This window comes from Tachypleus tridentatus, chromosome 8 (genome assembly GCF_004210375.1).
Source record: "Tachypleus tridentatus isolate NWPU-2018 chromosome 8, ASM421037v1, whole genome shotgun sequence".
NCBI classification, from domain to species: Eukaryota; Metazoa; Arthropoda; class Merostomata; order Xiphosura; family Limulidae; genus Tachypleus; species Tachypleus tridentatus.
In genome coordinates this window covers 34022289-34143693 of record NC_134832.1, presented here as the reverse complement: position 1 = coordinate 34143693, position 121405 = coordinate 34022289, and the positions used below count along the sequence as shown (strand labels likewise).

The 121405-nt window shown below is 34.5% G+C and overlaps 2 protein-coding genes and 1 long non-coding RNA gene across 12 annotated transcripts; 1 reads left to right on the top strand and 2 right to left on the bottom strand.

The window, feature by feature from the left end:
- Nucleotides 1–10347: 10347 nt before the first annotated feature.
- Nucleotides 10348–80009, bottom strand: LOC143222137 (ankyrin repeat and BTB/POZ domain-containing protein 2-like). Of its 4 annotated transcripts, none has more exons than XM_076448159.1 (16): nt 79868–80009; nt 56907–58101; nt 55477–56645; nt 29108–29251; nt 28214–28394; nt 27623–27775; nt 26524–26782; nt 25858–25959; nt 25274–25367; nt 21818–22089; nt 20489–20666; nt 16552–16730; nt 15781–15886; nt 15107–15291; nt 14642–14710; nt 10348–13610 (listed from the first exon to the last, which is right to left on the bottom strand). In XM_076448159.1, exons 2-16 carry the CDS (start codon nt 58046–58048, stop codon nt 13278–13280), a joined length of 4566 nt encoding a protein of 1521 aa, XP_076304274.1. In that variant the 5' UTR covers nt 58049–58101; nt 79868–80009; the 3' UTR covers nt 10348–13277. The 4 variants fall into 4 exon arrangements, with proteins under 4 accessions (XP_076304274.1, XP_076304276.1, XP_076304275.1 ...); XM_076448161.1 differs by having other exon boundaries at nt 28214–28382; XM_076448160.1 differs by lacking the exon at nt 79868–80009 and adding an exon at nt 63239–63471.
- Nucleotides 78167–96669, top strand: LOC143222139 (uncharacterized). Its single transcript, XR_013012038.1, has 3 exons — nt 78167–78196; nt 80581–80694; nt 96535–96669. It is a non-coding gene; the product is annotated as an uncharacterized LOC143222139 (long non-coding RNA).
- LOC143222138 (lipopolysaccharide-induced tumor necrosis factor-alpha factor homolog) lies at nt 89626–105732 on the bottom strand. Of its 7 annotated transcripts, none has more exons than XM_076448163.1 (7): nt 105595–105732; nt 99634–99752; nt 96600–96677; nt 95853–95909; nt 95656–95712; nt 91278–91431; nt 89626–90342 (listed from the first exon to the last, which is right to left on the bottom strand). In XM_076448163.1, exons 2-7 carry the CDS (start codon nt 99737–99739, stop codon nt 90234–90236), a joined length of 561 nt encoding a protein of 186 aa, XP_076304278.1. In that variant the 5' UTR covers nt 99740–99752; nt 105595–105732; the 3' UTR covers nt 89626–90233. The 7 variants fall into 7 exon arrangements, with proteins under 7 accessions (XP_076304278.1, XP_076304282.1, XP_076304279.1 ...); XM_076448167.1 differs by having other exon boundaries at nt 95853–95906; XM_076448164.1 differs by having other exon boundaries at nt 99634–99765; nt 105595–105660.
- Between the last annotated feature and the right edge of the window lie 15673 nt (nt 105733–121405).

Genomic DNA, 121405 nt, shown 5'->3' with positions numbered 1-121405 from the left:
ATTCCCCTCGGTGGACTTAGCAGATAGCCCGATTTAACTTTGCTATAAGGGAAACACAGAGTCAGTAAAATAAAACGTCCTCTCTATTAACATGGGGTTCCGAATTTTTAGACTATTTTTGCTCTCTAACTCTGTCAAAAATGATCGGATTTTAAATGAAACTCGGTGGACATATGTAGAATATTATTTCTCATTGGTCTGTTAAAAACAGTCTATGTCCGTTAAAAAAAAACAGACATACAGTCAGATTTTCGTATATTTTGAGAGCAGAGCATGATTAATGCTGCATGGCGAAGCTGTGTTGTCCACTAAGAGCTCGTTTGGTTTTACTGCTTTTCCTCGATCGCTACTCAATATTTCAATGTCTTTATATCGCACCTCGCACAGTTTAGTGTACCTACAAATGTTGAATAGTGTGAAAAGACAAAAATATGCACTGACCTAGATTATAGCTCAGCTAACAGGTATATATATAACTTATACATGTAGTTCTATGAAATAACATAGGTCGTGGTTGCTCTTTCGGAACCTTGTAACTTACTCATCTATCAACACGTGGCCCAGCATGGCCACATGGGTTAAGGCATTCGACTCGTAATCTGAGGGTCGCGGGTTCAAATCCCCCTCGCACCAAACATTTTCAGCCGTGGGTGCGTTATAATGTTACGATCAACCTCACTATTCATTGGTAAAAGAGTAACCCAAAAGTTGACGGTAGATGGTGATGACTAGCTGCCTTCCCTCTCGTGTTACACTGCTAAATTAGGGACGGCTAGCGCAGATAGCCCTCGAGTGTCTTTGCGCGAAATTCAAAAAGAAACGTCAGAAACCTTTCGGATTGCCTCCCCCATCATTGGCACAGAAGTATACTTGTGGACTTACTGCCTTCCCTCTAATCTTACACTGCAAAATTAGGAACGGTTAGTGTAGATGGTCCTCGTGTAGCTTTGCGCGAAATTCAAACAAGAATCAAAGCCTTGTTTCCTTTGAACGTTTCAGCAACAACACCGTTTTCCATTACTCCAGCTCGCAGTTACGTAACGTTACTGAGCAGCTTTCTTATACAGTCTTTATTGAAGCCTTATGAAAAATAAATATAGTCATGCAGACCTAACTTCGCCACAAGGGATAACAGCAGCATACGATACTGATTTACGAGAAGCAGAGCGAAGCTGAGTACCTACATTAATCCTAACTAGATAGTTACTTTCGATCAATATTCTATAAAATATGCATAAGGCTAGATACGTGAATAATACCGGGAATTAACTATCTATCCTGAATACAAATGAGAATGCTATAAAAGTACTTGTGTAAGTACAATATTACGCATGAACATCGTTTATCCAACGATATAACTAGTTATCTATTTATCTGGTAAATTACTTCGATTCTGAAAATTCATCACTGAAAATTGAACCACACTCTAGATTTATAACAAACAACAATAAAAAAACTAAATAAAATAACGATGAACATGCGCATGGCACCTGAACTTCTGTTTGCTGTCAGGGAGATCTATCTTCAGCACAATTTATTTAAACAACCCTTAAAAATACGAACGTTTCTTAAACCTGATATATATATCATAACTATCTAATTTTAACAAATGAACTTGGATACATCAAAAGAGTTTCACACAGTGTGTGTGGTGTTTTTAGTTATATTTTATTCACCGCGGTGAATAAATATATATAGGAACTATTTGAATATTATGTAGCATTCATGCTTCTAACGTATTCTATTATGTTATTCAGCTCCCAAGCTAAATAATATTAATTTTTAATATGTTAAAGTTTATACATAAATATCACAGTGTATGTCAAGCAACACGTGGATTGAATAAGAAGATATGATAATAGGTAAAGCGTCCCCTTCCATACAATGATCAACCCTATATATTATTAGTTGGAACGTGCTGCTACCTAGAGTGAATTATATGTAAATATTGTTGATGTAGCCAGTGCATAAATATACTAGTGGATGTTTGCGAACGTGAATAATCAAGGTAAGACTTCAGTTTGTTTGTTTTTTCTTGTTGTTTTAAGTTTTAATTGTTAGAAAAGAAATATTTCAGGGGATTTTACTTTGTTGATTTTAAACAACGAAGAACTATAAACAGCCAAATACATCATAAAAGAAATGTTTGTTTTGAATTTCGCGCAAAGCTTCTCGAGGGCTATCTGCGCTAGCCGTCCCTAATTTAGTAGTGTAAGACTAGAGGGAAGGCAGCTAGTCATCACCACCCACGGCTAACTCTTGAGCTACTCTTTTACCAACGAATAGTGGGATTCACCGCAACATCATAATGCTCCCACGGCTGAAAGGGCGAGCATGTTTGCCGCGACGGGGCTGCGAACCCGCGACCATCGGATTACGAGTCGCACGCCTAAACACGCTTGGCCATGCCGGGCCGTAAAAGGAATACGCTTCAATCTCACTGATTTGTCATAACATGCGATTGCATTATGATGAATAGCTGAGGGTAAGACGAACCTTGGGTCAATCAACCCAATGCTTGAAGTTCTAATCCTTTGCGTCATTGTCTTACAACAATGCAGAACATGTGCTTGGTGTACATCCATCTAACCTCTATCGGAAACATTTAAATAATTTAAGTTCCTTAAATGTACCGTTTGTTATGAATCTCAATTATCACGAATTAGATACGGTCGTTATACATATTGGTGGTCCATTTCATCTAGTTCTTCAGGTGAAATTATCCCAATCATAGAAAGTGTGTATTTTTTCAACCTGTACAAAAACCATATGTCTAATATTAATTTTTGCAAGAAATAATATATATAATAAACAAGTGAAATTCATCTCAATTGGCGTGTGTTTGTATGTGTTTTTTTCTTATAGCAAAGCCACATGGAGCTATCTGTTACATCCATCGAACCAGTGATTTTAGCGTTGTAAATCCGAAGACTTACAGCTTTCCCAGCGAGGAACACGAATTGGCGAAAATTGCATTCAAAGTCAAGATGTTTCACCTTACTCCACTCTCCGCTACTTTTCATAGGACAGTTTGCTATGATAGCAAAGAACCAAATGATGACAAGTAAAAGATTAAAAAGCAAGGAGTTAAGGGTTAAAAGCATTACTTATAAAGTATTGAAGTCAGAACTAATACTTATATTTTCGATATATCAATTGTACTTATCGTAACGTTTCATATACTTTTATTAAGACGAAACCTTCACAGATTGATTTTTTTGTTAGTGTTCTCATTGAGATATTTCTTCATTTTCATTTATTTTATTTAGATAAAAAACATATAAGAGTTTATTTTCGATTGTTAATTAACCATTATATCATCAGCTTTATCTGTAATTTTATTCCTACCCTTGATTTAAGATAATATTGACCGGAAATCATAGAATCGATTATCATACGCGTATCGGACCATGAATCCTAAAATAATCGACCTTATTATAAAATTGCTGCGTTTGGTATGTGAGTACGGTAAGAATTAAACCTGCGTGAAAACAAAATTGCACTAGTGAGTGTGTACGCTACAATATAAAAATTGATTTGATGACAAAAATAAAGGAGTTCTACATACAGGTAGTTCTTAGAAGTTTAACGCTATAATCAAATAAAAATAACATACAACTCTAATATTGATTGAGTTTGTTTGTTTTGAATTTCTCACAAAGTTACTCGAGGGTTATCTGTGGTAGCCGTCCCTAATTTAGCAGGGTAAGACTAGAGGGAAAGCAGCTAGTCATCCCCACCCACCGCCAACTCTTGGGCTACTCTTTTACCAACGAATAGTGGGATTGACCGTCACATTATAACGCTCCCACGGCTGAAAGAACAAACATGTTTGACGCCACGTGAATGCGAACCCGCGACCCTCAGATTACGAGTCGCACGCCTTAACACGCTTGGCCATGCCGGCCCTGTTGATTGAGAGAAAGAAAACTTCCCTTCAATTTTGTCAAACGACCTCACTTTTTATTCAATATTTTTATTTCAGGGTTAGTAAAAATTACTTTGAAACAAACCATCATAACGATACTTAATTTATAACAGCATATTTTATTACACTTTGTTATACAAGGTGGGGCATAGATATTGCTGGCTAGATCTTAAGTTAAGTGTAATTTGATATTTGACCCATATCATTATGCTTGCTACATTGACATTTAAAAGGTTAAATAAAGTTTGGTTTGAATTTCGAGCAAATATACTCGGAGGCTATCTACGCAAGTCGTCCCTAATTTAGCAGTATAAGACTAGAAGGAAGGGAGCTAGTCATCAACACCCACCGCCACCTCTTGGGCTCCTCTTCTACTAACCAAAAGTTTGAGTGCCCGTCACGTTATAACAGTGAAAGGACAAGCATGTTTGGTGTGACAGAGATTCGAATCCGCGACGCTGAGATTACGAGATCCTTAACTATCTGGCTATGGCGAGCCCTTATATAAGGTCGTTTAACTCATTTGTGTACCGGAAGTTTAACTGTGACCGAAACGTAATTTTACGAATACAATATTTTTGCACTTCGTTATTTTGTGCACAAGTTTGTGTTGTGATGTAAAATAGAACATTTGTAAAAAAAATACAATAAATGTCTTTCGTAACAATTTCGAAGAACAGTTTTTTTTCTGTTTTAATAAACATGGTCATTTGTTTCCTCATTTAGTCAGACGGTAAATTAAAATCTTTGAACTGGAAAGTTTTTAACAAATTAAAAGAATGTCTAACACGTTTCGTGCAGAAAATGGGTTGTCTGATATCAAAATATTCGTCATTTGTTTAAAAGATTTAACACACCACGAAAATAAATTAAAATCATAACTTTTGTTCATCATTTTTACTGTTCGAGTGTTAAGAGTAAATGTTTTACTTTGACTGATGAAACTTAATTCACCTCACCGTATTCTTAAGAAACTTTACTACCAGGGGAACGAAACTCATTTTATATAATAACAACAACTTTATTCTTTCACTCGAAGTGAAAAGCAAGCCCCTCTCCCCTCAGAACAAAAAAAAAAAGAGGAGTTTATCAAGGGAGAAACAAATTTGATACGAAAGATAGAAAGAGTAACAAATGGGTGTTCTAATAGGAGTTGACGTGTGGCTACAACGGGTCTTAGCGAGGTTCTGCGTGCCATGTTTCGTTGCCGTCTACAACGTGACAAGCTAGAAATGGTGAATATACTATTTTGAAAAGGACACAGGGACGGGTGTGGTGAACAGCCGGGAAGTCCAGCCTGTTACCTCCCCGTAGAGTTTCTTCATAGTTATGGCCTGATAACTGTTCTTAAAAGACTCTAATGTTGTCACGTTAAAATGTCTGGAAATAGAATACAATTTTTTAAAGTAATGGGTTGGGTAGCATTTATCGATTGTACTTGGATTTTTTCTACTTTTCCTAGATGATATAGAAAGGGAGAAGTAAATCAGTTACCGTAAAAATGTATCGGAGATTAATTACGAAGCAGACAAAAAAATTAATAACAAAAAACTAATAAAATATTTGACATTTTCAACCCTATGCTGTTTGGTATTCAAGAAAACAACGATCAATAACAAATTACTAAAAGGTTATAAATAACCCTTACTCTCCAAACTTGCTTTAAAATCACGTTCCAGATGTAAATTTCTTCAGAAATATGTAATGAAGTTTTAATTCAGACTTTAATAAAAGCTTCCTTGATTTCATGGTGTACAGCGTCAAATGAACCAAAGATATATGTATTAAGATTCATTATAAACATTATAATTAAGCATTACAAGATAGTTCTTACGGAAAGGAAATCAGTTATTTTCTATATAAAATTAGTATGTGTATATAGTTTGTTCGTTGGACCATATGCACTCTATCTACCACAAAAACTGAGCACTGGACTTTAGTATTGTAAGTCTGTAATCTTATTGCTGGCCCATCGTGAGGTGGAACGGAAAGTTTGTTAGAAATACAAATTAACATCTCCAGATGTTTTTATTTTGCCACACACACACACACACAGCCTCGGCATGGGAAGGTGGTTAGGGTGCTCGTAATCTGAAGGTCGTGATTTCGAATCCCCTCACACCAAACATGCTCGCCTTTTCAGCGCTGGGGGCATTATAAAGTGACGGTCAATCCCACCGTTCGTTGGTAAAACGAGTAGCTCAGGAGTTGGCGGTGATGACTAGCTATCTTTCCTCTAGTTTTACATTGCAAAATTAGGGATGGCTAGCGCAGATAGTCCTCGTGTAGCTTTGCGCGAAATTGAAAACAAACAATAAAAAACAGAATAAACGAGCAATTCTGTTTTAAGAATCAATTGACAACTAGTCTAAGTTTTTCTGGTTTTAAAAAAGTAGTTAAACAACAGAGCAATATGCTTTAGGAGATAACTTGTTTGAAGTTTGCATTTCTATTGACAAAGATAAAAAAACAACAACAACTGGACCATAAATAAACTTTCAAGAATGTCCTTGGTGCTTAAAAACATTTTTAAATTCTTGTGATTGATGATAACATAATGTAATTGATTACATAAAGGTCTTTGTTATAAAGTTATACATATTTCACAACTTTTTACTTGGCTTGGTATTCTCTGGACATAGTACAGGAGAGCCAGTTACAATAACATGCTGAAAATGTATTGCACCAGTCTTGTTTTAGCGTCATCTATGGAGCAAAGTTTGAAACAAACAAATCTTGTGTATGATAAAAATTTCGTTTTCCAAAACGTATATGCATTTTGTGATGGTTTTCCTTTCTTTTAGCTTCTACAAATATGTCAGAAAAAAAATACGTCCACGATGAATTAAATACTAAGAAAATTAAATTATATATTTACATATACCAATATATATATATACATATATTGATTGATGGATAATAGACTATTGCGCCGTCTACTTTCAAAACTTTTGTGAATGACCTACTTAAAATTTTAATATTATGAAAACTTGGTAAAATACAGTAAAGAGATATTATAGTATTGGGGGAAATAATGTCTTAGAAAACTTGATAAGTAACAGAAAGACTAAATTTATAAATACTATAATGTTACAAACTTGATTTTGATGCACATAATGTTCGTTCTTTATGTTGAACAACAAACAAAGACTAATAAATAAAATAGAAACCCTCGAGTATAACTCGTATATAGTTTTTAGGATATTTAAAATATTTTATACAAGTTACATGGGATTTTCTTAGGTGTGGAGCTATGGTTTATTCTATTTTTGTGCAGTTCTCCAATAAAGATATGGCAAAATGTTTGTTTTGGTATTATGCACAAAGCTACATAAATGGCTATCAGTGCTCTGCCCACTGAGGATATTGAAACCTAGTTTCTAGCAGTATACGTCGTAGACATGCCACTGTGTCAGTGGGGGAGGGCATTTGACAAAAGAAAACAAAAATTTATTCTCACAAATTTAACTTATTTCTTAATAGGAAATTTATAATATCCAAAGATTACGAATAGTTAGATATTATAAAATTGATTTGTATTCTAGAAGTGTATAATTGGTTTCACAAAATAACATTTAATTTTTGCTTAAAGCTATGTAAGTGTGCTATCAAGAGTGTCCATTGCAGGAATCAAGTCTGGAATTCTACTGCTATCAGTCATCAAGCTTACTGCTGGGCCACCAAGACTTCATTATTCTTGTTTTAATTAATAAAAGTGAAGTCCTGCATGAAGAATACAAAATTTTAAATAATAAAAACGTTGACTTACGTTTTGACTTATAGTTCATGGTTTGTTTGGATTTGTTTGTTTTGGAATTTCGCACAAAGCTACTCGAGGGCTATCTGTGCTAGCCGTCCCTAATTTAGCAATGTAAGACTAGAGGGAAGGCAGCTAGTCATCACCACCCACCGCCAACTCTTGAGCTACTCTTTTACCAACGAATAGGGGGATTAACCGTGACATATAACGCCCCCACGGCTGGAAGGGCGAGCATGTTTGGCGCGACGGGGATTTTAGCCTGCGACCCTTAGATTACGATAATACATTGTAAATTATTTTTATATTACCTTGAGAGTTTTTCTATAATTCTAGCCATTACAGAGGGTATTGTTCTCTGTCTCGCACATACATTTCAGTGCTTGTATCATTGAAATGTAAGGTTCAATCCCAGTGGTCAACACTCTACAGGTAAGCAGTTGTGCCACTGCATAAAAACAAATGGCTTCAATTATTTTAAAAAAATCACAACATATGATGTTCGATTAGTTATCTGTACAGTGACGCTGCATGGATTGAATTCCGAATTTTATCACATTATAAACATACTAATAATGGTTACCAAAAGTTGAATTTTGCGTGTTTTATTTTTAAAGTAAGAGCAAAACAAGAAAGCGTAAAGATGTGGTACCATGTGTTGAATGAGGCACAGCAGTATGTCTACGGACTTACACCACAAGAAAACGGATATTGTTACTCGTGATGGGCAGAGCACAGATAGCACTTTGCTGTTATTAAGCACAAAGCTATACAATAACAAAAATAAATGTTTCAAATTTATTGTATAACAGTGACGCAGGGAGTCACTTAAGTAAACAACTCAACTTGTCCTTACAATTGTTGAACGTGGAACTAGGGTTCATCTACTGGTCATTAAGAGTGATGTTCCTGAATAGATTGGTTTCTTTTCCGTTAGCAAATCGTGTAGTGGCCCAGGGCTACTACACCCTACTCTCACACAAGTCCAGTTTCAGGCTATATGCACAAGGTGTGTGTCGTAAGCAACCTGGTTTTATGTATTGTACTTTGATATATATAAAACCAGCTTTTTCCCTGTTAGCAGATATTTCACTTACACATGCAGTAAGTTTAGACATTGTAGAGATATAACATCATTTTTCATTTAAACTTTACTGTCATTATTGGAAGTTGTTTTTATTTTGTAGTTTATCTTTTTTTTTTCTTTATCTTACAGAAAGGGGACTAATGAGAGAGAGAGAATCAATAAAGATTTCTTTCTCACATCTCTCTCTCTCTCTGTCTTCATAATCCAAAACAACAAAAAATGCCCATCCTTAAGTTTTATGTTAAGTGTATTATATTTGATTATTACACATTGTGGTTTTACATTTGCGTGTAAAGTTTTCTCCATCCTTGACAACTTCAGTCAATGTTCAGGGGAGACAGAGAACCATATTCTGTGATGCAATATTCTTTGACAGCCTTCTATTAACGGCCTCTGCATGTTTATTATGCAGGAAATCCATGCACCAAAATATATCATGCAAGTATCACTATTATGCCTTACTGGTCTGGAAGACTTCTAATCCTGCTGGACCAGAACAATGGGATCCTGAAAGTCTTAGGACAATAAGAAACGACCATGACCCTTTCTGCCACCCTATGATCCAAACCATTGGAAAGAACCATTAAAGGTTGTATTGTAGGTGTCCAAGAAAACCCAGCAAGGAACCCATCAACTTCATGATTCTAAGAAAGAACGAGGAATAGTTCTCACTATTGCTATGAAAAGTTCTGGGTCTAGGAAAGTGCTTCTCCTAGTTCTTTCCACATTATCACATTAACTGTAGCTTCCTTCTTTCCCACTTACTTGAGAGTCAAACAGAAAAAGAAACGTGTTAAAAATTAGACATTCAACAGTAAGTTCTATGATCATGGCATCAAAGTATCATCTTCTGCAGGTAGTTAAAAGTATCTATAACAATGCAGATTCAGGATTTTCAAACAAAGAATAAATTGAATGGAAACAGTTTCGTGTATTTTACCTTACAGCTTTCCAATTTTTCTTACTAGCTGCTACTATAATAAGCATTCTACAAGTCCATATAAGAAATGACAGAATTTTTTCCAAAACATTTTCACATACACACAGGATGAAGCCAAGAGAAATTCTGATATACTGAACTCTCCAAGTTGTAAAAATGATTCAAATGTGGTATACTGTAGTTCTAATCTGTGTACATTTCCAACTCTTCCAAAAAATACAAATGGAGAATCAAAACACGCTAACTTATGGCAATTTGTACTAGAATTAGAGATGGTCCACCTGTTCAAGAAAATAGAAATAGACACCGGACCAAATTAACATGCGTTTTGCACGTAGTTATAAAATATCACCTGAATATATTTAAATAAAGATATCTTCCACACTAATTATTGAAGGGTTAAATTTATAAGTGGCACAGTTGTGAATGTTAAGATTTGGAAAGCATATCATTTCAATATAAAAAGCGATTATATTGTAATTGTTCATAAAATTAGAATTAACCCAAAATTTTCTTGGCTTAGTTTCAATTGCAAAGTGAATAACTGTGGAGGATGCTGTGTTAATTAAAATATTTCATTTATGTCACATAAGCCTAGCAAACTTTTTAATACAAATTTATAACACCACAATCTATACCAAAACACCTTTTATTTATAAAAAGGACTTGCAAATAACAGGGAAGGAAAAACAGGTGAATGTATTTCAAAAAGTAATTATAAAAAAACTGCAATGGAATTATCTTTACTGATGTTTGTAACACCAAAAAAATCATAATGAAATGTTTGTAAAAATAAGAACTTTTAAAGTATCACAACGAGATAACTCTGTTTCGTAGATTATTACAAAATTAAACAATTTTGTTTTCGGTTACTTGACCATTTTTCCCTGATGTCACTAAAATGATGATTGTCTATTTGTTATTTTAAAAACATATCTTTCGCTTTGGTCCTTTCATACAGAAATTTAAAAACTTTCCCTTATGCACTGTGAATATAAGTTAATAATCTTAAAACTAATAATCAAAAGTCATTATTTTTTAATAGTGTGATTTGTAGTTCCTTTTCACAAAATCGTTTTGTAATATATTTGTTTATAAATAAATGAAATCCAAGTTTTATCATCACCACAGCAATCTTCTAAAATATGGTTTAAGTCACCAGTAAAAAAATATAAATTACACAGTTCTTTGTTATTGATATGTGAATTGTATTAATTATGTATGATTATCTTTATTTCATAAATAGGATCTTGCCATATTATGTTAATATTTTTTCAAAGTGATTTACTCATTTTTTTATTCCTAGTTTTAATAACTTATATTTTTAATAAGCTATAAAGTTCTGGATTTAGGATTTTTTTCATTGAATTAAGTAAGAATTTTAGTATAAGCCTTAAAAAATATTGTGCCTTAAGTTAGCCATTATGAAAACATAATTATGACTTAAAAAAAATTTTAATTTTACACAAATTAATAATATAAATTGTAAATAAAATATTACTTTGTTGAAAATATTACAAAATCAACATTAGGTTTCTTGATATAGCTGCAAATAAAACTTCAAACATCTACTCTTTCAAATTTCCCAAACTCCAGTACAACAGCTATTTTTGTTTTAATAAACTACTGAGATTTTTGCACTCATATCGGCATTTTCAAAACCAGCTGGTAATGTTTAATTTTCATCACTTCAAGAAGACTGAGTATATTTAACTAATAATACAGTTATTCTAAAATAAATAAGTACACAACATTTCTTTCTTTCCTTTTTTTAGATAATAAATCCCACACATTTCTTTTGCCACTGTTTGTCAAAATTTGTCACATTATATTTATTGTTTACAATAATTTCAGCACGTATTTTTAAAACAAATTTAGAAACTGTAGTTTCTTAAGGTAGATGTGGCAAATTAGAACACAAAACCACTGAAACATTATAAATTTTAAATAACTCAATAACTGGTTTTCTATTTTTCTGATAATTTCTTTTACTGTCTCATCCTATACTGCTTTACAGAAGCACACCCTTTGAGATTATCGTAATTGTAAAGTAAGTGACAAGTCTTTAAGAAATCTCTTTAAACAAATTAAAATATAGAATGAGAAAAATCTTACCTGAGAATTATCAAATATAAAAAAAAATATGTCATTGTTTAAAACACATCTGAGAACAGAATTTTAACAATTTGGCACAAACACACATACACAAGTTTTGAGAAAGTAGAGAGAAAAAAATGTCTCCTTTACAAGATACTCTTAAATAAGTTTAATGCACAACATTGAAAATTGTTTCTCAGAAACAATCTTCAGCTGTTTTAATTAAGTTTCTTAGACACTTTAGTTGAAAAGACAGTTGGTTATTAAGATAGCCCTTCAAAGTCTTTTACAAATGATTTAGACAATCTTCACGATTACAAAAAATGACAATAATCTTCTAGTTCAGCATCAATATTAATCTACAAAGTAACACAGATGGAAAAAGCCTGAACATTAAAGTTTTTCAAAATATCTTTTTCATCAGTACGATGTTAACATAACTGACACCACATTATCAAGACCTACAAACTTGGAACATCGAGCTTCACAGAAGCGTAACAAACCGTTATGTTAAAAGAAATTTCCTGCTGCTATCAAACAAAAATAAATTATTCCTCAAAGCCTTTTTTCCAAAAAATGTCATGTTAAAATATGTTGTTCAACCCTTCAAAATTTGGATTTATACAAAATTTGTAATTCACAATTCCAGTATATTAGGCACTATTATACCTGACATTCAAATGGTTTAAATCAAAGAGAAATGAATACATAAAAATACAGCATACCTCAACCATCAAAAAGCAAACTCAAGGCCTCCATTTTCTATTCTAATCAGCACCGAGTTACCAAACTATATAACACCATTTCAGAGAGAAATTAAAATCCTTGTGTACAGTAAACACAAGTTTATCTTAATATACAGAAAAAAATCTAATTATGCAAAAAATTATTGAGAAAGTTTGAACAAGTGTGAATTGATCTCTGCGGTGGGATTACTGAGGTAGTGAAATAAAACTTCTTTTTTTTTCTCCAGGTTTCTTCTTGAACTTAGTAAATCTATAGATCAAGATTTATTTTAGTTTCATTCTGGCATTTAATAGGACATACTGGCCAGTTGTTTTTTAGCTATAGACTTGCAGGTTATTCAAATAACAAGTAATGCTTGTGTTGGCACTTTCTAACTTACAAAAAACCTAGATACTTTTTGAGCAACAAAGTTCTCGTTCTTATAATTATTATTTTTGTACAAGCTCTTTCTTTCTTTCCAAATGACTTTTCCTGAAGGGTTAATCCCAGATACCCACAATGATTACAACACATATTTGTCTGGCACTGATATATATATATTGTATGTATATATGTATCATGTACTTTACAACACACTGGTGGGCCTCACTCAAATTTTAAATTATGCACACACTATATAAATATTTTTATAACACATCTATTCATCATACACAAAGACTATCTTAAGGCTTCCTTCTCACATTTCAAATATTCTAGGTAATAGGTGAACCCATGCTGAACTCTAAATATGGGTCTTGCTTCCACTGTTTTGTTTGCAGCTTTGAGAACGTTCTTTTATTCTAGCTTGCAGTCTTAATAAAAGCCCACTTAGAACATCATGATTATGCAGCTTCTTTCCAAAGATTAACTTACGCACACTGTCATCATATGTTAGTAAAGCTACCATGTTCTGTAAAAGGAAGCCTTGGCAGTATTCCAGTAGCTGTACTGCACTGTATACCTTAGCATGAATGTACATTGACACCACATTATCAAGATCTACAAACTTGGAACATCGGGCTTCACAGAAGCGTAATAAACCATCAAGTTGAAAGAAATTTGCTGCTGCCATCAACTAAAGATAAAAATAATTACATATTAAAGTTAAATTCATAAAACACGTTCAGTTATGAGATTCAAAACAAAATACTTTTTTTAATCAATAGAAGAGCAAGGTATTTGTAAAAATGATTGAAAATAACAAAAAAGAAAATGAATTTCTTTTGCTACCAACTTATAAGTTAAAAAGAATTAATTACAAACAAACTACTCAGAACACAAAGGTTTTGATTTATCTATGACAAAAAAATAAAATGTGGTTAAAAATCTTTGTAAGTAGTTTGTTTATTTTGAATTTTGTGCAAAGCTACAGGAAGGATATCTATACTAGCTGTCTTTAATTAAGCAGTATAAAACTAGAGGGAAGGCAGCTAGTCATCACCACTCACTGCCAACTCTTGGGCTACTCTTTTACCAATGAACAGTGGAATTGACCATCACTTCATAATGCCACCACACCTGAAAGGGCAAGAATGTTTAGTGCAATGAGGATTAAAACCCGTGACCCACAGATTATGAGTCAAAAGCCTTAATCACCTAGCCATACTGGACCCTTTGTGAATAGAAGTTCATGAAAAGTACAAGTTTTTATCAGAAACAAAAGCCAAAAATGAGGAAAAGAAGAAATGAAATTTACGTCAAAACAGTGCTTAAATATGACTAAAAGCTAGCCTTAACAAATTTCAGTTTTATTTTTCATGTAACTGCTTTTTGACATTACAATCCATTGAATTCTATAAAAATCTTCAGAAGCATTACCACATACAATTTTTTCCTTTTTCTATAGTTGATAATATGATTATCAGAAAGAATAACCAAACTAAAAATTATAGTTACTCTTACTTCTTACAAAAGTTTTTTTTATCACTCCACAAAATACGTGTTCAAAACAACAACACAAAAGGATCCTTTTTTAAACACTTGTGATTGGCCACTAAACCTTTAATAAGTATTTCTATAACTGCCTGTGAACAAACTGATTGTTGGTGCATACTTGCATAATGATAAAATGAATATAGATTCAACAAAGCAAGTTAAAAGGCATACCTCAAGTATATCGTTTTGATCCACATCAAATTCTTCACAACCTCCTTTATATAGATACTGCATTACAAGCTGTATACAGACACAAAACATGTACTAGTTGAACACAAAAATATAGTATATACTTGATTTCATTCATATCTTAATAACAAAAGTATTTAAAAACATTACCATTTATGTTGTATTCATATTAAATATATTCAATTCTTAAAAAAACAATCCTAGGATACAAGCTACAAAGTGAGATTATAAAATGTATCCTAGGTTTTGGAGATGACTCCAGAAGACCCACATTGCAGTGGGGATACACCGTCTAACAGTCTTAGCCTCCTATCTGCTAGTCTCACATAAGAAAATTAGAAATTAGGAGAGCAAGATGTGGGTGCTCAAGCTGTACCTCATTTTTTTAACATGCGTCTTTATACTAAGAAACTCTTTGTGCTAATAAAGAATAAAAGACGGTCTTACCTGAAATATATCATAATGAATATCATTAATTTGAACGACAGAAGCCATTCCATCACTTGACTTTGATAGCATAGCTTTAAATCGAGGAGAAACATTTACTAAAATTATTTTGTGAGCATAGAAAACCCGTCCTTCAACTTTAAATTGAACATCAGACATTTCCGGATTGTTGACATATTTTGAATCTATAAAAGCAAAATCAGACAAAAAAAAAAAAGAAACATCCATAATTAAGTAGAAATATGATTGTTGATTTTTTTATTTTCTTTTAGTTTTACAGTAGTTTTGTTATACAATGTTTCTAAACAATGACAAAACCACTGTAAAACTAAAAGAAAATAAAAAAAATTAACAATCATATAACAACATTGAAATCAATATCTGATGGATGCCATTGTAATTCCCACTTCTTTAAGCTAGTAGTGTTAATTTACTGTAAAGTAGAATATAAGTTAAATAAAACAATTAAGTAATGATGCTAGTATTTTTAAATTACTAACAAATTTTATAATTTAAAACAAAATGCTTTTGCATTTATCAAATACTGACAATAGAGTAAAACTAATACCATAAACTGATAAATACATAATATGAAAAAATATGTAGTAAAAAAAGTTTGTTTTCAAGATGATATAAATGTCTATCTAAGTTCATTCAACATTTTTGCTACTTACCAATTCTAGCTCCTCCAACAAGGGAAACATTATGAATCTCTTTTATGCACTCCTTTCCATAGCAAGTAGAAAAGATGTCTGCAAGTAGAAGGCTGGTACCTTCATTCTAAAATAAGAGAAAGTAAAAACGTTTTTCTTGGAAAAATAAATTGAATTCCCTTATGGATATTTATGGGTGAAATTATACCAGTACTGACTACCAGAACCTATTTTTTTGTGAGGTGGTACTAGTACCATGACTAATTTAAGCTGCTTTATCATTATTTATGTTTACGATGTACATTTTGTTTCTTTTCAAAAACAGGTCCACTTCACACAGCTAAGTACCCCTAGTTTGTTTGTTTGTTGAGAATTTCACCCCTAATTATACATAAGACAAAAATGGCTCAACATTTTGTAAAGGTAAGGTATTCTTATACAAAGTAGTAAGATGGACTCCCAGTGACACAGTGGTATGTCTGAAGACTCAAACCACTAGAAACCTGGTTTCACTATCCATCATGGGCAGAGCACAGACAGAACACTGTTTAGCTTTGTGCTTAATTCCAAAAACAAAACAAATAAATAACAGTTTTAAGATATATTTTTGGCTGGAAAAATCAAAAGTTGTGAAACTTTATTCATTTTCTTTAAAAAGTATTTCTAAATCATACATTATTATGTCAATTAATGTTGCAAAGATTCATAAATTAAACTTATTTGTAGCATACTTCAAACTTATTTTAAAGTTTGCAAAATACAATGAATAACTTCTAATAAATTTTATCAAACCTTGCTATGTCTGAAGATTGTGAAAAGCAAAGGCAAGCATTCGTCCACAAACTGAGAGCAACAGTCTTCAATCCACACTTGTACAAAGTCCTGAAGAATCTGATCTATGATATTCCCAAGATGATTCTCATGTGCTGTAGCTAATGTCTGCATCCAACAATAGAGGGTCCAGGGCACACCTAGTAAATAAAAAATAAACTAGATTACATTCTTATCAATCTACAAGAGAATTCTTAAAATATCTTAACAGTTTTAGGTTTTCAAAACTATCAGTAATAATCTTTAACATTCTTAACTTCTTTCAAATCAGATTTAAACTGAACTCAAAATGTTTAACATGGATGCTGTAATTTCATTTCCAGTACCATCTATTATAATAATACTCAGGTTTTATCTGTCCTAAAAATGTGTGTGCAACTTACTGTCTAAATATGCATGCATATGCACTTCATTTCAACAGACGTAAATAAAGGTGGATGTAAATATAGCTTAGTAAACATTTTGTACAACAACATATTAAAAGCTTAAAGTTTTAAAAAATTCTAATGTTAGGTCTTAGAATAACATTATAAGTTTACTTACTGATAGCATTAAGTACAATGAAGTTTGGTCCTAACTAAACTAAAACAAAAAAAAGTAAACAAGTTACAACAATATCCTCTTCATTTAATGTAAGCTGTAATTAATAAAAGCTTAACTAATGTTAGGCCTCAGATAAGTGAACTTTAGATTTCAGTGTTTGTAATTAGAATTATTTTGTATTATTCTAGAAATCCTGTATTTAAAGAGGTATTATTAGAATAAAGATACTAATTTAAATGCAAATGTTTTGTAGGTCTCTGTTAGTTTAAATTAAAAGTCATTACAAACATCTTTTCTAGATGAAAAATAATCAGGAATTGAAAAAAACGTTGCCAAAAAATGTTCATATGAAAAACAGCAGAATATTTACACAATAATTAGATTTACACTTTTCAAATGCATTTTTATTGTAATTATGATTTATATTTTTATTTTTGAGTTTAAAACCTGATACAAAGTGTCATGGTTGGTATTCATATGGAGAAAGAGGCTTCACATATAGGACTTAATGATTTTATAATTTCTAACTATTTACACAGAAGGACAAATAGACATTCAGGACAATTTACAAGTGACTGATAACTTCTAATCAAAGTAATCCACCTACACACCTCAGAATTTAAAAAATTATCTAAACAAATAATGTATCTAACTTCAGAAACCAACCTGTAAGACTGTAAAATGTAACAAAACAAAACTGTACATGGATTAAAATTTACTACAAGTTCATATCCTTCCTGTGAACTGCAACCTTGGTCATAATTCAAACACTATCTTACAAGCTTCAGCCAGCTTCAGAGATTTAGGTTAGTTGTAAATCCATCTTTTAATCAAACAGTATCATTTTAAGCGTAACCATTACACACACACACACCAATTTGAAAATCTACAACACTTATAAATGCCTATTAGGACAAAGAACTATATACAAATTAATATGCTAACTAAAATCCCAAGATAATTCAAAGAAAATAAGTAGTCAATCAGTGGAATATATGAAACAGTCACGAATTTCACTCTTCCATAATAATTTAGAATACATCTTTAGTCATACATACTTAAGTAATTTTCTAAAATTTTTATTCAGTTTCTGTATGTGGTTAATCACATTCTTGTTAAACAGATAACAAAAGGTCATAAACATGTAACAATCCTTTCACTCACCTAAAGTTGCATATGTCAACAGTTAACATTTATTATCACTTTGCTTAACCTTGTTCCCGAGTCTCCCTGGGAAGGAGCAAGTCCATCTCAAAAGGAAATTTTAGACACTGTTACAAAACTACATGAATTAAGAATTTTCATCCCAATAAATGTTGTTTGGAAAAGTATGCAGTGTTGGGTTCTGGTACATTGCACTTTTAATTTTTTGCTGAATTTCAGTGCATTTAATCTGCTTTGTCTTTATGTGGACATTTTAAAAAAAGATTCCTTTTAAACCCTAGCAGCTAGTTAAAGAACAAGAGATTTAGAGACCAACAAGGAAGTGGAATCCATTTGATGAAACATTATTCATTGTAAATAAAGATTTTATTCACTTGTTCACTTTCCTCTCTGCATTTCTTTCCTTTGCTGTCAAAGTTTGATTTATTTAAGACTTTTTTGTTGGTCACCACTGAACTTGAATATCACATTCAACTAAATGAAAGAATAAATGTTCCCACCTATGCTGTTAAAACCTAACATTCTTTCCAAGCAAATGTCCTCTGCAACCTGATAAATGGCTTCCCATGTTTTAAGATCAATAACAAAAAGTAAAAAGGTGAACCAATTAAAAATAATTTGTCTACCAACCAATAAAATTAGCTAACATCCCAATATCAATTAAAGATATTAAATGAAATGACAGGAACTGAGGAGAGAACAAAGACTGTTGTACATTTCACAATTAATTCATTTATTAACAACCATATTTCACCAGTAAAAGCACCATGGTCGATAACAAATTGATTATTTGTGAAAAATACAGTTGTCTTTGGTTTTTTTTTTCAATTCTGTAATTATGGAGTTTCGACAAGTATCGACAATTTCAAGTATCAGTTATATGAACTGACAAGATTTTGTTCATGAAGTCAACTACATGAACAAAATAAGTAAACTAGAGAGACCTATTCACCCGCATCTATGAGTTCATGCTGTTACAAAAAGAGAGTATAAAAAAGTACGGATAAAAGCCATATATGTAATTACTTATGTAGGGCCACTTTCAAGATAAAAGTAGCAGAATCAAATTGAAATTAATTTATTATCTTTGTCTCTGAATTTAACTAAAAATGTAAGTAGGTTAATCAATGAGATCAAACAGATCTTGTTAACTGATATTCTTAACGTCAGCTGAAAGATGCAAGTTCAACTTAATAGATGAAAAAGGATTATACAGCTATGTACCTGTACCTTGAGTGTTTTCAAGAGGGTAAAAAAAAAGCTGCCAACTTATCTTCATACAAAAAATACACACATCTATGTTTTTGATATAAACCACAGGAGGTAAACAGACAAATAAAATATGATGCACAAATGTGTTTCTTGGGTCAGTTATAGTACTGGTTTCCAAACTGAGGTCTGTAATACAGCCTCAGAAGGAATCTCAGCACTTGTGGAAAAATTCTCTTTAAAGTTTACTTACACACAGTCAAGGCAACATTTTGTAAAACTTATTTACTCCTACAGTTATGAGTATGTGATGTCATTTAAGTTGGTACTTTCAAAGAACAAATTACAATGAAAGTAAGACACCTCAGAGTGGTTATGGTTACATTTGTCTGTTATGTGGGGTCTGTCAAACACAGTGTCTAATGTCTTGGGAAGTCCCAGACTAAAAAGTATAGGAACCAATGAAATTTTTAAATTAAAAAATTAGCAGGAATGCAGATTTATTTAAGATTGTTTTTGTGGTTGTCCAGAGAGATTAGATTAATTAATTACAAAGAACAGAACTGCTCACTTTTGGTCCTAAGGTCTGGGTTCAGTAACAATATATAAAAAAAATTATCTTAAATAGCACTTATAATACCTGAAGGCAGTTACACGCAGATAACAAACGAGTCAACTAAATAGAGAAGATAATACTCCCAATGTATTTATGATATCTGTGGATCAACAACATAGTGAATCAACTAAACAGATGTACTGACATGATTTTCTGATGCCAGTGGGTCAGCTATATGACATGAGTAGGGAATTAACTAGATAAAGCAGATGTACTGACCTGTGGTTTTGAAGTCTGTGGGTCAACTATAGGAGATGAGTAGAAAATCGACTAGATAAAACAGATTTACTGACCTATGTTTTTGAGGTTTTGGATCTTGTATACAACACAAATGAATGAATCAGTTAGATAGTACAAATATCTCACCTATGCTTCTGAGATCTAGAGTGCTTTCCAAGTGGCTGTTCTCTGCACTTTGATACATGGCTTCCTGAAGTACCTTAAACTGAGCCTTTGTAAGTCTGATTAACTGAGCATTTTCTAAGTTATTGATGTGACCTTCAGTACTTGAACGGTTCAAGTCATCCACAGACACAGGCATAATCTGTTCATAAAAACAACTGTACCATTACTCACTTGTCAGTTATTAGTAGTACTAACAGAACTTTTCAGTAGCTGAAACTATCTTTCATGAGTTATTTTAATAAATAAATGTGACAGAAGATTAAAAAAATTTACTTTTTTTTAAATACAGTTAACCATTCATATGTCCAGTAAAAACTATTTTTATATTTTCAAATCATCTTGGTTAAGAAGACATTTAATACTATTACTTAGTTCAATTTCAATTTTTATTACACTGAGAAGTTTCTTCAAATTTCATAAAACATTAAATTTAGAATTCATACACTATTTAAAGATTATAAAGAATAAAACTACAAATATTTAGTTATCAAAAAAAATTAGGAGAAATGTTTTTTATTGCAGGTTGTATATGCTATATAATTAATTCTGAATCAGAATTCTACCCACAGTATGAAGGAATGTTGAGGATTCATTCTTACAAAGGGCACATTTCTTTGCCTTTGGCAGCAGAAGTCTAGTGACTGTTTTACCTGCCTTTCACTGTTTTCACTCTCCCAGAGTTAAAAAGAGACCAAAAGAATGGGTTTGACTCCCACAGTTAAGATTTTAAAGTGCAATAAATGTAACAGAACGTTTCTATTTTTAAATGAATTGTTAAACATCTTTGTTGTTGAAAACCAGTCCTTAAAGTTTATATTATAAGAAAGAAAATCAAGTCACGTACAACTTGCTAGTTGTACACTCTCAGCAGCTAAGCCTAACCACCTTAATAAACCTTGTCACAATGTGTTACTACTGCTTGCTGTCTTTCTCATTTTCTTCTTGTTTTGTCTGATCCTGTACCAGAGAGCTTTATGTTTACTGGCAGAGGCGACCAAAATGTGCCCCAAGTAAAGTGGTACAGGAAGACATATTACCTGATGCAGATCCTTAAAAATAAAAATTTAAATACTATGAAAAATATTCTTAACCCTTCAACTGCAGTTGACATCATATGATGCTAACATTCTAAACACAACATTTTAAATGGTCCACCACAAAAATTTGTGAATCTTTGCAGATGGGATCACAGGCAGGTTTACCTGCAAATGAAGGGTTAGGGGATAAAGGAGCCTATAACAAAACATCTTTTACTAAACTACAAAACAGAAGATGTTTTCCTTTGAATACCTGAAGTCTAGCAGGCCTTCTTTCACTAGTTAATTGGTTAGCTCCCTCTGCTAAAATTTCTTCAAGAGAAAGCATTTCCTTGCTACTATTAGATATTGGGTGTGATAAGAGTTTATGCAGAATCATCCTTTGCCCATGAGCAGCTGCTACAGCTATGGCACTATAGCAGCCCCGCTGGGCTGCTCCACCATAGCTCAAAGAATCTCTCAGCATTGTCGAAAGAAATGGGTGGGCTCCATATGACAACAAAAGATTCACCAGTTCCAAATTTCCTACAAAAAATAATCAATGGTCCTTATTAACTAGTTGAAAATGAATTTTTTGTTTGAAGACAAGAAAACTGCTTATACATTGTTTCCAACTGTTCAAGAAGAACAAATATACTTAGTACATTAATTTTATAGTAACGCTTTCATACTAAGCTACTGACAAAATCACAAAATGCTAAATTGCTCATGGTTATAATTTTATATAAATTACAATAAATAATTTCTATATTTATCTGCCACAGAGTCCTGAAATGTAACCCAAACTACTGACTATTTCAGAAAAGTAACACCATTATTAAGTTACTTGTGTATAGCCCATTAAAAAAAGAAAGGAACAAGTACTACCACCTCAACTCCATCATATACCTTAACCTAACTTTTCATAGCTAACTAAAATAAACAAGTTTGGCAAAATTAAGTTTGACAAACAGGGACAAAAAAGTGTATTTGAGGCAGTCAAACATCAGTACATGTTTTTGTATGCCAATCAAAATTTAGATAATTCACAAAATGAATTCATGGCATATTCATAGAAAAATTATTGGTAAAAATCACTTATATTAACAGATTTGTAATGTTTTAACATTTAATTGAAGGTGTTTTTAAAATATCACATACAAGATGCTTCTCTGCATACATCTGCATTTTTCCAAATTTATTTTGAAACAAATGTTTCATTAAGATAAATGTGCACCTCTCTAAGTACATACAATAGTGCAAACATACACATTTTAAAAATCCTAACATGATCTGTACTACAAATAACCCTGTCATTTCTCTGTATATTACCTCTTCTGCTTATTTACTTTATTCCTTCTATATATCATATGAACTCTGTGATATATTACTGTTTTTTGTTTTGTTTGTTTATTTACATAGTTTTGAAAGAAGCATTTTTTTATTGGTCAGGCAACTCAGAAAAGCTTGCAAAGCATTTCACTGCTAAAGGGGTGGGGGGGCATGACCCACAGGAAAATTTTGAGAAATAGATGCTCCAATATTGTATACTGCACTAATTTTACTATAATTTATTGAAAGTATTAATCAATTGTGAACATTTCTTCATGACTCACAAAATTAGGTGTTCACTGGTACCTATATTAGCCACAAGCACATACACTTACAGATGTAATTTATTACACATTGTTATACCGATTCATACATTCTAAAACTCTATCTAGTAGCCTAGAAACAATACTCAAAGTGCTACTTAAATTTAAAAAGCCCTACAGTTACTGTGATAAAAGTTTGATCCGGCTGCTGTATGGCTTGCCCGACCTGTTCTAGTATATGTGTCACACACTGTTTATAATAACATAGTACCTATTATCTGTCCTGTTGTGAATCCTCAATTAAAATGCAAGCATGTTTCAAATCTTTTTTTTTTTTTTTTGAAATTCTATTATCCATCATTTCAGGATAATTATAAATCTACAGTCTGTTCTAAGTCTTGAAAGCTGATAGAAATTAAACTATAGTTCATACATATTTGCAACTCAAGCCGACAATTGAATTACTTCACTTAAGTTCTCTACACCAATCTGAGGCTGTGCAGATAACTAAAAATGTCTTCAATGAGATTTACTCTCTGACTTGAAGAGAAATGGTTGTAAGGTTGTACAAGTTCAACAGTTATCTATCGTGTCTACAACTGGACATTTAGAGATTGAAGAACAATTCACAGACTCACTGAGAGTTAAAAACTTAGATTTTTACTAGGAAATACGAATAATGTATACATAATAAACACCTCCAAGTGTATAGATAGTCTAAATCCACAGAAAAATTTGTTAGAATGCCCCTTCTTTGACCCAAAAGCAATAATTAAAAGTGGATATCATAAAGTACAGCTGCTTTTAGTATTAATCTGACCATACAACTAATTTGAAGTATAGACCCTAAAATCCTTAAAGCTCAAAGTATGAAAAGCACAAAGAAACAAACAATAGAGATGTTAAAACAGTGACTAATAACTACTGTACCCAGTATATAAAAAAAAAATAAAGAATATGACCAAAATATATGTATATTACAAATAAATAAAGTATACATGTAGTACATCTAGCTTTAGAAGAGTAATGTAATAATGCAGCAGGCACTTCACTACAGATGTGAGATGGGTGTCACATGTTTGGTATCTATTTATTTAATTACAGCCAAACCGTAAAATTCTGATGTTCCAATACCAATAGGGTAAAGTGATAACTATAAAGTCAAAAGATATAACATTTCATACAAAAAAAAATCCTTAATGGTCTACATAGAACCAAAAAAGTCTCAAAGATCAGAGCATTTAAGACAGCAAAAAGCTTCAAAACCAAACTTCAAGCCAATATCCTCACCTCCAAAATGAAGGACATGGATACAAAAAAGAACATTCCAGCTTAAAAAGATACCAAGCATAATATCTAAGATATAAACAAAGATTTAAAGACTTGGAAGCCAAATATTCACAAGCTTCTATTTATATGTCAAAAACAATGTTTTTTTCACATGAAACACAACTAAAGAAACTAGAATCATAACAGTCACAGTAAAAATTGTAGTACTGAGCAATGTGATATAACCATGACCATCACACTTAACAGTTGTCCCCTTTCCTCCAAGCTTAACATCATTTGTTCATTTGAGGAACAATACATATATAAGATATGCAGTTTCCACAATGGTTATTAAATAATATGAAAAATAGTCAAAGATAGTACTCCAAAGATAGAATAGTTTTTACATTTAAATCTTTAAATAGAACCAAGAACATCCAGTTGGTTTCTGGACCACTAGTAAACCCTGAAATGGTACTTCTGCCGGAAATTCATTCTTTTGAATTATAATTAAATCTTAGTGTTCGAAACAATAAAATAAAATAATCAGAGAAACAACTGCAAAATGAATGTGCAGTACAATACTTCCTGTTCAACAGTAAACTACAATGAATCTTGGCCAACTGTGCAATCGTTTTAGTGAACTTGTTGGAATGAACTGAATCTGTCATTTCAAATAATATTATTCATGATGACAAGGAACCCACTTGAAGTAAATGTATTCTCAAGACAGCTGGTATGCGTATTAAAACTTTAACTAAAATAAAGTACAGAACAGCATTTCGACCTTCTTAGGTCATCTTCAGATTAACACCTTTACATTAACCTGAAGCCACAGATATTTGACTTAAATACTTAAGACTAACCAGAGGATGCAGCTAATTGTAGTGGTGTCTGAGTAATTTTGTCTTCACTAAGTCTTGCTCCACCTTCAACACTGGCTTGTTTCTCTAGAAGAAGCTATGAAACAAGTATCATAATATATTTAATGAACAATAAGACGAAACATGCAAAGCCTAATATAATACTCTCATGCAAATATACATACATATTCTATCCCCTTAGATTCTGTTAAAATTATTAGCAAATACTAAAACAGATCTTCAGAATATTATATTGCTACACATCTACAAGAACTAAAGATTATCAATTATTGCAGTTTATGATGACTCATCCACTTCCAACCTATAAGTAAAAAATTAAAACAAGCCAGTCATATGGTCAAAGAAAAAAACCTCAAAAATTAATATAAAACAGAACTCTAATTGGTTACAATACAGTGATAATACAAGCTAGCTCCTTTACCACATATTCACTACAAAATACAAAGTTCAACAAAATAAATAATTACAGGCATATATGATAACCACATTCTATATTGCTATTATATAATATTTCTGCATTCAGTAAAACACTTATAATACCCAATATTGTGGAATGAATATCTTACTTTGGTGATAGATAAATGACCATGGGTTGTAGCATAGGTTAGTGCTGTCCAGTGCTGTGTTTCAGGGTTCACACTTTGATAGTGGCCATTACACAAAGGTGTCTTGAAATCATAAATGTAGTATCATTAAAATTACTTCACTTACACTGTATTGTACATTTAAAAACTTAGTTTACTAAGCTTAGAAGTTACATAAAAAAAACGTGAAACACAGCAATGTAAATGACATTTTACTAAAATATATGAAAGAAACATTTAACAGTTGTAATATCTTCATGACACTATCAAAGAAAATGAAGTAAAAGTAATATGCTGCATAAATACTATCAACTAACATAGTACTTTGTTATGAAAAATCAAAAGGTATGAAATTACCACCACAGCAATGATCGCAAACATCAGACAAATGAATAATACTGTACATGTATTTACAGTCCTTTTGTTTTAGAGAAAAAACAAAACAAAATCTACATATTTAAATTAAGATGAAATTACTTTGATACCAAAGATAACAAGATAACTAAAAAGAGTAATTTTATTTATGGTATCATTACATAAATTTTATACATGCAACTACTTAGTTATAAAGGGACAAGGTGAAATTTGTTTGCATATATGAAAGTTCTGAGGGTATATTTTACTGCCACAAAATCATGTATAAAATACCTCAATATCTACTTCTGCCCCTCCATTTAGTAAGATCTGAACCATTGCTTCATCACCACGAATACAGGCCAACATTAAAGCAGTGAGACCTTGTTCATTGATGGTGTTGATTTTAGTTGGAGGCAACAGTTGTAAAGCATGAGGCATGAGATCAGTACGACCACTGGTAAGCATGTGGAAAGCTAAATCTATCTTCAAAAGTCGAGCACACTCCGATTCCTCCATCTGTCTTCTAGCATACAGTTTTTCATCATAACTCCTGTACAAAATATGTTTATTTACTTCTACTAACCACAGCAATACAAAATACTGGTTTACTACAAAGTAGTTTTGATAGCAGCAATATCAATACATCATCAGTGAAATCTACTGCCTAATGAGAATTACAAAACAAAAATAATTATAATTATTCAAGCACAAAAATCTGTTATGTTTTGTAAATGAAATGTTCAATACTGGAGAACATCTGTTACATTTCCACAGGGAACAAGTGCATAAAACATTGACTTTCTTAGCATAATATTATGCTGTTATAATACCTTATTAAAAACACTTCTTTCTCTCCTTAAGCTAGGAACTCCATGAAAATTTATCTGTTTATAATTCAACTAGTTTACAATACTTTTATTTCAATGTTATACAAAGTTTTCCAACTGAATAAAATCTAGTTTATTACTCCCAAGAATCTAAATCATACAAACACTGTATGTAAATGATTAGATCACAGAGTGTTGATATCCACCAATTTTACAACTTAAAACTAATGCTACAACAACACAATACCTAAAAGAATGCTGATGAATTTGAAGTAAAAATCAACTTACATGGTAGCTTAACAGTGTTAAAATTTCAGTAAAAAACAATTCACATGGTAGCTTAACAGCATTAAAATCTCAGTCTTTTTTTCTTTTTAATTTACAACAAACTATTTCACAATGTTGAATTTACATTCTCTGACTAGCCTTTTGCAACTAATATGCTTCCTGTAAAAATACAAGAGATTAGTTTCTTTAAATATCACAGTCACTAGATAGAAGTGGATTTTCTCTCAAATAAATACTAAACTTGAATATGTATAAGCTGTGTTAACCATACTTACCCAAACTGTCTGATTGGACAGTCAACACCTGGTAAAAGCTGCCTGGCAGCTTGCATTACATCATCTCTGTCAACAACCTGACTTCTCCGATATTCGGCATGGGCAGTGGCTACTGTCACCCACTGAATCAAGGGAGGTAACACAAGATAAGGCCTGCAAGATAAACAACAATTATTATGAGAGTTTCTACATTGCTAAACTTATAATTTTCTACTGCTGTAAAAACTTTTAAAATGAATAATTTTAAAAATGCTTTAGGATATTTTTTTGTTTTTGTACAAAAAATATTTCTCAACACTTTCATATATAGTAAACTTATCAGAATAAAATACAAGATGCTTGAACACCTTATCAAGACATTCACCTTGTAGTTACCTTTTAGTGTGCATATCATGAAAGAAAAAAAACTCACTCAAAGAATGAATCTTGATCTATCCTTCCATTTCTTATTTACTAGATGACATCATTTTGATCTATTAAATATCACATGAAAAACAAACCGGGTATAGAATCAAAAACGAGCTTATGTTTCAAACAAGCTTTACTATAAGCATTCTTTTCTAAAAATCTTATATATCACTTGTGACAAACCTTTCATAGATAAGTTCCTGAACGACATTTTTGGAACATGTTGGATTAGCATGTTCTAGTTGAGAACAACGCATGTAGTAGTAGAGTGTGTGTAAAGCTCCTGGTCCCCATGCTACACTCTGCTTGGTAGCAACTCCCGTCATCCTAGCTTGATATTGCACCACTCGACCTAAAAGATCACCTATAATAACATATCAAACTGGCTTTATTAATGAACAGTAATATTTGCACTAAGGATTATCTGATTACATACTTGTGTTTGGCAACATTTGCAAACATCTTTATTTTTACACGAAGTCATTAACTTCTAAAAAACGTGTTAAAATTAAAGTCCACAGTTTCTGACTTATAATGCAGGTCGTTCAAAAGTTGTGACTAATTAAGGTGCGAATATGACAGACTATTACAGTGTTACGCGCCATGCAGTAATTCATACAAAATATCTCAGAGCTGACATTTGTTTTTCAACACAATAAAGCTACAGTGACAGTAACATAACATTTTACCACATATTCATTCCATGTGAATTTAATATTCCTTCTAAAAATCTTTAGAAACAATTGAAAAATAAATATATATCATGAATATTAAAACGAACCATATGGATGAAAAACATTCAGTGCAGTTATTATTACAATCATTATAACACCATGTTTATGGCATATCCAAATTTATTTCTACCACTGTTTGAGATAAAGATTTTATTAGTAAAAATAACATGAAAAAAAAAACGATTTGCATCTTTACATTAAGAAGTTTGAAATAAGTTGTTTGCTTCTGTTATTGTTGAACTGCTTTCATAATGGGAACTTTATTTCTCTCTTTGATTGTCATTAAAGTGTAAACGTAAATAAAAATTACATTTCCTAAATGAAGACCCTAATTAAGAATTACCCAATTCTGAAACACTTCCAACACAAGTTGTTAAAAGGCTGTGTTCCATTGATTTTGATGGAAGTCGTGTTTGTTCTTCTGATTGACTGTTTGACCGACTTCTTCCTTCCAACTTCCCTGGCCATCTTGGGAGAGACAAGGCTCCTAAGAAATGATATTCAATGAGTCTTATGAAACTTTTAAACTATGAATACATCGTATACTGTTCACTAGCTGAACGTACAGACATCATTTATATATTCCATTGTCCCTAAAGTATCAACTGTATTTTAGGTCTATGCAAAGTTCCAGTCTATGTCTATGGGACAAATAACAACAAAATATAATTACACCCTATGTTTGAGTTTAGGAAGGACAGAGACCGCAACTGAATTTTGATTGCACGGCCTAGGCCCTCAAAACTCAAGGTCGAATATAGTGAAACCAACATTTAACCGAATGTCTTTCTTTAGTTAGCGAAGGCTGAACATTTTGTGCCAGCTGGCTAAATATGCAATTTACTCAGCAGTCATACCTAGGCAAACGAAGGGTGGAAGCGCTGGAAGTAATTTTTACAATCTGACAGTAAATAATCAATGTATTAACAGTTCTCTCAACGCAAATTAAATGGTAATCAGTTTATTTTGTTTCTATAAACTGCAATAACTCTCTTCAATCTTGTGATTTTCCACATTATACGAAAGTCTATCTAAATGATTGTGACATTCAAATTTATACAAATGAATATGTAACAATATAACATTCAAGTTTATACAACTGAATATACACACACACACACACATATATATATATATATATATATATATCACTTTTCTTAATCCAGTTGATTTTGGATCGCAGGGTATTATTGTAACATCAATTACTAATCAGTGAGCGTGGATAATGTAATTATTTAATTCTTATTGTTACTATAAATAAATTGTACAGTTTCTCGCGAAATTCATTCATTTATATATCTAACAGTTACCAATGTGGTACTTATATTCAGCAACTTTTTTATGAAAGAAATACCTTAATATTTTATTTAAATACAGTTACTTTTGTTTAGATTTGTCGGCATAATTGAAACTGAATAAATAACATACAAGTTTGGTTTGCTATAGAGAAAAACAACATTAGGGGGAATCGAGCACTGGAAGTAAATCTGTAAACTTACCGTTGTCCCACTACGGACCCGACTTGTAAAACCTAAACCTTTATCTAAAAAGTGTTTATGTGTCTTTATAGTTGGCAAATCTAAGACTGCCTGATTATCTCCAAACCTGGCATGCATGCTTAGAGCCCCACTCCCGAAAAGTGACATATCAAGATTGACGTTTATGTTTTCCTCTTATATCACCCCCAGGCCCGGCATGGCCAGGTGGTTAATCTGAGGGTCGCAAGTTCGAATATCCACGGGGATTTAGCAGTTTAGGACTAGAGGAAAGGCAGGTAGCCAACACCACCCACTACCAACTCTTCGTACGGCTAGCGCAGATAGCCCTCGTGTAGATTTGCGCGAAATTCAAAACAAACCAAACCAATATCACCTCCAGAGGTCTCTACGTCTTAGTTAACCTGCGTTGAGAAGACATGTCGACAAGTATACATATTAATTATTTAACAGATCCGTCCGTATAAACTGGTTATTCTGTACTAGATAATTATTGATCTAGTTCACACACACACTCACACGCATGTTAATTTCATGTTCTACCTGTTTTAGTTGTTTCGTAATAAAGCTTGCATGTACTGTAAACACACACTCGCACGTTGTTATGTGCTTCCAGTTTACTGCCCTAATTTTAATAAGACATGTAACCCTAATTCACCTAAGTTACATTTACAAAGTAAGTTATTCAATAAACAATTACATTTTGAATCAAAATAAGCAATCTTTACAACAGCTGGAATAAGCTGTAAAGAACATTCCAGTAAAATGTTTAATTCATTATACGTAAGCAATTATTAAAGTAAATGGTACTGTTGATAAAAACAAACTAAAATTATTTACTAACTCCACGTAATTAAGAATTTCGATTAAATAATTGAACCGATTTGTTTTTGAATTTCGCGCAAAGCTACACAAGGGCTATCTGCGGTAGCCGTCCCTAATTTTGCAGTGTAAGACTAGATAGAAGGCAACTAGTCATCACTGCCATCTCTTGGACTACTCTTATACCAACAAATAGTGGGATTGACCGACACTTATAACGCCCCCACGGATGAAGGGGCGAGCATGTTTGGTGTGACTGGGATTCGAACCCGTGGGCCCGGCATGGCCAGGTGGGTTAAGGCGTTCAACTCGTAATCAGAGGGTCGCGGGTTCGAATCCCAGTCGCACCAAACATGCTCGCTCTTTCAGCCGTGGGGAGCGTTATAATGTAACAATCAATTCCACTATTCGTTGGTAAAAGAGTAGCCCAAGAGGTGGCGGTGGGTGGTGATGACCAGTTGCCTTCCCTCTAGTCTTACACTGCTAAATTAGGGACGGCTAGCGCAGATAGCCCATGAGTAGCTTTGCGCGAAATCCAAAAACAAACAAATCGAACCCATGACCCTCGAATTACAAGTCGACTGCCTTAACCGCCAGGCCATGCCAAGTCATAATTGAACTGACGAAACCTATCACTTTGTTGAGTTCTACACAATCAATGATTGGCACAAATTGTATTGACAGGTCTAGCAAGATCACCGACTCCACGTAAAAACTATCGATCTTCTATTTTTAAAAAAAGGCTAATTACATTGCTATTTACCAAATTTTGTTTGGGTCGAACATTTAAATGTGTCAGTTATTTATGCCTAAAAACATAAAGAAAATAAAAACTTTCACAACACGTTCAAAACGAAAGGTATAGAAGGTTGTGGTTGATTTCAGGGCGACGTCTTAAGTCGCTTGATTAGATTCGGCTTGAAAACTTTTCTGTACAGTTATTAATTAAACATACACACACACACACACACATATATATAATAAGGTGTGTCAATGTGTGGGTGATCGCTGTAGTTCCAAGAGGAAAGAGCCTAGAAACCTGAAAATTTGCACCCATACAAACTGGGTCCTGAGAGAGTGTGCGCCTGGGTATTGTTACTTATCCACGTATGTGAGCGCACATTAGTATACCATATTGTATATTAGTTATATTAACAACTTATAATAGACATAGAAAAGCTATTGCGTTTCGGTAACAATGTGTTTCAACAATGGCTTTTATGTCTTGTTGCTCAGCAACAAACATATAACATAATATAGTTATTAATCTACATGTATGTACTCAAAGTATAAAATCAAATGTATAAACAATAAACTGGAATGACATTTGTTGACTTCCGTTGAATAAAAAAGGTTGTTTTTATTCAAAAGGTTGGTGGTATAACAGAAGTATTCAGTTTACTTGCATGGCAAATGACTCACGCGCGCCACCTCTGTGAAGCCTACAAAATAAATATCGTCCGTGGCGTCATGTGTATACCACAGACTAATTTTTATTTACATTAATTTGTCGGACATTTTTTGTAAAGTTTCCAAAAGTTGTCTTTCTCAGATGAAATTTTCCTGCTTGTTTCAGATAATTCGCACATTAATTCAAGGGCCATTCTCTGTTAGCTGTCCCACATTTTATAATCTTACTGAAAAGGGTTGGGAGCTAGTCAATAATACCCACTGACAGTTCGGCTTTTCTAACTGAATAGTTGGATTAGACCCTCACTCTTATAAAACGCTCAAAGCCTCAAATTTCGGAGAGCAGTTTTGTGGCAATCGTCCCCAGGGATTAATATTTAAGCACGCTAACTATTCGATCACGCCTTGCCCTACCTGAAAATAGCACATGTAAGAAACTGTGAGAAAAAAAAAATGTAATACAATAGCAAGCGTTATAATTTAATTATATATTTTTCTCCCAAGAACTGTCACAGCGAGTTTCACCACAAGTGTTATTTTGACAAAGTAAAAAAATAATAATAAATAACATTAAATAACTGTCCAGATATTTTTGTTCAGTCATGTCTCACGGTCACAGTAAATTATGAATTTTCAATGTTATACAACTATGCAACTTAATTACCACGCTGAAAAGAAAACCTAAATTTGTAAGTACTTGTCTAAGCAAAGCAATACCCTAAACACGGTAAAAAGATCACAAAGATCTCAAACTCAGAGCACCGTGACAGAATGAGACTTGTTCTATAAATGTACTTAGCACCAAACAAGCCATAAATCAATATCAATAACGGGTATAAAAGGTAAACGATAGTTACAATGTCCATCGTAAGGTAATTTCATCTGTAACATCCTTCCCCACTCAGTGGAACAAGTCTGCAATGTAATTACCAAAAACCAACATATTTACCGAATCTAATTGAAATGGTTTCGCTATTTCAAAATGAAAAAAAACCAAAAACAGGCATCTGTTGCATCAAAATTAACGTTTTTGAATCTGATCTTCAATTATCTGATATACTTACAAATTTTCAATTTTATGCAGTAAAGTTTTCAAAGTATAAGCTTAAGCAAACATACTTTCGAATGTACGTAGATGGCCATATGGTCGAGATCAGAACATGTGTTAATAGCTCTAAAGTCAGACTGTATTCCTTCACACATCTTGCAAGCCTAACGAAAAATTAACTTTTCGCTAACGCAAATGGCACTATTTTTTTCATTTTTGCATTTTCATTTATTTAAGCAAAAATTTCATCACTAAGATACTACCATGGTGCACTAAACTTTCAGCATCTTGGTGAACCAAATAAACCAACACCATTTAGCTTAAGTAAACTATTCAATGTATCGCCGAGTTAACATCGTAGCAAGTTAAAACTGCTACACATAGTGACATAATATCTAGACATTAACAACTGATTACATTTTTAAACAGCGCTAGTTACTCAGTATTTCGTTTTACTAGATCTTTATATGAACATAATGAATACCCTATTATTCAGTAAAATGAATAACCCGTGTGCAAAGCCACACGAGGGCTTTCTGCAGTTAGTCATCATCACCCACCGCCAACTCTTGGGCTATTCTTTTACCAACAAATAGTGGGATTGACCGTAACATTATAACGTCTTAACAACTGAAAGGGCGACCATATTTGGTGTGACAGGGATTCGAACCCGTGACCCTCAGATTACCACTCGAGTGCCCTATCCACCTTACCATGCCGCGCCTTTTATCATAAAAATAGTAAAATATACAGTTTACAAAATCGCCGCCAAGTTTTATATATATTTTTATTTCGTGAATACATACGTGTGTGTATGTGTGTGTGTGTGTGTGTACACGTACACACTGAGAGACCTAAAATTTGGCAATTTTGTTACCTATTCTTTTTTGCATCGTTGTCGTCTATGTGTGTAACTTTATCTAATTCTTTGCACAACATTTGTATTACACATAACTCGAATGACACCTTACTCTGTAATGATTAAGCTTAACACGCTTTGACATTATCCAACACTTTTTTTTAAAACATCTTTCCTGTATGGTTGAAACTTGAGTTGCAGCAACGAAATTTGTGGTTAGGCTTAACATACTGTGACCCTAATTTTTTTCCCAACATTTACATCTATTCTGTATGGTTAAAACGACTCGCAGCGTTGAAATTTGTGATTAGGCTTGAATGGTTATAACCCTAAAGTTTCTTACACCAAACTTAATTTCCATCTATGTGGTTAAAACTTGACTTCTAACAACTAAACTAGTAGTTGGTTATAATGTTAGTCTGGTACTAAACAAGTTTACTTACAGCTCGCACAAATTTGTTAATCCATCGGAAGCATTAAAATGAAAAGGAATTAGTGTACTGCTATACGGCACTAAACTTTTGAACAATCTAATCAAACAGTCCAACAGGTATTTTGGATGACACTTAAATACCATTGCATAATTTGTTTGTTTATTTGTTTTGAATTTCGCGCAAAGCTACACGAAGCAATCTGCGCTAGCCTCTCTAATTCAATACTGTAACACTAGAGAAAAGGCAACTAGTCTTGGGCTACTCTTTTACTAACGAATAGAGTACTGACCGGATTACGAGTCGAGTGCCTTAACCACCTGGCCATGCCGGGCCAACACCTTGAGTGTGAGAAAAAATGCGCGGCCAAAAAAAAGATTGAATATACGACTTAAATTAAATAAATCAAAACTGGTAGCCAAACCAGTAGATACACTTCTAGCATTGGTAATAATTTTACAGCAAATACACATTATTTAGTTAACTGTCCCCAGTGGCACAGTAGAATGTCTGCGAACTCAAGCCGCTAAAAACCGGGTTTCGATACCCGTGGTGAGCAGAGCACAAACAGCCCATTGTATAGCTTTGTGCTTAATTCCAAACAAACCAAACCAAAACCATTAGTTAACTAGGCAGCGAATTTTGTTCTACCTATCATAATGTCCAAATTTGAACAATAAACGCGGCCTAGCTAACTAATAAATAAATAATTGTTACACAATTGTTATCAATGCTAAAAGTTCAACTACCAGTTTGGCAGCCATATTTTATTTCTTTTAAACTGGATGGTTAATTAATTTTATAGCTGCACTTTAGGTTTTCACGCCGAAGGTGTTTTTGATTAGATATCATGACTTTTTGTTAATACACACCAACAAACCAAAGCAAGTAAGAAAATGACACTCAGTAGTAACCAACATGAGCGTTAGGATCACAACCTTATTATTGGGAACAAAACTACACTTTACAGGTTCTTTAAAATATATGGTAATAGTTTGTCCTCCCTAAAACAGTCTTGATAACTTCCTTTATAATAAAGCCATGAAAAGCAGATTAATAGTTTCTTGTCATCACCCGCACGCACTCGATACAGCGGTATCAAACATCAGTATTTACGCCGATCAGTTAAGTTAATATCATGTGACGCTAAACACTTTAATTAGGATGATTTCATAAAACTTAGCAAATCTGTGCTTAAAAGTTGGCAGTGAATAATAACCATTCACAGATATGTTTCTCTTGACCTAACTAATACATATCTGCAAGTCCTTTCACTCTATGGTTTTGCTGCTCTAAATCAGTTGTCTTCAATCTGGAAAAAAAAAATAAGGAACATGCCACTTTTGCACTTAGGTGAAGCTGTAGTAAAAGGTGTCGACCAACAGCTTACGTGACATTTTGCACAGGTGTACGCAAAAACTGATTAAATTTGAGCAATTTTTGTTGAATAACTTTGCATGTATGGATTATATTTAAACCAAGTTTGACACCTGATTGAAGGTTGCAAAAAATTCTATATACCAGTGTACCAAACTTGAAAAAAAGTTAAGTATGTTTTCTATTAAATACAATTTCCGTACTTTTGGTGCAAAAAAAAATTTAATCAAATTTGTCAATTTTATATCTCACGTATTTGTAAGTGATTACCTTGAAATTTGGTATGTAACGTAAGATTTGAATAAAGCATATCTACTGAAAATATGTGACAGCTTGGATTACCATAATCCGAACTATAGAAAGTGTAAAATTTCTAAACGATCACTCCTTTAAGATCATAGTGTGTCCTGCAGATTATTTAGGGTCCTCTTGACACACTACGATGTGTTTTGATATAAACAGGGGTGGGCAACGTATTTTTGATAGTGACCATAACTATCAAATGAAATAAGCTAATGAAAACAATGTTGGCCACACTATTCGAAAAAAAATAATTAAGGATGTTAGTTTAATCACAATAACTGCATTTAAACTAACCGAAAATGTGAAAATTGATGGGGGTTTTCATCAACAAGTTACGTGAAATGTAGCTTAATATCTATGCTCAATGAGCATCCCAGCTCTGCCTCTAAATTCATGTCAGTAATCCGAGATCTGTGTCTAGACTTGAGAAAATCTAGCGTAGAAAATGTTGATTCACACACCCATGTTGATTCAAACATGGAAAATAATTTTTAAATTGTTGTCTTAAATCTGGAAAACTCTCATTTATCAGAATAGTGAGCCACATCTCTTTGATAGAACATTTTTGTTTACCTTTCATGTGTTCCATATCTTGCATGGTAAACATCACGTCTTCAAATTTACACTTATCCAAAGACAAAAAAGATGTAATTTCCTTACTGAAATTTCCTAAGTCAAATCAAAATGGATCATGCAAAATTCAAACATCAATTTCAAATTTCCAAATTTGGATAAACGTGATTCAAAGTTTCTAGATATATTTTTGATCCAGTTTACACAGAGATCATCTTTAGCATCAAAGAAATCATAGTCCTTATTATTTTCTAGAAAACTATTCAACTTAGCAAAATGTGTAAAATCATTCTTTTGTAATTGTTCCCGCAAGGAGGTTTAGCTTTAATTGAAATTCATGAATGAGACTGTGATTGCTCGCTTATTATTTTACCTCTTCCCTGAAGCTTCGTATTCAAATATACCTGGAAAGACAGGTAGAACTGAAAGCATTTATTTCCCAGAAACAACTCAAAACAAGGCCCGATAACACACATCTAAACCAGACTAACGTTACAAAATGGGCGGAGTCGTGGCAGTGATGAAGCGCGCGACATTAGCGATGACGTGAAGCAGTGCAATTGCTGATAACTAAATGTGCGATAAAAAATATATGATGGAAAAAGTTTATTCCCAAACTCGAGCTGGCCACAATTGTGCTACCCACTCATGTATTACATCATTGGTTACAAGGTTTCGTAATAATCCATGACTTACACAAAAAAGAAAATAATGTAAAACTTTAATTAATTTCACTACTTATTATTTCAGGGCTCCAAGTATATTTTATTTAAATCTAAATCAGTATTAAATTATCTAACCTATATTAAAGACAATTTGTGTTTGTCTAGTCACGTCATGCTTGATTTCTCAAAATAGGAGTCATAAAAGCCAAAATGCAGCTATCCAGGTAGAATAGTTCGATTACTGTCTGCACATTGCGATTTTAGTGACGGGTATGCAAAGGGGCCATGACGGTGGAGGTATGAAACCTTATAAGTGTAGTGAGTGTTGGTATAATAAGCCTGAAGTAAAGACGTGGTGTGGGATCACCTAGTCTATAGCCAAGTACATACAATTTATCATGAAATAAAAACACCGATTTAATTTTAAATGTAACCGTTTCTGAAGTAAGCTAATTTCTGTTATGTCACCACCGTTTTTAATTTTAAAAAAAACCTCTTTAGTTAGCGAATACTCTAAACGAATAAAGCAAAAAAATATTTTTCCAGTTTTGTTTTCCATACATTTAATTTTATACTTGTGGACTAATTACAATACTAGATGGTATTTTTGTTGCTAAGCAACATGACATAAAAGCCATTGTTGGAACGTAATGTTATCAAAACAGGCTTGCTTTTCTACCTACTAGAAGTTGTTAATCTAAATTATTTTTACCAATAACTATTCTACGGAAACATCACGAACTGATTTCATGAATAATCTTAATTTTGTATTCTCAAGACTGCTGATATGGGTATTAAAACTTTAATTAAAATAAGCATGGGACAATGTTTCGACATTCTTAACCTTTGTTAACCTGAAGATGACCTAAAAATATCGAAACGTTGTTCTATACTTCAATTAAAGTTTTAATACCCATAGCAGCAGTCTTTAAAATATATTTGTACTTCAAGTCGGTTTCTCATCATCATGGATCTTAACTTTGACAGGCTCACAAAGGAATTTATTAACGTTTGAATGCTTTGATTGCACTTTTCTGCCTTTCTGTTGGTCAAGCTTGATTCTGCAAAATTTATATACTTCAATTACCTATGAATTATGAGATTATGGTATATTAATACTTACCCTGTCATTTTTTACAGGCTATACACTAGTTATTATAATCTAGACCCTTTTGGTACAGAATGTTATCTTAATTATTTAACAAAGGTATGTGTGAATAGGTCCGCTTATAAATAATGAAATATTGGACCCATTGTCACTAAACTTGGCATATTCCCTTTGGGCTCCAGAGAAACGACATGGGGAGGAGTTATGTGCGTGTTTTTTTCTTATAGCAAAGCCATATCGGGCTATCTGCTGTGTCCAACAAATGGAAACGAAAACATTGAGTTTGACGTTCGATCTTACACTCTCCTTCGACTCCAAGGTTTAACCCGTCAGCTAGTAGCAACTCGATAATTTCAAAACAAAATAACGTTGTGTTAGAATTATGAGCCTTCATTATTTTGCTGATGAAAATGTGTGTCCAATAACAAAAATAATCAACTGAAAACTATTCATAAATTAGACCAAGTGCAAAGCTTGTGAAGAAATCGAATCGTCGAATTGTGACAGTCTATTATCGTTAATTGTTATTCATGCTCACCAGAACTAGCCTTCAGAGCACAGCGGTATATCCGAAAATTTACGACGCTAAAAACTGGGTTTCGATATCCATGGTGGGCAGAGCACAGATTGCCCATTGTGCAGCATTGTGATTAGTAATCACCAAATATCTCTGCCATTTATAAAAACATGTTAAGTAATTATAGATGCAGAACGTTCATTTATGTTCTTCTATGTGGTATAAACTATGTCTCGAAGAGCCTTGGAGCAATGTTTTTGTCTTTAAATTAAATTTTTTTTCGTGTTTATGATTCCTTTTCCCTCAATTCCAGTGTTAAAATTTTCAAATACCAATTCTGAGGGGCGCCTGGTCAACCTGAGCCCTGGAGCAGCTTCCCCACCTATCGCTACGCTACTGAAGAAAGCCTGAAGTATATAAAACTTATCGTGTCCATCACTGATAAAGACCGATTTACCTCTGTAGCTTTGCCCGCCGAGGTCAATAAACCAAGGTAATATACTCACGTTCAGAAACGCCTCGGAATACACGTCATGTACTGTGTTTAGTTTACTAAAACGATTACACGTATGTGTCCAGTGCATGAAGTGTTCGTTAAGGTTAGACATATTCCCTATAAAAACTGACATTCGAATCTTTGGAGAATAGGCTGATGGAGAAGTCAAGTGTTCAGTATTTACTAAACAGTTTTACTGCGTACAGGGATAAATCCTTCCTCAACACTAAGTCTTGATGAAAAAAATCTCTAACTGTAGCATACTGAGTCTGACGTTTATATTTTTAACAATACTGATATTTCTATTGTTTCTAATTGTATTTTTACAACATGTAAAAGTTTTCTTAAACGTCATAGTCATTGTGCTGTAAAACTCTGCAAAAATCCTGTAACGATCTTTTATTAAAAAAAAGTCACTAAAAACATTTTCGTTGTCCATACTTCAAATAATCATTTATAAGAACACAAATCAAATTATTGGAAAGTGACGTCATTTTGGCAGAACCTGGGGGGGGGGGGTGAACCGTCATTTCTACAAAATACGTGAACTGTTGATAATGTTTCGGCGTTTATACATCAACTACGTAAGAGCCAAAGGATTAACTGGAAAAAAAAAAGAAAGAAATGTCGACTTTGTGCGTTTATATATATTCATATTAGTAAGTTCCCATGAACTTTGCTCATTAACCAAACGTTTTACATTTCTTAAAACAACAACAAAGGCATTAGCACCAATGATTTTTAAATTGTAACCACCAGAATATTCTACTGTAACGTGTACGAAAGCTGCAGTTAGCTACAATCGATCCAAATCCAAATATAATACAGAGGTACAGTATTTGAACACCATGTTGGAGGAAAACTAACTTATTATGCATGCCACGTCTCACTTACACAAGGCTGAATTAAGCTATGACGCTCCTTCGTTCACTGTTTAAAACAGTCCTTATAATGTTGTCGTTTAGAGAAAAGACATGGCGGGAAATCGAACCCCAAATTTTAGAGAGAGAATTTAAAATATTCAAAGCTTTCTCATTCGGTCGTTTAACTTCCCTATTGTCAAGGTATAAAACAAAGGTAAATGGCCAGTACTTTACATGATACATATACAGGGTGAGCCAAAAGTAGGTGGACAGCATTTGGAATAGGTTTATGTATCGGTTATATTAATGCAATTATATATTATAACTATGTTGCAACTATATTATTTGTGTTATATAATTACAATTTTATAATTACATTTGTTTTAATTTAATCTGTTTTCTTTTTTTTTTTAGATTGTTAATAGAACCCATAATGTCAAATACTTTAAATACAGATAAAAGAATATGGGTGTTAAAAGAGTATTGGAAATCTCAAAATACTGAAACCGTAAGGAGAAAGTGGGTTGAAACATTTGATACTCCAGCTCCAAAGACAAACCATTTACCGTATCCGTGACAAATTCGACGCCACTGGCTCAATCCTTAATGCTGCTGAAACTGGTCGACTCAAAACAGTCTGTACAGAGAATAATAAGCAACGTGTTGCCGATGCATTTGTTCAAAGTCCAAACAAATCCACCAGAAGAGCTTCTATGGAATTGAACATACCACAAACCTCTATTAGGCGAATTATAACGCAAATTGGGTTGAAACCCTATCGACCACAACTAATTCATGGCTTATTGGAGGATGATCCAGACAGGCGACTGCAATTTAGTGAAATTATGCTGAACAAGATTGAAGAAAACCCAGGAATTTTAGATAACATTGTGTGGAGTGATGAAGCTTCTTTTAAATTATCCGGTCATGTCAATAGACATAATTGTGTTTACTGGTATAGTGAGAACATGCATTTAACATTAGAACAACAGCTAAATCAGCCTGGTGTCAATGTTTGGGGTGGTATTTCAAGTTCTGGTGTTTATGGACCATTTTTTGGACGGAACAATTACAGGAGATAAGTATCTCGAAATTCTAAGGAATCAAGTTGTTCCCAGTTACAGCAACAACCTAATTTACATGACTTTTATTTTCAACAAGATGGGGCCCCTCCACATTATTCCAAAGGAGTTCGTGAGTATCTTGATGAAACATTTCCATTGAAATGGATTGGTCGAAGAGGTCCAATCGATTGGCCGGCACGTTCACCGGACTTGCCCCTATGGATTTTTTCTTTTGGGGAGTACTCAAGGAAAAAGTTTATAGTGAAAAACCAAGAAGTGTCGGTGATTTAAAAAATTACATAAAGATGCCTTTCAAGAAATTAATGCCCAGAGTGACTTGTGCAAAAATGGTTGTCGAAGCGTAAGAGGTAGACTTCAAAGCTGTGTAAATCAAGAAGGAAAACAATTTGAGCATTTGCGTTAATAAATAACATTTTATTTTCATTAATATACTTGTCTTATTACATATAGTTGTACGTATACGTGATCTCTAAATAAATGTTTTTTTACTGTCCACCTACTTTTGGCTATATAACTTCTATATATATAACTATATATATATATAACTTCTAACAGAAAGTGAAGACAAGTGCTATAATAGTACATCAATCACACAGTATTTCCTATATTTTAAAACACCCAACTGATTATTTTTAATGAATTATTATTATTATTATTATGAAGCATTGTAAAAAAAGGGTCAATTTATGCCCATTCTAGTTATATGAAAGTTAAAGAAGTCAAAAAATAAAAGACTAGAGAGAGAACAAACATTATACTTCATGAGAAATAAAGATACCCGATCGAACGTAACATTTCTAAAGTGAGATGTCATATCAAGACAAAAGGAACCCTTACACTGAAAAGGTTCAGGTAGTTTATGAATTGTATGCATACCCCAATTTAAAAGTGGACACAAAGCACATGCCTTCAGGTCAAACTTGCCCAAGAAGAGGTCTTTTAGTGGTCATGGAAAAAAAAAAGTAGAAATAGGGATGCAAGCCCAAGCCATATATCCCCAGGGGCTAATTTAATATATTGCACCTTGCAAACAGTAAAACGGCAAAATAACGCTAAACAGCTATAAGGTACTGCAAATGCACACATTCTGCAGATAAATATATATAAGTATTTTTATTTATTTTGCCACGCTGGCCTGTTTAACATTGGTCTGAAAGGAAATACGTAATATTATTACTTTTACTACAATAAAAAACTAAAACAAAAAATATACTTATATACTTAACATTATAAAATACATACTTTGGTTCTTGCAGTTTTGTCTTCCGATTTACCCCAAAAGTTCTTATCAGTTTTTCCTATCCAAACTCTACGTTCCCACTCAACTCGACTGCTACCAGCATCTCTCATAATAGTGTCTACTGTTCGTTCTTGCCATTTAACAACATCCCACAACGTTCACCAATACGTAGTTCCACAACTAACAGCATTTATTCTTCACGTTTTTTGCTGTCCATTCTTCCCTGCACACAAACCCTTCATTTTCCACTTTCTTATCTTCAAACCTAACAGCTTGAAGTCACACCAAACGTGCTCGCCCTTTTAGTCGTGGGGGCGTTATAATGGTACGGTCAATCCCATTATTGGTTTGTAAAAGAGTAGTCCAAGATTTGACGGTGGGTAATGAAGACTAGCTGCATTCCCTCTAATCTTACACTCCTAAATTGGGGACGGCTAGAGCAGATAGCCCTCGTGTAGCTTTGCGGGAAATTCAAAACAAACAAACAAACAATCTTCAGTGATGACGAGAACCTGACGATGACCGAAGAAGGTCGAAACGTTGTTCGCTCTTCTATGTAAAAGTGTTTTCTCAGCCCAAACGAGCCGTTTTTGCATATAAAAAACAAACAATCTAGTTTGACAAGCCTGTCAGGAAAGCAAGTAATGGAAGTTTGTTTGTTTTTGTTTTTTGCTAAATTAAAAAAAAAAAAGTTATTTATCTTTATCTCGGATGGTTTTAATAAAGTGAGCACGTTTGGTGTGATAAGGATTCGAACCCACAACCCTCAGATTACAAGACTACTGCTCTGATCACTTGGTCACGCCGGGCTATCCATACACAAACCTAAATCCTTAGCTGATCCATAATATGCTGACATAAACACGACCAATGAGAAGCTTTGTGCCGTTGTTAACCACCACATAAAATATATTCCTGTACTTTCATTCTCACGTAAAGGTCGTGACTTACTTTACAAATATCGTTTAAGAAATCTATGACAAAGGCAATTTACCTTCTTACAGTCTTCTATGTATAATGTATAATGTCTCTACATTAATATTCCATATGATAAAGTGAGCGTTCTAAGAACAACTCTTAAGCTTTTCCAGTCCACCAGAATACGATGAAATAATAATCATAACCGTTTTCGCCTGCCTTACCTAATCTCTTAATAATTCTGCATTCAGCAACGGATATTAACTACGAGTCAATAGTAATACGAGGGCTGTTCAAAAAATACGCGGACTGACGTCATAAAACAAAATGTACTTTATTTAGAAGTTACAGGTCTGGGACCCCTTCAAGGTACTCTCCTCCCCAACGCACACACTTATCCCAACAGTGTTTCCACTTGTTGAAACAGTCCTGGTACGCTTCTTTTGTAATGTCCTCCAGCTCCTTCGTCGCATTTGCCTTAATCTCGAGAATCGTCTCAAATCTTCTTCCTTTCAAGGGTCTTTTGAGTTTGAGGAACAAGAAAACATCGCAAGGAGCAAGGTCAGGTAAGTAGGGGGGGGGGTGGGGAAGAACAGTGATCGTGTGTTTGGCCAAAAACGCACGAGTTCTGAGGCACAAATTTCGCAGCAACGCGGTGCATCTTCAATTTTTCGGTCAAAATCTCGTAACAAGATCCAACTGATATCTCAAACTCTTCAGCAAGCTCCCTAACAGTCAGACGTCGATTTGCCCGCACCAGGGTGTTGATTTTGTCGACGTGTGGGTCGTCAGTTGACATGGAAGGACGTCCAGGACGCTCATCATCTTCAATGGACTGTCGACCATCCTTAAAACGTTCATGCCACTTGAAACATGCCGTACATTTCATAGCAACATCACCGTAAGCCGTGTTAAGCATAGCAAAAGTTTCACTCGCAAATTTTCCAAGTTTAACACAAGATTTCACAGCAAGTCGTTGCTCCTTCAGGTCATTCATTCTGAAATCCGCCAAACGAAAAAAATCGCACTTCACTTAAAACCACGTAGCTAATACACAGATGAAGATATCTGCAATCGGGAAATGGCGTCGTAATCAGCTGATATGTGCGAACCTAGCGACACCAATCAGATTCCACTGGAACCAACTGGATCCGCGCAATTCAAACAGTCCACGTATTTTTTGAACAGACCTCGTACAATCGGTACCAAGATGGCTTCTAACTACGCCATCGTATTTTGGGCCTTAACTGAAAAACCAGCTTTCACAATAAAGCTTTGTAAAACCTCGCGCTTGGAAACGCTACATAGTTTTTGGGTTTTTTTTTTCTTCTTCTTCTTGACACTTGGAGAACCACCTCTGAATCGCTTAGGCTTTTATCTTACGCAAAAACCTTTCAGAAACCAATCAAGTTGGCTCTTAATTATTTCGTTACATAAACCAACTATGAATGTCACTGTCTGGTTAAATACTGGCCTTTTTTACGGACTGACTATATATTCACTGCAGGAACTGCCACACTACACGGAATACTATCTATAGTCTATACTGAAACAAAACAAAATAATACAAAACGGATCATATTATAAATATGTCCGAAATGGCCAGCATATTGAAAAAGTTAACAACACTAAACTAAAAAAAACCATCCTTTAACATAATTCCTTCTGTTATTATTACCTATAACTTCAAACTACTATATCTGAATAATCGGCTAAGCCACAAAGATTGGCATGGCTTGGCAGTTAAAGTGCTCGATTCGCAAGTTGAGAGTCGGGGATTCGAATTCTCATCACCGAACATGCTCAGTCACGGGGGTGTTATAATAATTAATACCACTATTTGTTATTAAAAGAGTAGCTCAAGAGCTGGCGGTGGTTGATGTTGACTAGCTGCCTTCCCTCTAGTCTATCATTGCTAAATTAGAGACGGATAGAGCAGATAACCCTCGAATTGCTTTGTGCAAAATTAAATGGAAAACAAACTCAAGACAAAGAAACAGAACGAAACCTCAATTATATAAAGACAGTTCTCCAAGTTGCCATGTTGTCCCTGAAGTACCTGTTCCTTAGAACAGTCGTAATCAATGTAATAAAGCTCGTAACAAAAACTATGGACTCGTTTTGGAAAACCTATGACCAAAATACCATTACAATTACTTGTATCATTTATTTAATACGCTGTAAAATATGCAATTACCAGTAAGTAGGGTAGATCCAAACGACTCTTAGAGAACGTTTCAACAACCATAAATCTTCTATTAACACATGCAACGAATTATCTGTTGTCAAAAGCTTTAACCAACAAGTCATTCGATTAATGGCTTGATTCTCACAGGTAACAAAACCGGTTTCAAAGCTAAAGCTGAAATAGAAATGAAAGAAACTTATTGGATTGCTACTTTAAATATCGCTACCTTGTAGAACAAACGTAAACCAGGAATCAGTGATATTCAACAACTAATTTGTCTAACTAATAGTTTTTCCTTTCTCTTGTGTGTGTGTGTGTGTGTGTCTGTGTTATTTATTATTACTTTTGACCGTTCTTAATGCTTTTTTGCTGTTTATTTATGATAATTTCAATGTTTTGTTTGTTTCTATTTAACTCTTTCCACTCAATATTTTCTTGCTAATCAATTTTCGTGTCTTATTATTTAAATCGAGAAGACTGGCTTGACATTAACACAAATATTTTATTTTATGAGTACCTCTACTCTCTCCCACTCGCACAGCCGTATATCTTCAGATTTATAACGCTAGGAACCTGGTGGATACATTCTGTAGATTTATAATTAGCCACAGACAAACATAATATTGAGTAAACAGCTTGTTTTGATCCGAAATTAAAACACAATTTTCCGTTTAAGTTTGTTGTTGTTTTTTTAAGACAACTTTTGCAACCTCTTTATAGCTAACGTTTTCGTTTCCTGTTGTAAAGCATAACGAATTAGTTACACCTGCAACATTCCTTTGAAAGTTAATCAAAACACTTCCGGGTTGTCATAGTTGCTTAACATTAGGTCACTCCACCTTTTATTACGCTTAACTTAGCCGTTCCCTATTTGTCTAAGATGGAGAGAAGCATCTAGATTTCAAGAGCCAATTGGAGAGTTTATTATTCTCGTCTTTAATTCATTCTTTTAAATACAATTTCTTAAGCACAAATAAACGGGTTCTTGGACTTAATTCTTGAAAATTAAAATGAAACCTGATAAAGAGAAATCAACTTTGATTCTAAGTCAGTATTCTCAGCCCAATAATTTCATCATTTGTCAGCTCATAACAGTAATAAGAAATTATTTCAGGAAATAAATAATGCTTTCCGATCTCCATTCCAGTTCCATCTAAGGAAGCAACCTTTATAGCAAAGACTTGTACCACAACAGGCTTAATGTTTCATTTTGTATTTGCACGTTTTTCCGAAATAAATTCTTCATAAATATTTCGATACATACTTGTTTCTTTTCCTAACGTTAGATTTAATTCACCTACGAACTTTGTATGCTTGTTTTGATTTTCACGCAAAGCTGCTCGAGGATTATCTGCACCAGAAGTCGCTAATTTTTGAAGTTATAGACTAGATTTGGTTTGGTTTGTTTTGAATTTCGCGCAAAGCTACACGAGGGCTGTCTGGACAGGCCGTCCCTAATTTAATAGTGGAAGACTAGAGAGAAGACAGCTAGTCATAACCACCACCGTCAACTATTAGGCTACTATTTTACCAACAAATAGTGGGATTGACCGTAACATTATAACGCCTCCACGGCTGAAAGGGCGAGCATGTTTGGTGTGACAGGGATTCGAACCTGCGACCCTCAGATTACGAGTCGAGTGTCTTAATTATCTGGCCATGTCGGGCACAAAAAAAAATATGCTTGTTTGTTTTTGAATTTCGCGCAAAGCCACACGAAAGCTATCTGCGCTAGCCGTCTCTAATTTGGCGGTGACAGACTAGAAAGAAGACAACGAATAGTGGGATAGATCGTCCCTAAATAGCAACCCTGCGGCTGAAAGGGCGAGCATGTCAGAAGACAACAGTCGTAATCACGACCCTCAGATTACGAGTCAAATCCTCCGGCTACCAGCCCATAACAGGCTAGTTCAGTTTTGAGTATTTGGCAATAATCGTTCCGTTAGCATTTTTTGTTATAGAATGTTTACTGATCAAAGATAAAACTTCTATTCTTGGCAATCAAGGAACATATGTGCTAAAATATCAAAAAGAATATCAGAATTTGGTGGTGTTTGTGCGCATTTTTACGCTTGTTGACAATGGCAATGCAGATTTCCATACACGTAACGACGGTAATGATGGAGTATATAATGTATGAAACGGGATCAAATTCAAGAGCTTGCCAAGAATATTTTGAATGTATGTGCTTTCTTATCATGTACATATACACATGATACGGCATGATACAAATCACCTTTCCAGTAAATGTAAAACCACAAATGGCATGAACTGATGCTACATACATCACGTAAGAAAATACATATCTTGAAAATATGTTATAAACATATGGCACATGCATCAACAGTGATAAATCACTGTATTTTACGTCTTGTAAGACGCTACATTGTGAAAGACGCACCCTAATTTTGGAAAGACAATTCTAAGAACAACCTTTTTTGACTCAGTAACCATCACTTTGATGTAACCTTCACTTTTTTCAACCTACTGAGTAAATACAGTCAAATACATTATATTCTTCACAGTATATCGACAATATTAGTTAAACTGAATGTTTTATGCAATTTAAAATACTTGTAATTGGTAAGTAATGAGATTACAATCTGTATGAGAGGCCGTATTGAGTAAACCCTAAGCTAACCTCTTGCCTTCACCAATCACTTTTATCTTGGAAGACGCATGGGGATTTTTAAGGCATTTTTAAAGAAGAAAGTGCGCCTTGAAAGGTGTAAAATACGGTAGTTTCTGTTCAGGCTCCTATTGCCGGTTCACATATCGCCTTTCTATGGACTTACAACGCTAAAATCCTGGGTTCGAATCCGCAATGGACACAGCAGATAGCCTAATATAACTTTGCTCTGAAATAAAAAATAAATAGTGCTATTTTCGTTCCCTCCCAATTGCACGGCGATAAATCTGAAGAATCATAACGCTAAATATTGATATCCAGTGTGAGCACAGCACAGATAGTCCGTCGTGCAGCTTTGCGCTTAACTACAAACACATATCGCTAGTCCTAAAGGAGCACCACCAACCTTTGACATAACCAACCTCATGAGATATTTATACATATGTTTAATACAACCTGTTTTTATTTATTTTTTATCTCTATTCTGTTTCAATAGAAGCTGTTGCCTCCCCTTAATTGGCTGTAAACGATTAATTGTATATGTAGATATGAGACTTTGCGGACTTGAGCACCCACATCTGGTTTAGTTCTAATTTCATGTCATGCCTGAGGAGTTCCCTGATGGGACAGCGGTAAGTCTACGAACTTACAACGTTAAAATACTGAGTTCGATTCCTCGTGATGGGAAGAGCATAGATGGCCTAGTATGGCTTTCCTTTAAAACAAACACTAGAGGCATGCATAGAGAGATTAAATACAGGTTGTATCTTACCAATGTGTAGGTTGTATATTTGAAAGTAACTACTAGGGTAGAATATAAAATACCCAGTACTTCATATTCAAGCCACTTTTTTAGAAACCATTTCTTTAAAAAAAGTTCGTAAATTTTAGCAACAGTACAAAATATATAGTAACAATATAACAAATTCAATGTGAAAATTCAGAAATATTCTTAAATATTTGCTTGAAGAGCTCATCGTTTCCATAGCTACGGATAACAAAGGAACTCGCATTGCAGAAATGCGATTGTCATGTTACGATTGGTTCCACAATGACGTCTCTCAACAACATTCTAAGTACTTTCAGTTTGCTGTAGGTTTTACAAATATAAATTAAAATTTGAAGAGTTAATTTTTGAAGGGGCTGGGAACTGGGAAAATATTTTAATTTAAACAATTAAATTATATTTTTTTAAATTTAAATAAACATGTATTTATTCACTTATTACAACTTGATCTAATCTTTCATAAACTAACCTATCAAAATTATATATATACACATTTCTTTTCATTTATCCAAATTGTAATTTATATTTTTGAAATCAGAATTAAAAACTAATTTTTTTTTAATGCGATGCATGAAATAGAAAAGACCCGTTTTTATTATCATTATCATTACTGAACATTCCCCTAGACGTAATGACTTGTACAGAATATTGATGTTTTCTCTAAAACAACCGTGTCTTCAACCAACCTTATTACAAGGCGAACAACTTTACAAAAACATGGTTACAACCAACCCGAGTTAATAATTTTAGTGCCGGAATTGCGCAAATTAAGTAGCTCCCCTACCCCCCACCTTAAAGCCATGAACATTTTTTGCAAGAGACACTGAGTCTGACTGGAGGGTATGGTAACCCAAACATGTCCCAGCAGACGAAAAGAAGCTAAGCACATTTTTCGCGCCATGCGAGTCCTACCTAATACATGTGAAGTACATTGTACTGTTTGTTCTTTGAATGTCAATATACTGTTGAGAACATTCAATATTCCCAATAGCAACTTACACTAAATTAATACGTTGTTCAATTAGCGCAAACTTTATTTCTAACGATTGTTGGATTGCTTCAAATATTTGCTGAGAACTACACAAAACAGTCTGCGTGGCCGTTTCTAAATTTTCAACTGATAGATTGTTGTTTGAATGTGTGGGTATTTGGGTATTGATGTTGTTAAATACCCAGGAGGGTCAGGTACATTTGACCTCTTCCTCCCTCCCGAACGATTATAGCGTCTGTCTTTAGGGTTTTTTTGTGTTTTTTTTTTAAATTTCAGGGCTCAGTCCATGCATGGACGAACAAGAAGTTTTTTTTTGTTTTTTTTTCATTTAATTTTTTTTTTGTATTTTCATATATATATATATTTTTTTGTATTTTTCTCCTTTTTCTCGATTGGGAGAATGCTACTACTACTTGTAGTAACACAAACACTCACACAGAAAAGAAAGTAATAATAATTATTATTATTATTCAATACTAATTGAATAATTCAATTATTGAATAATAATTCAAAAAGAGAAGAAAAAACGAAAAAAAATAATAATAATAATAATAAAAATAATGATTAAAAAAGAAAATAATAATTATATAAATAAAAAGAAACAAGGACTAAGTGTCTAGTGCATAGTGGCCAGCTTGTGTTACATTTCTTAAATATATGTTAAAAGGGGAGAGGTATTTAGGACCATTTACATCATGTACGTGATATCTGTCGAGATCACACATTAAGTCATTTTTATGCCAATTCTTATTGAAATATTTTAGAGAATTATGCAAGAGTCTTTCAGCTATTGTATCTATGTTTGCATACTTGTGCATGAATGTGGTTGAGGTGCTACGTGGTACTTTGTATGCTGAAGTTAGTACAGAATTTTGTATACGTTGAAGTTTCTGTACATGTGTGGGTGCTATGTTAATCCAGGCAGGTGATGCATATTCTATTGTTGGTCTAATGAACGTTTTGTAGATTTTAAGTATGTTGTCTGGTGATGTTCCTTGGATTTTACCTGAAAGACTTCTTGCATAGTTTGCTCTTTTCCAGATTCGTATCAGTACATTTTAATATGTGGTAGCCACGTTAATTTTGAGTCATAGGTTAGACCTAGAAATTTAGCAGAAGTAGCAGTCAGTAAAAGTGATCCATTCATATAGAGTTTTGGTGGATTTTTTTTCAGCTTATTCAGTCTGCTGAATACTATGACTTGGGTTTTTGGAATATTAATTTTGATTCTGTATTTCTGGCAGTATTCTTCGATGTTATTTAGGACTGGTTGTAGGTTCGTTGCTGCTATTGACGGAGTGGGGGCACTTTTCCAGACTGCTACATCGTCAGCGAACTGTGATGCATAACCTAAATTTAGGTCCGACAGAGGCATATTACTCACGTACATGATAAATAATATAGGGCTAACAACCCCTCCCTGCGGGACTCCTGCTTCGGGTGAAAAGGACCCTGAGTGGGCCCCATTTACATTTACTTTACACATTCTGTTATCCAGGAAGTTGGACAGCCAGCGAATAGTTTCCTGGGGTAATGCCATTTCAAGCAATCTATGTCTTAAGCCGTTATGCCACACTGTGTCAAATGCTTTCTCAATGTCGAGAAAGCAAGCTACAGTGCATTCTTTTTGTTGAAGCTGTCGGTAATTGATTCTGTAAGTCGAATCAGGTGGTCTGTAGTTTGGCGGTTTTTCGAAATCCGTTTTGAATTTCTGGTAATTTTGAATTTTCTTCTAAGTAAACTGACAGACGATTACTAATTATCCTCTCTAATACTTTGCCAATACAACTGGTTAAGCTAATCGGGCGGTAGTTGTTTGGTTTATTCGCTGGCTTTCCTTCTTTCTGGAATATTAATATTATTGCTTCCTTCCAAGAAACGGGGATATATCCAGCTGATAGTGAGAGATTAAATAACGCTGTTAGGTGTTCATATAATCTCTGAGTGCCTTGTTTTAGGAGGATAGCTTGAATACCATCTTCTCCAGGGGCTTTGTTTTTTGTGTTTTTAATAGCAGTTACGACTTCTATAACAGTGATATGTTTTACCAGTTGATGAGTGCTCCAGTCTTTTGTTTTTTCTTGGTGTGTAATAGTGTTGACTGGAAATTTAGATTAGATTAAAAGGTTTTGGTTTTGTTTGGTTTGAATTTCGCGCAAAGCTACTCGAGGCCTATCTGCGCTAGCCGTCCCTAATTTAGCAGTGTCAGGCTAGAGGGAAGGCACTAGTCATCACCACCCATCGCCAATTTTGGGCTACTCTTTTAGCAACGATTAATGGGATTGACCGTAAGTTTATAATGCCCCCACGGCTGAAAGAGCGAGCATGTTTGGTGTGCCGGGTATTCGAACCCGTGACCCTCAAATTACGAGTAGAGTGCCTGAACCACTTGGCCATGAGATTAAAGGGAAAGCAGTTAAAGGCAACAATACCCATCACCAGCGCTTGACCTGTTCTCAACAAATAATTGGACTTAACCGTCATCATTATAAGACACCAATAGCCTCAAAGTACAGAGCAAGAACTTTTGTTTTTATAGCTACCGAACGTGAGTGACCCAATGACCTTCGAATTTACAAACCAGAACGCTGACCACAAGCCACGTCCGTGAGACGAGTCTGTTTACTAAGGGCCTTTTCAAAAACAAGTATACATATGCAACCAAACTTATTGAACCGACAACATAATTATCATGATGAAACTTTGTAGAATGGACGGCAACTGCCGTATTCATCATGAATACTCTGCCTAAACAACCTATCAAAGAAAACATAATTATCGCTGGTCGAAAGCGAAAAAAGTGGTAACAAATAAATATATATATCAAACGTAAGAACGCGCATGCATTTGTTACTGTCGGCTTGTGTTAAAACATGAAACTGGCCCACAGGTGTCGCTAGATTCGTAGTTACGTAAAGTTGTCGGTTCTTAAGCCATCGTAATTTCTTATCAAAGTTAATTGCTTCGTGTGTGTAAAAACAAATTAGTGAAAATATGTACTACATTTTTTCTGTGAGAAATAAAAGGAAAATAATCCAAAATCTCCAATTTTATACTTTTATACCTTTAAAAAATTGAATTAATTGTATACATAGTTTCATTGCTGTTATGCGCGTACATCAATAAATCATCTGACTATATCCCAGCAACGAATGTTGTTTCGTATTAATAAAACACACATTTTACGTCGCAAAAACGAAACAACTTTTCTCATCCTTGATTAATGATATACAAGTCCTGAAGAAATCGAAATGGAAGTTTCTCAACGACTTTCTAACGAAATGGCCTACAACTAGTTTATTCAGTGCATTTCTCTCTGCAGTGTAATAACCAAGCAAAACGAATGTTTGTCTATTTGTGTCAATAACATCTCTCCACTTACACACAATACAACCTTCACTAGTGTTTCAGCATTGACTTTAAACAACTTCCATTGTGGAATCTCAGAAGTTTCATTTGCACATGTTTTGGGCGTTCACCAAAATATTTGTGACATATTTGGAATTTAGCTAGATGACAAACGTGTTTCATGAACTTAACAACTGTATATTTCACCAGTATATAAATCATATTTCGTAATATTCGACGTTTGGCACGCGTGACCTTTGCCTGTTATATTGGCCCATTTGTTTTTCCATTAGCCATGGGCCTGGAATGACCAGGTGCTTAGGTCACTCGTCTCTCAATTTGCGGGTTGTGAGTTCTAATCCCCGTCCACGATAATGCTCTACCTTTCAGCCACGGGGGCCTTATAATATTAATTCAATCTCACTATTCGTTGATTAGCCCAAGGGTTGGCTGTGGGTGGTGTTGACTAGCTGCCTTCCCTCTAGTCTGTCTCCTCTAAATTAAGAAGGGCTGGCGTAAATAGTTCTCGTGTAGCTTTGCAAGAAATTTAAGACGTATCAAATGCAGCCCTCAGCTTCACGAAAATAAAAACATGTACAGTGCAATATAATGTCAGACAGTAAATAGGTGGCCTTTAATATAATTCTAGTGTCCTGAAATACTAGTTTCATGATGACAGGTGCGTTATAAAATAGAATCTGATGATCATATCATTCCAAAAATCAAGGTGTTACTTAGGTTTGAATTTCGCGCAAAACTACAGAGCTATAGATGCGCTAACCGACTGACCTACGTACTGGTAATTACATTCTTACGATGTTTGACATAAATGATATTACACAAATAATTTCAATGGTATTTTGGTCATAAGTATTCCAAAACGAGTCGGTAGTTTTTGTCACGAACTTTATTACATTGATTACGACCGTTCTAAGGAACAGGAACTTCAAAAATGACGTGGTGGTGACTCACACGAGAGTACCGTCAATATATAGTTGAGGTTTCATTCTGTTAAACAAAGTTTTTTTTACTTTGGTTTGTTTACTTAATTTCGCGTAAAGCAACTCGAGATATATCTGCTCTTTCCGTCCCTAATTTAAGAGTGATAGACTATGGGAAGGCGGCTAGTTAACACCACCCACCGCCATCTCTTGAGCTACTGAAAAGACAAGCATGTTTGGTGGGACGCAGATTCGAACCTGCGATCCTGAGAGTGCAACTCAAGCACCCTAACCACTTGGTCAAGATGTTAGAATCAAGTTTGACGTGAAAATATTATTTTTCGTCTTTAAAACATATAAAACTAAACTTAGTAAGTAGATAAAAGCTCTACCATGTGCATTTAATTTGTATTTTCTAGAGCACCAAATAGATATGTAAGGAATTTCTAAGATACAGAGTCAATATCAAGGGAATGTTTTCAACAGTCTTCTGTAGAGTAATAACTACATAAAATAACTATCAAAATATTAACTCGTCCGAAAAAAAAAATAATGTTTTTCTGTCATAATCAACATGCATTTGAAATATCTTAGTTCTAATAAATAATTTCGCTTACCAGACGCTGTCCTCCCTGAATTCAGGTGTGAAAAATTTTGCAACAGTCCCCACAACTCACTGTTATCTGCAATGGAAGTTTCCAATAACGATGCTGTCAAAGTGTTCTTGCCTTCTGTAAGTTCTGATGGTAAACAAAGAATTAAGATTTCTTCCAGTAAATTTTCCATTGCTGCAGTAAGGTAAATCGCGGCATATTCGTGAATGAAGGTCCCTACTCGAACATCACACATCCATCTGTGGAATCTACCTACAGAAAACTGTAAACCCGCACGTGTACTCTTGCTAAGTCGTAAGTGGTCCCCACTAACTGTGTAGATGGCTGCACTGCGATGGCAAGCCTTTATACAGCTATCAGCTAAGGCAGGCGTGAGAACTACTTTTAAAGCACCACTGATTTCTTGCTTACTACACATTCCCAAACTGCGGGAGAACCTTTGAGCCTCACGTGCCACGCGAACTAGCGGTCGTTGCAAAAGATACGCTAATCTTGGTACAGTTTCCATAGAAATAAGACTCAGAGATTCTTTTAAGCGGCCATTCTGAATAACTTTCAGAACATCGTGATTAGACCACGGACACTGTTGCAGCTCCACCAAGCGGCTGTGACTGTCAAGCCACATAAATTCATCCGCGCTAGTGATGTTGGTGTTCAGAGTTTCCAGACTGGAGTGTCGTATTAACCTTCGAACGGGTTCCGACTCACTCCCACTCACAGAAGAGTATGTAGACGTAGAATAACTCGTTCGAGAACCATGTGTGCGAACTGAAAGTTGTTCAATAGCACTGCGTATGTCCTCCAAACCATTTCCTTCCAACTGAAGAGACAGGTCATCTCTCGCCACAGCGCCTCGGCCGCTTCTACGAGACAACCCAGAACGTCGTCCAGACGACTTGCTTAGTCCAGCATGATGGAAACTGTGAGTCGGCAACTTGTCGTCCTCTGGAACTACTTTCAACTGAGGTTCTCGTAATGACAAGCCTTTGGCATCACAGTTTCTGTGTTGATGATTTGTTCGCAAATCGGTAGGCCCACGGTGATCACGTGTCTCCGAATCAACTACCTTGCTAAATCGTTCTAAATCAATGTTCTTGACCAGTGTCCTTTCAGTGGGCGACGAACTAACATAAGATGACTGGCCGTCGCTCATACTGGCGTGTCCAGATGATCTGGCGAAATAACAAAGATGTACATCAACTTTGTTTGTTTTTTGTTTTTTAGAAAATCAATTCATTCAGTGATAAGCTAAATCAATATAACTCTTAGTGAAACTCATCGATAAAGATAGAAAAACTTACAACTATGATTACTTCATTTTCAATACTGCAAAGTAAACAATACTAATATTTTTGTACGTTAAATGGGTGATAATTTCGTATTTTAATCAGTAAGTTTTCTCCAAATTTATATGACTACGAACAACCTTATACCTATTTTCATCACTAGATGACCCTCCACAGCATTCTTGGCGCCTCTGAAGAGCCTTGGAATTGTCAACACTAAGCATATTTGGAAAGCTCAGAATATTTCGCCTCCGAGACTTTAGTCTCGTTGGTGGTCGTCGTCGACAGACTATTGGATCGCCATCTGATGAGCTTTTACTTAAGGACCCACAGTCAGTGTTTGAAGTCAAATCTCTGCAAGGTGATAAGTGCTCATCAGGAGGGACACCTTCATCCTCTTCTTCAATTCGGCGATATTCCCATGAACAATGGCTCGAAGTTGCCCGTATACCATTCTGTTTTTCAACTGGTAAACGTGAAACTGCATTTTCGCTTGTTACAGTTTTCATAACAGCGTTCATTTTAGAACTTAACACTTCGGAAACCACATTTTTTGCCGCAGAAGGCGCTTTACAACCATTTGACTCAACACTCAATGATCTGGAAGCAGATGGTGACTTAGACGTTTGGGGTTCTGAAATAATCAATTTGGTAGATGGTGAGACTCTAGAGCTATGAGGTTCAGTAGCCACACATTTTGCAGCAGGAGAAATTCTGGAACTTTGGATGACCAAACCAGGAGAACTTCTTGAATGAGGAAGCATGTTTAAGTTGGCCCTAGATGTAAAATGAGAAGAGTTGAGACTTCCTGACATATCCTTTGCAGATCCTCGCAGTTGCTGAGACCCAACAGTGCAAAAATCCCGAGAACATGAAGGAATAGCTGGTACTTTCTCTCTACCAAAAGGGAAGCAAGAGTGGGTACTTGAACAGAAACTCTTTGTTTGCAATGACGATACACCGGGGTTACTAGTCTGTTCCTTGTTAGGAAACTGTAGAGTCTCCTTACTTGAAGACTTCACTAACATAGGAACAGATCCTCCTATCAAGTCTTTATTGAACAGTTTTAGCGGAGTTCCCACATAAGCTCCTTCACGATTAGAACTCCTACAAAAAGCGCCTGCGTTTGTTGCACTGTGCTGGTTCATGTCTCCAAACCGGCGTGGTTTAGGGCGAATAATCTGGACACTGTTAGTAGGGCGACTAATCTGGACGTTGTTACTCAAGAGAGGCTGCCAATAATGGTCGGCATCCCGAAATTCAGGTACAGGAGGCAAAGATGACATCATTACACCGATGACCAAACATCGGAAGGATCCGACCAGTGGTCAATACGGCTTCCCTGAAAGAAAAAATAAGTAAATCAACACGTAATGAATATATCTATATACCGATTTGTTACGAAGTGCACATTTTACATTATACTAAATGTGTAAAGTTCCTATAGAAATAAGTGATAGCAATAAGAGATTCTGCAAAGCGTTTTAAATACCCATGGTTCTGTTCTCTGCGCTGAACACAGCATATAGCCAGCGTTCCGATATACACTCGTTGGTCTTTGCGAAATTACGTAGTTTTTAAATTTTCTATCTGTGGTATTTACAGATCTTATAGAAAGTATCAGATATGAAACTACCCAGACTCAACTTATATCACTGGTGGATCCACTGTGTAGCTTTGTGCTTAAAAACAACCAAACCAAGTATCTATTATTATGAGCTAGTGATACACTACGTGGTTAGAATTAAGATAATTAACTTGATGCATAACTCGACAGACAAAAAAAAAATTAAATTACTTTGGCCGGTGATTGTCATAACGAATAAAGTAACGACGAGGTCTACCTCGTTATGACGGTCAAGACTAATCATTGGAATTTGATTATTCAGTTAGTTCCCAAAGTTAAATTTTCATCAAGCACTTCAAGAGTTCTAAAGGCATATTATAATTACTGACCAAGAGATATATTTTAATTACGCTTTACAGGTCACTGTGTACACCCTGCTTAGAAATTCGACACTTTGAACTTCCAGAAGTGATTCGGTTTAGTTTCTTTTGAATTTCGCGCAATGCTACTCAAAGGTTATTTGAGCTAGCCGTCCCTAATTTAGCAGTTTAAGACTAGAGGGAAGGTAGCTATTCATCACCACCCACCACCAACTCTTGGGCTACTCTTTCACTAACGAACAGTGGGATTGACTAAACACTATAACGCCCCCACGGCTGAAAGGGCGAGCATGTTGGTATGACAGAGATTCGAAACCGCAACCGTTAAATTACAAGTCGAGTGCCTTAACCACCTGGCCATGTTAGACCCTTCCAGAAGTGAACGACACCCTATGCCACACAAGGGCAAAGCAGATAGGTAGGTCATCGTAACGACGAATACCATCACCAAATATGTTCATCCTTTCAGCCACAGAAGCGTCAAAAGTGACAGCCAATCCCACTATTCGTTGTTAAATGGCATCTGAAGACTTGCACCCTTGTGCAAATTAATTGAAACAAGACGGAAAATTACGATTTCTTCAATTTTTTGCGTTTTATTTCTAAGAATCCAAAAATTACTCATAAATTACTACATAATATGACCGCCTTTATTTTTCAGAAGATCACTGATCCGCTTTCACATCGACTCCACGAGTTGACTGCAATCTTTACTAAATTTTGGATCGCGGTACCACACCTCAATTATGGCCTCAATTAGCTTATTTTTCGTAGTACAATCTTTTCCCCGAAGTCTTTCTTTACAAATTGCCCAAAGATTTTCAATAGGATTTAAGTCCGGAGAGTTTCCAGGCCAGTCCAGCACCTTTATTCACGTTGTAGTCATAAAATTCTTCACAAGTTTCGATGAGTGGCACGGAGCCAGATCTTGCTGAAAATTGCCAGATCCATCTGGAAATCTCTTTTTCAATTCTGGAACAACTCTTCTCTGCAAAACTTCAATGTACTGTGGTCCTCGCATCATACTTTCTACGATATGTAAGCCTCCGACGCCATAGTAGCTGAAAAAGCCCCAAAACATCTTCTTCAAGGGATGTTTTACGAACTGATTGAGGTGAGATTCTCGAAGTTTCTCACCTGGAGATCTGCGAACATGTAGACTTCTTTGACCCTGTACGAAGAAATGAGTCTTGTCACTGAATAACACCTTCCTCCATTGTTCTTGCATCCAGTTCTTGTATTTCAGACTTCATTGATAGCGTTTTTTCTTCATTGAGTATGTAAGAAGTTTTTCGACTGGTCTCCATGCCCTTCTAACGCAATTTCGAATGACGTAATATTCCTCAAAATTTCGTCATATATCCCAAAAATTGATCGACTATACTGCAAAACACAGCTAATGACGCCGTCTGTGTGAAAAAATGACTATTAAAGGAAATCAGCGGGTCCAGCGAGCCGACAACGGCCGCCATGCTGAAAATATTGTAAAATGACTATTTGTTTCAATTAATTTGCACAAGGGTGTAATGATGGGTGGCGTTGACTAGTGTGTATTGAAGTAAGAACAGAAAAGCCTAACAAGCATATTCAAACTGCCGTTTCAATCCAACTATTTCTGTGTCACTTTTAAATCGCTAATAATTGTTTCAATAACTTTTTTAACGATTTTCTAAGATAAAAATACCAACTGAAGTTTCGTGATATTTTGTTTTTCTGGAAGAAATTTCGCCCAATGGTACTAGAGAACTGTCTGATAGTTGTTTGCAATTAAGTAACGAATGACTAGAGGAAAACAGCTAGTTAACAACACATACCGCAACTCCTGGGCTTTTTTTTTAATAAAGTAAAGAGAGACTAAACGTTACTTTAAGTGCCTCCGCGGCTGAAAGGACGAGCATATCCTATGGTGGGATTCGATCCAACAACCCGTACAAACCTAACCACCAGTCCATGCTGGGCCCAATATTTTATTCTAAATGAAGAAAGTATCGAGCAACATACCTATTTATTGTATGTGTGTGTACTATAGCAAGGTCACATCGGGCTGCATCCATCGAGAGGAACCGAACACCTAATTTTAGCGTTTTAAGTCCGTAGAATTATCGCTGTTCCACCGGTGAACATCTATTTATTAACGTCGCTTTCTTTATAAAATGAGCACACAATCGACTTTTATAAATATCAAACAATAGAAGGGTCTGTAATTATATAAAGATTGCTAAATACTAAGCTCTATACACATTACGATTACTTTGTTGCTGACACGTAAAAAATTAGTACGTTGTATTCACAAATACATAAACATATCCTTCAACAAATTTCCAATACATACAGAGATACATTCATACTATAAATGTACTTCCGCAAGATCTCTAAAAGTGTTGTGTTTCTACAGGAAAAAACAAAACAAAATTAATAGTAACAAATACTTTTACTTCTTGCTTTCGAAGTTCATATAGCATGCTGTATTGTAGCCTACAGAGTGCATAATGTTTTTCGTGATCCATGGCATGTGCACGTCTTACTGACGTCATGACAGTACAAACTGCAGCGTTCAGCGTTCCCTGTGTGATGTCATTTCAGTGTCTACTAACTGACTGACAGACAACACATAACTCTTCAAATAGGTGTCCCTTCAGAAAATTAAAAATATTACTTTAAAATTTCTTTATACAATGTAGACTGCTCATAACTTGGTAAGAAACTTCAAAAAAGAAGATACAAAGATATACAACCTCGCGTGACAATATTTAACTAGTTTATTTCAGCTAAAACGTAATATATACATACATATTATATACATAATATATACATACATATTTGTCATTCAATAAAACGCAATTTCAATTACGTTTTTTCTTCTTCCTGGAGTAACGACATTCCATCACTGACGGATTAACTATCTGATTTCATTTGTTACAAATTATTAAAAACATCAACAGGTGACAGTTGTTGTGGGATCTTTTTTGCGTTAAGAACACCCCCTTGTAAAATAAACGAACGTTAATAGTAATCCATTATCTCGTATTATTTTAATTATCTCAAACTCTGCCCAATTTATTTCAGAATACAATGTTCGTTATAATTCTTATTTTCCAAGTTCAAGACAATGAAATTTCACGTTATAGGAAGCAACATTTCTCGTTTAGTTTAATTCATTACTACAGTATCACCGGTAATTAACATTAATTTATCCCAAGTCTGATAAAACATGCTGTGTTAATTATTCCTATCTTCCCTACATAACTGACTTTTCGCAACTGAAAATATACTTTAAAAACTGTGATAACAAGCACACACACAAACATATTTGGATAACATTAAACGAGTGGTTTGTTTTTCACGGTGGTCAGAAATCTCGATATAAAACTTTTGAACGTTTAGTTTGGAATCCAAAGCTTGAAACCTACGGAAAATTTCGTTTGACTATAGTTGCATATGATTGTTTGTTTTGTATGTTTGTTTTTTAATTTCACGCAAAGCTACACAAGGTCTATCTGCACTAGCCGTCCTTAATTTTGCAGTATAAGACTAGAGGGAGGGCAGCTAGTCATCATCACCCACCGCCAATTTTTGAGCTACTATTTTACCAACGAATAATGGGATTGACCGTAACTTTAAAACGCCTCCATGGCTGAAAGGGCGAGCATATTTGGTGTGACGGGGATTCGAGCCGGCGACCCTCAAATTACAAGTCGAGTGCGGCAACCACCCGGCCGTACCGGGACAGTTGCATATAAAAGCCTCACGCTTAACAAAACACACGCAAAATAACGATTTGCATCATCACGAATTAATAAAAGAAGTCACTTCAACTCAAACGACTTTTCGTTTACCATAATTTACAAACACTAAAATCCTGTAACCTTACCATTTTTATTGGTGTAAAAATAAATAAACAAGATTGACTATAATAAAGCTTATTTAATTATAAAAATTGCATGTTTTTTTTTGGAGGGAATGGTAAGAAATATCATTTAAATTGATAAAAAACATATCAGTCTGTTTGATCGGGCGAAACATTTTTGCTGTTGTTGTTAGTTAAGATTGAAACTCTACTATTTCAACCAGTATTCTGCATAACTTCCCAAAATAAACAAGTACCCACACAACTTGGGATCCTCCTGTGGCACAACTGCATGTCTGTGAGGTTCTACTGCTAGAAACCTGAGTTTCGATACCCGTGTTGGGCAAAACACAGACAGGCCTTTGTGTAGCTTTGTGCTAAATAATGAAAAATAACAACAAAAACCCATGAAGAGTATGTAACGCAATATTTAACCACCTAAGTTCTAAATACTTACTCTGTCTGACCTTATGCTTTACTTACACGTGCTTAACACAAGAAAGCCTCGAAGTAAATGTACTGTTACGTCCCTTTTATCAGCTACAATTACAAACTAATATAACAACTCACATCGATATGACAAAAGATTTACTTTACATACATATAAAACACATTCATAGATTGAGAAGTAAGCGTACATAAAAGCAAGAAATAAACGCCAAACATAAACCCCACCTGTCCTTACCTTTAACACACTTTAGTCATATTTTTAATATTTATCCAGTTGTGTACTTGCAACTAAGTTTCTTTCCGGTTTCTTCGTTTCTTCTTGTTTTCTGATATTTTAGCTACTTCTGTTGTCGGTGATAAACAATTCACAAACAACAACATTCTAGCGCAAAACTTCACGTTCCGCTGGGCTTTGCGTAACAAACGAAACAGACCTGTACAGCGAACGCACGGCATTGGTCACGGATTACCCGCCGCACATTCTTTCCCTCGGGCCCAAAATTCTTGTGCGTAAACCCTCGCAGCCCTGACATTTACAGGAAGCGTGCCTTAAAGGACTGCCTATAGGGGGTCCAGAACTGCCTGTCAAACAGCAAGCCGGCTGGAGTGATAGAATAGCAGTGCAGACATAAGGAATTCAGACTTTTTCATGTCAACCTGTGAATCTATCCTTCATATCGTTGAGTGTATACGTATAGCAGAATAATTACTCCAACAACATATTAATCCATCGAAGGGATACCAACTGTGGGGAGCAGAAGGAGCAATTTTCCCCTCTTAAGAAAGTTAGAACCAGTTATACGTTTTTACTGTGCATGTTGTAAAGTTACAGTACAATCTAATTCATGCCACATGGTAAATGTTCACTTCAGAGGAATACTATACGTTTCAAGGGCCACTACGCCCCTCCCCTCTCCCAAAGTTAAAACTCAAATGGTTTTGCTGACCCACAAGAGCTATAATGCACATCTGTATCTTACATTGTTGTGCATACAATTTTGAAACACTGGATTTTTGTGTTCAGATCATTTTCCGTATGTTGTAGAACACTTCTCAGCGTTAAGACCAACAAGGGCAAAACTTTTACACAGTAAGATCGTTATCGCCTTCTTACAAGATTAACGAGCGCTGAACCCAACGATTATTGTGTTAGCGTCTTAGCCCTAATATTATCGCCTTCTTACACGAGTTAGCGTCATAGCCTTATCAATATATTTTTATATATATATATTATATTTGTTTATTTCGTTGTTAAGCACAAAGCCACAGATCGAGCTATGTTGTGCCCAGCATCACAAGTCTTCAGATTTACTTCTGAGCCACTAGGGACACGTTGTTTAGGTAATTTTAAGTTTAATTCCTGTAACTAACTAATACTAGACAATAAGTAAAAGTTAACATGAGATAAACAACTAAAACCAATTAATTAGTTTTATTGGTAACGTGTCACTAGACACAACCTATATAGTATAAGTAACTTCTAAATTAAAGTGCTCTGAATCAGAGACATCCTGAACCAACTTGTCTTAATAAGTCACAGCTGGCAAAAGTCGAGTATGGAACACTGGCGCTGATACAGTCTGCATCTGTTCAGCAACCTTCTGATCACTTGGCAAACGATTTCATGGGAGATCCTGCCCTATTCCTCTATTAATACAACGACAATCTCTCTGATGTCATACAGTGTGTTAAAGTGCTCAGTTGCAGGGCTTTCAGAGTATTTTATGATATATATATCTCTATCAAGACTTTTTTGGTACAAAATTATATAAATCCCATAACCCGTTCTTTTTCAGGGACAAATTTTTTGGTGGTTAATCCATGCTTAACTCCTTCACGTTTTTGTTCCTTATGGACATCTTGGTCCGATTAAACCCGTGAAAGTGGCTTGGTTCCTATAACACACACATACGCACGTAGTTAAGCTGTATTATCGAAGTGCAACTCCATCTGCACTTCCGTTCACAGAGCAGTAGTAATAAACTGCATTGAACTTATCATTCACTTCTGGATTTCTGATAAACACACGCAACTCTCAACTTTGTGGCGTGCTTGATAATTCTGGTGATCTCAATAAAAATTAAAGTGAGCTCAGCAGCCAACTATGGAGTCGCATCAAATCTTCTAGACCTTAACCCTTCCCTAAGAAGCCCGTTACTTACCTCGTTTGATCCCTTATAACCACTCCAATTAACGCTGATGAAATTAATTAAGCATGATAATGAGCCAATAAGCAGTGCACTCGTAATTTCAAAAGTCACACTTAGCTACCTGCTGTGTACGCCAAAGACGAAACAAACCCCGTATCTTAGCGTTTAAATTCCGTAAACTTACGGCTGTCTCACTGGGAAACCATAAAGAAAATACATATTTTTTTTTTTAGTAATTTACCTTAGTTTATTGTAATCATTCGTCACAGAGGAGTAAGGTTTTAGAATTACATCCAAGTTGTATAAGAGTTGTAAGACTGTAATTTGTAAAGGACGCTTTTGTCACTTCTATTAACTGTATTATACTGCTCTTTATAAACATTTTAAAAAGTATTTGTTTGTTTTTGCCATCCTTTGTAGCGTATAAAACAATTTTGATACTTATTTTATAATTTTATTAAATAAACACATTAATACGACGAACAATAAAAGTTAATTACTTTATTAAAGTGAGCCTTATGATGAGCTGTTGGGTTACGTTGGATGCTGCTCTGAACGATTAAAGGGCCGTGAGAATTTGTAGTAGCACTGTAACTCTAACAAGGAAAAAAAAACACTCTTATAACACGTGTCCATCCTTCCCTCCCCAAAAAAAAAAATTTATTATTATGTAATAAATTATTAATCTGAAGATCAGGCATAAGATCTGAGAAGCAGATCACAGATTATGCATACACAGTGGTCTCAGTTGTCGATATGATTTGGTTTGAATTTCGCGCAACCATACGAGGGTTATCTGCGCTAGCTGTCCCTAATTTAACACTGAAAGAAGACTAGAGAGCAAACAAATAATCATCCACTGCAAACTTTTCAGCTACTCTTTTAACAACGATAAGTAAGATCGACCGTATTATTATAATAATATCCTTATGGCTGAAAGGGCACGTTTGATGGACGTGGATTCGAACCCGCGACTCTTAGACTGCTAGTACAGCGCCCAAAGTACGTGACCATGCCAAGCCTTGTCAATCTGAATTGAATCAAAGTGTTTAAATTACTTTACATTGTTCATGAACCATAGTTTGACCCCAGATAAGATATTTGGATTTTTACTCATGGGAATATTAGACAAATAAAAGCCAGCCAATCATAACAGGTTGTTGCAAGGTGGCTGCAAAGGTCTTAAAGTGTCATTAGCAAGATGTGGAAGTGCTTTCAAACCAATGACAGTTCTTAAAACATCTAATCCAAAGCACAAGCATGCGATCATTACCTGTTGCTTTTAGTTCGCTGGAATCGGAGGATACAAGATCCGAGACAGAATCAGTTGTTCGCAGCCGCAACTGTACGTCACGTCAGTGCATAGATGGTTAAAAGCAGAGGAACACGGTTCACAGGAACGTAACGTATATGGAAGTAAGGTGTCAACACGAGTAAGCACTGTTAAACTAATCAGAATAGTACTATTAATGTCACACATAATAGGACCACAGCTTTGGACTCTCCGTACTATCGTGCACGTATATGATTACTCTTCGTTTCAGTCTCATGGGTGATAACACCCACCCTTGCCGTGTTATAATGGCCGAAAGATTATATCAAGAAAGTGAAATTGGCCAAGTGGAGTAGGTTATCGGCTATAATCGTATTGAACATGTAAACGATATACTTGGTGTTCACAGCGCATTACGTCAAATGATCACATACACTAAACATGCCCTGAAAAACTATTATTTCAAGATATTAGTTAGCAGCACCGTGACTTTGAGCAAGTAAATTCTTATGGGATGAAGTATTAGTTTTCGACAAACCTGTCGAATGGTCCTATGCTTTACAGATGTTAAGCTAATTCAAAGATTCAGATTTACATAAAATTAACTGAGAGAAATGAATAATATTTTGTAACAGTAGTCTTTCCTGCTCGTAGCTATAATATTACAAGTCCTTACCATACTTTAAACGTTTTGAGCAGTATATTTCTATACGCTATCTACATGGCCCGACAGTTTATAACAACTTGTTTATCAACGCCATCTGTCTACGATTCAATTAGTTTCGAGTTAAACTGTAACTTTTCGCATAATTTGTATCAAAATGCGTTAATTACAGTGATAATCAGATAAGAGCATCTACTAAAATATCGATCAAGTGAATTTTCTTTTTATTGTGGCATGATTACCTGGCATCCTGCCAATGAAATAGCATTTAAGCGTTTGGTTGATAAAGTGTGAAATATATATATAACTTAAAACCCGATCCGAGTAATATATTGCATACGATCGAATACATTTGTAAGCTTTACCTTGATTAAAGTTTTGCTGTTGCTATGTGTATGATACACACATTCGCAATGCTTTTTTTCTAAGCCAATTAATTTTAAGTGAAATTCTGAGATCACGAGCAATGAATCAATCTGCAAACTGGGATACTTACAGAAACTAAAGTAAAGACAAATATGAACTTTTAAAGGGTAAAAAGGTGATAACTTTCTACACGTCTTAGCCATTTCAGAGATGGTGATAACGTATTACAGCGCACCCTGTAGGTGCAATTCTGTCATTTCATTTAACGCTATCAGTATTTCAGCGCTAGGACACGGTCGAATGAAAATAATTGTGACGTTAGATTGAGGACTTCTGATAAATTGAAATATTTAAAATAACGCGTCTGACATCTGGAGGGCTATGTGACGCGTCAACTAAAAATGTGCAATAAGTGTAACACGTGTAGTCAATATTTTGACCCTATAAGTATTATATGTGTCGCAATAGTTGCGTAGCTGCAAGTAGAACACAATTCCACGTGGCTTAACCTCTCTAAAGATGAGGCAAATTATGTAAAGTCTTTCCTCATCTATCAGAAATTAGATAAACCTCAAGTGTCCACTACCACTGATTTAAGATAACCAATTCGGCCTTACTTAAAAAATGGAGATTGCTTTGTATTACCAAGTTATAAGCTATAGTGTTACTAAATATGTTGTACTAATACCATTTGATAAATGGTTTTCAAAACGTATATCCGTGCCTTTAATGAAGTTCTTTCCTCGCTTTGTGTCTGCTTAGATGTATCAGGTCTGATCAAAATATAAGTCTGACATCAAAATTTATAAAACAAATAACGTACCATATCAGATTTCCAAGTATTTACAACCCACAAGGAAATGAACTTCTTGAGTACTATGTAGTATTGTAAAAATTATATTGTCAAAATTACATAAGATCACAACATGATTGTCCCTATTTAAATTGCTGCTTGTTAAAGTGGAAGCACATACGAGGTCCAATGAATATTTTAAAAGAAAACCTAACCAATGAAAGAACTGTAAATTAAACAGCAACATCTGTTCTGGATTAAGTAGTTAAAATCAAAGAGAAGCTTAAAGAAACTTCATGAGTCAGTGAAGCATCATGCAAATATTGCTCAATCCCAACAAAAAACATTAGTATATTCTGAATAGGGCACAGTCCCAACAAAATCACTGGTAAGATCTGAAAGTCATTAAGCACTGCTTAATACCGAGCAAAAATATTCTTGTTATTAAGCCATCCAGCAAGAATTAATGACAGAATTGGAAAGGACCTGATACAGTAAAAATTCAAGTCTCTCCGAGGGATTACATTTTTAATGTGGGTGTTAAACAAACCAGATACCATATTAACGTATTTAAAACAAACAGTATTGAGAACAAGTATGAGAGTACTGAACACTTGTTTATCTTAGTGAAATAATTTGGTCATTTAGAGACAGAAGACGTAGGTAGTTTGTTGATGAACAGTAGACTAGATAAAGGCTGAAGGCCAGCTTACGGAGTATCATAGCAGAAACAGGGGACACAGAGAGCTCGTTGATAAACAGCAGACTAGCTGGAGGCAGCCTAAAGAGTATCAAAGCAGAATTCACTAAAGTATTCAGTAAAAAAAAAATGATGCAAATATAATACAAGATTAAACTTATCGTATCGTATGCCAGACAACCTTAAGGAACGGATATTGAAATGGAGAAAATGATACAGTAAGGAAGAATAACGACTCACAGAGTACTTAGCACCCACTGTGTGCATAGAGAAACATTACAGTGAAGACATCAGGATGTGTAGATCATCAGAAATTCAATGCACAGATAACGAGTGATGTCTATCAAATTCTTTATTTATGATAGACATGATTAGAAACATATGCTCCGCATCAATAGTCGATCTGTCACATGGATATTACCAAATTGCAATGGTCGAGAAGGACTTACCCACAACTGTTCTTCACACAGAAAAATAATCACATTAATCTCTTTGTATACTATCTTGCCAAAAGGGAGGGACTCCAGCCATTTTTGGATTTTTATAATAGAAAAACTATCAAGAGGACAAAGTACTCATGTCCAGTTATATATTTTCAGCCTAAGTACGACGAACATATTGTAACAGATACTGTTATACATTTGTTTTAATATCTACGTTTGTTTCAGTTTAATGCATGTAACGTAACTGTCAAATGTGTATTGCGCAAGTCCCGCCTGTTCTCTAAGTTTGTAGAAGATTCTCGAGTGTAAGAATCAACAATATGTGTTTTACGAAAGCACTGGCGTATCTCCAAATGCTGTTGCCAAGTGAATTTTCGAAAATCTCTCCTAATAAGTGTAAAAGCTAGCCATCACAACACGTGGAAAGATAGTTATAGAATACTGTTAATCTGCTACAATCAGTATACTGTAAACCTCTGAAGCTATAATTGTAATAAACGCTTATTAATCGGAAAACTACGGATATTTGACCAGGAACGTTCATAGATTTCGAACATTATGAACTGTTCAACTACAGAAAATTAACTTCGAACGTCAGTATTTCTAGAAGAACATTAGATATCTAACTTTCTCTGTAACAAATAAGCTTGTAAACCGCCTTAACTCAAACAAGAATAGAGTTAGCTAGCATTCCCGTCAAGTGAAGTGTATCAGTGTATCAACACAAAATTAATTCGCTCGTCGTAGACCCGGACCTTCGATGAAATATTCTGTTCCAGACTAGGTAGAAGACTGGATATTGCTTGTTAGCTTGTAAATTGTTTTTGTATAAATAAATATTTGTAATAACTGTTTGTAATAACCGTTTTTATAAATTGTATTATTGTTGTTCTTTGTTTTTTATGTATTAAAATATGTTTATGTTAAGAAAAAACATTGCTTGTATCAATCTTGTTAGCAAATATCATAAATTTAATACATATCGATATTTAATTACCTTTTAAATTAAAATTCCGTGTTATTTGAAATCGTAATACGTAACGTACGTAACATAATTAATCGGAAACTCGTTTGAGATAAATTATAATACGTAACAACATCAACACCAGTTTCACATTATACTTCAGTTTTCTAAAATGTTTTCAGTGATGGTAGTGATATATCGCTTTCCAAATGGTAACTGTGTACCAGGAATCTCAACAACAAAAGATCCATTTAATAGTGTTTTTGTTTGTTTGTTTTTCAGCTAGTGCTTTAAACATACTGCTTTGAAACAGTCATGAGAGCATTCTGTGATAGGAAAAGTTGACAGAGCAGAACAGGGTGTACAGAGAAAGACAAAAAGATGACAAAAAATAGGAAAACATAACAGGAATGATTAGGTTCCTGGGAAAGCAGTATGGAAAGAGGCAATGACATTACAGATATAAAGGTATGAAGGAAAATTGTAATCACACAAGATAAAGAAAACAAAAAATAACAATAAATTAAATGCCTAAAATGAAATGACGCATCTCATGAAAAGGAAGTGTGTGTGTGTGTCTTATAGCAAAGCCACAGAGGGCTATCTGCTCAGCCCACCGAGGGGAATCGAACCCCTGATTTTAGCGTTGTAAATCCGGAGACATACGGCTGTACTAGCGTGGGGCGAAAAGGAAGTGAGTGAACTGATAAACTTGACAGTAAAAACATAGAAGTAACAGCGTATAAAAATGTCATAAGGAAAGTAAAACTTATGATGGTGAAATGTTACAAGACAAGAAAAAAAAAACATGTGAAACAAATACTACATCTGATGACGAGGACAAGGAAAACAGCAAAACCTTCTAGTAAGACTGAATGAAAATGATTCAAGAACAAAAAAGAAAAAATGTATGGGAGAGTGATTCCTCTATTTAAAATCGGAAAACCTCGGTGAAAAGAGGGCGGATAGCATAGATTTTTGCTTCACAACAAACAAACAAAACTGATACAAATATCTGAAATATTAAAGCAGAATGAATGTAGCTAACATTACGAGATGCATAGAATGGAAATAATTTACAGTTGTAATTGTAAACTGAAACCAAATAAACTACTTGTAAGTTGTAGAGATATTGAAAAAAACAACAAAAAAAAAGTGATGACTCCCTAGGTGCTTATTAATGCAAAACATGCAAAAATCTAAATGAGTAGTGTTTACGCCTACGGGAAAGATGGGAAACAAAGATTAATAGATGGTATGTCCTGTCGTGCGTAAGAACCTACAACGTAATCTTAACCCTAACCACTTGTCTGCTGGTAGTATCAAAAGGATGCTACCTCATTAACATCACCTAACGCCCCCTGCAGGTGGTATGGCGTACTCCCATAAAAAGTGGAAACTCTACTAGATCGTACATCTTCAGTTGTCATAGTAACTACCGTGGGGAGGGGGTTGGACTTCCGAGACGGGGTTAAAAGACGGTGGGTCACCTCGGCGCGTCGCTTGTAAATTCAGTGCTATCGACTCTTAGCACTATAACTCGTTGAGGAATAAAAAATAAAATGAACCAAATTCTGCTTTTATATAATTTACATTCTACCTTTCAAGCATAAGTCTTGCAAAAAAATGAAATAAAATACAAAATGTTGCTGCATACTCAAGAACAAAAAAAAAACAATAAAAATATTAGAAAATTTTGAAGTATTCGAGTTGGGTCAAATTATCCTCATTTTATGCACGTGGAAATAATAAGACGTCTTACCATCTCGTACAACTGGTACTTGGCCCGACATGGCAGGTGGATAAGGCGCTCGACTCGTAATCTAAGGGTCGCAGGTTCAAATCCCAGTCACACCAAACATGCCCGCGCTTTCAGTCGTGGAAGCGTTATATTGTTACGGTTAATCCCACTATTCGTTGGTAAAAGAGTAACCTAATAGTTAGCAGTGGGTGGTGATGACTAGTGCCTTCCTTCTAGTCATACATTGCTAAATTAAAGATGGCTAGCGCAGATAGACTTCGCGTAGCTTTGCCCGAAATTCTAAACAAGCCAAACAAACAACTGGTACCAAACTACTCGTGAAAAGTACAGTTCCAACCGCTGAAAGATTCTTGGAGATTTTGTTAAAAGAACAACAAAACAGGTAACCTCGGTTTTACGAAATGTTTGGTGTTTTTTGGTTATAATAATATATCAATTAATGACAACAAAATAAGTTGTCCTACTTTTCTTGTTGTTTTCTTCTATGAAAGATTTACTCTACATCAAATGAAATAAAATACAAAGTTTTGCTGCATACTTCAAAGCCAATCAAAAACTTGGAAAAAATACATACATCTATACACAACAAAAAGTTCAGATATTTTCCGATAGGTTAATTTCAGAGGTAACGGACCGTTAGTTCGAAGACATAATTTTGTTTTGTTTTAAAGGTTAAAATGTTAATTTTGATTATCTGGTTAAATTTTTTGAAATTTTATGGCTAAATTTAAATAAAAATTACGCATGACTTGTTATTTTAAAGAACAGGCACGTAGAAAATACGGACGACTTCAGTATTTTGGAGAACTAACGCGATATGGCACCAGAAACTCAAAATGTTATGTTAATTCCACACAGCACAAAGTTGTATAATGCGAGGGTTTTTCTTTCTTTCATTGTTGTTAAGCGAAAAGCTACGCAATGAGCTATCTATGTTCTATCCATCGCGGATATCGAAACTCAATTCTTACGCTGGAATCCCTCAGACTAACCGCTAATGATCGCGAGTTCGGATCCTCGCTATCGGACTTGTTCGTTCCTTTCAGCATTATAATATGACGGTTAATCTCACTGTTCGTTGATAAGGAGTAGATAAAGAGTTGGCAGTGGATAATGTTAACTAGCTGCCTTCCCTGTAGTCTATCACTGCTATATTAGGGACAGCTAACGCAGATAGTCCTCATGTAGCTTTGCGCGAAATTCAAAACAAACTAAACCTCTTACCGTAGATTAAATAATGTTTTCTTTTGAATGAAATTTCTTAACTTTCTCATTAAATTCTGGCCCGGCATGGCTAGGTGGTTAAGGCACTTGACTCGTAATCTGAGGGTCGCGGGTTCGAATACCTATCCCACCAAACATGCTCGCCCATCAACCGTGGGGGCGTTATAATGTGATGGTCAATCCCACTATTCGTTGGTAGAGAAGTAGATCAAGAGTTGGCGGTGGGTAATGTTAACTAACTGCTCTCCCTGTAGTCTATCACTGCTATATTAGGGACAGCTAACGCAGATAGTTCTCGTGTAAATTTGCTCGAAATTCAAAAACAAACTTACCGTTGAACAGGGAGAAAGATGTGCAATGCCAGAATACTTACTTGTTTATATAACTACAATAATTGCTTAAACATTATTTCTTCCAATTCCATTGATGTACGAGTACTTGAATAAATAAAAATATTTCAAGTACACTTGATTTTACAAGTTTGTTTTTTTATATATATAAAATACCTTCAACTGATCGCCCTTCGTAATATTTTTGTGGCCTGTATAGTACCGATGTTATTTATATTTTTATTGAGCACAAAGCTACACAAAAAGCTATCTGTGCTCTGTCCACTACAGGTATCGAAACCTAGTTTCTAGCGGTATACGTCTGCAGACATACCGCTGTGCCACTGGGAAGGGAGAGCAAATTGGACCTGTAAAGTTTCAGAAAAAAATACAAAAAACTTCATGCCCAGTTACAGACTGTACTTTCAACATAACAATCCCATTTTTTTTCCAGAATCAAGATAAATAAACTCAGCGGGGAAATGCATAATTAAGTTTATACGTACGTATCTTTAAGCAGTACTTTACAATAATTGGTTCCATTAATGAATGCCCGAGACATTTTCTTTCTTTTTTTTTTTTTCAGTTCCGTTGTTTATTTCTACAAAAATCCAGTTCAGCTTTTTCAGAGCAAAGCACAAAAACTGTATCACTAGTAGACATACTCCGAAACAAATAGTTTAAAACGTACTTACGGTACTTTAATAAAAAGTCAACAGTGTCCTAGTGGCAAATTACTCGGCATTCGTGCACGCGCTTTGAACACAAATACATACTATGTGCTAGGTTTTGAAATTCATGACAGTATAACAAATTTGTTTTTCACTTTTAGGGTGTGGCTGGTGTTTCTTTATGGGTTACAACAAGTTCACTTTATTTATTATTGTCCCGCTGAAGGCGGTCACCTATATTCCATCAATTCAAACTCCTTCGAACAAAATGTAATTTGTTCCTTGTAGTTTTTTTTGGTTGAATTAATTAAATAACCCTCCTCATATAGTCATGCTTTGCGTACTCGTTACATCCTCCCCAGAGCTCTTCACTAAGTAACTTCAGTCAAGTAGCTTTAAGCCTACTTCTCTGATCACAAGATAAATAAGATGGTTAACTACATGAAATTATTGGTTCTTTCTAACAACTACTGGCACAGCAGCCACAAGGGCCAGTTGTCTCTTTAACACTAATTTCCATAGTGTTTCTTAATCAGAACATTTAACATGTTGTTTCATGTTATCTTTATATCTTGTTTTTTGTTGTTTTTTACAGGAACAATGGCTATTTCTGTGCAAATGAATTAAGCTACATATTTATTTTGTCTTACATACTCCTTCACATACTTTCGTTTACAAAGTCACTAGAAAACCATTCAGTTCATCTTTTCTCTTATTTTTAAACTGAACACTCAGTGTTGTGGCTCAGTTTATGACACAAACTGCAATACAAAGGTAGTACCAACATAAGATACTATGGACAATTCTTAACTTATAATTACAGCTTCTAGCCACAGTATCTGTGATAGAACGTCCACCTATCAGCTTAAAAACGATCTTGGAAAGTATATCAGGCCTACTCTGAGATTGCTTCTATACATTAAAACAACGTAATAATGAAAAAAGGGCTGTCCATTGTGTGGACTACCTGGCAAGACCAGCACCTGCGACATTACAGGATATTTTACTGTCATTATAGGTTACTATAATGTAATTTATGTCATTATTCATTCCAAGGTCCGAAGCAGAATCAAGAGTAAATGCGAGCCATTTGCAAAACTTTTGAATATGTCTAACATCTTGTTCATATACGAACATCTTTGTAACACTACAGTAAAATATAGTCCGAAATACCTACCTAAAATGGTAGAATCACCAAGTCAGATAAAACTCTCTCGCTTCTTCACTTGAGAAAACATCTAAGCATATTTTAAATACTATACAGAAGTTCAGTAAGTTATAGTAAAACAAATTTAGAGTTTCACCACATCGTTAATCAATTTATTCACGTTCGATCGTTCTCAGTTAAACAGTTGTGCATCTTAACAATAACCCTGCAGTGTAGTACTATTGCAAAAGACTGAGTTCTAAGACTGTATTGTCCGAAGCACACTAATCCTCCGTGCATGCTTGCCATGATCAAAGTGCACGAAGGCAACAGTTTTCCGGCACCCCTTTTCAACAGTAATACAATACAAGAAATCCATACATGCTGCATCCGGTGAAATGACTGGATGTTTACGTATGGAATAGCATGAATACCCGTTTCATGCTCCAGCTGCGTGAAACACGCGATAGTTGAATTAATATGTTGTGGAAACAACTTGTGTATACGTGGACCTGTGTCACTTTTACAAATATCATTCTTGGCCCTGTTTTGCAGTGCTGCCTGGGGCACGCGGACGAATTTTACCACTGACATTTGTTTTTCTGGATTCTCGCCTGATATAAAACGCAGAACTCTATATACCATAGTTAGTGTACAACTTGTTTCGAGTCTCTTTTTTGATGGTTCTGGTTTCCAAAGTTGATCCATATTCCTTTGTTTTATAGTGCCATTAAATACATGGTTATATTCCAGTCTTGGAAATTATAAATCACCGATCTGAACACACTTTTGTGATCTGAATGCAGGAATATTTTGCCTCTGAAAGTGTTGTTACATATTCTTCCCAAACGTGACATTATACTACTTACGCAACGCAAAACAATGTCAAAATGTAATTCTGATACACGCTGCTCCACCAAGACTTTGTATCTGCTGTGATCACGCGACTTGCTTATTTTCATATACAAAATAATTATAATATAGCATACTAAACCCTCTATATTAGCAGATACATCACAATGATTCCAAGAATATTATCTTAATAAAAACTACTTCTGATGCTGCTGAATAGCACAAACTACCAAAACTGCAGAACCATTAGTATAACAGAAGCTGACTAACAACAACCCCAATACCTTTAAAAGTCCAAAAGACACAGTTTTTTAATTTTGTGAATTATTGTACGTTCGTTTTTTTTTTATTTCGCGCAAACCTACACGAGGGCTATCTGCACCAGCCCTCTCTAATTTAGCAGTATATGACTAGACAGAAGGCAGCTAATCGTCACCACCCACCGTCAACTTTTGGGCCACTCTTTTACCAACGAATAGTGGGATTAACTGAAACATTATAACGCTCCCACGACTGAAAGAGCGAGCATGCTTGATGTGACGGGGTTTCGAACCCGCGACCTTTAGATTACGAATCGAGCTCCTAACCACCTGGCCATGCCGAGCCAAAAATTGGTGAGCGCCCAAAACCGAAATTTATTTCCGTTTTTTCAACAAGCCTAGTGTCCACCTAGTTCTGACAGTAACTATAATTTTATCGTTATTTGACAGAGTAAAACAGTCTTCAGAATCTTTGACTACTTATTCTCTTATTATTGTACATAAAATGTATAAAATTTAGAACACACTCTATAACCTAGCAGTAAGCAAATAAATGTAAGGGGAAAAAGTATTGCTAAATAAAAAACTGTGTACGGCTGGTGACTGAACTTGAACAAATAACTAAATGAGAAAGGGATAAAAGCGGACATATTTTATCCGACTTATGATCACATAGCAAACTACGCAGTATTGACTTTACATGGAAAACAAAATCCCCAAGTTACTGGATTCATTATTAGGAAAGTAAACAGAACCAGAAATTCCAATCGTAAAATTTTACTCTATTGTAAAAGAGCCGTAAAAGTGGTATATAGAGATACGAATTACCCACAGGACTTAGTTATGATCGTAAAAGTAATTTTTAATCAGTGTTTGTTGAAATTTGTACAATTCAGAAATAAAATAGGTAAAACAATCTTTAACTCTTCTTTTAAATTACATATATTAACACAACTATAATGTTGAGCCAGTTAACTCTTAAGTGTGCACGAGAAATGATAATGTGACAAGATCACCTACCACCCTTCTAGATATCCTTCAGAAGTACAACACCCAAAGTAACGAATTACATAACAATGCCTCATGATTGTTTAACGTGCTGTACAACCCCCTCTGTCGCTCTCTTGGTTTTAAGGTGCTCGACTTGCAGTGTGGGAGTCATGGGTTTTAATCTCCGTCACCGAATATGCTCGCCCTTTCAGCCTTGGGCAAGTTATAATGTTATGGTCAATCCCACTATTTGTTGGTAAAAGAGTAACCCAAAAATTGGCGGTGAGTGGTGTCGACTAGCTGCCTTCCCTCTAGTATATAACTGCTAAATTAGATACGGATTGTGCAAATAGCCCTCGTGAAGCTTTGTGCATAATTCAAAACCATCCTAGTCACACCAAGCCAAACCTAATAAAAAAAAATCAAAGCATTTTTCACGTGTCATAGCGTAACCTACCAAACAAAAATCACATGAGCGTAGGCACTAGTAAAAATAAACAGACAGAATATCACGTGCTACTACTGTGGTCATATATAATCATTCGCAATGATTCACCACATACAGTAGCCATTACGGGAGATAACGGTTTAAGTCGAAATGTACGGTAAGTTTTCATCAAATTATTTAAACCCCTTTGTATAGTAAACTTAGTTTTGTCTTCTGTGTCAATAAAAGAATGCTAGTATATTTAGGTTACAAAAAAGCAGAAATATAGGAGTAGCCATACTCATTAGTTATTACAAGCAAAACTACCCGTCCAAAGTGACGGGAAAACTATATTAAAGGTTCATTGTGTTTCGCTCTTGGTTTCACCCTGAGCCAAAGGCCTGAGCTACTTACACCGCTCACCACAAACGGTAATATCTGAACATTTTAATCACATTAAGAGCCATTAAACAATAACATACGGTATATCTACATTTTTATTAAGTTACGTCACATTTTAAAATATTAATGGTAGTTTAATTAACTCCTATAAAATTAATGTAGAATATCCCGCTTGGAAATAAAATTTGCCATAAACATTATTCATGTCTGTTCTCCCTATAAGGAAGGTAACTGATCACCACTACCTACCCTCAAACTTTTGAGCTACTCACGTATGATTCGCGGCCCCAAAACGTTAAGCGCCTGTTTGCAGCAACATTGGATCCTCAAATTGACATCCAGACAGGTTAAAAAACGTAACATGCCTGGCCCTTAAATGTTTTTTCAGGGACAATTCTTGCGACTTTTCTAGCATTCAGTTATTGTCTTAGGTTCAGCAAATAGAAATACTAGAAAATCCTTTAAAACTTAAAAATATGAATAACAAGCATATTGAGTGGATCAAATTTAATTAAACGGTATGCAAATTATGTATTCATGTATGAAAAAATAAATACATATAAAACTAGCTAAAACTTCAGCTAAACAAAAACAAATGCCAAAAGCAGATCTAAGGTAATCCTAATATGGCATTGAAAAATTAGAAAATGTTAAAATTCGAAATGTATTTGAGTGTAACTTTCAAATCATCTTATATACCACATTAATACTAAGAAAAACAAGCACTACATCAAGTTCATTTAGTACGACAGTAGTAATTACTGCCAACAAGCTTTATGGAATGCCAACACGTGCGATTCGGAGACCAAATTAGGTTACATGTTTACGTCATGCGTAAAGTTACCAAGTTTGATCGAGTTTGCACTTCAACATGTTGACGTTCGGCCTTAATATAATAAATTATCAAAACGAATACATTCAGTATTGTTCTAATATAATAATACAAACATATGTTACACTAAGATCAGATTACAGGTATTGTGCATTGACTATTGTTTCTTAACAAAGTAACAAAAAGTACTTTCTTTCTTATGAAAAACTGGACTATAATATCAGATTGCAAAGTTAATTATAATTAAAATTTCTAGTTCTTCAAAACCCGAACAGTTAATCAGCCAAATACCGAAACTTCGTAAGTTAAAAACATGCATGCTTTGTTAGTATTTAAAGCTCTAAGAAAACTGAAAACTTGCTGGGATATTTCGTCGCCGTGGGAAACAAGCGTTATTGTATACTTTGCCCTAGTCAGTCCTAAGGTAAGAACAAAGACTGCTGAGCACTACACCTTTAATAGGCAGCAAACACTATTTCAGACAGGCGTTAGCTAAGCTAAACCTATTAATTTATTTCTTATCCAAAAATGTTTTAATAATCAATAACTTATCCTTAAATATGAAAGTGTGTATATACACTACGAAATGGATGTTAAGCAAACAAAGAAATTTACCTGGAGAGACTGCATTTCTTTCGTTCAGAATCACCTGTTCTAAAAAGAAATCAGACTCGTCTACAAACAACGGCCTCTGACGGTTCTAGTCCATCGTCTGCTCGTTCAGCACAAGGTCACTAAACCGATATTCGTCGCTAGTCGCGACCACAAGTTCACTCTGGGAGTTAAATAAGTACAATAAGAGATTTCTAACGATTTTTTCTTTCTTTTTCGTTTTAGAAGAACAACTTCAATACTTAAAAATTAAGTAAAAACTAAAGTTTAAGCCTAACACTGTTCATTTTCACATTTTTAAGCTTATACCGAAGACCTGTTATTTAACCTTTTCGTGAAATATAAAAAAATAAAAAATAAACTCTACGGTGTTCAATTCTTACGAAAAACTGCCAAAAAATGTTACTCAAAGAAACTCGTTTTACTTTGGCATTTGTTCTTGTACTTCTACGATTTTTTTTATTTAGTGTTATGAAAATTGAAATTAAAAACAGTAGTATTCGTACTGAATATTATAATTTAATAAATATGGGGAATAAATATATTTAAGAAATCTTAATCGATTACAAAAATAACACTCAATAATTCAGAATCAATGTAAGTATATTTAAAATGTTACACAACCTGCATTTAAATTGAAATAAACGTGAGAGTTAACTTAGGGACTCTCCAACAAGTTTGTGAAGCAAAAACCAAAATAACTAATGTATATTTAGACGATAGGTGGTATTACACGACCCCAGTGACACAGCGAAATGCCTGCAGTTTCAAACGCTAAAACCTGAGCTTCAATACCCATGGTGGACCCAAAACGTGGTGTAGCTTTGTATGTAAGTAGAAAACACCACTATTATAAAACGATTTGTTTGTGTTAAAAAACTTATTTATTACCACATATATTTGTGGAAAACATTTTACTGTACAAAATTCTAACCATTTTTCACGTGTTTTGTGATGAATATTTAACAACAATATAAACTTAACGATCATTAAATAATTTAGGTTTAATCGCAAAGTTTTAGAGTTGGCTATCTGCACTGTATTCACTGCAAGAATCGAACACCTTATTTTAACATTATATGCCTTCTAGCCTATCGCTCCCCCACTATATGGCATTTTTTGTATCACATCGAGAATATACGTATAAACGAACAAAAGAAAAAAAAAGTAACAATATACATACGGTAGCCTAACTAGGGAGGGCCGAGCGGGACAGCTGTTCCCCAGACACAGCCCGAAAGGGGACACAGAACTCCAGCTATTTTAACAGAAATTTGAGGAATTAAACCTGATAATACAGTTCGTCAAACTTACTTCGGGAATATTCGATATCAGGATTGCATGATTTCTTTCAAGCCTGGTTATGCACAATTATTAATCTGTGTTGAAAGTTATCAACGTGGTTTCCTATAATTTAGGATATGAGTTTAAAACACATTGTGTTGGCACAATGTTATAACCATAATAGGGTTAAACCAAGAAAGCGGTGTATTAATAGCTTTTACACAATCGAAATAAATCGTCAACGTTATAAAACAGTTCTTTCTATGAAACGAGTAACATATATTATTTTTAAGTGAAACCATTCTATTCGGTATACTTCAGTGTCATTATTAAACATATATTTTCTGTTTTATTCGAATTTTCTGTTATAGCACCAGTTGAAATAAACTATAAACAACACGTTCTTCTTTGTTTGGATTTTCGTGCAAAGCTACACGGAGGCTATCTGCACTAGTCTTTCCTAATTTAGTAGTGATAGCCTATAGGAAAGGCAACTAGTCATCATCACTCACCGCCAACGCTTAAGCTACTCTTTCACCAACGAATAATAGACTGGTCTACCATTATAGCGTCCCGGTTGAGAGAGCGAATATGTTCGGTGACGAGGTTTGAATCTGCAACTCTTATTAAACTGCGAGTCGAGCGCCCTAGTCCACCAGAACTGCATGTTGTTATAAGAACTGCGATTCTTTATAATAACAATAAATCAAATATTAAATTCAAATTCACTGGCGAATAAAATCAACGTTTAGTAGATAACATACATACGAAAAAAAAATGTAAAACTCGTTGATCTCTTAGAATACATATTAATTAGATACTTTTTATGTGTTTATTAACCAAAAATCATTGAATGAACTCGCGAGCTAAATCAACTAGTAAGCAAGAGGTTTTTTTTTCACATACGAAAGAACGTGTGACGTCGCTTCTTCTTTCTGAAATCTTTCTATACAGCCCTTCGACACTGGCATATTTCTATTAAACCGGTTTGTTTTTGGAATTTCGCACAAAGCTACTCGAGGGCTATCTGTGCTAGCCGTCCCTAATTTTGCAGTGTAAGACTAGAGGGAAGGCAGCTAGACATCACCACCCACCGCCAACTCTTGGGCTACTCTTTTACCAACGAATAGTGGGATTGACCGTTACATTATACGCCCCCACGGCTGGGAGGGCGAGCATGTTTAGCGCGACGCGGGCGCGAACCCGCGACCCTCGGATTACGAGTCGCACGCCTTACGCGTTTGGCCATGCCAGGCCTCTATTAAACCGTTCCTAGAATTGAAATTATATTTCAATCAGAAAAAAACATTCAGAAATTTTAAAATGTGGAATGCTAATAATAAAACATTCCACGTACATTACGTTAATCATGATAGGTGTTTTATTGTACTAGGTCTATTCCAATATGTTTATATAGAATTGTAATAAATTTTACTGTTATGCCTAATTCCATACGATCAGCAATCACCAGTAAGCTGGTATTTTACTTAAATAAAATAACATTTTAAAAAAATTTTTGTATGTGTAAATAGAAAATAGAAAAATTATATGTTTGGAATAATGGTGTTATCCACTGTACACACGACAAACCAACATGGACCTGAACTATATCTCGCAAATGATTTACACTGCCAAATTTCAATGAATTTTTAACTTTTTTTTTCTCAATTGTACATATGTTCATAGACTAAAAAGGTATTTAAAGTTCTGACCATATTTATTTGTGACTCTTTCGTTTAATAATATTCTTTAAGCAAAAAACTCACCAGATAATTCCTAAACCTCAACTCAATACACATATCCCACCAAATATTATTTAACGCCACAGGGCTAATGAATGAATGACATCAAACTTGTTGCTGTCCCATGCTGTACTCCAATGCGTCTGTGTTCAAGGTTATATTTCCTGCGTTACGTGGATTAATGTTATAGAGAAACAACAGCCTCGAGCAGAATTCAGAGTTAACCCGCCAAACTCCCTTGATGTGCTGAATAGACTCTCCTATACCTGAGGGTGCAGCTAAATCTTGCAATAGCCTTGTCCCCTGGACTGGGCGTGTTTCACTGGCAGTGAATCAGACATTGTCTCGTCTCTTATAAGACATGCCTAAAAGCCCTGATGAGATTCTACGTCACTGAAGAATAACTTATATTATTTCTCAAGAATTTAACGTGATGTCAGGTAGCCTCTTTGAATTCCAGGTAAATTAGATGTCTGGCATAGTTTTTTTACAAACTCCGTATGTTCTCTGCGTTATGTATATTTTTACATGTTTAATTAATGCCACTGATACCCAAATTTTAAGATATATAATTAGCTAACCTATAAATTGCTAGTTATATCCACGATAGTATAAAAACACGACGAATCGAAATGATGGGTGAGTCACGTTAAAAGAACAACAAAGAACTATCTCTTTTGAAAGGTGGATTCTCCCTTAACCCCTTATGCTAAGACTTTATCGTTTTTTAATATAACTAATGGTTTTAAATACTACGTAGCGGTATTTTTGTCACACATGAAATAATCCGAGTTACTATGTAGGGATGTAACTTTTTTGAGAAAATCACTTTCATGTCAAGGTAAGAAATTGAAAAAAAAAACACAATTTTTTTACCACTAAAGGAGTTTCGATTGGATTTATTGTTATTTGTTTTATATCTGGATCGATATTAATTGTTTTTAACCATATACATTTTGTTAGAGGACCGGTATGGCCAGGTAGTTAAGGCGCTTGACTCGTAATCTGAGGGTCGTAGTTTCGAATCCCCGTCACACCAAAGCATGCTTGCCATTTCAGCCGAGGGGCCGTTATAATGTCACGATCAATCCCACTATTTGTTGATAAAAGAGTAGCCCAAGAGTTGTCCCTGGGTGGTGATAACTAGCTGTCTTTCTTCTAGTCTTAAACTGTTAAATTAGGAACGGCTAGCGCAGATAGCTCTCGTGTAGCTTTGCGTGAAATTCAAAAACAAACAAATAAAATATGTTGTTAGTACCACAGAGCTATGCATTTTCTAGTTTCCGTTTAGAAATCTATTTGGAACTTTCTTAAAAATGTATTTCAGTTAATAGTGAGCCAATAAATTATATTTTGTTCAATGTATTGAAATCCAGCTCAAAATCATCAATGTGTATTAAACGGTTCTTCTTTGTCATACTAATTCCAGAATTGTGGATTTCAAGACCTTTCTGGAACTCTGTCAGAAGTTTGAGAATTAACACTAACATAGTTCAGAATACAAGCAACACAAAGTATTTAATTGGAGACAGGTTTAAAAAAATAAAATTACAGTTTAAAATTTACTTCGAAACGATGTTACATTTCCCATAGATATAAGTATTGTTGTAAGATTTATTTTCAATGTTTGCTGGAAGGCGAATAGTATTCTGAGCTAGCAAACCAATGAAGTGTGTAGATGGCGGGTAAAGTATACATACAAGTAAAGTAACGTATTGGATCAATGAGCAAGTTATCTTTACCTGGATTACAGCTGACATCAATTTCACCAAATAATCCAGAAAAATCACCTAAGAATAGAACATGTTACAACGATATGTTACAGTATTTGTTTTATTAATTAATTGTAGTTACAAATTATTTATATTTGAAATAAGCTTAATGTATGTTTTAAATACTACATTCTTTATTCGGTTCTTTATTTTCACTGTCTCACTCACTAAATTACAATGAACTGAATAACTTATAAACTGAATATTTCTAATTTATTTATATACTATACCCATATTTCTAGGCCCGGCATGGCCAGGAGGTTAATACGCTCAACTCGTAATCCGAGGGTTCGAATCCCCGTCACATCAAACATGCTCGCCCTTTCAGCCGTGGGAGCGTTATAATGTAACGGTCAATCCCACTATTCGTTGGTAAAAGAGTAGCCCAAGAGTTGGCGGTGGGTGGTAATGACTAGCTGCTTTCCCTCTAATCTTACACTGCTAAATTAGGGACGGCTACCACAGATAACCCTCGAGTAACTTTATCTACAAATAAAAAAAGTAAATATGTTTAAAAACTCTGCTATGAGTAACACTGAAATTTCCCATTGAGTAACAAATGTATTTAATGTCTGTGTATTTAATTACACAGACTAAACAGGATTACAGATTTGTTGCTTTACAGAAAGATATCTCAAAGAAAGAAGATCATTTAATCAATTTGAGAGTATAGTGTCTATAGGGGTGTATAAATAAAAATTGTTTTCATTCTATATTACACATGGTTTTAGTTAGTTAGTTTAGTTATCACCCTTAGATTCCATCAAGGAACATAGGGCCGCAATCGCTTGCGGATTCTTTAACAGGTATATTTAAGTGAGTAGGTTGTTAGCCCACTGCACCGAGCAGTCCCTTATTTTGTACTAGCAGAGTACAAATTAAAAAACAAACAGAGTTGCTGATGACGCACATGGCATTGGATTTTGCCTTATAGCCTCCCATCTTCTCAGGATTCCAGAGTATCATACTTAGGTTTGGCTTGGTTTTTGGAATTTCGCACAAAGCTACTTGAGGGCTATCTGTGCTAGCCGTCCCTAATTTTGCAGTGTAAGACTAGAGGGAAGGCAGCTAGTCATCACCACCCACCGCCAACTCTTGGGCTACTCCTTTACCAACGAATAGTGGGATTGACCGTCACATTTTAACGCCCCCACGGCTGGGAGGGCGAGCATGTTTGGCGCGACGCGGGCCCGAACCCGCGACCCTCGGATTACGAGTCGCACGCCTTACGCGCTTGGCCATGCCAGGCCTTAACACATACATCGTTTTACCAGGGTTTTTTTGGTTGTGAGATCAGAATATTTTCTGTCATATGGATCGAAATATTCTTAAATAGTACACCATTTTCTAATGATTATTTTATTACAAAATTCAGTATTGAAGCACGAGAATGTTGGTTGTAAGAATACATGGCTTATCAGTGGAAAATAGTCCTAAGAGAAAAAAATAAAAGTATTAGCAGGACTTAAAGGTCAAAAGTAATGGGTAGCATTGATTAACTTCAGTCGGTTTTAATGTGTAAGACTTAGTATCAGTCTAAAAAATATCTACATGACAATCACATGGTAGGAAGAAGAAAGAGGCTGGATCAGAAAAGGTGTTCCAGTTCTCTAGTAGGGACAACACAACCACAAGTAGTTGGTCACGCAAAGACTCATAGATGCCTGAAGATTACAACGTTTTTAGGTTCTTGGAATACAAATTCCATGGGCAATATAATGCCTAAGTAGTACACGTGATGCTTGTAGATATGTTCCTTCACCAGTAAACGAGATAACAGTTTGTAGAAATAATCATTATGACTTACCTTTAACCTTCCATTTGAATCTGAACTTTCAGTATTTAAGATAAAGTTTGAATATTGGGCAGTCTTTCCTTAGCTATCTGCTACCTTGTCGATGTTCTTATTACTGCAAATCAAATAATATTAGTTTTATTTCCTTGAATTCCATCTAGCGATAAATCCTTTAAATTCCTTAACGATGTGAAGGGCTTCTTGTTTTGTAAATAAAGTGTTGAAGCTCTCAAATGTGGAACCTCCCAAGTGGAGATGATGATGAAAATTTGTTGCTTGACAACGTGTTGGATATGACAGTTTTGTAGTAATAAAGTTGCACCGACTTTGTGGGTAGGTTCACCTCCATGGATGTTATATGAAAGGTACCACCAGCCAAAAGACCTAAATAATGGTAAGGTGGGATTCACAACACAGCCACTTATGGTAATTATGAATCAACCGACACCAGAACTGATACCAGTAATCAAAAGACGCTGCTACCAAATGGATGCTGATTGGACAGAGGCCCAGTACACTCGCGAGAAAAACTGTTTGCAATGGAAGACAAATTCCTCCATCTCATTATGAAGAAGAATGTACAGTCTGATGCTCAGGTTAACGAACAGCGAATCTTTGATAAAATCATGGATGATCTTAAAATCGTAATAACGGCCCTGGAAAATATGCTGGCGGTGTTAGGCTGAGTAAAACAAAACCTGACTAACTTTGAGATTACTTTTCCTGTATATTTATGACATGGGTGTCTAACATCGGTAGACACTTTTTTAATTGTTGTTACTTTTAGAAACAGTAGAATATATAAAAGTGATCATCACATAGTATTTAATTTAAAACCTTGAGAAATGTAGTTTTCTCATTATAAATGAGCGAGAATACAAGAGCATTCACCATGCAAGTGTCAAAATTTTACTTTTTGGTAAACGTTCACTAGTAAGTAAAATCTCCACATTTGTGTAGTACAACGTAATTCAATCTATGATCTATCTATCACAGCTTGCTACATTGCTGACGTAAAAAGTAAAGGAATTTATAGTTACTATTACTTGATTATTATCAAAGAAATCTATCAGGTAGGGGGCAGCACTACTAATGTATGGATGGATGGATTGTTCATCCAAATGGTATTTTAATTAATTCCTGAACAGGTCATCAAAACCTTACACTGTTTCCTTTCATAACAATGTTTTTGTAGTGACCGAGTCACAAATCCTGGAAATGTCTCTAAATATTACGGTAAAATGTTTAAATATCTTGTTCTTCTTTCTTGCAATTTAACAATACCAAAACCAAAACAACGGTGTCAACCAACTTTAATTTTTTTTTTAAATGTAAATGTAATGTAAACAATATTATCATTAACCCCTTGAAATTAGTTTCCTTGCAATCCTTTAAAAACTCTGAGTAAAGGGTTACACAGGCATTACCAGTTAACAATGGATAAACAATATGTATATTACAGTTGGAACCTGACTGTACTTAGAACTATATCTCTTGAAACACTATATACAAAACAAATAAGTAAAGAAAAAAACTCTTCACAAAAGGAAGAAAATATAAGGATGGCTAATATCAATCCTTCTAAAACAATGTAAACAAGATAATGGGAAGATAGCATTTGCATCATCCCTAGAGCAAAACATGAATAAATAATTAATCACAATTCAGTTTATCTGTTAACATTCTACCACAGCATGCACCTATGTTATCATAGAGGTATGATGCAAATACCATCCATACTATAATTTCTATTGTTTTAAAGGATTGATAGTAACCATATATACACTTACTTCCTTTTTGAAAATGTTTTTCCCTTTACTTGTATAACAAACTACTGGAACAAGTTGTCACAAGTCAAAAATATTTGTAACCATAGACGAAATTACTGTTTAACTCATAATTTTTCATGTACCCACCACAGATTATTTTCCGAAAGAATGAAATAATAAAAAATCTTCACTTATTTTCCTGTGATATTATTATCTGAAGTGCTTATATTACTTATATTAAATAATTCATCTGCAAGCATATACTTCTGTTTTTATGCTTTTTTGGTTTCTTTTTCCCTAGTTAAATCCTCTGGTGGTTTAGTAACAAGTCTGCAAATTATTTATTTTCTGTAGTACATACTGGTACATAGACGATAAATAAGTTTGTGGATTTGCAGTTAAAATTAGGCATTCATTCTCTATTGTGGCCAGAATTCAAATAGTCTCTTTTGTAGCATTGCAATAAGAAAACAACACAAATTGTAACTTTACTAGACTAAAGATTCTGCTAAATATAGTGTGCTGCCATATAGATTCCATTTGCCAATTTGTTCTTACTTCTGTACAAATCTAATAAATTATATGTCACTGCACATACAGATGCAAGCATCAAAACTTTTATCGCATACCATTTTGTGCAAAAATAAAATAAATGATACAAAAAAAAAAATTAAGCAAGACCGGACTCACTTCTCACACAAGTTTTATGTAATGTTTATATTACTTTCTGGTTTGACAACGAGCAAATTATTACGTAACTGTCAGTTCACATCTTGTATGGTTTTTGGAGATATTTATATTACTAAGAAATATTTCATCACACCATCTACAAAAATGACTTTACAAACATCTGAATTATGGTAATCTTTTCATTTCATTATTGTCCAGTTGTATGTGTTGCCATGTTATATAAACATATGGTTTTATGGATACTGTGTAAATAAACAGAAAGCATAGTTTTGAACTGTCAGTAGTTTCAAAGTAAAACAATTATTTATCTCACAAATGTTTATCAATTATGAAACATTTCTCTATGAACCAAGCAAGAAAATACGATCGGACCACAAATATATATAGTCAAGCAACAAACACTTTGGACTAATAAAAAATATCTCCAGCCCAAAATAAAGTATCAACATATTTTTCAGTTTCATAGTGTAGGTTAAACCTTTATCTTTACATTTATGTCAATGATATTTCTAACTCTAAATGTGTTTACTATAGTTTTATTTTTCTCAAAACTGTATTAATAGTTTTGTACAATGTGAAATTATGCTATTAGTATTAAATCAATTAAGAAGATTTGTTAGATGAAAAGGCCTTGATTTTTAAAAAATTACATGGAAATACTAAAATGTTTTTATGAGTTACAATTTGTATTTAAATGTATTATGACTAATTTATTTCACATAAGAAATTATTTATTGGTCTATTTCATGCAAGAATATTAGAAAAGAAAAATGTTTACACACTTCAAAACACCTAAAATCACAAGTATAATATACAGTGAAAAATCATATGATATATACAGCAAACAATTTCTTATGTTGACCATAAGTTCACATACTTTTATATAGCTACTGATTGAACAATCGTATTTCAATAGAAGAAAAAAAAATGCTAAAATACTAATAGCAACTTTTATAAAACATTCTAAAGCATGAAAATATTATACTTTTCACAGACAGATCCTTTTACACTTAACAAAATATTTAATTTTTGTAATACATAATTATTTTAATCAAGTATCAAGAGATCCTACACTTTTTTTTTAAAAGAAAAACTATTTTAGAACATTTAAATTTTTGGCTAAATATATGTGAACATTTATTAAGTCATAGTGTCAAATCTGTTTAATAAACAAACAAAAATCAAAAAATCTCTCCAACATCCAGATACATTGTTTCAAGAATAAATATTACAAATATCCTTTGCATTTTTATCCTTGAAAGGTCATTAAAAACAAAAATAAGAACAAGTGTTAGTGTAGTGCATGATTAATGGAGCTTAGAGTCGACGATATGATCCCAAATGATGTTTACAGTTAGGGCAACGGTGTTCCACATCCTGACATTCCGGAATACAACAAGGAATCAAACAACATCCCAGCCAGCATCTATACAAAACAAAGTAGTAAGTTAAGTGGAAATAGCACTTGACAGCACCCATTTTCTACTTCCATTTTGTCATTTAAATTCAAACTGAAATTCACTAATGAGAAATCAAATCTGTACATACTTTCACTACCATTAGCTGGTGGTCACTCATGGAAGTGGCATCAGCAACATAAAACACGTGTTCATCCATAAGCTTCACATTTGTAATAATAATAATGTGATTTGCACATTTGTTTTTCCAGATTCCTCTCAAGTTGTCCATTGGAAATTCAAATACAGAAGCAAATAAAAATAATATTTCAGACCTATTGCTTGTCTCTCAAAAGTCAATGCCCATACAGTTTGTTTTTACACATAAATGATAAACTCACTCTAAACAATACATTCAAAACAGATATTAAAAGCAGGTACTTTACTTTTGTTATTTACCAAAATAGCAACAGTACCAAAACATTTAAGGAAAGGCCTTCTAAATAGGGAATTCTTAACATTAAGAGATTACAGGAATTACAGATAGAAAGATTCCGATTTCCCCTCATTGCAAACAAACTTCACTTATGTTAGTTTTTGTGCAGCTTGAAATGTCCTGTATAATAAAAAATAAGAGAGATAATATATTTATTCAACTTTAAATGTTACCATATTTTACACACATTATAAAGGAACTCAATTCCTAACCTACTGGGCCCAAGATTTAAATAATTATTTGAAATATTTCAAAGTTCTCCTAAACAGAGCATTACTTGTAACAGCTAGAAATCTTAGATATAGGAAGCTCTGCTCATGACTGTTTGTGTTATCCTTTATATTAACACGGAAGACATTTATATAATGATCTATCAATAATAATGTGAGATTTTCAAAGTCACGGACATCAAGAACTGAAGCACTATTGTAATTAGTAATTTCAAGATTAAATCTTAAATATTCTTACCCAAGAAAAACAAGGGCACCAGATAAAATCCATGTTAGCAATCCAGGTGAAGCATTAGTTTCAGTCATAACTTGGGCTGAACAGTGAGGGCATGTTATCTGCATGGGATAAGGTCCCCACTGGGCCATGTTGACCACAGTCACTGAAGTCATCCCTGAAATAAAAAGTAACAACTGAAATTCAGTCCTGTTTTTTTATCATCTGTCTTTCGAAAGAAAATTCTAATTAAAAGTAGGTAACTAGTGTGCTGGTGTCTGAAGCTTTATATACAAAAAAAAGTGTTGAAGCTTTTTTTTTTTTTTGTATACAATAATTACTTTATTTATAGAAACACTACATATTCTGTTTACATTGATTACCTAACATTTAAAGAAATTGTTTAATGGATTATAGTTTGATTTAATTTTTCTCACACATTTGAAACTGTTCTAAATTCTTTTGAATTGGATTTAAATATTTGTAAAAAGTGCCCGAGTGCTTTTATTAAGTTATTACAAAACTTTTTTTCACGTCTTTCTGCTGCAAGATTATCTCAATTTTAACACAACAGTTTCTCAAGAGTTAACATTATAGAGACTTTTATTAACCACCAGTATTTAGTAAAGCTGGTCAACTAAGTGAAATTTACTAACTGATTGATTGAAAGGCTCATTAATATTTAAGGCATAACTATTTAGGATTACATGAAAATATATTAAACATTCAACACAGTAAAAAACCTGAAACAAGATAAAAACAAACATCATTCCATATATTTGTCTTCATAAAGTCTCACAAGACCACTCTATTGAAACTAAATAAACTAATTTTTGGTTGAAAAAATTGTCCTTAGGTTTCATGTGATGAAATTAGTAAACATCATAAAAACACTGATAGATAATTATATATATTTGAACATATATAAACTTATGACAATATTAAGTTACTTCACTGCAAAGCTTAAAATGATTCATAAAGGTGGAAATCAAAGTATTATGTAAGCACAGTTCATATAATTGACCAAATTTAAAATTCTAGGACCATTTCTTACAATCTTCCTGGACATTAGAGAAGGATAAATTACAATAGAAATGTCATACAATAAGCATATATTGTACTAAAACAAAATTTATTGTTAAATTACACCACATAACAACATTTTTACTTTTTCTTGTTCCTGGGCAGAAAGTGTTATTTCCCAATTTGTTATGCCTAAAGTAAATGGAAAAGACCTATTTTTCTCTTCAAACTTTGCTTTTGTGACCTGGGTAATGAAATTTTCAAAACTGACCCATTTTGCAGAACATTCCAGGTAGATTCAGTTCTGAGTATCTGAGAGAATATTTTCTCAAACTTCACCCGTCAAGATGGGCTCTGCTTCTGCCACAATGTATCCGGTCTGTAGGAGGCAATTGGAATTGCCTGTAACCCGAACGAGTGGTGCCTCTTCATTGATAGCTTATCCAGAAGCCTCGAAGCTGTGCTGCTCCATATTGGGAGCAAGTATCCATCTCTTCCCCTAGCTCATTTGGTACATCTCAAGAATACAACAGTGTAAAGACCTTGCAAGAAACCTTGAAGTATGATGAGTATGGCTGGGAGGTTATTGAAGACTTCAAAATGGTGGCATTCCTGATGGATCTCCAAGAAGGCTTTACCAAGTTTCTCTGTTATCTTTGCCTTTGGGAGGCACAATGTCAAGTGTAAGCCATCAGTGGACCTCCAGGAAGTGTTGTTCCCACCATTGCACATAATATTGGGTCTTATGAAACAATTTGTCACAGCTCTTGATAAGAAATCTGCAGCCATCAAGTACCTTCAAGACTTCTTCCCTAAGCTGTCTGAGGCAAAGGTCAAAGCTGGTGTCTTCTTTGGACCACAAATAAAAAAAGATCATGGAGTGCACAGAATACCTGCTCAGTAGGAAGGAACAAAAAGCTTGGGGCAGCTTTGTTGCAGTGATCCAGGGCTTCTTGGGCAATCACAAGGCCAAAAATAATGTGGAACTGTTTGAGGTTCTGGTGAAGAACTATGGCAAAATGGGCTGCAAAATGTCTCTGAAAGTCCATATCCTTGACACTCATCTTGATAAATATAAGAACATGGGAGCATACTCAGAGGAGCAAGGTGAGCACTTCCACCAAGAAGTACTGGACTTTGAAATGCTTCTACCAAGGAGAATATAACAAAAACATGATGGTAGACTATATTTGGGTGCTGATACATGAAAGTGATTTACATTACAGTCACAAATTGCAAAAAACTACTCACTTCTAAACATTTTTGATCATTTTTGTATAACTTTAGTATAAATACATGTAAATCTTGATTCATATGTTGTTTTATTCAGACCTTATGTAAATGAAAATGCGCAAATTTGACCGTTTTACATAGAAAATTTCATTACCCAGGTCACAAAAGCAAAGTTTGAAGGGAATAATGTCCATTTGCTGTACTTTTACAACATAAGCAATTAAGAAATAACACATACTATCCAGGAACAAAACTTGTGTTACATAGTGTTATGAGCTCAAAGTTAAAACATTTTATAACAATGTTAATAGAGAAAATATATGAAGACAACTTGATTAATCTTTTCTCTGGTTCATATTGATAATGTGACAAGCCCAATACTCACTCCAAGAACAAAGTAATGTCCTTTTTTAATTTTAAACATTATATTTATAAAGAGAACCACTTGACATTACACCATACTAAGTACACATAGTTCATATACGTAAAGCCTAGACAGGAACAACTTTTTATACTTTAATGTCACAGACTTATGTTTATAAAATGTAAAGCTCAGTGCTCACTTCCTAGAGCAAAATATAGTGTTTAAGCTTATTCTATATTCTTTAAGCATGATGCCAGTACTTGACTAAAACTACAAGTACGCTCGGATGTGGTTAAGGCTAAAATTATATTTTCACAAATTCTTCAAGGTATTTAACTTTTTTTTTTTTTTTATCTACTTGGGATGGTGTTTTGTAGAATTTTTAATGTTCATTTTGTGTGTGTGTGTGGGGAGGGAGGGGGGGGAATCACTCTTATCAACAAAAACATTCCAGAAAATTCTAGTTCAGTAAACACTCTTGCACATTTTTGAAATTCTTTCATGTCATCATTCACATGCTTTTTTTTTTTTTTTTTTTTCTTCTTCTGGTTTTCAACTGATACATTATACTTTTCCACTTGCTTTTATTGCTACCTATACCAGCTAAAGAAGCTTCCTCCATATATACCTGGATCTTTAACCAGTCTTGGTTGAGATTCACAGCCATTATGCCTCCAAATGATTCAATCTGATCACCTACAAGGCACTTCGCAACAAATATTTCTTCAGATTTGTTAACCCCCATCTGCTTGTTCACAGTACATCAACTAGTATACCAACTTTTACACATTATGGTAGGTAGACTTATTCAGGAGTAGTTTAATTTAGGAAGGTATCCTAGCCTGTGACCTTCACTGGAAGGGTCAAACAACAAACTTCAAGTCTTATTTAGAGGGATCTCATATTTTGCAGAAAGTCACTGAACTCTGTCAGTATGACAAAGGTTTTTAATCAATACATACTTTACAGGACATTTAGCAAAGAAACCATGCCATTACCTCTTTCAAGAAAGCTTTGCATTCCATGTGAAATCTGTCACTCATTTTAACAGATCTAATGGATCCTTGGAGGTCTCTGATGAGAAGTCAGAGCAACATAGCATCACACGACTCAGAAGGATGTACAGTGAGAATTTATTTAAATATTTCATTTTAAAATTAATAAATATAAGTTAGGTTTGGATGCCAAGTTTACAAACATTAATTGACAATAAAGCAGTTCAATTACACTTTAACCCTCCTAGGCAGGCTGTGTAATCAAATCCTGTTATCAAACATCCTTGCTTTTTCAGCTGTGGGAACATTATGACATGGTCTTCCACTATTTGTTGGCAGAACAGCCCAAAAGTGGATAGTTGTTGACTAGTTGCCTTCTTTCTTTTGGGTATGGATATCCCAAGTAGCTTTACACAAAATTAAAACACAAGAAAATGCATTCCAGTTGATAAAGAACATAAGTATAACAGTACTTTGTGTTTATTCATGAATGATTGTACATACCAATACTTTAATGTTTATTCTTTTACTTTCAGAAAAGCACTCACATATGCAACAAGCATACAAGTATAACTGTTATTCTTTCATATTTAGGTTCTCTCTGACAAAGTAAAATACCTCGGAGACTAACTAGCAAAATACACTAAATATTCAGCCTGTGACAAGGAAAATCACTTAACAATCCAATCAAGTGTGTAAAACAATAACACACCATAATAAACAAAAATGCAAAACACGTTCTCTCTTGCAAAAGGGTACTAGTTAAAAGAAACACTTCAACACTGACCTTGTCCAGCATGAGGAGCTCCAACAACCACAGTGGAAGATTTAGGTGGATAGCCTGCTACAGTAAGAACAAAATAATATAAGGAATAGAAGAGTAATTGGATTTGTCAATATTTTAAACTATGCTCTTACAATATACATGGGAATCAAAAATAGCTCCAGAGATGAACATTATATGCATAATACATCAACACCAACCTTGTCCAGCATGAGGGGCTCCAACAACCACAGTAGAAGATTTAGGTGGATAGCCTGCTACAATGAGAACATGAGGACATAAGGATTCATACTTGGTTATAAAAACAGAGAGAACAAGTAACATTAGTATAGACACACAATAGAACAAACATGACACACCCAATACACTCACCAAAAACATGCAACACATAAAAGATATCTTTAGAATTGTAGGAGAAAGATCATCTTTAAAAATCCACTGTTAGTTTCATACTATATATTATACACACACTGAGGGGTGATAAAGGCATAGTTAGTCATCTTTATTAGATTTATAAAAGTACCTGTGAAAGGAAAAACTACATCTCCCCATTACTAAGCATTGTAGGCTTAAATCTTGTTGAGACAACTGCAAGTTTTTAGGTTTACTAAATTAGAAGTCTTTCTAAGCTTATCGATACATACTTGATATCGTATAAAAAAAAGTTTAAATTAACTTTACAGATAGGCCTATAAAGCTGCCTAATAATGACAATTTCTATAGATCTTCCAGTGAGGAAAGTTTATTTCAATGAAAATACATAACAATTAGACTAAAGTATAGGAAGTTAACAAATTCTAACCCATTTCATTAAATAAAAACAAAAATTGTTTTTATTATAAGAAGGCTTCATAGAATGAAATCTCAGTTAATGTTTTACAGATATGAACCATGCAGTACAACTCACAAACACAAACGGCAGGCAAAAAAAACCACTAACCACCCACCTGCCATAGGAAAGACAGGAACCCCACCTGGTGGAGGGGGATGATGGGAGTAAGTTGGAAAAGGGGCAGATCCAGCCCCTGTATGAGATGGAAGCAGCATGAGATAAAATGAGAAACAATGAAAAAGAGCAGAGTAGAACATTACAAACATATTTTAGTAAACGCAAATTTTCAAAAAAAAAAAAAAGTTTCCAAATACAAAATAACATACACCTTAAACAAAAATTATGAAATAAAAATATCATTACTGTTCAAATACTGTTAAATGATATTAAGCCTACATTATTAGGCTATTATTTTATAATATATCTACCTTTAATGGCTAAATGAACTGTAAACCAAACATGACATTTATTTATGCATTAGTTTATTAAATTATCAATAACCACCAATAAATTAAAACTTTCAGTGAGAAACAAAATTAAATTTGGCCTCTTCATCATGAATAAACCCACACAAAAAACAAGAACTTCTATTAAAGTTTAAGCCTATGTAAAGAGTTTTTGTATAAATTTGAGATGCACATGTAGCCATTCTAATAAATTTACTTCTACAAATTAAGTTTTATTTAATCTCATTTGTCGTTTAAAAAGATTAAATTACCTAATAAAACCTCATATCCAAAAACTTAAAACAATTTCATGCATATATTCCACTGTACTGCAAGCCAACTTTAAAGTACACAAACACACATACTTCAGTTTCATCCCAAAAACTAGTCAGTTTTTATTTTAATAAAGTGTTAATGTATTTTGACACTGAAGAAAAGTTTAATATAAAAACCAAGAATATAACCAGAAAAATACTACACCCTGAATGGCTTTTACCAAAATATATTCCATGATATGCTTATGTGCTGTAACTTTATACCATAAAACAAGTTATTTAAATGCAAGACAAAATAAAAAAATATTTTTCTTTTGAACAGATGACCTTAATCAGGCTAAACTGCAATACAGATAACCAGACTATCAAAAGACATTGTCCCAAAATAAATCTCTCATCTGAGGGTGCATGCTTAAATATTTTTTATTGCATAGTAAATAATTCTTTATGGACTTTTCAATTTGTACTTTTAGTTCAGTCTATCAGACTTAACTTAAAACTACCTTTGCTTCTTATTCTGTGGTAAACTGATTAAAACAAATCTTCATACAATGGTATTACTCTCACATATACAGGACAGAAAGATAAAAGTTACCAAAGGAAAATGTATAATATTTATAAAAAAAAACAACACTTTCAAGTTAACAAAAGCTAAAACACGAACTAAGTAACACTCCTCTCAAATTTTTCATGCAAGACATGAAAATGAACAGCAAATATGTCTAAATAAATATATTTAACCTGTAACATTGTCATCTTTCTTCTTCTTATAGAAGACTAAGATAATAAATGGTTATAAGCAAAAAATTTACGAACTTTAGACATTAAAAATTTTCTGAAAGAACTTCTACATTTTCCAATTAAGTCTTGAAGAAACTGTGCATCTTGTGTTTGCAAAAGTCACAACAAAGAACAACACCAGGCTAACTAGTGAACTGAATGCTTATGGAATTGACAGAAAAGTTTTCAAAAATCAGTTAAAAGGTAGCAAGCGAAATAAGGTTATATGGGGACACTTTCAGTAATTAAGAAAATGGGAAAAGTGCCCCCATAATCTATTTATCTCCACGACTGTTTATGCCAGCAATTTAAATGATACTTTAAACAGAAATAACATCAAATATTATGAGGACACATGAACAAAGATAATGGAAAAGTCTGTTTTTATAAATAATGTGGAAGGAGAACTTCAGTATTAAGAAATGCAAAGTTATCTGCATTTGAGGCACAGATGAAATGTTCTTTTGTGTAAGAAGAGAACTGGAGTTACATAGAAAGAGAACTTACGAGTGATTTCAGCTAAGTATTTATTTGTGGTGAAAGAACTAGAGGATTCTAGATTTAAATTAAAAAGAATTTTTAACATAATGATACAAAAGATATTGTTCACTTCAAGAAGATTCTAGTTAGGCCTTATCTAGAGTACTGTCTAGCTGTGATCTTATTACACCAATAAACAAGCTTAATAAACTAATATCCAATTTAAGAAATTACAGCCATATATGTAAGGTTAAGCTTAGAGCTTTAGACTCCTTGTTTGAATAAAGAACTAAAGGCGATTTTACTCTGAATCTGATTGGTGAATAAAGATTAAGAAAAATAGGCTGACTATTTGGACGTTCACATGCAGATTTTTTCTCAAATAAAATTACTTAGTCATGAGCTTAGGGAATAATATGCTTAGTGATATGATGTGTGGAGTTATTCTGAATTATTTTAAAATCTTAATTGATACTATATTGATGTTTAGACACTAGAAATTTAAGTATTTTGAAGTTTAAATTGGCTATTACAGTATAGTTATTTTAAAACAAGTTCATCTTTAATAACTTTACTGAAATGTGATTGAGCTTGAAAAAAAAAAAAATTCAATGAAAATGTATTTGTACATTTTAAAACAATCCAAATGTAAAAACATAAATGAATAGAGTAAAATTGCAATACGACATACAAACATGCTAATGAAAACACATTCATATAACAGAAACACCAAAAAGAGCACGAGTCCAAAACTAATAAATTTTGAAAAGTTTAATAATTCCACTACTTTCTTCTACCTGCTCGTAAAATGTACCTCTATCAAACTATTCTTTAAAAAATTCATAAATTTTCACATTAATCAATGGAACTTTTTTCAGAAAAACAAAAACTTAATTTGTGCTAAAGAATGCATAATCTAAAATAATTACAAAGTCCATTACAACACAGGCAACAGTATTTTGTTGACCAAGACAATAGTGTTTAGTCAGATTACAAAAAAATAGAACATGCTCTTTGTTACAACTTGCATTTTTAATACCAGATAATTAGTAGAGTATATTCTAATTATTGGTGTGCATTTGTTGGTTTTTTTTGGGTGAAAAAATTTAATTTATATGTGATACCATGAATATATTTAATTTACCATGTGTAAAACTATATCACTCACCTCCTACATAAGCACCAGGTGGAGGATTATAAGAACTTGGAGGTGGAGCACTACTGTAGGGAGGTGGAGGTTCTGTATAAGGTTCTGTTGGTTTAGATGGATCCATTTCTTTTTCAAATCTACAAGAAAATACTTCCAACAATGAAAATAGTTTGTACAGCATTCATAATTATAAAATGACTATACATCTCTAGAAACCAAAACCAAAGCTACTAAACATTAACAACATAAGGCACTTTAAATCTATATATAAAACTCAAAATCTCAGTTTGCTTGCTTGTTCATCCACCTTGTTCACTGAAAGTCATACTTTCAAAATTCCATAAAAATACAAATTTCTAATTAATGCATCATATGAAATGTTATGAAAATAAATATCTTGAACTTCAAGTCACAAACCTTTTACAAACTAAATTAAATCCCTTAGTACCCTAACATTAAACACCCTTAACTCTACTAGTCATGTGTATGTTTTCACTTAGCAAAGCAACATCGGCTATCTGCTAAATCCACCTAAGGGAATCAAACCCCTGGTTTTAGCATTGTAAGTCCAAAGACTTACTGCTGTATCAGCAGGGGGACTACTACTAGTCATGTACCTTCCTTTAAATAATCCTGATGCAAGTCAGTCAGACCTCCCATAACACCCCATTTCCTAATCCACATAAGTAAAGCTCTTTCCTATACTTAAAACTAGATTTACTTCTACACAGTCTCCAAGTGTTCTCTTTGAAGAATAAATATAACCAAATTTAAATGTATGAACAATTTTTATTTCTCTTGAAATTCATGGGTCATGCACATAATTTACTAATGCCACAAGAGCACAAAATGCAATGTTAAATGTCTCTTATGCAACATCATTTTAGTATCTACTGACTGACAGACAACATACAACTGTATTATAGTGCAAGTGGTTAAAACAGGTAACCTCTCCAAGTGGCCTTTAGCCTCCTTTTGGAGAATTAATCCACAAATCAAGCCATTCAATCTGATGATTCACAAATGTGACATTATAATCCTATGTTCATAACTATAATCTCTTTAGTTCTCTAACATTTCTGCAATCTAACATGAATTTTGCTATGGCCTACAAATGTTACCAAGTTCCACAATGAAACTCCTCTCCCTTAAAAAAAGTGATACCCATAGATACCCACTTAAATAAAAAAAAAAAAAAGATTTTCTTGTGTTTATACAAGAACCTCTAACTTGTTTGTAACATCTTGAACTTTGGTGCCTGGTAAGCAAACTCTTACTAATTATAATCCATCTCTGTACTCTACTGTATGAAATATACATAATAACATCCAATCAAAGTCAACCTGACCATCAGAATACTCAAGTAAATATATTCTTAAATTTCTCCTTATAATGATTAAAGTGCATTATTTTATCAAGTGGATAACCTTTCTGTTAACAATACTTTTTGTTGTTAATCCCAGTTAGTCCTAGGTACACACTTTATACTAACAATGCAAAACAGTCAATAATAACAAAGCAAAATGAAGTCACAACATTCAACATACTATTAATGAAAGTAATAATAAATAAATGCTGAGTTTGATAATCCCTTAATTAGAGATGTTTTCATCATATTCTCTCTCAACAGCTGCAACATTTCCAAAACTATAAAATATGACCCACTATTTTCTAAAAGCAATTTCATATCCCACTCTTGTTTTTTTACAACTTAGTTAACCAAATATTACAAATCAATCAAATGTATTTCGAGTGAGACCATGGCTAGCATCACAGCACCACTTTGTACTTGACACTCCTTATATGTGATACATTTACCCCATACAATCATTAACAATAACTTTTTCTATTTGTACCCAAGAATAGAAGAAATCTGAAGACAGGACTTTTTTTTCATTCTGTGTATAAAAAATAAGTTTAGATTCATTACAACTTTTACTTTAATACACGAAACAGGATGACACTGGTAATGATGTTACATTATTTATATAAACTGTACTGCAATTCATAGGACAATATATACTACTTACCATACTTCTATCAACTGACATTAAGTAACTTATGTTGTATGTATACCATGCATATTTTGCCTTCCTATTTTAAGACAGTATTTTTAGTACTAGTGTGCTATTCTACTATGTGCAGGAATTAAAGTATTATTTTCCCAAGAAATTTCACCTTTTTAGTTGGTTTTTCCCAATTAGAAATACATTGTCCTTCAGTATTCCTTTACTTACAACCAATGAAAGTGAATAAGTTGCATAGATTAATTTCAAAAAATCAATTTTGAGGAAACTAATCTATACATGAGGGAATGCAATCTTCCCAAGAGCTTTCCTTTGAATGAATGTAATTTTGATTTCATTATTTCAACCCCTGATGTGCAGATTTCTACATGACACATCACTGATAAGGTTGTTAAACTACATTCCTTCTTTATTATGTTTATTATTATTCCGTTATTCATTATTCACATAAGGTAAAAGTTGGTCTATCTACAGGTGGTATGGCTGTAATGCTGCACTTTGTGGAAGGATTTCAACAGCTCTCTTTGGGTTTGGAACAGAGTCAATAGTACAGTAATGCAAAATTGAGCATTTAAAGAGTTTTATTAAAGAAAAATAAGCAATTACTACAACACATAGTATTTTAATGTTTATATGTGCATTACATCTCCCACTTATCTCAATAATTCACTCATTTAAAAAAAAAAAAAAAAAAAAGGAGTGGACAAGAAACTGTATACAGTCATGTGAAAAAGTTACGATACCCTATGAAAGCCTGTGTATTTTTGTAACACTTTTGGATATACAGATATTTATTCTCAATTTTAACAATACTGAGAGATTATAGGAATATAACTAAACAATTAAAACTGAAGAAAACACTTTTCAAGATCTCCTGTAAATGTAATTCTATAAAAATGCATATTCTAACTGAGGAAAAAGTTAGGGCACCCTACCCCCTAATTGCTAGTGTTACTCCCTTTGGCTGAAATAACTGCAGTGAGACACTTCTTGTAGCCATCTACCAGTCTCTGACATCGGTCTGAAGAAAGTTTGCCCCACTCTTCAATGCAGAATTCTGTCAGCTGCGAGATGTTTCAGAGGCTTCTTGCATGTACAGCCCGTTTCAAGTTACCCCACAGCATCTCAATGGGATTAAGATCTGGGCTTTGACTCTGCTATTCCAGTACTTTCCATTTTAGTTTTCAGCCAGTCCTTGGTGGATTTACTGGTATGTTTTGGGTCATTGTCGTGTTGCAGGGTCCAGTTCTGCTTCAGCTTTAATTTTCTGAGAGATGGACTCGCATGTTCCTCAAGCACCCTCTGATACACAGTAGAATGCATGGTGGATTCTATGATTGTGAGCTGTCCAGGTCCTGCTGCAGCAAAGCAGCCCCAAACGATGACACCTCCACCTCCATGCTTCACAGTTGGTATGAGGTTGTTTTCCTGGAATGCTGTATTTGGTTTACGCCAAACATGTCCTCTGTTCTATTGTCCAACTAATTCAGTTTCGGACTCATCTGTCCAAAGAACATTATTCCAGAAGTCCTGGTCTTTGTCTACATTCTCTCTGGCAAACTTCAGTCTGGCCTTGATGTTTCTTTTAGAGAGTAAAGGTTTCCTTCTTGCACACGTCCCATGCAAGTTAAACTTGTGCAGTGTCTTTCTGATTGTCGAGGCATGCACTTTCACATCAACAGTAGCCAGAGCCTACTATAGGTCCCGTGATAACATGTTAGGGTGTTTGGAGACTTCTTTTAGCATCTTGTGGTCTGCTCTCGGGATGAACTTACTTGGACGACCAGACCTGGGCATGTTGGCAGTTGTTTTGAAAGCCCTCCACTTGTTGACTATTTTCTGGACAGTGGAATGGCTGATTTCAAAATCTTTTGGGATCTTTTTAAATCCCTTACCAAACTCATAAGCTGCTATAATTTTTATTCTGAAGGCCTCAGACAGCTCCTTTGCTTTCACCATTGTGCTCACTCTCAGTTCAACAGGCAGGAGCACACCAAACTGTCCGAGGTTTAAATAGGGCAAACCTCATTCAAAATGCTGAGTAACGATCTAATCACGTGCACCTGGTGTGATATACTTATGTGCAAGTTGAACCATTTTAAGTGGGAATAAATGTGGGGTGTCCTAACTTTTTCTTCAAAATATGCATTTTTATAGAATTACATTTACAGGAGATCTTGAAAAGTCTTTTCTTCAGATTTAATTGTGTAGTCATATTCCTATAATATCTCAGTATTGTTAAAATTGAGATTAAATATCTATATATACAAAAATGAAGGTAAAAATATGTAAAATTAAGAGCTGCCAGGAAGACTGAAGCATTAAGTTCACACTTGCTGTCAGTCACTCAAAGTTGGTCTTTCCAGTCCTTGGTTCAAGTAAAAAAACAATTAAGATGTGTAAAAGAAATCATGCTAAACCAGTATATAGTTCAATAAAAAATCTTATATTAAGTTAAAAAGACAAATAGCTCTTAAAAATGTGAAAACATGAGCGACGCAGCCAATATCACCTATGACATTGGCTAATGTCAAGAGCAAACCTACCTTAAAAATGTTTAAAATGGCATCATCATTCTTGGTTGTAACAACGGCATGATAACAAAATACGTATGATTGTGACCCGAGTGCTGCACAGACCACACATTGGCGAGTCAGTACCAGATAAAAGGAAGTGGAGAGTTAAGAAACTGTCACCAATGCGTAGCCTAGCCAAAACAACCCCCCATTCAATCCTTACAGAAAAAAAGATGGCCAAAGAGCTAAAGAAGACTTGATTTGAAAAAGCTTTTTATTTCATTGCTTGCTCCAGGTCAACTTCAAACTAGTGTACAGTCGGAAAGTACAAGTTAGATTTTCACAACAGTCATCATTTACTGTTATACATATAATGAAATATATCATCCATTTTCCACAGAAATATACAAGATTAAATGGAAGCTTGAACAAAATGGTGTATTCAAACACGTAGAAAAATAGCTTTCTAAATGCACTACATTTCAGCAGTAATGCATAAAATATACATTGTTTTAACAACACTATGCATAGTTACAAATGTAATTCAACAAACATTCAGAGTCATGAAACCTAGGTACTTATTTCGGTTTGCATAAATGTTGTAAAGTACAGTAACAATCTTGCTGCATTCTTTATATAGCTTGTTGTACTCCGAGAAGATGTGCTGTTTACTCAACCAAGCGTAATGTTATTTTTCAGAAATCAAACTTTGTAATTTCATCAAATGCCAATGCACAAAAGTATGTTCATCAAAAGCATCAGCTATAACATTATACATCTCTAGAATCTCTTCCGTATAAATTTCATGCAACAAAAACAGTCCAAAATTATAACTTCATTAGATTTTTGCAGCTGAGGAGTGTTTGACCTATAATGACTATTTGCCTTTCTGTAGCCTCAGAAAACACTTTTACATTTAGATTTTCTCAACCACTTAATCGACACTTCGACCCCTTCAGATAAAGATGACTCAACTCCTCCCATAATAAAAATTATTTGTAAAAACGCACTCGTTAGTGTTACTATGGCACCTAAAACTTGAATTAGTAATCATAACGCTAATACTTACCTATCATTTGTTAAAACTAGTGGTAAAACGCAACATTAAAACGTATGAAATGTAAATATAAACAACACAAAATAATGTGCTATTTTGGGGTAGGTATTTATTACTAATGCTAAGATAACACTAACAGTCAGTCTTTTTAAACAAAAGTTACATAATCATTATAACATAAAACTAAAGCATTTCTATTGTCCCAAACCAGCCGCTTATACTAATTAATTCAGTGTTCTGGTTCTGAGCAACAATAATTTTTCTGCACAGATCTCTACACTTTTCTTTCAAAATTACCATAATCTAAAACACATATTCCAAAAAATAATGATTTGACTCAACCAATAATTTATAAATTTCAACATTGATTAAGCCTTACCTATTAACAAACGACTGTAACTCCCGTACACATACAACACTCTGAACTTTGTACACTAGAGGGCACACATATATAACACACACACACACACACACACAAAAAAGATTTTGCAATTGATAACAGTTTCGTCAAACTGTGAAAGTTTAAGGGTGAGAGAAATATATTTTGAACATTATGAACATGGAAACAAACTTTGCCCATAAAATATGTTATTTTACTACTAAAAATAAATAAAAAGGCGCATAATAAAGAAATTATTGCCAGAAATAAAAAAAACATACAGACAAAGAATGATAGTTACACTTTAACAATAAATAGTAGGTTAATATATGATATCGTATAAAATAATATAAAGATCCAGTATTATAGAAACAAGTTTCGACGTTCTGCTTGTATATTATTGAAGTTATCAGTAAAGGAATTGCCACAACAATATCAATGAGAAATAATTCTGTGGATGAAATAGTTATCGTTAATTTCATATTTTGGGTACATTTTATTTTCTGTATTGTTAATTCTGAAAAAGTTTTGGATTTTTTAAGAATAATGCAAAACAAAAGCCACCGATAGCTCATCAATATTTCTAGGTGTTTTGTAACACTATAAATCTGTTTTCCATACCCTCGTGGACAGAGAACTATAGCCTATATTAATTAAAGTCAATTAACGCATGGCAATAATATTGCGCTTATTATTAATTACAAATACACTTTGTAAACTTGAAAAGGTTTTTTCCACAATACCAAATAAAGGAGTGATTCTGGTGTTAATATTTTTTATTTGTTTGTTTGTTTTGAATTAAGCACAAAGTTACATAATGAGCTATCTGTGCTTTGTCCATCACGGATATCAAAACCCGGTTTTTAGTGGTGTTTTAGCTAAGTCCTATAATAGGAGGAAGATGTCAAAATATTGGAAGTTGTCTGGTGCTAATTTAGTTTCAAGGAAAATGATAAAAATTGACTTACTGATTACAGGCCTGTTAGTCTTACATATGAGGTAGGAAACTTTTTTAAAAGCCCGATAACTGATGCTATACAAAATCATTTAGCAACATTTAAACTATTGTTGGAAAGACTGCATAGTTTCAGTATAACAAAATATTTTGTTATTAATATTTGGATATTCTATTGAAGAGATAAATGTTTATGTGGATAAGTGTAAGGTTGTGGATTTAAACTATCTAGATTTTCAGAAAACATTTGACAGGGTGCCACGTAAAGACTTGTTCAAAAAGTTATATCTATAGGTGCATGGACTTATTGAATAGAAAAGTAGCTCGATGGAAAAAAGCAGAGGATTAATATAAATGAAGCTCATTTAATCTAGATTTATATCATGAATGTGACAATTTAGAGTTATTTGCTCTTTTTTATTTACATCAACGACCTAGAAGCAATAGTGATCAGTAGACTATTTAAATTTGTGTTTTTCTTATAACAAAGCCACATCTGACCAGCTGCTGTGTCCACTGAGGGGAATTGGACCCTCTACTATAACGATGTAAAAAACCATAGATTTACAGCTGCACTAACGGGTGACTATCTGAATTTGTTGATGATATTAAACTTTTGAGTGTTTTTGGAGACAGTGGCGTATTTAGGTAGAGGTTAGAAGGGGCTCAGTCCCAGGACCCTTGGTCTTAATTGGAGATCATTGATAATTTTATTCTATGTAAAATTACACGGGATGTAGGCCCTACAAAACTTATTACACCTGGGCCCACACAACCTTAAATCCGCCACTGGCTGAAAGATGCTCCTGCTTTACAAAAGGATTTAGATTATTTGGTGAGTTAGGCAAATAAATGTCAGATGGCTTTTAATTAAAATAAGCACAAGGTAATACACGTGAAATATCACAATTTGAATTATTGGTATAGTTTTGATGTAAATAACCTTAACAGCATTACGAAAAAAACATCTTGGTGTTCATGTAGATCAGCCTTTTAAGCCATCTAATCAATGTATGTTGTTAGTGTCAGGACTAATAGAATTTTAAGCTGTATCTTCAATAATACTGAATACAAGTCTAAAGAGGTTATTATAGCATTGTAAAGGCCACATTAAGGTTATGGTTCGGTCACATTAAGTGCACTGGTACTGTATTTAGTCCTGGGCTCTTTATCCTAAAGAGGATATTGAAAAGTTGAAAAGTATTTATAAGAACAAGCCCGTAACCAGGTCTAGAGGTGGGAGGATCTTTTTGGGTCCAAAGTCTTTTGATGTAAAACTTTAGCGTCCAGAGATGAAAAAAAATCGAAGTATTTAATTATCACTGCAAATAAACACTTCTAGTAGATTTCCTCTGATCAGTACGAAAATGCTATTTCCGCATGTATGTATAATATTACAAAAAGTGCAGTTATGTTATGAGAAGCCATCATCAAAGAAAGGGTAAAAAATTAATAGGCAAACAGGACTTCAAGGGGATTCCCTTGGCTAAAGACTTGCACAGAAGAAAGATGCTAGGATACACGTGGGGTGTATTTACATAATGTCATATAAGAATAAATCAAGACTTACGAACTTGTTTTCTTTTGAAAGAAGAAGAGCTAGAAGGGATCTCAATGAAGTGCTTAAAATTGTTAAGGGGATTTATGGTGTTGATACATTATATTTGTTTGTGTTTAATGGAGAAAATGGCAACACTAGGGAAAATAAACATACATTTTGCAGGGAAGGAGTCATTTTCAACTTAAACAGCCTTATTTTTTTCGGTATGGTGGTTGGCCCTAAGAATGGGTTGCTTTTAGATGTGTTAAATGCAGTAAATTAAGGGACGTTTAAGAGAAAGCATGATAAATATTTTAATGGTAGGTTGACTTTAAGATCTCTGTGTGTGTGTGTGTGTGTGGGTGGGTGAGTGAGTGGGTGTTTAACTTAATAGTTAGGACGGCCTGGATGGACCAAAAAGTCCCTTATTTTCCTTTGTTATAACGCTATGTTATTAATATTAAGACTTGTGTCACTCGTGTCAACATCATAAAGCTCTTTGAGTAATTATTTCGCAAACAAAAATTGAAGTGGATAATAAACGTTAAGGTGTTGAAAGTTATGTTCCTCAAAGTGAATCTTTAGAATTGATATTTTCTTTACTTTTAGTGTTCAATGGAAACATGTCATTAAAGATCTCTCCATTCATATTATAATATTTTTATTTGTCCTTTGTTTTTAATACATACGTTATTTTACAGTCATGTGAAAAAGTTAGGACACCCTATGAAAACCTGTGTATTTTTGTAACATTTTTGGATATACAGATATTTAATCTCAATTTTAACAATACTGAAACAGTATAGGAATATAACTAAACAATTAAAACTGAAGAAAAGACTTTTGAAGATCTTCTGTAAATATAATTCTACAAATATCCATATTCTAACTGAAGAAAAAGTTAGGACACCCCCACATTTTTCCCACTTAAAATGGCTCAACTCACACACAGGTGTATCACACCAGGTGTACATGATTAGAAGATCGTTACTCAGCATTTTGAATGAGGCTTGCTCTATTTAAACCTCAGACGTTTAGTTTGGTGTGCTCCTGCCTGTTGAAGTGCGAGTGAGTACTACTGCTGGCAGCCGGATGTGGTGTGGTGTGGTGTGGTGTCCCCGATCACCTGCTTCGGGGTTCGTTTTGTCGCGGGCCCTGTGGCTGCTTGGGAAGGGGTGGTTCAGCATGTTGGTTTGGCAGTGCACAATTACCGCTACTGCCCTGTCAAACTGTTTGACAGGGCAAAGGTGGTGCGGAGGAGGATCCTCCCCTTGGTCTGGTACCTGGGGGCTGTCCTTCTTCTGGATGACTGCACTGCTCGAGCCATCGAGCGCCATGTCTATGCCTTCCTGTGGGGTGGCAAGCCTGAGACGGTGTCTCGGCACTCCTTGACGCTGCCGCCTCGTAGGGGTGGTCTGGGCATCCCACGTGCCCGGACCCAGAGTCTTTCTCTTTTCCTGTCTGTTTCCTTTCGTAGTCTGTCTTTGGAGGGTCACCTCTGTTGCCACCTCATGAGATTCTTGGTTGGCACTGGGCGTAGGCTCTTTGGTATTCCTTTGAGCCTGCAGACCCCTATGTGTTTTGACCCTCCTCCCTGATATGTCGACGCTGCTGCTGCGTTATGGCGGTGTCGTACCGTGTTTGCCGATGTACCGACAGATTCCCGTTCTCTCTATCGACTGCTGGTCCCTGCATGTACCCATAGGATCGAGCGATACCATCCTGCTCTGCCGTGGGACGTTGTTTGGGGCCGCGTTGCACTGCCCCAGGTTGATCGCTACCTCCAGGATTTCAACTGGCGTATGATGCATAACATCCTGCCGGTGAGGAAGCGCACCTACCTGTGGAACTCGAGTACATCAGAGTTGTGTCCCGTGTGTCACACCCAGTTGGAGTCTGTCTTGCACAGGTTGGTCCTCTGTCCGAAGTCGGCAGAGATCTGGGAAAGGATTGCGGGCCTTTTCCGGGTCCCGTCGCTCTCGTACCATGTACCAGTCCCTGTTCCCGGCCACCTGACCTTTTCCTTTCAGTACACAATTACCATCTTTAAGTATGTCATTTGGCTTGCTCGTAACAACTTGGTCTTCGAGCAGAAGCCGGTGTCATAATTTTCGACGCTGGGAAGGGCCAGATATAGGCTGTTACTTTGCCTAGAGGCGGACTATCAGCGCCTGGGTTCCGGGACGTTTTACCATATCTGACGGCCGGACGTCTCGCCCCTTTGTGCGTTGGTGGGGGATCGGGTGGAGATCGGCTTCTGAGCCGCCCTGCCTCCACTCTCGCTTCTTGTGTTTTTATATATTTTACTATTGTATATATTTACTGCTTTTTTTCCTTTTTTCTTCATTTGTAAATATTCATGTTTGTATCTGTTTAATGTTTTTTATTGTTTGTATATATTTCATGTTTTTTTCCATTTGTAAATATTAATGTTTGTATATATTTATTGTTTTTTTTCCATTTCTCAATGTTCATGTTTTTCACTTGTTTATATTTCATCTTGCCTTTTTGTCCTGTTTTCTTTGTTGTAAATAAATTCAAAATGAAAGCAAAAGAACTGTCTGAGGCCTTCAGAATAAAAATTATAGCAGCTTATGAGTTTGGTAATGGATTTAAAAAGATCCCAAAAGATTTTGAAATCAGCCATTCCACTGTCCAGAAAATAGTCAACAAGTGGAGGGCTTTCAAAACAACTGCCAACATGCCCAGGTCTGGTCGTCCAAGTAAGTTCATCCCGAGAGCAGACCGCAAGATGCTAAAAGAAGTCTCCAAACACCCTAACATGTTATCACGGGACCTATAGCAGACTCTGGCTACTGTTGATGTGAAAGTGCATGCCTCTACAATCAGAAAGAGACTGCACAAGTTTAACTTGCATGGGAGGTGTGCAAGGAGGAAACCTTTGTTCTCTAAAAGAAACATCAAGGCTAGACTGAACTTTGTCAGAGAGAATGTAGACAAAGACCAGAACTTCTGGAATAATGTAATTTGTACAAATGAGTCCGAAACTGAATTAGTTGGACAATAGAACAGAGGACATGTTTGGCGTAAACCAAATACAGCATTCCAGGAAAACAACCTCATACCAACTGTGAAGCATGGAGGTGGAAGTGTCATCGTTTGGGGCTGCTTTGCTGCAGCAGGACCTGGACAGCTCACAATCATAGAATCCACCATGCATTCTATTGTGTATCAGAGGGTGCTTGAGGAACATGTGAGTCCATCTGTCAGAAAATTAAAGCTGAAGCAGAACTGGACCCTGCAACACGACAATGACCCAAAACATACCAGTAAATCCACCAAGGACTGGCTGAAAACTAAAATGGAAAGTACTGGAACGGCAGAGTCAAAGCCCAGATCTTAATCCACTGAGATGCTGTGGGGTGACTTGAAACGGGCTGTACATGCAAGAAGCCCCTTAAACATCTCGCAGCTGACAGAAGAGTGGGCAAACTTTCTTCAGAACGATGTCGGAGACTGGTAGATGGCTACAAGAAGCGTCTCACTGCATTTATTTCAGCCAAAGGGAGTAACCCTAGCTATTAGGGGTTAGGGTGTCCTAACTTTTCCTCAGTTAGAATATGCATTTTTGTAGAATTACATTTACATAAGATCTTAAAGTCTTTTCTTTAGTTCTAATTATTTAGTTATATTCTTATAATCTCTCAGTATTGTTAAAACTGAGATTAAATATCTATATATCCAAAAATGTTACAAAAATACACAGGCTTTCATAGGGTATCGTAACTTTTTCACATGACTGTATATCATGAAATTTTATTTATAATAAATGATGGTCAATATTTTTATTATTTATTTGAATAATACTTATTATTACTAAACCTCATTTATTATTATTTATTGGTAAAGTTATAAACTTTAATAATATAATCACTTTTATATTATCCTTCTAAACATAAAAGGACGAAAGAAACAGTATACAAATAAGGTCACACGGAATAATTTTAGTTGCTCCTTTCGACCCCTTTTTTATAAATCGATATCCTTTCCTAGATAAGAGGACAAAAAGTGTACAAATAAGACATCACCAGTAATCTGTATAAATAGATAATTACCTTTTATTCCTTTGCACCTTAATATTTTATAAATATTGCTACTGAAAACATAGCACTGACTCCATGGCTTGGATGACTTCTACACAAGTATGCCAAATTACGATAAGATGTTTTATTCCGGTATCTAAAAAACTAATCAATTGATCCATGTCATGCTGTGATACTCAGTATTCTCAGTACATCTATAAATACCCCATAATATAATATCATCCACAAACGTTATTAGTTTGCTACATTCGACCCTACAATATTATTTACACAAATAAGTAAAGCCAAAGACCCAAGCATAGGTTCCTGAGGCACTGCACTGGTTATAAAACCCCAGTTTCAATAGATTCCTTTGATAACAATATTTTTCACTTTTTCCCATTCAGTAATCTAAGTTATTAGTCTGAATCAACTTAATCAATGGAATTTTCTCAACTAACCTTCAAAATGGCATTGAAGTGATATTTCCAAATGAACCTAAAATCTAGATATGCCGTTTTTGTAACAGAAAACTTGTACAGGATAATTACAGAGAAAATATGAAATTATCTAAACGGCTGTTTTAAAATAATAAAATAAATAGACTGAACATGTAATGTAAAGCGAAACCAAGTATTTATTTAAATGCAAAGCCCAAAATAAATACAGTATACACATTTGTGTAGACAATGGACTGCCACTTCCTGCAATATCTGTAAAATGATCAACAACTTTCTTCCCACGAAGCGTCTTTTTGTTGACATGTTCAGTTTAGAAACCAGGGAGAACTGATGTTCCAATACTCTCTACTAACTAAAAATGTCAGATTTATTCATGACGACCTAGGCTACCCATGTGAGTGATCTTACTCAAACATCATAAAAAAGGCTGTAACCTCTACACATCACAAACCTAGGGACAGAGTAAGTACTATTTACCAGAGAAGAACAACGAAACAAATGTAACTAGAACTGAAATAACTCATCAGTTAGAGAACTGATTGCTGGGTCACGTCTTTACAAAGAAATTGCATAAAATTAGACTAAGTAATAATTTTATAAGAATGTTTAACTTGATAAAAAAAGGTAGAAACCATACTTTAGAACTGCATAATACACTTACCAAAACCCTTTTTTGAAAATATAGGTTAAATATGTCAATTCTGCTTCCATTCTCACATTTAGATAACACCTAACATCTCCAAAAAACGTAGAGAAGCGGTAATGGAAAACTTCAAGTTAACAAATGTATACCAATTCTCGTTTTTGTGTGTGTATGTTTTTCTTATAGCAAAGTTGCATTTGACTATCCGCTGAGCTCACCAAAGGAAATCGAACCCCTGGTTGTAACATTGTAAATCCGTAGATATACCGCTGTACTAGCAGGGGCCCCAATTTTCTTTTAGTGTATCATATTTTACTAGATGAGTTTGCAATTTTTCTTTTACGAGACATTAGGATTTTCCTACGAGTCAAGTGAGACAATAGGTCTATAATTTCCAGAGAAACTCTTATTATTCTCTTTAAAAGAAGAAGTAACATTATCAATTTTTTATTCTTTAGACACCTATCCATTATCTACAAATTAGCGAAAATAAAACTAGAATATGTGACACTTGATCTCATTTTAAGCCCCAGGAAAAAATATAGTGTCTCTGGCCATAGTGTCTTATATACTTTTAATCTTTTTTTTAACCATCAATAGATTAATATCTATATGTTCCAACCTAATCCAATCTGCACTTTAATAATTCTTGTATCAACAAAAAACTTGAGCACACTTTTGTGCACCTTTACAAAGCTCCACTCAACCTTACAACAATTATATTTGCTTTCATACCATTGAACACACGCTGACTATTCTGCATCCAAACACTGATGGCTAAACCTACTCTAGGCTCTATTAGTTTACTAAGGTCAGAACTGTAGCATTCATAACTCATCAATACCTTTTACACCTGTTGTAAAATAGGTTGGGCAGTATTATTTAAAATGCTCATCAACCCACATCTGAACCCTACATCAATACATCCACTGTGAGGGCCATTACCACTCATTGGTATCAAATGTGACTGCACAAAAAACACTAGACCATGTTTGTGACAGGGATTTTATAGGTCGAATATATGCTTTTTGAACTGTTATCATCTTCATATGTTGTCCTGGTTGAAGTAATGCCACCAGCTATTGCTGTAGGCTTCTTCACTCCATGCAGTCAACTCACTTCATATCTAGTTGCCACACAAATAGCTTCTGTCACATGTTAGGGTAAAGCTATCTCAAACGTCCATGACATATTGCACCATTTCACTTGAAATACCCTCTATTACCTTCCAATGATAATATCCTTGAGACCTGCAGCTGCCATAATAGGATATGCTTTCCTGTGTTATTAGAAATATCCATAAAAACAGCTACATTGGTGTGAGCCCCACTGAAGCTTTGAGCTCAGTGAAAAAGATAGTTCAGTTCTATATCAGTTGGTTGTAAACTCATCACAGCTTAACTGTGGATATTTTGTCACAGTTACTAAGCTGTTCCTAATTAAAATGCTTGATAAAGTCAAGCACTATGTTGTATAAACACAGTATCAGGCATTGTTGAGTTCTAAGTAGTTACTTGCTTATGACACTAAAGTAAGGGATCTGGGTCTTCCTAAAGTTTCTTTGAATGCCAAGGAACTTATTTTTTTTACTTCACCACGTATAACAAGCAGCTAAGAACAGTTCCAATTGTATCTTGGCCAGTATATGATTGAAATACTTACAATGTAAAAAGTACTGATTGGTGTTCAAGCCAAGAAACAGGTACTTTCTGTTGTTAGTCATTGGTGATATGTTGCAGTAGTATAGACACGTTATCATAAATCTCCTGACAGTCAAACACATTTGAGTGGTAGACCTAATTTAACAGCTGAGCCTCCAGTTTGCTACTATCCATGTGGTAACCAGCAGTGAGGTTCTTCTCTATTTATCAGACTTAGTCTCAGTGTCCTATATATACTTCCCTTCTCCGTCTCTCTACCTCTAGACTACAAATCTTTATTATAATATTCAATTGTCTACTGGAGTTAAAAGATGAGAGGTAGAACAAGGTCAGCAGCTAAGGAATTTCTAGTGTGCAATTCTCCTTCATGAATTTATAACTGGATTAAAGTGATGAGCACGACCGTTCACATCAATGATGAAAGTACAATGTCAAAAAGAAATCACTCAGAAAATACCATGCCCTTAAATTGTGGTATCTTTTCAGCATCAAAGATTTTTCCCATATTCATAAGTACTTTATTTCGAAAATTTCATTTACAGGTTCTGACAGAATTCCTCTTATGTACTATTAAAGTTAACAAAGTAGCAGAGAATAGTGGACTTATAAAAAAAATGGCAAATATCCTGTGATCATAGCACGACAAATTACACCTTACTCTGTGGTATTCTCAACTACACCAATTCCATACAGATTGGGAAAGTACCTCTCTAACTAGAAATACGGCAGAAATTATGAAAAACATGAAATCTCAACTTAAGAAGGCCAATTAACTGCATGCTATGAATTTAATATATGCATCAAGCAAGCATATATGAAAAGTGAACATGAAATATTTACTTTCTGAACTACAAAAAAAAGCTTATAATATGCTTGATATATACTACAAATCTACAAACATTGCAGTAAATATAGTGTGAAAGGAACTTTGGATCACCTGTGCCTTTCAAATACTTTGACCAGTTTAAAGCCATAACTGTAATGGTTGAGATAATCAACTATATCATCATATAATGTAAGTATTAATTCACTGACTGCTAGTAGATGTGGCACCATCTCAAGATCGCATGCGTCATTGGAGATGCAAGATAGTTCAGTAATTTTCGTATGAAACATTGGTCAACCCTGGGTAGTGATGCCTACTGTCTTTTAAAAGCCAGATCTGTATTAGCTGCTAAATCTCGAACAAAATGAAACATGACGTCATTGCTGAAACATATCCAAATTTGAAACATTGTGATGCAATTAGTTGGTTGGTTGATTTAGTGTTTTATGGCACAAAGTAATAAGGCTACCTGCGCCAAACATCCAGTAAAAAGATAAAATTAAAGTAAATTTAGTAAAATTCATAAAAGGAAATTAAGGTAAAACAAAACAAATTTAAAAAAAACAACATAAATAGCATAAAACCAATGTTTAAATCTAGTCTACAACGTTAAGAGAAAAACTACAGTAATACAAGTTGTAAAGGACTTTCTATAGGATAATTGTAATTATCATAACTAAAAGGTAAGTACAAACACCACCGTAAGTCACCTGAAGATGGCCTTTCCAGTTCTGGTTCAAACTATTTGATATTATGACCATTTTCAAAAAGTAAAGTAATAAAAGTTTTAAAAGACATGTAGCAAACTTTAATAATAACTCGTCAGGAAGACTAACAGGTGGTTCAAAAAGCAGCATTAGTCACCTGAAGTTGGCCTTTCCAGTCCTTGTTTCGAGCTATTTAACGTTACGACCATTTTCTAATTTTAAATTGAACTAGATAAACTGTGATGCTTCAAAGGGAATAAATTTAAAAAGGTCTAACGTATAAATTAAAAAACGTAAATGGCATTAAAGAGGTTAATGGTCTTTAAAAAATCAAAAACATTTCCAAGGTGGACAAGTGTCACCATCACCAATAACACTATCTAACGTTACCACTCTTAACGACGGCAAGAAAGTAAAATGTGGCTTATTGTGTCCTAAGTGTTACACAAACTACACATTGGTGCATCAGTTCAAGATAAACGAAAACAATGAGTTAAAATCTGTGACCAATGCGTAGTCAAGTTAGAAAAACTTCCTTTTTTTGCAATCCTTACGGAAGCAAGAAGGCCATCCAATACAGGGTTTTATTTGGAAAAGCTTGTTTTCGCGTTGCTCACTCCAAGTCGACTGCCAGCTAGCATGGAGCCCAACATTGAATACAGGACCATAGTCCATGTATGGAACGGGCACAATGGTGATAGTGACAGAGCAGATAGATTTAGCAGCAGTGTCAGCGAGCTCGTTCCCACGAATACCAACGTGCCACCCCTCCATGCACTCGTCCATCATACAGCCTGTAATTTTTGTACAAATAAAACTGCCGAAAGGTGAATGTATCAGCAGGATTCAGAAATGTTTCCTATAAGAAAAGACATACAGGATGGTAGAAAGCAATCAGTGTTTTGATGCCATCCAAATTAGAACGTAAACCTCGACAGTTCCATTGCATCAAGGAGGCCATTTTTATTTATGTGTACGCGAATGGGTGGAGACCCTTCTGTGTACGACCATGTCTGTTTTCTTTACTGTCTTTATTCGAGGTAGGTATATCGATCTCTATGGATCATGCCCTGGGTCAAATGGGTAGGTCTTTGCTGTTGGAAGGGGATTCCAGTGACTGAGGACGTGAACGAATGATCGTTTTGCATCTTGGAGTGGGAGAAGAAGATATATTCGAGGAAATGCCCGTACCTGGAACCAAAGGAATTGGATCTTGGGATTTGTTGGAATGTATGCAAGGGACAGATATGAGAAGCTGATTTATCAACTTTTTTAACCACGAGGGTCAAAAGACTTTGCATCTGTTTTGAGAACGATTCTTTGGGAATCACAGAGAGATCCGTCTGCACTCCCACTGTAGTAGTGGAACGAAGTGCAGCAGCACACGTCCGAGATAAAGTGGTGGACAGCAACTTTTGAGCCTCAGGATAAGTAATGTTATGAAACTCTGCACCTCTTTCTTCCAACCATTTAAGGCAAGAACAAAAGTAGTGCAGGTGAGAGCCATCACAACTGATGTAATGAGGCTCTGTTTCACACTCATAGGCATCATGGTCTTTGCCACCACAACGGGCACACGTCAAGGCACCACGACATGACGTCTTTGAGTGATCGAAAAGCTGACACTGGAAACATCCGAGAGGGTTGGGAGTGTATGGCCATACCTTGCAATTAAGATAACCTGCCTTGATGGTGACAGGTAGACGTGGTGATGTAAATGTTAGAATGAGGGCATTGGTTGGCATTGTAATTCCATCTTTGTGAGTAGAGATACACATCACTGCAGAAACTCCTTGACTGGAGAAACCAGCGAGAATCTCTGACTCGGGGATGTTCTTGAAATCCCTCTCAATAACTCCTCATGATGAATTCAAAGTAATATGAGGTGTAACCTCAACAGGTACTTCCCCAATCGCCTTTGAATGCAAGAAATGTGTTGAAATGTGGATGTTTCCGCCAATATGTCACCAGATCGAAGCTTCTTTACTGACTTTGGAGAGCCAGCAAGTCCCTCTAGTCCCTTCTGAATGAAAAAGGGAGACATTTTTCCTAAAGGTTTGTCTGAAAGAGAATGTAGGATAAGAAAGTGAGGTACAACAGGTGTTACAGATGTTAAAGACTGCTGCTCAGAATCTTCAAGATAGTCATTTACCTATGGACTGTTTTTTCACTCTTTTATTTAAGTTGTTATTTGGAGGATCCATAATAAAAAAAGGAATATTTCAGTGCCCACTGACCCCACCCATCATGGAGCCCTATTTGGGGACACACTACAATGTCAATCAAGGACACTGCAGCAATACCAGGGTTTTGTAAGCACTATACCCAAACACCAGCATCAGATACAATGTCTACAACACCTGTTAAGAACATCTATTACTGGTGCTTGGTTGACCATAGCCCAAGTGCACCAGCCGATTGACCCAAGAGGACCACCCTAAAGCATCCTGTCTACAGGAATTCAAGGCCAAAGTGGTTTGTTAGGGTTGGACCCCTCAACCACCAAGATCCTCTCCTCCCCTTCACGGGTCACCACCCACAGCAAATACATGGTGGGATACTTAGATCCCAGAGTAGGTAATCTGAAAGAACAGAACCTTCCCCTGGAGGTCCCCTCATCATGTACAGGAATCCACACTGAAGGGTGATGCCATTATATGCAGTATCAATTGTTTCAATTTCAAAGTATATTGATATGAAGTATAATTATATTTATGACAATTATAATTGGTAATTGTTAGGTTAGATTTCTCTGTAGTTTAATTAGACAAGTTTGTTACCAATGAGTTCCATGATGTCATACGCTTGCATGATGTCATGTTACATTTTGTTCGAGATTTAGACGCACGTCAGATCTGGTTTAATATTTTGTTATTTGACTTTAAAATTGCTGTTAAAAACAAATATTTTGTAAAAGTAATAGGTCACTCTTTTCCTTTAGAAAATTATATTATTCTAGCAGCCTAGCCTTTTCTCCACAAATCTTTATTTCTGACTTTGTTATGGCAATACTGATATTAGGTCAGCATATCATTGTATGATGATAAAACTCAAGTGCTTGAACGAGTTTTCATGAAGAAGCTATTTTGTGTCCGGGAAAATAATTTCGAAGTGCTAAAGATATAAGATATAATTGATAATTAGTTGCCACCCTTATAACGGATAAGTGGCTGAATATCAGTAATAAATCTGATACAAGTAAAAGTCTTCCTAAGCTTAATACGTATTCATTGGCATTATCGTCGTGTACAAGCACTTCAACGCAGGATGACGCAAGAAGTACTGAAACAAGAAAGAAAAAAAAGTATGATGAAAGTTTTATTGTTTGTGGTTTTACATGGGCAGGTAATGAAGATGGACCTAGTGGGTTGTGTGTTGAATATGGAACAGTGTTAAGTAACAGTTGTTTGCATCCAGCAAAGTTAAAACGGCATCTATAAACCAAATACTCCCAATTAAAAAATACTCGGAAGTTGGATCAGGACAACAAAGGTGCTGTTATTGCTTCATATCTTGTTAGTTACAGTATTGCAAAATCAGGTGAAACTCATACAATTGCAGAAGCTTTTATAAAACCATGTGCAAAAGATTTGGTAGAGTGCACGATTGATGAGAAATGTCTTAAAAACATTAACTCTGTGCCTCTTTTTGAGAACTCAGTTTCTCGAAAAATCAAGAACATGTCAGCAAATTGCTTAACGTGGTTAATAAGGCGAGTCAAACTTTTTCGCTTCAGGTGGATGAATCAGCAGATGTCGCAGGTTATGCGATGTTGCTTGTGTTTGTTCGCTCTATTCACGAAGCTAGTTTTGAAGAAGACATGCTAATTTGCAAACCTTTGCCTACTCAAACAGGCGAAGAAATATTTTACCCGATCGATTTATTTATGAAAGAACATGAGATCCGATGGCAGCTTTGCTCAGCATTTGCACTGATGGAGTTGCAGCTGTGACTGGAAAATTTTCAGGCGCAGTGGCACGCATAAAAAAGAAAAACCTGGACATCGAAAGTATCCACTGCTGTCGTCATCGTCATGCATTTGCAATGAAACAAATGCCAGAAGACTTAAAAGAAGTATTGGGTAATATCACACAAATAATTAATTTTATAGAATCAAGACCAATGTAAAGATCTTCACTTTACTCTGCGAGAATATGGGAAGTTTGAATAAGAATTTACTGTTTCATACTGAAATCCAATGTCTTTCTCGGGGTAAAGTGCTTGCTCTGATTTACAAACTGCGTGAGGAGATAGGTTTCTTTTTATCTGAATGCCATTTTGAATTTGCATACAAATTAAGGGACAAATGCTGGATATAGTTGGTGGCTTACCTTTTTGAAATATCTGCCTATCTAAATGAAGTGAATGTTACAATGCAGAGTACCAGGGTAACATACTTTAAAGCTCAGAGTAAAATTGAAGCGCTTCAATGTACAGTAAGCTAAGACTTTGGGATGAATGCATACTTATGGAATAATTTGATTGCTTCGAAAATATGTGGTTTTTCTTACTTAAGAATAAAACTTTCTCAAGTGAAGATGCAAAAGTTCCAGTCTTGCAGCACATATCTATTTGTGTACAACTATTAGGGAGTACTTCCCTCCTCATTTAGAAAAATTACTGTGAATTCAAAATCCCTTTGTTGACTCCACAAATACCAACGATTTTCCTTTGAAAGAGAAAGAACAGCTTATAGAAATTTCAATTAATTACATCGTAAAAATAAAATTTCAGCTGGAAGAAATTACACAAGTTTGGATTCAAATGGCCATGTAATATCCCGAAATAAGTAACAGAGCTTTAAAAATTTTGATGCGTTTGCCAACAACATATTTTCGTAAGCAAACATTTACACTGTATACAGCTACAAAGAACAAATTTAGGAACAGGCTAAATAATGAAAATGATTTGCGCTTACAGGTAACAACCATAACTGCAAATATTGAATTACTTTGTGAAGAAAATCAAGCCCATC

Bases quoted from the DNA above. Each gene is read 5' to 3' on its own strand.
- LOC143222137 (XM_076448159.1), bottom strand. From the start codon at position 58,048: ATGATGTCATCTTTGCCTCCTGTACCTGAATTTCGGGATGCCGACCAT. The intron at 25,368-25,857 runs GTAAGATATTCA...CTTGTTTCATAG, and splicing joins GTCATTTATCTATCACCAAA to CTTCTTCTAGAGAAACAAGC. The intron at 20,667-21,817 runs GTATTCAAAGGA...TTTTATGAACAG, and splicing joins GAAGGCCTGCTAGACTTCAG to ATTATGCCTGTGTCTGTGGA.
- LOC143222138 (XM_076448163.1), bottom strand. From the start codon at position 99,739: ATGGATCCATCTAAACCAACAGAACCTTATACAGAACCTCCACCTCCC. The intron at 95,910-96,599 runs GTGGGTGGTTAG...TTCTCATTGTAG, and splicing joins TCCTGTCTTTCCTATGGCAG to CAGGCTATCCACCTAAATCT. The intron at 95,713-95,852 runs GTTGGTGTTGAT...TTCTTACTGTAG, and splicing joins AGCCCCTCATGCTGGACAAG to CAGGCTATCCACCTAAATCT.